Source organism: Saimiri boliviensis, chromosome 7, assembly GCF_048565385.1.
Source record: "Saimiri boliviensis isolate mSaiBol1 chromosome 7, mSaiBol1.pri, whole genome shotgun sequence".
NCBI lineage: Eukaryota > Metazoa > Chordata > Mammalia > Primates > Cebidae > Saimiri > Saimiri boliviensis.
Genome location: NC_133455.1, coordinates 109,621,068 through 109,739,681, shown reverse-complemented (window position 1 = coordinate 109,739,681; position 118,614 = coordinate 109,621,068). Strand labels below are relative to the sequence as shown.

At 36.0% G+C, this 118,614-nt stretch overlaps 1 protein-coding gene across 1 annotated transcript; it reads left to right on the top strand.

The window, feature by feature from the left end:
• The first annotated feature begins 34,367 nt into the window (after nt 1-34,367).
• Nucleotides 34,368-96,133, top strand: LOC101040380 (solute carrier organic anion transporter family member 1B3). The gene is made up of 14 exons (XM_039461677.2): nt 34,368-34,451; nt 45,997-46,138; nt 49,652-49,784; nt 51,859-51,980; nt 53,532-53,678; nt 53,882-53,980; nt 62,126-62,365; nt 65,833-65,997; nt 67,932-68,127; nt 69,334-69,499; nt 71,671-71,855; nt 85,330-85,394; nt 88,138-88,255; nt 94,202-96,133. Exons 1-14 carry the CDS (start codon nt 34,368-34,370, stop codon nt 94,443-94,445), a joined length of 2,106 nt encoding a protein of 701 aa, XP_039317611.1. The 3' UTR covers nt 94,446-96,133.
• The last annotated feature ends 22,481 nt before the right edge of the window (nt 96,134-118,614 follow it).

Sequence of the window (118,614 nt, the reverse complement as noted above, 5' to 3'; positions counted from 1 at the left end):
AGAAATACCAAGAATTTAATAATAAATACTGCTTACTGATTCCCTTTGTATAAGATTAAGTCTTAAATATTTTGACTTCCTGTCTTTTTTACCCACAATGCCAAGTTTTTTTGCTAATATAATCAATAATTTAAGAACTAAATTATTAATAAATTATTTCTACTTTATATGCCTTCTATTTGCTCTATAAACAAATCTACAAAGAATATTTTATGCATTTATATTTTTTCTATCTTCATTTATTTATTTTAAATAGATTCCTGGAGATAATGTTTCAAACATATTGACCAATAGCATTCAAGAAAGGAAAAGTAATAGAGTGTAACAAAAATAACATTTAAAAGATCAGCTTTTCCTAAAAGTTCAGAAGTTATCTATTTATAAGTTAAAAATAGCATTTCAGCTTTTTGGTTTTCATGTATTCGCATAAAAATACATGAAATTGTGTATTTTCCTAAATACACAATTTGTGAATAGTGAGTTTGAACTTCTATTAGTGCACTGGTCATATCTACTTCTTATATGAATAATTTCACAGCCCTTTAAAATATTTGTATTTTGGTAGTTACCAATGATATTAGCCTTTGGCAGGTCCCATATATCATAATTACGTTTTCTAAGTTGAAGGCTTATTATTTATTTATTTTTTTGAGTTTCGTTCTTGTTACCCAGGCTGGAGTGCAATGGTGCAATCTCGGCTCACTGCAACCTCCACCTCCTGGGTTCAAGCAATTCTCCTGCCTCAGCCTCCCGAGTAGTTGCGACTACAGGCATGCGCCACCATGCCTAGCTAATTTTTTTTGCTATTTTTAGTAGAGACAGGGTTTCACCTTGTTGCTTAGGATGGTCTCGATCTCTTGACCTTGTGATCCACCCGCCTTGGCCTCCCAAAGTGCTGGGATTACAGGCATGAGCCACCGTGCCCAGCCTTAACTTAAAATTTTATTTCACGCAACTTTGACCCACACTTTTTAAAAATGTTCATATAATTTTCTATCTCCTTTCTCAACAGATTTTTAGACTTGCATGTGTGCTTAAAATTGTTTTCTTAAGATGGATAATTATCTACATTTATCTACATTTTATAATATAATTTCTAAAATTAAGATGTTTAATACACAAGGACTTATTTCAAGGTACTATTTTGAAATTTTAAAAAACCATTATTTTGGCGATGGTTGGCCACTTGTCCCAGGTCTGATTATTGAAAAATCTGTGTTTTCTATGTTATGGGTGTTTGTTGACTTTCTAATCTCATTAATATGCCTATTTCTGACTGCGATTATACCTCATAAGAATTACATATGTAAATTATAAAAATACATTTTAACTTCTGGCAGGTAGTATCCTCCTTTGAATTATTCAAAAGTTTCTTAAATATTTTCATTCGTATTTACTTCTTCTGGATACCTTCAAGATTACTTTTTCAGGTTCTAATGGTACGCAGGTTAGGCATGGTTGTTCATGTCTGTAATTCTAACATTTCACAAGGCTGAGGTGGAAGGATCAATCACATAAGGCCTGGAATTTGAGGTAACTGAATTATAATCATTCTACTGTACTCTACACTGGGCAACAGAACAGAACACTGTCTCTTTTTAAAAAAGTTTCCAGTTGAGACTATTAATCTCATGGAACCAACCTGAAAAATGTATATATTTTCATAATATTGTAACATTTCATACAGGGACAAGATACACATTTCCATTTGTATTTTTGTGTGGTTCTCAATAAAATGTAATATTTCTTATTAAGTTTATTTCTGGTCTCTAATATTCATGTTATTATTATGATTTGGAATGTTTTATTCTATTTTATTTTCTAAAAGGTAATTTAGGACTTTTATTTTACATGCAAAAGAGATTTAACAAAGTTATTAGTTGTTTTATGTTTATAATATAAAGTACTTCTTAAATATACTCTGTTATTAGTTTTGTAATTTGTTCAGTTGTTTCTCTAGGTGTTTTTGGCTGGGGAGATAATCAGAATATTTGCAAAAGAGTATTACTTTAACTCTTCCTTTTCAAAGTTGGTACTTTGTATATATTTTTTTCCTCTGTGAGAAAACTCAGTGATATTTATAATTATCATATATCTAAAATGAAACCCTGCTTATAATATGCTCCTACTCAAAAGTATTTCATATTCTCCCATCAATTTCAGGAAACTGCAAAATTCCTTGGTAAAATCAGGATGTGGTTCCTGACAATCTTTTTAGCTCCATCTCCTACCATATCCCTAACTCAAAGTCGAAACTCAGATCCCCTGGCTACCTTGTATTACATACAGTGGCTTTACCTGCTACTACCTCTGCCTAGAAAACACTTTTCTCCTTTTTCCTCTTTTCTTCAAACTTTATTTTGTATACAAATCATGTAGGCCTTCTGATAAAATGCAGATTTTATTCAGTTATTCTGGGGTGGGGTCTGAAGGTCTACATTTCTAACTGGCTTCAGAGAGCAGCAGCTTCGTTATCTTCAGCAAGAACCTGGCTGACTACTCCTCCCTTTGAAAATTCGGTTCAGTCATCCCTCGTCATCTTTCCCTGAATCATAGCCCCCCAACGGCACCCCCATTGACTATATGGTAGGATAATCTATTCTACAATTTTCACCTCTATTTAAACAGTAAAATCAGTTTGCCCATGTTCCATTCCTTTCATTTTTATTTTTTGCCTAAATTTCCAGGCTGGCTAAAATAGTTGACTCATAAAAAAAGTTCCATAGTTTATACTCTGGAAAGAATCCCATAACAGCAGTAAAGCCAACTAATGAACATAGAGGACCTACTACCATAGTGATTAGCATATCAGCACTGGAGAGAGCTCAGAAATAGTTACTTAATAGACAGGATGATCAGGGCCACAGAAGTGATGTTCTCATGGTTCACAAAATCAAGTTACTTACTAATGAAGTCATGTTCTCATGGTTCACAAAATCAAGTTACTTACTAGCTCTGTTGAGATTTGGTGTCTTGAATTATTGCTCCATGATATCTCCACCAAAACCTGCCAACAAGATTGAAGATCAATGAATTTAAAGTTTAAGTTTCTCTAACCTGGGATAAAAACTGGCTCTGAGAATCCCAATAACTTTGTAAATAAAGCTCTTACACTGATACAGCATGTAATTCTTGACATTACATATATTTAATGTTACCATTGGCCCTACCAGGCCTTACATAATCTAAGCTTAGCATTTCTAAGTCTCATTCCCACCACACTCACTCTGCTTCACTTAGGCCTTCTTCCTCCTATATCAAGCAGCCCTATATCAAGCAGCCCTCGTGTGAGGGTCTTTGCACTTCCTGAGTCGTCTTCTTGAGACAATCCATTTTCCCCTGTTACTCGATCACTTACTCCCTCTGTTCAATGATCAGCCCCTTGAAGGCCTTCCCCGACTTTGACACCCAAAGTAATATATGCTGTCCCCCTTGTTCTCATTATTTTGACTCGGTTTTTAAGATAGCAGTTAGCACTCTTTAATACAGATACTCTTGCTAATTTATTTATTATAAGGAATCTCCATGAAGTGTCCTGCAATAGGTGTTATTTCCCACTCTAATGAGCCTGGAACAAAGTAGGCAACCAATGACAACATGAATAAAACATTCCAAATCTGAGAGAGTCAGGAGAAATGAGGAAATATTTGGAGTTGTAAAAATCTTTTTTTCCATTATAAAAGAATCAGGGAGGGTTCCAAGAAGGCTAATTAGAGGTGCCCAGCACTTGCCTCCCACACAAAGAAGGAGCAAAACATCAAGTAGATAACTATGTATAGCAGAGCTTCTAAGATAGGACACTGAAATTCAGAAGGGAAGTGACATGGAACCCTGAAGGGAGAGGGAAGCAAAGCAGCTGGCCCAGCTGTGATCAGTTCAGAACAAAGAGGAGCTATCCAGTGTGGGCAATAGATAAGTGAGAAACCTCTAGTGATCCCCATTCCCACTGCTGACTTCTGCAATCCTAGCCACAGGTGAGCCTTTCAACCCTTGCAGGCCCTGACACTAAAATAGGGTGCTGTCTGGAGTCCATGCAACAGCATTGTTTCAGAGAAGAAATTCACACTGGATCTCACTACCTCCTGGAATCCAAGTAGCTGTAGTACGGCACCATTTTCAGAGCCCAGTCCTCACCCGGCAGCACCTTGCCCCCGGAAATCTGCTCACAACCCCAGATCTACCCAGAGGGCTGTATCATATGATGGCAGCTAGACCCAATGGGGTGGCCATGTCACCAACACTCTAGCCTATGCAGTGTCCTACACCCTGGGGAATGAACAGTACAGTGTGCCAGGGAGGCTGCCCCCAGGACAAAGGTAGCTGTATTATGTGTTCTCCAGAGCCTGAGAGCTGTCTTCAAGTTTCTGCCACTGAAAACAACCCTGCCCTTTCTAGCAGAAGCACACACACCTTCAGAGGGACTGGGGTCTGGCATGCCTACATTGCCATCCTAGAGCCTGTGGACAGTTTCACCCTACTCACTGTTACCACCACTGGTGAGCAAAGCCTATCTTCCTGGGACCCGGGGACTGATCTACACTACCTATTGTAGCTAGTGCCTACACACACCATTGGGGTACCCAAAGCCAGGCTCACCTTTCCTATCTCTACCACCTATATGCACTGACTGGGAGCCTGGGAATAGGCCCACCCTGCCCACTCAGCAATGTTATCTTTCAAAAATAAAGAAATGAAGTCCCAGATGAGTGAAAACTGAAGAAACTGTCAAGCTGTACAAGAAATATTTAAGGAAGCTCTACATCTGGAAAAGAAAATAATGTATCTACCCTTATGAAACCACCCAAAAATATACAACTGACTTTTAGAACACATACACAAACGAGAAAGAGAAAGGGGTCAAATTTAACTGTTATCACTATCATAAACTCCATGCAACTATAAAGATAAGCAACAAAAACAAAAGAAAAAATATGCAAAATAATCAAGAATAAAATTAACAAAATGACAGGAGTAAGTCCTCATCTATCAATAACAATCTTGAATATAAATGGTTTAAATTCCTTAAAGGGTATACATTGATACAATAAATTAAAAACCAATAGCCAACTATATGTTGTCAATAAGAAACTTGCTTTATCTGTAAGGACAGATGTAGACTGAAAGTAAAGGGACACAACAAACAGGCTGGGCGCAGTGGCTTACACCTGTAATCCCAGAACTTTGGTAGGCCGAGGTGGGTGGATCATGAGGTCAAGAGCTTGAGACCATCCTGACCAACATGGTGAAACCCTGTCTCTACTAAAAATACAAAAATAAGTGGGGCGTGGTGGTGCATGCCTGTAGTCCCAGCTACTCAGAAGGCTGAGGCAGAAGAATTGCTTGAACCCAGGAGGTGGAGGTTGAAGTGAGTGGAGATCGTGCCACTGCACTCCAGTCTGGCAACAGAGCAAGACTCCTTGTCAAAAAAAAGAAAAAAAAAAAAAAAAAAAAGGCAGAGAAACATTCTGAGGAAAGGTGTTCTCTTTCCAGGTCCACAAGGGGGCGCAGTTTTAAGGGCGAGAACTTCCTAGCGCCATGCAACCCTCCCATCTCTCTCCAACCAGGAGATTTATTCGCAGGTGCAGGAAGAAACTAAGAGTCAATCACTCCAGCTGAAGTTCTAAGGAACTTCATTGGCTTGGGGACTTAGAGAAGGTGTGGGTTCCTCCCAGGTTAGAAGTCCCCTTCTTCTACACTCCTTCGGAGTCCATGTTTCAGTCCCTTCCTCGAACAGTGCCTTCGAGGAACCATCTTTCTCTCTCCTGGATTTCCCTCTGGAGTCCCCTTCCACACGCTCTCATGGAAGCCTGTCTTCCCCTCCTAAACGCCATCTCTCTCTATTCCCTTCCACTCTCGAGGAAGCTGCTTTCTCTCTCCTTCTCCTGTTTCCCTCTCTCTCTAAATAAATCACTTTCTACCAACACTTCTGAGTCTGGCATTGACTGCGCACTGCTCTGTGGTCCCCTTTCTCATTCTTGAGAGAGCAGGACACCAAGAACCTGGAGAAACGTCCTCTCGGGGGAGCTGAGGACACCCTGAACCCCAATATTACATTCAGGTGAGCCAGCCAGGAGAGGGGTACACCAGAAAAGGAGTAAAGAGGGGTTTAGGAAAGAGGTACAGCTGGAGAAGACCTCAAAATCGTGAGTAAAACTGGCCCCATCTGTCCTCTCTCTCTAAGAACACCTGAAGCAGGTGCAGCCAGGCAGGGCTTCAGGGAACCGGAGCAGCAGCGTCTGGGAGGCACGGCCCAGCCAGAATTAAAAGCACAAGTTTTTTACCTCCAAGCTCTCTCTCTGCTTTCCTGTCTCCTTCTCTATGCTTCAGATATTATCTCTGGGACCAAAAGCTGCAGGAGCCTGTGGGGCGGAGAAGGCGAGCACTGCCCCCAGGGCCTTTCACTCTGGGCCGGCTGGGAACAGCCCAGCCCCCAGGCAGCGGAACTGGAACCTCCCGCAGCTCAGCTGTGCGCAAGCGGCAGCCGGGCTGGAGAAGACAGCGGGGAGGGGCGACCCACAGCCGGAGCCTGCAGGGGCCCGCGGAGCGTGGCAGCCCGGCTCATGGTTCTTGCAGTCCTCCCAGGAGCTCCCCAGCCCCAGGTAGCAGTGTGAAAAGTCTTCCGCAGGGCGGGGGCTCCCTGTGTGGGCAGCAGCCTGGGGCAGGGCCTAGGCGCGCACGTGGTTCTGGCGGGGTCAACATAGCCACGGAATGCACGGGGCGGGGGCGCGGGGAGCTCACGGCCGCCCAGCAGCAGCTGTGAACGGGCTTTAAGCTGACACAGCAAGCGGCTTTTTTCCTCTACCGGTGGCCGAACCCCAATATTATTACAGTTCCAGGGAAGCAGAAACCAAAGACATGCAGTAGTACCCATATTTATATAAGACAAGGAGACTTTAAGCAAAAGAAAAATAGAAAATTTTTTTAAAAAGTCATTATTTTATGATAAAGGGCTCAATTCAGCAAGAGAATATACCAATCATAAATATATATGCCCGAACGCTAGAACACCCAGATAGATAAACTAAATATTACAGCTAGAAAGAGTGATAGACCTCAATGCAGTAATAGTTGGACACTTCAAGAACCCACTTTTCAGCAATTAGATCATCTAGACAGAAATTTGACTAAGAAACATCAGGCTTAATCTGTACTACCTACCGAATGGACTTACCAGGCATTTAAAGAATATTATATCCAACAGCTGCAGAATGCACATTATTCTCATTAGCATATTAAATATTCTCTGGATAGACTATATGTTAGGCCGTCCAACAAGTTTCACTTTTTAAAACACACTTTTAAAAATCAAAAGATTATCAAGTACGTTCTCAGGACATAATGAAATAAGTGTAAAAAAGAGGAAGTTGGCCGGGCGCGGTGGCTCAAGCCTGTAATCCTAGCACTTTGGGAGGCAGAGGCGGGTGGATCACGAGGTCGAGAGATCGAGACCATCCTGGTCAACATGGTGAAACCCCGTCTCTACTAAAAATACAAAAAATTAGCTGGGCATGGTGGCACGTGCCTGTAATCCCAGCTACTCAGGATGCTGAGGCAGGAGAATTGCCTGAACCCAGGAGGCGGAGGTTGTGGTGAGCCGAGATCGCGCCATTGCACTCCAGCCTGGGTAACAAGAGCGAAGCTCCGTCTCAAAAAAAAAAAAAAAAAAGTTTAGAAACTGTACAAACACAAGTAAATTAAGAAACATGCTCCTGCCTGATGATAGGTCAGTGAAGAAATTAAGAAAATTTAAAAAAGAAATTCTTGAAAAATGAAAACATAACGTACCAAAATCTGTTAAATACGGCAAAATCTCTGCCTGTGACCACCGTCTCCCCTAGTCTACAGGGGTTTCTTCTAGGCCACCTCCCATGTTTGCTTAAAGCCCAAGAGTTCTTCCATCGCCTTGTGAATACAGCCAAGCCTTAGGTCTCATTCTTCCAGGCAATGGGCTCCCCTCTGGCCCAGACAGGTCTGTCTGAGAGCCTAGACCTGGACTTGGGACCCCAAGAGCCTGCTTGGTAGTCTATCCTACTGTGGCTGAGCTGGTATCTAGGGTACAAGATGAAGACTTATTTACTTTTTCCCCTGCTTTCTCAACAGAAAGTCTTTCACCTTTGTCACCACATCTGGGAACGTGCTGAGTCTCCCCTGAAGCCAGCACATTTCAGAGCCCAAGGCCCATTGTATAGCTTCTGGTTATTCAGGGTCCAAGGGTACTTTAGTCAGCAGGTGATTTTTCCTGCCAGGACTGGGTCCTTCCCTTCAAGGTTATCAGGTTTCCTTTTGGCCCAGGTGTCTCTAGAAATGACAGGGTATGGAATGGGGCCCTCATGCCTCTGCCCGCTGCCTTCTCCTATTGTGGTTGAGCTGGTATGCAAAATGCAAGACAAAGGCCTTTTTACTCCTCGCTCTCTTCTCCTTAAGCAGAAGGAAGGAATCCCTTTTAGTGTTATGAACTACACCGCCTGCAATTTGGGAAGGGATGGAGCAAGCCCTTCTTTAGCTGTGTGAGCTGATGTCCGGTGAACTAGGGTGTCCCGTGAACTCGGGTCATGTGACACCCTAGTTCCCCGGCTCTGAGAACAGTCTAACCCTAGGGATTGCCTAGGGATTGCCATCCTTGTGTCCCACACTGCCTTTGAAGTTTACTTAGGACTTCAGAACACCTCACCCTATGGTGGCAAGGCTTGCTGAGTACCTCAGTTTCTGATGGCTGGGATGGGTGAATCCCCTTTGGCTCGGATGGATCCTAATTTTCCTTCTGTGCATTGATGCAGGCTGATTTCCACATGACTTTATTCTCCACTGTGACAGAGCAACATTGAGTTCAGTGTGAAGTCCCCCGCTTTCTGTCCAGATGCTCTCTCCTTCCCTCAAGCTGCTGCCGGAAATGTGGGAGGGGTGGCCCTGGCAATTTGAAACTGTTGCTCTTGTCTTCTTCATGATACGAAGTTAAAACCCGGTACTGTGATTGCTCACCTGAGTTTTGGTTCTTATGATAGTGCTTTTGTGTGTGCAGATAGCTTTTAAAATGTGATGTTCCGGCAAGGGGCATAAACTGTGTAGTCTTCTCTTCCACCAACTTGCTCCACTGTACCTTTTCACTCATAAGATTTACAAGAGGGACTCACAAAAAGGGCTTATAAGGTATTATTTACAATTAATTTGAATTTACTGCTGATGTTACTCAGTTGGATCTGTACATAAGATCTTTTAATAGATTGTATTTTCTAACATTCAGCCTCTAACATAAGTTCAACTCAAGCTTATTACACAGTGCTTTAGACCAGGTCTGGTTTTGATTAAATCCATATTTTAAAACTTCAAGCATTTATTTATTTCATGCCTAAGGTCAGTGTGATTGAAACATACAACGTACTTCATAAGCAAAATTCAAAGCATTGAAAGATTCCAATTCAAAGACAGAAATGTATTCAGGAGACTAACAAGTACATCTGTTTTTCTTATTTAGAAAGACATATTATGTGTGCACCACACACAGACACACACACACACACACACACACACACACACACACACACACGAATCCTTCCAGAACCATAGCCATCTTGAAAGTATGCAGTTTACTGCAATTCTGTTTGTGGTGTTTATTATTGTGCATTTTTAAATGTGTGTATTTCCAAATGGATTTGTTGGCATTCTAAATATGGGCCTGGATTGCCTGAGAGGTGGTAAAGTGCTGTACCTATACTTGGACACCACTGACCCTCCTGCTCACTCCTCTTGTACTCAGGGAATCCAGTTGCTGTTATGAGAAAAGCTCCTTGATTCTTTGTCTTCATCAAAACATTTTACAATCCTTTGGAAATTCTTGTATAGGAGTATCAAGGGCTGCTAATGTACAAAAAGAGTTTGCAGCACTCTAATTTACCATATTTTAAGATAGCCAAGACATATTCTCTGCCTGAGCTCAACACACATTCGCTGTACAAGACACTGTAATCTGATTTTCGGATAATGAAGTTTCCTATTCAATACATAAATCTTAGCCCTGATTTTTTTCAATCTTTCTCCAGAACTATCTTTCACTCTCTTTTTTTAAACCAAATATTTAATAGGCATGCCCCAGGTATCCAGAATTTGTTATCGTTTGAAACAAACATCATAGATATGTCTTGCCCTCATGGATCTCACAGGTTACATCATCCTTTTTACTCAGTCGATTATGCCATCCTGCTCACTACCTTTTCTGCTACTATGATTTTTATATAAAAGTTATTATCAAGTATGTGATCTTTTGTTACTAGCATTCTTTTAAGTGCTTTAAATAGTTCACTTAATATTTACAATAATTAATGTCATATTTTATTATTATTATTCAACTCAGATAGAAAAACTGAGATATGACTTAGTAACTTGACCAAGTTATACAGTTCCTAGCTGAAAGACCTGGGATTTAAGCCCAGACCATCTGTATTCAAAATCTATGATCTCAACCACAACACAATTCCTTCCTCATCTAAGGAGATTCATTGAACTTTATCTCCAGGGTGATCAAGGATGGGCAGAATAGCAACCAGAGTCTGTGGGAAAATAGAATATCTATGGTTGAGTGAACCATATTATTATAATACCCTAGTCTAGAGAAGAATCTCAATCTGAAGTGACAGTGAACAAAACATACTCAATTTCTTGGAAGAAAATGGGCTAAAAGAATTATGATCAATGGTCTAGATGACTAGGAAAAGTTCCAGAATAAAGCACCATTAAAAATGAAACTGGATTTTGTTTAAAATAGTAAATATATTGGGCCTCTAAGAAGGAAATAACAAACTGGGATTAAATGTGCATAAGACCATTGGTTAATTATGCTCATGTAGTTAGAGTTGTGTGAGGTACATTCTCAAGAACACCAAGACCAAAAGAAAGCATAGTAACAGAATAATAATAATCAGAACAAGAGGAAAGAGTTTAGAATACTTACTAATGGTAGAAATGCCAGCTCATTGGTTGTTAGGTCCCTGGAACCCACCTTATTAGACTTGAATGCTGTGTTAAGCAACAGTTGTCACACACTTTAACTTCGTAAGAGTGTGTATGAAATATTCAGGGGGCCTTGATTCAATATTTCACTATTGACAGTCTCTGAAATAGATAGGAATGTGGAAGCTAGTGGAGGAAGAGAGATGATGAGGGCCAAAAAGCCAGTGACCATCTGTATTATTGTCCTACTGCTGCTGCTGTAGGAGTATCACAAACTTGGTGGCTTAAAATAACGCAAATGTATTGTCTTACACTTAAGGAGGCTGTAAGTCTGAAATCCTTTGTACTGAGCTAAAGTCAAGGCTTCAGCAGGGTTGGTTCCTTCTGGATGATCTGGGAGGAAACTCTGTCTCTTGGCTTTTTTCAGCTTCTAGTGGCTTCCTCTATTCCTTGACCTGTTTCCTTTCACTGTTTTCAAAGTGCATAGCACAGATTGGAGCTATAGCCTGTGGATGTTAATAAAATGTTGAATGATAAAATAAAAGTTTGCCCAAACTGATAATCTGGGATACTCTCCCCATCTTAAGACTGTTAATTCAAATTACATCTGCAAAGTTCCTTTTGCCATATGAATTAATATCCACAGGTTCCAGGGATTGGGACATAGATATTTTTAAGAGTCACTATTCAGCCTACCATACCACCAATCTTCACTGCTCTTCACCTTTCTTTTATTTCTTGCACAATTTTTATTTTATTGGATTTTTAGACAGAGTCTCACTCTGTCACCCAGGCTGGAGTGTAGTGACGCCTTTCGGCTCACTGCAACCGCTTCCTCCAGGGTTCAAGAGATTATTCTGCCTCAGCCTCTCTCTCTATAGTTGGAACTACAGGTGTGCACCACCACACCTGGCTAATTTTTATATTTTTAGTAGAGACAGGGTTTCACCATGTTGGCCAGGCTGGTCTCAAACTCCTAACCTCAAGTGTTCTACCAGCCCTGGTCTCCTAAAGTGCTGTGATTATAGGTGTGAGCCACTGCACAAAGCACAATGTTTTAGGGACTTGTCTGATAAATCAAATCCTGGGAACAGAGGCCATGCATACTTCTATTTTGTCATTCAACATTTTATTTACCAAATATTTAATAGACATGCCCCCAGGTATCCAGAATTCTGTTATCCTTTGAAGCAAACGTCATAGATACATCTTGCCATCATGCAGCTCACAGGTTACGTCATCCTTTTTACTCAGTCAATTACGCCATCCTGCTCACTACCTTTTCTGCTACTATGAATTTATCCTTCCTATTTCAATCCACTTTTTCTAACCCCAAGACAAATAGGACTAGTATTTGGGGAAGATAAAACAAGAACAGAATTCATTTTAACAAGGAAGCTTTGTAACACAATTTGTTAGCATTAAACACCTACTAAGATGATAGTTTAAAGTTTATTTATTAGTTTATGTCCCCTAAACTGAGTTGCAGGGGGAAATATTGTAATAGCCCAAAGCAGGAGTTAAATTTATTTAGGCCCCTAATCTCCTTTGAGTAGGGATTAGTGCCTGCATAAATATTTCCCCAAGAAACAGCTGATTCCTGATTGCTGAAAAGTGAAAGTTTTCTTTGCTGCAAGTGCTAAATGACTTAGCATACTCAGATATGCGAACTGAGTATGCTATCCATCTCTATAGATAGCAGTCTGCTTCCACCTACTGGTTGGAGAATTTCACAATTATCGATACTATACAGGTAATTTCTACTTGAATCTTTATATTTGTTTGTGATTTGTAGGCATAATGTCAGCTCTTTTCCATGCAAGCCTTCTCCTTTACTCCGAAACCTACCAGATCTCTGTAGGCCTAGCCTCTGGGGTGAGTGATTAAACTAGCTAGAATGTTGTGTTATTAAAAATATCAAGAAGCTACAGATATCCGAGGTATCCAAGAGGACACTAGAAGGCTTAACAAAGTTTATAGGATGCAGAATACATGAATAGAGGCCTGAGGAAAACGGGCTGGATGATCTGAGAAAGTGCAGTCACAATTGGAATTTCATAAGACACTTGATTATCAGGAGTTGGAGACAGAAGACTGTGCCTGGTCTTGGTTATTTCATGTGGAAGCAAATGATTTCCTAATTCTCTAGGAAAGTTGAAATTTCCAGGAAAAAAACTACCTTGTTTGCTCGATTTTTGAGCAAATATCTGAAAACTGAGTGTTAATTAGGATTTCTGTTAGAGAAAACCAATGTCATGCTGGTTCTATTCAAAGGAGACACACATTCTTGCCATTTGAGTATAACAAAAAGTATTCTGAGTTTGTGCCCTAGAGAAGTAGAAAGAGATGAGGGATGAAAACTTTGTATCATATAAAATATACTAGCGAACTCTGTCCCTGGTTCTAGCCTGACTGTGGTCTGTAATCAAATAAAGGCAAAATAAAACAATAGTAGTTTCCATTTTGTAACTAACTTTTCAAGATAGAAAAGTATTTGGCTAGTAGATATGAATTAAGAGGTGCAATTTGTATAAAAATGCTATTATTGATCAAATCTTCTGGAAAGCAATTTGAAAAGCAAATTTTTAAAAATGTATACTCTTTGAATCGGTAATTTTGGTTTTAAGATAGTTCACTGTAGAAGTAATCACAGATGTATTGAAATAATTGCATAAAAGATACTCATGATGGTATTGTATATAATTTGAAAAAGACTATTCTAATAGCTACAATGGAATAGATGATTATAATATTTTTGACATTGTGTTTAGTGATTGACCCTGAAAAGAGGACATGAAGGAGAGAGAAAACAAAAAAAAAAAAAAGGAAAGAAATAATATCAGAGAAAGAAGTAATAGAGCACTGCCTAGTCCCTCTATTTCCTAACAGCCTCCTGACTTGGTATTTCAGAACTTGAAAAATTTTAGGTGAAAGGTAAAAGACTTAAGAATGGTTTAAGTTACATTTTGTGGGACCCTAGGGAAAGAAAATGCTCTACCTCAGCCATTGTGAAATTGATAACCACAAGTTATGCTGTGCTACATAGTAGCCATTAGCTACAAGTGGCTTCTTAAATCTAAATTAAATAAATGACATGAAATGAAAAATTGAATTTTTAATTTGAAGTGCTCAATAGCTACATGATGCTAGTTGCTACTGCATTTAAGAGTACACTGATATGACATTTTCATCATCTCAAAATGATGCCTAGCACTGCCCTCAAGACTCAATAGAGACAGCCTCGAGTAGAATCACTATGCCTTGTTGCTCAATGGAAAAAAACTTATTCCTCCATTTTACTTCAATCAACCTATCCTGTAGACACATTTTGGTATTTGTCATCACCCTAAACTACTCCAAAATAATAAATTTAGATTTTTACTTTCCTTTATCTTATTTTCTCAGTTAACCTGAATATATTCTGCCTCTAATTCGTGAGATGTCCAGTCTATTGAGCCCTTCATTCTCTTTCTATTCATTGAGACATCCATATTCAATAAAAACATAATGAAGTATGATGATTCTATAGTATTTTTTGGTGGATACCCTTTACCACATTAAGAACGTTTTTTTTTTTTTAATTTGAGGTACCTGTAGTATTTAATATATTCATTTAATTTGTAAAGGTAAAATTAGTATAATTAGAATATCCATCACCTTAAGTACTTGTCTTTTCTTTATGCTAGAAACATTTGAATTAGTCTCTTCTATTTTGAAATATAAAACAAATTATTGTAAATAATAGTCACTCTACAGACCTATCCAACACAAAGCCTTATTTCTTCTATCAAACAAAAAATTTCTACCCATTAATCAACCTCTCTTTATCTCCTACTTCCCCATACACTTCCTACAGGAAGCTATTTTCTATTTGTAGTTTGTAATTGTTTTCAGCATGAGTAATAAATTTTATCTAATACTCTTTGGACAACTTTTGAGATGATAATATAAAGTTTTTCCCACATTATTCGATACAGTGAATTCTATTGATTTATTTTTAAATGTTGATTCTTTCATTCACAATTTAAAAAGCAAGTGAACAGAATCTTACCAGAAAACTAGAAATGGAAGAGTACTTTTTTTAAGTTGCATGTACAAAAACCTTTTTTAACCTGCTAGTATCATACTTTATTACAGAAGACTGAAATTTTTTTCCCTTCATTTTGGGAACAAGGATGTCTGCTCTCCTCACTTGTATTTTGAGATATGGTAGTCTGCAGATGGCACTGGTGGTTCTGGACAGTACAGTAAGTCAGGGAGTAAAACATATCCAAATTACAAAGAAAGAAAGGCAACTCTTTTTATACAATGTGATAATCTACCTTAAAAGTAGAAATACAGGATCTGATTCCAAGACTTATTATGAAGCCACAGTAATGAAAATAGAATAATACTAACATAAAATTGAATATATTAGTCAATGGAATAGAATAGAGACTCTGGAATGAGATGCAAACATTTATGTTTAATTGATGTTTTACAAAAATTCCAAGTTTAACAAATGATGCTGAAAATATTGGATAGCAATAGACAAAATAAGAAACCTTGGCCCTTTCCTTATATCTTCTACCAAAATTAACTCAAAATGGAGCATAAATATAATAACTAAAATATAAAACCTCTAGAACAACATGGGAAAATTATATTCACTTTGATTTTGGTAGTACAAACCCTACCAGAAAACCCTCTTAGAGTACAGAAGAGCAAACTATAAAGAAAAAATTGATAAGTTGGGCTTCCTCAAAATTGTAAACATTTGCTTTTGAAAATATTTGCAAGGATATAGTCAAAAAACATCTTGTTTGAAGCAATGTAAAACATAGCTCAATAATAAGACAAACAGGCCAGGTGCAGTGGCTCATTCCTGTAATCCCAGCAATTTGGAGGCCAAGGTGGGCAGATCATGTGGTCAGAAGTTCAAGACCAGCCTGACCAACATGGTGAAACCCTGTCCCTAGTAAAAGTACAAAAATTAGATGGGCGTGGTGGCACATGCCTGTAATTCCAGCTACTCAGGAGGCTGAGGCAGGAGAATCATTGAACCTGGGAGGCAGAGTTTGCACTGAACCGAGATTGTGCCACTGCACTCCTTCTTGGGCAACAGAGCGAGACTCCATATCAAAAAAAAAAAAAAGAAAAGACAAACATACCAGTAAAAAACTGGGCACAACTTTGAGTAAACATTTCACCCAAAAAAAAAATGTATAGATTTTAAAAAAGCATATGGAAGAATGTTTAACATCACCAATTAGGGAAACTCAAATGAAAACAATAAGTTGTCATTATGTATTTAAAAGAACTGATTTGAAGACTATTCATATAAACTGTTGATGAGAATGTGGAGAAACTGAAACTTTCCTACACTGCTGTTGAGAATGTAAAATGATACAACCACATTAGTAGGAGTTTGACAATTTTTTAAAAACTTAAACATACACTTCCCACATAACCCAGGAATTCCACTGCTAGGTATTTGTGAATGAGAAATGAAAGAATATGTCTACACAAAGACTTATGAACAGATGTTTACAACACTTGTATTTATAATAGCTTAAAACAGGAAATAACCCAAATGTCTACTGAAATACTTTAGCTTGAGCTTGGCTATAATGAATACATTTTAAACAATTCTGTCAACTCCATTTTGTCCACCCTGAGCTACGTTTGTCCACCTTGAGTTATGTAGGGCACTTTGTTTCAAAAGTTTGCAGTCTGAAATACCTGGCATTTTTGTAACTAATTTTTTGAGAAACAGGGCCCACTGGCCCTGTATATTTTGTTTGTAACCATGTAACTGTTACCCCACGCTATTACCCCACATCCTGAGTAAAAAAAAACAATTTTGAGCAGAACTTTTTGTTAGGCCCCCACCACAGAGAGTAAAAAAATAACACTCCATAGTATCAGGGACTATTTAATTGAAAACCCTGAGTCATCACCCTGATCACCAGACTGTCAGGCCCCCTAGTCCTCCTTCTTTTAAGTCTAACTTTTGGACTATATATACTAAATTAACTCCTAAAATTCATCAAACGGCATCAGCGTCATATGTATCAGAACAAACTATTATCCCTTGAATACCACTAAGAAATCCATGATTTAATTCTGCCAAACATCAATGGAAAATGAAATATCCTAGCTTGAGTTTGGCTATAATGAGTACATTTTAAACAATTCTGCCAACTCCATTTTGCCCACCCTGTGCTATGTTTGCCCACCGTGAGTTATGTAGGGCATTCTGTTCTGAAAGCTTGCCATCTGAGACACCTGGCATCTTTGTAACCAATTTTCTGAGAAACAGGGCCCACTGGCCCTGTACATCCTATATCTGTAACCGTGTAACTGCTACCCCACATTCTGAGTGAAAAAACAATTTTAAGAACTTTTTGTTAGGCCCCCCTTCTCCCATAACCTACTCTTTCTGCTTCTGTAGTAATCTGCTTACTGCCCCCTGACCCTAAACTGATATAACAATGTGGACCACCCTTTGTTCTTGGCTGAGAGGTTTGCGCTCTAACTGACTCTTGGACGCTGGCATAAAAATGAACTCTCAACAAACTCAGTATGTGATGCTTCTGTTTCAACTCACTCAAGTATAGCTCTATAAACAGGTGAGTAGATAAATTGTATATTCATATAAGAAAAAACTAGCATTGAAGGGAATGCATTATTTTATCTATGACAATATGGCTGAACCTTCAAGTAATTATGGTGAGTCAAGCAGAAAGAAGTACCTATTGTTTGATGTACCTTAATATAAAATTCTTTAAAATGTAAACTAATCTATAGTGACAGAAGCAGTTCAATGTTCTGGTCTGAGTTGGGTAGTGGTAGGAAAGGACAGGAGAAAACTTCTGGGGATGACCATCTTCATTATCTTTGTTTTATGACTGAATGCATATGCCAAAATTCATTTAATGGTATACTTTATGTATGTGCATTTTACTGCATATAAATTATTCTTCCATGAAGTTGTTAATTTTTTTCTAAAACTTTATCTGTACTTGCATATGCTTTGGAAAGGCCTCTCATTTCTCGGAGAGGATGCATATCTCACATTGAAGACCACAGGGCTGAAGCACTAAAATATAAGAAGCAAGAAGAGTTGCTAATCTCTTTCTGTGTGTCAGACCTGTTCAGGATCCATGCAGCTGGCATAATTGACTCATTTATTCAAAATGTGTGTTGTTCCTATAATATAACAAGCAGTATACTAGAAAATGACCGAACAAAAAGGATGAAGTTCCTGCCCTTTTGTTGCTGGGAAAGAAAATATACAAACACAATTTATAAAAACATGGAATTTCAAGAGATATGGAGAGGTCAGTAGGGCAAGTCATTAGAGAGTTACAAATGTTTTATTATAGGTCAGGGAAAGCATCTGCAAGGCAGCAATGGTTAAGCAGAAAAATAACTGAAGTGAAAAATGAACATCTGGGGGCAAAAGAGTTCATGTAAAAGGAAGACGAGTGGCAAGGACTTGAAGCAGGTATATAAAATGAAAGGTTTATGGAATATCAAGTCGGTCCGTGTTGCTGGATAGTAATGGCTGAGTAGGAAATACTTGTAGAAAATATTGTCAGAGGGATAACTGGGGAAAAGATGGTGTAGATTCTTGTGGGATGTAGAAAGGACTTGGGTATTTATTCTAAGTAAGCTAGGAAGCATTGGAAGATTTTGAATACAATTTTCATGGAGAATTTCTTAACATAGTATGCATCACTGTCATGCCTGACTCTTTAAGGAAAATCAATTGTTGACTGTTTTCAGCTTTTTAATATCATGATCATTGATAGTTGGATAACTTTGTCATATATAATTATAGCCAACTTCCTTATCATTTTAAATATTACTCCAGATTAAGTCCTGGTTTTGACATCATTTAGCTGCTATAAGTTGTTTAAAATGGAAATTGCATTTATATATTCCTTTAAAAATATTTATTGAGTATCTTCTAGGTAATAGATATTATTCTAGATAATACAGCAGTGAACAAAAAAGATAAAGACACATCCTTGCACTTCTAGAGCTTATATATTCCTTTAAAAATATTTATTGAGTATCTTCTAGGTAATAGATATTATTCTAGATAATACAGCAGTGAACAAAAAAGATAAAGACACATCCTTGCACTTCTAGAGCTTACTCAGTAGTACAAATATACAGCTGTGAGGCAAAGGAAGGCTGACAATAAACAAAATAGGTGAGCAGAATTCACAGTCTGATAAATAGAACATTTAAGTAGCAAAAAAGCTATATTGAGCGTCAGAGGGAGTAATAATAAAAAGTGATTACCGAAGACCTCACTGAGAAAGTGTCATTTGTGTGAGTACTGGAACATGGTGAGGGAGTGAGCTATGCAGCTATTGGGAAAGAACATTTCAGACAGAAAGAACAACAGAATCAAAGATGCTCGGGATAGGAGCTATAGAGCCTTCAGATTGCTCTTTGGATTTTATGCTGAATGATGTGGGTATCCACTGGTGGGGCGGGAGTGGGGATCTGAGCACAGCTGTGCCATGATATGACTTGCTTTGACATGATGACCCTGACTGCTGTTTTCAGATTTACACAGGGAAGTGAGCTTGGGAAAGAGGGGCTGTGAGTAGACAGGAGACAAGCTGAGGTACAAATTTGAGGATACTGCAATAATTCAGAACCAGAATAAAACTTGTGGAGGTGTTGAAAAGTAGCCTCATTCTGGACATAATTTGAAGTTTGAGCCTGATATGAGCGTGACCAACAGCGGAATAAGAATTATTTCAATATTTTGCATATGTGTGTGCCACTGGAAGGATAGAATAGCCTTTGCTAAAATAAGGATATTCCAGGAGGAAAGAGGTTTGAGAAAGGAAGATGAGGATACCTGTTCAGAAAATGTTCATTATGACCCAGGTGCAGTGGCTGATGCCTGTAATCCCAGCACTTTGGAAGGTCAAGAAGGGCAGATTACCTGAGGTCAGGAGTACGAGACCAGGCTGACCAACATGGTGAAACCCGTTTCTACTAAAAACACAAAAATTAGCTGGGCATGATGGCAGCCACCTGTAATCCCAGCTACTCAGGAGGCTGAGACAGGAGAATTGCATCAACCCAGGAAGCAGAGAGTGCAGTGATCCAAGATCATGCCACTGCACACCAGCCTGGAAAACAAAGAGCAAAACGCCCTCTCAATTTAAAAAAAAAAAAAAAAAGGAAAGAAAAGAAAAAAAAAATTAAGTATGAGATACTTATTACAGATATAGAGGAAACTGGTGAGGAAACTAGATGAATCTAAAGTTAAGAAGCTAGGCTTTGGCCACAGATACAAATTTTGAAATTATCAACATAAAGATAGTATTTTGAGATGTAAGAATAGACAAGATCATACACATATATGCAAAAGTTGAATCCTGAAATGCTTTAAGAAGCCTAAAAAATGTAAAAAAAAAAAAAAAAAAAAAAAAAAATTGGTCAATGATTTGTAAATGGAGAAGTCAGTGAAAGTTACAAAGCAACCCACAAAGAATAGTGTCCTGGAAAGTATTGCCAGGGGAGAGAATCCTCAGCTCTCAAAAATGCCACGAATAGTTAAGTCAGATGAGGATCATTACATGTCGAATTTAGATAATTTATGACTTAGGAGGAATTTATTAGGAAGTTGGGGGCAAAAACCTGACAGGTGTGTGTTCAAGAGAGACTGTGAGGAGAGAAATTGAAAACAATAATTATAAATGAGACTTTTTTTTCTGTAATAATGGCACAGAAATAGGGCCATATCAATATACGAGTGGAATCCAAAGAGAGATCTTGAAAGATGGGGAAATGACCAGATGCTAACCTGCTGCTTGGGATATTTCTTTAGAACGGGGAAAGCGATATCCTCGACAGCACAAGGAAAGAAGGCAATCTGATACACAAGTGTAGGTTGGCCTTAGCTTTCACATGGACAGTTCATCAAGGTAGAACATGTGGTACTAATGCTTTTCCTATATAGATGTGATCTAGGGAGCTTTTGGAAGGTTTCTTTATTTTTGGTCAGTGAAATAGGTCATCAGCTGAAGGTGGACAGAGGAAAGCCCATGTGAGAATTTCAAGAAGAGAGGTGAAAGTGCAAAGCAGTTACTCAGAAAGCGAATGACATGGATTAGAAAAATATAGTGTGACTTCTAGGCAAAATAAAAGGTCCATTTTGGCTTCATGATAATAAATTTAAAGTCAGCATGGTTGCTGGATTTTCTTCAGTTCTATCAGCTCCATGGGTAAACTGTCAGAAAGAGATAAACAGCCAGATGCCTGAGGTATAGAAGGGAGTCAAATATATTTGAGTTACTGAATTAATTAATTTGACTTCATCCTTACTCAAGGAAACTTTCAGCTGAGTCAGGGTCTTCCTGTCTCTAAAAACCAAGTCAGTAGAAGGACCCCATTCTTTCGTTAAGCTTTGATGTAGGAATATATCATACAAACCAGTCTTGATTTTTGTCCTTTAGAAGACTAGTCTTATGATTAATTGGCAATTTAGTATTCCATGCGGGATATCCAGTGTCCATCTACATCATATTCGACCCATACTCATGTAACAAGCAAAGAGGGTATGCTTTATTTTTTGAATGCTAATGTAACCAGTAGGCACATTTTTAAATGTGTCTTGACATATTTTTTATTTGGAACAGTTTTAAATATTTTGGATAATGTGTTTGTATTTCTAAAGAAAAAAATGCAACCAACTTAATTGCATAAAAAATAAGTCATTCCCAGAAATAATTTCTTTTCTAATGTTAATATAAAATAATGTGTGCATTCTGAGAAATTATTAATAGAAACTTCACAAGAAGCCTATCTTTTAAAGCTTCTATTAATAATTTCTCAGAATGCACACATTACCAGAATGTACAAAATACCTAGCTAATTCTATGAGAATTAGCTAGGTATTTTTTTTTCTGTTTGTCTAGGACAATTACCTAATTAGATGGTTAATCATCATTGAACTCACAAAAACAAACAAACAAAAAGCCAACTAACTATTTAAAGTGTGACTTTAACACCAGAATAAGGTTGAACTTTTTGCAGTTGCTGTAGCATTCTAAGTCCAGGTAAGAACCGTCAAGGTTGTTTAATTAACTTTTTTTAATGTAAGAAATTTTAACAAATTTCAGTGAAAATGTTTTGGTAGTTATGATAAATTTTACAAATTTTATGCTCTGCATTTTTGCCACACTTATGTTCTGAGCCTTAAAGCCTAGTAAATATCCCTTCTAGAAATAGAGGAGCCTCAGGTTTAAATCCTCAAAGATAAATTAGAGTAAATCATACTTTATAAAGTAAAAAATAAAGTTTGAAGTCCTACTTCCATTGCTTTCTAAATGAATGAAACATGAAGCCTGAAAGAATGGACTTCTAAGTTACTTTCTTAAAGTATACTATAAGATAATTATTTGCATAAACTGTATAGAATTATACTAGCCTCTCTATTTCTTTAATTTCACTTTAATTGCATAAGTTGGAGTGGATGGGTGGGGGGGCAGGGTGGTAAATGTGTTTCAAAGTCACTTAACCACTTCACTTTCCTCTGTTCACCTCGTTTGATTTAGGGTGATGGAAAAAAGATTTTCAAAATAATTTTTTATCTCTGTTGAAATAAGAGAAAAAAAATCTTGTGGGCACAGCTCTTGGAAGGAATTGACAGCTCAGTAAAATATTGGTTCCCTTCACTCATTCAGGAAGGTGACTTCCCTGATAAGGCAATTGTTTTCATTGTGTAAGTCAGGTGGAGATGCAGAAAATCTCTCCTCTGAAAAATCTAAGAAGTTAGGAAATGCTGTTTTCCCTTTAATCCTCCTTGGTTCCATAGGTACACGCAAAAACTGGGTCACTTGGCCGGCACTGGTTTTCTATAACCCCTTAAGTATGAAAAGCATGACAGAAATAAGCAGAAGCTGGCAAGATTCTGCCCTGTACTTCAGCCCTATCAAGCTGGGAAGAACTGACCTGCTCTGCTCAGGAAAGAGTTGCAATGCTATATCCAAATACCTGTGACTCTGTCTTATATTGTGTTCTTAAAATTTATTTCTGTCAATAACTTGGAACTCAGAAAAAATATGTTCAGAGCAAAATACATTAAATGCTGCTAAATAAGTCTTAAAATGCCACAAAGAAGTAAAAAGTGTGGTATTTATTCAAGGCTAAATTGATACTCCAGCTTTCTAGGTACTTTGTACTTACTTAATACAATTTAACCTTTATGAGAGATGATGAACAAAGTGCCCAAATTTCTTATTTTTCTGGCTGGGTATTTTATCTGAACATAAAAGAGAGAGGTGTGGAATCGTTGTTTTGGAAAGTAGGGGGAATACGGAAAAAAGTAATGATTATTCAGATATGTTCTCTAATGGCAAAGCAGGGTGAGAGAGGTTCGTTATTTCAACTGGAAGAAAATGGGGAAACATTAAAATGGTATGATTTGGAGCAGCATTACAGCCAAGTGATGGGGAAAGACATTCCAGGAATAGAAGAAATATATATGCAGGTAGAGAACTTTCTTCCTGGGACAGTGCTTCCACATGTAGAAGACTTGCAAGTAGAAGACTTGTATGGTTGTATCAGGAATGGGACTAAAAATAAGAATTGATTTAGGCTGTGAAGATCCTCAAATAGGAGGTATAAGTTTTATTTTTGTTGCAAGAGAGATCTTTGAATGATTTCAAGAATGGACATGATATGCCCAGGAAAGAAAGCAAGCTGGAAGACAGGGCTATAAGTTGATCACTTGAAAGAAACAAGGCTTGAGTGGTGAGGTAATAGTCTTCAAGACTTCAGGAATATTTGTTTAGTATCAAGAAAAAGAAAAGTCTACAGCTAAAGGAAGACTATCCATCTTGCAAGTTATTCAAAGAGATTTCCAATTATATAATTAATTGGTAAAAAAATAAATATTTTCGGGGATCTGGGCAAGATGGCTAAATAGGAACGACTCTGGTATGCAGCTCCCAGTGAGATTGACGCAGAAGGCAGGTTATTTCCACATTTCCAATTGAGGTACCTGGTTCATTTCATTGGAACTGGTTGGACAGTGGGTATAGCCCAATGAGGGCAAGCCAAAGCAGGGTGGGGGTGTCGCTGCAGCTAGGAAGCACAAGGGGCCAGGGAACTCCCTCTCCTAGGCAAGAGAAGCCATTAGGGACTGTTTCCTGAAGTCTGGCCCAATTACTGTGCTTTTCCTGTAGTCTTCTCAACCCACCAACTAGGATATTCCCTCTGGGTCCAACACAACCACCAGGGCACTAGGGTTCCAGCACAAAACTGGGCAGAAGGTAGCCAAAGCAGTTTTTTTTTTCATACCCCATTGGCACTTGAAACAACAGCAAGCTGGAACCATTCACTCCTTTAGAAAGGGGCCTGAAGCCAGGGAGTCAAGTGGTCTGGCTCAGTGGGTCCCACCCCCATGGGGACCAGCAAGCCAAGATCCACTGTCTTAAAATTCTTGCAGCCAGCACAGCAGTCTGAGTTTGACTCGCAACATTCAATTAAAGCTTGGTGAGGGGAGGGGCATCCATCATTGCTGAGGCTTGAGTAGGCAGTTTCAACCTCAAGTGCAAAAAAAAGCTGCCAGGGAGTTCAAACTGGGTAAAGCCCACCACAGCGCAGCAGCTGCAGGCAGACTGTCTCACAAGATGTCCTCATTGGGCAGGGTAGCTCTGAAAAAAGGTAGCAGCCTGTCAGGGACTTATAAAGTACCCACCTTCCTGGAACAGATCATCTGGGAAAAGGGTAGTTGTGGGTACAGCTTCAGCAGACCTAAGTGTTCCTTACTGGCAGCTCTGAAGAGAGCAGCAGATCTCCCAGTACGGTGTTTGAGCTCTACTAAGGGACAGACTGCCTCCTTAAGTGGCTCCCTGACCCCCATGTATCCTGACTGGGAGACACCTCCCAGTAGGGTCTGACAGACACCTCATACAGGAGAGCTCTGGCTGGTATCCGGTGGGTACCCCTCTGGGATGAAGCTACCAGAGGAAGAAACAGGCAGCAATCTTTGCTGTTCTGCAGCCCCCACTGGTCATTTCAGGCAAACAGGATCTAGAGTGAACTTCCAACAAACTCCAGCAGACCTACAGCCGAGAAGCCTGACTGTTAGAAGGAAAACCATCAAACAGAAAGAAAGAGTTTCAACATCAACAAAAAGGACATTCACTCAGAGGTCCCATCCAAAGATCACTGACCTCAAAGACCAAACAAAGATAAATTCACCAAGATGGGAAGAAACGAGTGCAAAAAGACTGAAAATTCCAAAAATTCCAAGAATACCACTTCTACTTCAAGGGACCAAAACAGTTTGCCAGCAAGAGAAAAAAACTGGACAGAGAAGGAGTTTGATGAACTGACAGAAGCAGGCTTCAAAGAGTGGGTGATAACAAACTTCTTCAAGCTAAAGGAGCCTGTTCTAACATAATGCAAGGAAGCTAAGACCCTTGAACAAAGGTTAGACAAAATGCAAACTAGAATAACCAGTTTAGAGAAAAACATAAATAACCTGATGGAGTTGAAAGCACAGCACAAGAACTTCGTGAAGCATAAACAATTTCAATAGCCAAATCGATCAAGCAGAAGAAAGGATATCAGAGACTGAAGATCAACTCAATGAAATAAAGTGAGAAGACAAAATAGAGAAAAAAAAGTAAAAAGAAATGAATGAAGCCTCCAAGAAATATGGGATTATGAGAAAAGGCCAAATCTACATTTGATCAGTGTACCTGAAAGGGAAAATGAAACAAAGTTGGAAAACACTCCTCAGGATATTATTCAGGAGAACTTCCCCAACCTAGCAAGGCAGGACAACATTTAAATCCAGGAAAGACAGAGAACACGGCAAAGATACACCTCGAGAAGAGCAACCAAAGACACATAATCATCAGATTCACCAAGGTTGAAATGAAAAAAAAAAAAAATGCTAAGGGTAGCCAGAGAGAAAGGTTGGGTTACACAAAGGGAAGCCCATCAGACTCACAGCACATCCCTCAGCAGAAATCCTACAAGCCAGAAGAGAGTGGGGGCCAACATTCAACATCCATAAAGAAAAGAACTTTCAACTCAGCATTTCATATCATCCAAACTAAGCTTCAAAAGTGAGGAAGAAATAAAATCCTTTACAAACAAGCAATTGCTGAGAGATTTTGTCACACCAGGCCTGCCTTACAAGAGTTCCTGAAGGAAGCACTAATCATGGAAAGGAACAACTGATACCAGACACTGCAAAGACATACTAAATGGTAAAGACCATTGATGCAATGAAGAAACTGCATCAACTAACAGGCAAAACAACCAGCTAGCATCAAAATGGCAGGATCAAATTCACACAGAGCAATATTAACCTTAAATGTAAATAGGCTAAATGCCCCAATCAAAAGACACTGGCAAATTGGATAAAGAGTCAAGACACATCTGTGTGCTGTATTCAGGAGACCCATCCCATGTGCAAAGACACACATAGGCTCAAGATAAACATATGGAGGAAGATTTACCAAGCAAATGGAGAACAACAGCAACAACAAAAGCAGGGGTTGCAATCCTAGTTTCTGATAAAATAGACTTGCACCAACAAAGATTGAAAGAGACAAAGAAGGCGTTACATAATGGTAAATGATCAATGCAACAAGAAGAGCTAACTATTCTAAATATAAATGCACCCAATGCAGGAGCACCCAGATTCCTAAAGCAAGTTCTTAGGGACCTACAAAGAGATTTCGATTCCCACATAATAATAGTGGGAGATTTTCACACTCCATTGTCAATATTAGATGGATCAACAAGACATAATTTTTTTTTCTTTATTATGCTTTAAGTACTGGGTACATGTGCAGCTTGTGCAGGATTGTTACATGGGTATACACATGCCATGGTGATTTGCTGCATACATTTCCCCATTACCTACATTAGATATTTCTCCTAATGTTATCCCTCCCCATTCCCCCCACTCCCTGCTGTCACTCCCCTAAACCCCCATCCCCCTCAACAGGCCCCAGTTGTGTAATATTGCCCTCCCTGTGTCCATGTATTCTCATTGCTCAACACTCACTTTTGAATGAGAACATGTGGTGTTTGGTTTCCTGTTCTTGTGTCAGTTTGCTGAGAATGAGGGTTCCCAGCTTCATCCATATCCCTGCAAAGAACATGAACTCATCATTTTTTATGGCTGAATAGTATTCCATGGTGTATATGTGCCACATTTTCTTTATCCAGTCTATCATTGATGGATATTTGGGTTGGTTCCAAGTCTTTGTTATTGTACACAGTGCCACAATGAACATACATGTAGATGTGTCTTTATAATAGGACAATTTATAATCCTTTGGGTATGTATATCCAGTAATGGGATTGCTGGGTCAAATGGTATTTCTAGTTCTATATCCTTGAGGGAACATCACACTGTCTTCCACAATAATTGAACTAATGTACATTCCCATAACAGTGTAAAAGTCTTCCTATTTCTCCACATCCTCTCCAGCATCTGTTGTCTCCAGATTTTTTAATAATTGCCATTCCAACTGGCATGAGAAGGTATCTCAGTATGGTTTTGATTTGCATTTCTCTAATGACCAGTGATGATGAGCATTTTTTCCTATGTTTGTTGGCTGCATAAGTATCTTCTTTTGAAAAGTATCTGTTCATATCCTTCATCCACTTTTTGATGGGATTGTTTGTTGTTTTCTTGTAAATTTGTTTATTTTCTTTGTAGATTCTGGATATTAGCCCTTTGTCAGATGGGTAGATTACAAAAAGTTTTTCCCATTCTGTTAGTTGCAGATTCACACTAATGATTGTGTGTGGTTTGTTTGTTTGTTTGTTTTTCTGTGCAGAACTCTTAAGTTTAATTAGTTCCCATCTGTCTATTTTGGCTTTTGTTCCTATTGCTTTTGGTGTTTTAGTCATAAAGTCCTTGCCTGTGCCCATGTCCTGAACAGTATTGCCTAGGTTTCCTTCTCAGTTTTTAGGTCTTATGTTTAAATCTTTAATCCATCTGAAGTTAATTTGGTATAAGGTGTAAGGAAGGGGACCAGTTTCAACTTTCTCTACATGGCTAGCCAGTTTTTCCAACACCATTTATTAAATAGGGCATCTTTTGCCCATTGCCTATCTTCATCAGGTTTGTCAAAGATCAGATGGCTGTAGATGTATGGCATTACTTCTGAAGCCTCTTTTCTGTTCCATTGGTCTTTATCTCTGTTTTGGTACAAGTACCATGCTGTTTTGATTACTGTAGCCTTGTAGTATAGTTTGAAGTCAGGTAGCGTAATGCGTTCAGCTTTCTTCTTTTTGCTTATGATTGTCTTGGCTATGTGGGCTCTTTTTCAGTTCCATAGGAAATTTAAGATGTTTTTATCTAGTTCTGTAAAGAAGGTCAATGGTAGCTTGATGGAGATAGCATTGAGTCTATAAATTACTTTGGGCAGTATGGCCATTTTCACAATATTGAATCTTCTAAACCATAAGCATGGAATGTTTTCTCATCTGTTTGTGTTGTCTCTTATTTCCTTGAGCAGTGGTTTGTAGTTCTCCCTGAAGAGGTCCTTCATGTCCCTTGTTAGTTATATTCCTAAGTATTTTATTCTCTTTGTAGCTATTGTGAATGGGAGTTCATTAATGATTTGCCTGTCTGTTTGTCTATTATTGGGGTATAGGAATGCTTGTGATTTTTGCACATTGATTTTTGTATCCTGAGACTTTGCTGAAGTTGCTTATCACCTTAAGAATATTTTGGGCTGAGACAATGGGGTCTTCTAAATAGACAGTCATGTCATCTGCAAATAGAAATAATTTGACTTCCTCCTTTCCTAATTGAATACCCTTTATTTCCTTTCTTGCCTGACTGCTCTTGCTAGAACTTCCAATACTGTGTTAAATAGGACTAGTGAGAGAGGGCACCCTTGTCTTGTGCCAGTTTTAAAAGGGAATGCTTCCAGTTTTTGCCCATTCAGTATGATATTGGCTGTGAGTCTGTCATAAATATCTTTTATTATTTTGAGATACGTTTCATCGATACCTAGTTTATTGAGAATTTTTAGATGAAGCACTGTTGAATTTGGTCAAAGGCCTTCTCTCCATCTATTGAGATAATCATGTGGTTTTTATCTTTAGTTCTGTTTATGTGATGGATTACGTTTATAGATTTGTGTATGTTGAACCATCTTTGCATCTCAGGGATGAAGCCAACTTGATCATGATGAATAAGATTTTGATGTGCTGTGGGATTTAGTTTGCCAGTATTTTATTGAAGATTTTCACATCGATGTTCATCAGGGATATTGGCTTGAAATTTTCTTCTTTATTTGTGTCACTGACAGGTGTTGGTATCAGGATTATGTTGGTCTCACAAAATGAGTTATGGAGGATTCCCTCTTTTTATATTGTTTGGAATCATTTCCAAAGGAACAGTACCAGCTCCTGTTTGTATGTCTGGTAGAATTTGGCTGTGAACCCATCTGGTCCTAGACTTTTTTTGTTTGGTAGGCTATGAATTGCTGACTCAACTTCAAACCTTGTTATTGGTCTATTCAGGGATTCAAATTCTTCCTGGTTTAGTCCTGGGAGAGTGTAAGTGTCCAGGAATTTATCTATTTCTTCTAGATTTACTGGTGTATGTACATAGAGGTGTTTGTAGTAATCTCTGATGGTAGTTTGTATTTCTATAGAATTGATGGTGATATCCCCTTTATCATTCTTTACTGCATCTATTTGATTCTTCTCTTTTTTGTTTTTTTATTAGTCTGGCTAGCAGGTCTATTATTTTGTTGATCTTTCAAAAAACCACCTCCTGGATTCATTTTTTTTTTTCAAGGGTTTTTTTTTTGTTTGTTTGTTTGTTTTGTTTGTTTTTGTATCTCTATCTCCTTCAGTTCTGCTCTGATCTTAGTTATTTCTGCTAGCTTTTGAATTTGTTTGATATTGCTCCTCTAGTTCTTTTAATCATGACATTAGGGTGTCGATTTTTTTTTAATCTTTCCTCGCTTCTCATGTGGTCATTTAGTGCTGTAAATTTCCCTCTAGACACTGCTTTAAATGTGTCCCGGAGATTCTGGTATGTGTGTCTTTGTTCTCATTAGTTTCAAAAAACTTAATTCCTTCCTTAATTCTGTTATTTACCCAGTAGTCATTAAGAAGTAGGTTGTTCATTTTCCATGTTATTGTGTGGTTTTGATTGAGTTTCTTAATTCTGATTCTAATTTGATTGCACTGTGGTCTGAGAGACTGTTCTGATTTCCATTATTTTGCATTTGCTGAGGAGTGATTTACTTCCAATTATGTGGTCAATTTTAGAATAGGTGTGATGTGGTTCTAAGAAGAATGTATATTCTGTATATTTGGGGTGGAGAGTTCTGTAGCTGTCTATTAGGTTCACTTGGTTTAGATCTGAGTTCAAGTCCTGGATTTCCCTGTTAATTTTCTGTCTCCTTGATCTGTCTAATGTTGACAGTGGGGTGTTAAAGTCTCCCACTATTATTTTGTGGGAGTTTTAGTCTCTTTGTAGGTTGTTAAGAACTTGCATGGCCGGGCGCGGTGGCTCAAGCCTGTAATCCCTGCACTTTGGGAGGCCGAGGCGGGTGGATCACGAGGTCAAGAGATCGAGATCATCCCGGTCAACATGATGAAACCCCGTCTCTACTAAAAATACAAAAAAATTAGCTGGGCATGGTGGCGCGTGCCTGTAATCCCAGCTACTCAGGAGGCTGAGGCAGGAGAATTGCCTGAACCCAGGAGGCGGAGGTTGCGGTGAGCCGAGATCGCGCCATTGCACTCCAGCCTGGGCAACAAGAGGGAAACTCCGTCTCAAAAAAAAAAAAAAAAAAAAAAAAAAAAAAAAAAAAAAAAGAACTTGCTTTATGTATCTGGGTGCTTCTGTATTGGGTGCATATATATTTAGGATAGTTAGCTCTTCTTATTGCATTGATCCATTTACCATTATGCCTGAATGGGCAATACCATTTAGGACATCAGCATGGGCAAAGACTTTATGACTAAAACACCAAAAACAATGGCAACAAAAGCCAAAATAGACAAATGTAATCTAATTAAACTTAAGAGCTTCAGCAAAAGAAACAATTATCAAAGTTAACAGGCAATTTAAAGAGTGGAGGAAAAATTTTGTGATCTATCCATCTGGCAAAGGGCTAGTATCCAGAATCTACAAAGAACTTAGACAAATATACAGGAAAAAACAAACAACCCCATCAAAAAGTGGATGAAGGATATGAAAAGACACTTTTCAAAAGAAGACATTTATGCAGCCAACAAACATAGTAAAAAGTGCTCATCATCACTGGTCATTAGAGAAATGCAAATCAAAACCATATTGAGATACCATCTCATGGCAGTTGGAATGGTGATCATTAAAAAATCTGGAGACAACAAATGCTGGAGAGGAGATGGAGAAATAGGAAAGCTTTTACGCTGTTGGTGGGAGTGTAAATTATAGTTCAACCATTGTGGAAGACACTGTGGCAATTCCTCAAGGATCTAGAACTACCATTTGACCCAGAAATCCCATTACTGGGTATATACCCAAAGGATTATAAATTATTTTACTGTAAGGACATATGCACACATGTGTTTATTGTAGCACTCTTCACAATAACAAAGAGTAGAACCAATCCAAATGCCCATAAGTGATAGACTAAATAAAGAAAATGTGGCACATATACACCATGGAATACTATGCAGCCATAAAAAATGAGTTCGTGTGCTTTTCAGGGACATGGATGAAGCTGTTAACCATCACTCTCAGCAAACTAATACAAGAACAGAAAACCAAACACTGCATGTTCTCACTCATAAGTGGGTGTTGAACAATGAGGACACATGGACACGGGAGGGGATTATCACACACTGGTGCCTGTCAGAGGATGGGGGACTAGGGGAGGGACATTATTAGGAGAAATACCTCATGTAAATGATGGGTTATGGAAGCAGCCAACCACCATGGCACTTTTATACCTATATAACAAACCTGCATGTTCTACACATGTACCCCAAAACGTAAAGTATAACATAAATAAATATTTTCTAACTTGTAAATTATGAAGAAAGAAACAGCAAGAGATAGTCATGAAAAAAGTGGTATGAATTTATTAAGGGGCTGCTTATTACCTTGAGTCCACCAAACTGTTAATTTTTTTCCCCTCACCTACAAAACACAATTGAACTTCTCTTAGAGTTACATATGTATGAGTTTCAGCATTCATGAAATATATTTATATACACTCACATATACATAAGTGATAGTATCTTCAGATATTTATTATTACCATATTCATGCATTATCCCCTAAATATACAGGACATATATTCATGATTTTTGTACATTCTTGTTGAGCAAATTAATGCATAAAACATCAAATAGATATTTATTATTCAAAGATTCTATATTAGAAAATTTATCTAAACACTAAAATTTATTTATGAGACCAAAATTAATACTCCTAGGCTTTTATGGTCATTGGCACGCATGGACAGAGTGGTGAAAATTTTGAGTTGCTATGTTTCCAGCTGAGGTGGAACAAAGTGAAGTGTTGTCCCATGTTCCTGCCTCCAAGAGTGCCTGACAGAAGATATATATATATATATATATATATATATATATATATATATATATATGTATGTGTGTGTATATATATATATGCTGTGTAAGTTTACTTCTGGCATGAACTACAGGGCTATTGACCACTCTTCAGTGTTAATGAATCAACAGTAAATACCAAAGTACTTTAAACAGAAACATATATAAAACATTATGTATTAAGTTATGTATTGATCCATTGATGAAAATGTTGTGACCAAAGGCACACAGTCACCTAACTATTTATCTCCTTTAGGAACAATGATTCATATTTGCAAATTCAATGTTCCCAGCAACTTTATGGAACATAATTATTGCAAAAAGTGAGAATCAACTATACATATAACCTACATCAGACGTATTGTATAGTCAGTATCCTATTATAAATCAGATACTTATGTAGATACTTTAGATATTTACATATCTAAGGTATATTTAAGCAGCTTCATAGCATATATCTACATAGCTCTGTTATATCTACATAGCATATATCTATGTATGCATGCTACATACATAACATATACCTATATCTATGTTATGTGTCTGTTTATATAGATACTTTAGATATATAAATGTGTTATGCACATATGTATAAACAATAATACATCTCTAAACCTCCATGAGTAATCCACGATTCTATATAAAAGAGTCAACTGAAGTAAAAGTTGACTCATTTTACTAGTCTTTAAAATAGGAGTTTAGTAACTCTCAAACCTATGATTTCTCTTGTGCTTTGACTTCAAAACTCCACTTGTAGGAATTTATCCTAGAGATATGACCACACATAAGTAACATCACATATAACATATTAAGAACATTGTCTAATATCAAATAATTAGATATAAGTTAAATAGTTATCAATATGGAGCTAGTTACATATATTATGAACAACAGAATACCCTGCTACCATAAGGAAAATGAGAAGGATTTTATTAATATAAAACATATACAGAAGGTAAAAAGGTAGAGTACAGTGGTAATGGTATGCTCACATTTCTATTAAAAGGCAAAATATTGTGTATTTAATTAAAATGCATATCAGATTTCTGGAAAAGGGGACAAAGGTTATGAGAAGAATATTTGCTTTTTTTGCTTTTTTTGCATTTTCAATTACATGCATGTATTTTCTCTTAAAAAATAAATGAATAAACCCAATAAACAGTATGATCATGATGATGGTAAGGTCAAGCATGTCCAGAGTCTCTCTGAGAGATACTTTGAATTCATTTTGTTCTTTTAAACAAATTTAAACTGTATCTGCTTTTTGAGCCTGGTTCCATAGGTATCTCCTCTATAAAACTGTCTGAGGCTATCCTAATTATTATTACTTACATTATTTTTCCACCCATTTTGAGTATCCACTATGTGCAAGTCATTTGGCACTTTATAAACTTATAAGGATAATGTAAACATAAATTTGCTTTTATAAATCTTATAATCTGGATGTATAGAAAATATAACAATTTTAATTTCTATAATTTTAAATTTTTGTTCATACAATCTAGTGTGTGGTTTTATATTATCATATTTACTTGTTTCAAATTTGTCAGTAAAAAATTATTTTTCTAAGTAAGTTATAATCTCTTTTGGTGGAGTTTGTGTCTGTCTTTCCTCTGTGTCCAGCGTTGACCTAGCCCTGTGGTCAGAAAATAACACACCCTGAATGAATATTAGAGAATGATTGATTGATTGATATTGAGCTCATGGCTTTTCTTATTTTTTAATTTCATATGATTAAAGTAAAATAAATTATGCACTTTCTTTTTTAACAGGTGATCATTTCAAACCAAGCATCAACAACAATTAAAAAACATTCACGTGGTATCTGTAGTTTAATCATGGACCAACATCAATATTTGAATAAGACAGCAGAGTCAGAATCTTCAGAGAAAAAGAAAACAAGATGCTGCAATGGATTCAAGGTAGAATGGGTTTTATATTTTGAAACTAAAATAATGGGAAATTTAATGGAAAATTTTAATGTATAAAAAGACCACTAATTGTCAAAGAGAACATTATATCTCATATTACAATTTTTACATTGAAGCACACATTAAAATATTGACAATGCTTACATTGATTTAAATCAGTTTTTAATCTGATTAAGGTATTTCTTTGGTATAAATTTTTGATGTATAAAAATATGTATATTTTTTATTTTTTTGTGGACATGTAGTAGGTGTATATGTTTATGGGGGTGAGATGTTTTGGTACAGGCATGCAATGTGAAATAAGCAAATAATGAAGAATGGGGCATCCATTCCTTCGAGCATTTTTTCATTGAGTTGCAAACCATTCAATTACACTCTTTACATTATTTTAGACGGTAGAATTAAGTAATTGACTGTAGTCACCCTGTTGTGCTATCAAATAGTAAGTCTTACTCATTTTTTTAACGATTTTTTTTACCCATTAACCATCCCCGTCTCCCCACCCCTACACTCCCCACCACCCTTTTCAGCCTCTGGTAACCATCCTTCTACTCTCTATGTCCATGAATTCAGTTGCTTTGCTGTTTAGATCCCATAAATAAATGAGAACATGCAATGTTTGTCTTTCTGTGCTTGGCTTATTTCAGTTAACATAATAATCTCCAGTTCGATTATTTTGTTGCAATTGACTGGGTCTCGTTCTTTTTATAGCTGAATAGTACACATTTTTTTTTACACGTTTATCTGTTGACAGACACTTAGGCTGCTTCCAAATCTTAAATATTGTAAGCAGTGCTGCAACAAACAGGGGAGTATGGATAACTTTTAGATGTACTGAATCGCTTTCTTTTGGGTATATACCCAGCAGTGGGATTGCTGGATCACGTGGTAGCTCAATTTTTAGTTTCTTGAGGAACCTCCAAACTGTTCTTCACAGTAGCTGTACTAATTTTTATTCCCACCAATAGTGTACAAGGAATTCCCTTTACTCCAAACATTCTCAGCAGCATTTGTTATTACCTGTCTTTTGGATAAAAGCCATTTAGTTGGGGTGAGATAGTATCTCATTGTAGTATTGACTTGCATTTCTCTGATGATCGATGATGTTGAGCACCTCTTCCTATGTCTGTGTGCTATTTGTATGTCTTCTTTTGAGACATGTATATTCAAATATGTTGCCCACCTTTTGATGGGATTATTAGATTTTCTCCTCTAAAGTTGTTTGAGCTCCTTAGATATTCTGGTTATTAATTCTTTGACAGATGGGTAGTTTGCAAATATTTTCTCCTACTCAATGGGGTGTCTCTTCACTTTTTTGATTGTATCCTTTTCTGTGCAGAAACTTTTTAACAAGATGTGATCCCATTTGTCCATTTTTCTTTGGGTTCCTGTGTTTCTAGGGTAAGAAAATTGCTCAAGAAATTTTTGCCCAGACCAATGTTCTGGAGAATTTTCCCAATATTTTCTTGAGGTAATTTATGGTTTAAGGTCTTTAGATTTAAGTCTTTAATTCATTTTGATTGGTTTTTTTAATATGGCTAGAAATAGGTGTCCAGTTTCATCCTAGCACCATTCATTGAAGAGGCTGTCTTTTCCCCCATTGAATGTTCTTGGCACTTTGGTCAAAAATGAATTCATTGTAGGTGTGTGGATTTGTTTCTGGTTGTCTATTCTAATCCATTGGTCTATGTGTCTGTTTTTATGCCAGTACCATGTTGTTTTGTTTACTATAACTCTGTAGTATAATTCAAAGTCAGATAATGTGATTCCTCCATTTTTTTCTTTTTGCTTAGGACACCTTTGGCTATTCTGTGTCTTTTATGGTTCCATATACATTTTAGATTGATTTTTCTATTTCTGTGAAGAAAGTCATTGGTATTTTGATAGGGTTTACATTAGATTTATAGATGGCTTTGGATAATATGGACATTTGAAAAATATTGATTCTTCCAAACCATAAACATGAAATATTTGCCCATTTTGTGATGTCTTCATCAATTTCTTTCATGAGGGTTTTATAGTTTTTATTATAGAGATCTTTCCCTTCTTTGGTTAAATTAATTTCTAGGTATTTAATTTTATGTGTGGCTATTGTAAATGGGATTACTTTTTTGATTTCTTTGTCACATTGTTCACTATTGACATATAGAAATGCTACAGAGTTGTATGTTGAATTTGTATCCTGCAACTTTATTGAATTTATCAGTTCTAATAGTTTTGTGGAATCTTTAGAATTTTCCAAATATAAGATCATATCATCTGCAAACAAGATAATTTGAATTCTTCTTTTCCAGTTCGGATGCCCCTTTCTTATTTCTCTTGCCTAATCACTCTACCTAGGACTTCTACTACTATGTTAAATAACAGTGGTGACAGTGAGCATTATTGTTGTCTTCTAGATCTTAGAGGGAAGGCAAGAGTTTATTAATGTAACATTTAGAAATATTTTTATATCTTCCTTTTGGTTCTTGATAGATCAAGAGATACTTATAAGGGTTATTAAAATAAAAAAAGTGTAATAAATAACATCTAAAAGTTTTCTTAGAATCAACTTATAAATCTAGAAGATTAATGTCCTGTGAATCACGTTACAATCTTAATCTAATTAAATATTCTTTTGTTAAAGAGCAGCGTTGTTACGACTTCTGATAAATTATGTAATAGAGACTGATGGAAAAGAGATCTGTAATAGTCAAAGGATCTAATTCAAAGGTCTAATTGATGATTTACAAAGTATTTATTTTTTCCTTTGAAAATTGGTAAAAGTAATAATTCTGCCTTTTGTTTTTGTCACAAAATTATGAGGCATTAAATGATATTGGCATTTTCATAAACGGGGGAAAGTATTGCTAAGCACAGTGCTAAATGAAGAAACCAAGACTCAGTAGACTTGAGATATTTAACTGTAGTCACCTCTGTTGTGAATTGACAACCCTGGAACCCATGTCAAAGCCTTTTAATCCCCACAGGCAAGTCTTTGAGGAAATAAAGAAATTGATCCCAGTCATCTTTTAGCAATACATATATATTTAATTTGCTCACATTGGTAGTCCTATCCAGTTGAATAGGGCCACAGAGATTGGATTGTAAACCAAAATGTACCTGAGATAGGTCTCAATCAGTTTAGAAGTTTACCTTACCCAAGTTAAGGATATACCCAGGAGAAAGGCCTGGGCCTTTCTCCAAAGGTGATATTTTGAGGGCTTAAATAGTTAACGGAGAAAAGCAGGCTGGAGAAGAAAGTGGGAATATATGGTCACACTACTGAATCCACATGTTGCAAGAGAAAAACCACTAGGTAAGGAAATGGTCAATTATTTGTTTGTCTTGTGGTCAGTAAATCGGCACTTTACACAAGATAAGGTGAATGTAGACTAGCTACCTGTGGAAATATTTAACCTTTTATCTGTAGCTGTGTGCTTAGGAACAAAAGGAAAGGCAGCATTTTGCAAAACTCAGCTTTTAGCTTAATTTTGCTTCTTTTGGCATAGTGAATTGGGGTCTCAGGTTTTTATTTTCCTTTCACAACTCCCCTGTCTCTTCCTTTTAAAATCTTTTTTTAAAAGCATTTTAGAAGAAAATTACTCCCTGGTCTTAAATTTTGTCTGTTCTCTCATGATGATCTCTGATCTCTCTGATTTCTCTATGATGATTTATTCCTAGACCAATAGATTCCACATTATTAGGAAAGCTCATTTTTAGCAGGTTGTGAAATCACATGTCCTGTGAATAAAAAAATGGGAGGAGGAAGAGAGAAAGAAAACAGCAAATAGTAAAAAAAGATGATTTTTAAGGCTTCAATATTTAAAGGGGAAAAACAAGTTGAAGGGAACGAGAGAGGGTATGGTCACAATTCTGAATCCACAGGCTGCCAGAGAAAAAAGAGGAGATAGGTAAATAGTCAACTATGTATTCATCTTGAACTTAGTAAACTGACACTCTATGCAAGATAAAGTGAGCATAGAGTGGCTCCTCCTGGAGATATTTAATCTTTCATTTGTAGCTATCTGCTTAGGAAGAAAAGAAAAATCCGCTGTTGGTGACTCAGCTTAATTTTGTTTCTTTTGGCATAGTGAATTGGATCCCAAGTATTTATTTCATTACACAGGATTCACTTGCAATAATGTTAAACAAGGTTCTTTTTAACTTTGTCCAGGGAATATGAAATTTGTTTATTTTCTGAGATTTCTGATGAAGTCTATCATGATGAAATATTTGAACAATATTTCAACAGAATTGCATCATTAGGAAAAAGTATTGCCTAATGAAAATGAATTACCTTCTATTTGTCTAAGGGTAATATAATGATCTTAAATTATTTTTACTTTTAAATACTGAGTGTTACAGTGATTTTAACTTCATGTGCATAGCAGAGTGACAAAGTGGTGGAAGAAATAAGATTTCCAGAGTAATCTCTTAAAGCATATTTGGAATAGAAGCTAGGAGTTAGGAAGTTAGCAGTGTATGTAAGGTACATTACTTGCAGTCCAATAAAAAAGACAGGGCTAGGGGAAAATACTGGAATAAGATTGACATCACAATTTCAAAAACATTGCTAAACTGATAAATCATGTCTACAAGTGATGTTTAAAAGAATCTTTTCGCTAACTTAAATTGTTAATATTGAAAGAATATTAACCTCAACAATCCCATTACAACAATTCTGTAAAAGACGTATGTTGGCAGTTGAATTTAGTTGCATTTCTATGCCTACTTTGTATTCGTGAGGAACAAAAACATAATTGGACAAAATTTTTAAATAATTATTATTTTAACTTTTTATGAAGTTTGGGACATCAAACTATCAACAAAGTACCATTTCAGTAAAAATAATTACTAAAATTCTTAAGAATTTTGAAATCTTGTGAATTAGGAGTATCTGCACATACAGAGATAATTAAAATTTAATGGTAAAATAGATCTAATTCAACAACACAAAAAGAGAAGGTGAGAGAAACAATACTAGTGGCTAACATTTGTTGAGCACTTATTACCTATGAGATGTTGCTCTAGTGTTTTGTTTGCATTAATAGATTTTCTTCCTTACCACAGTACCATCAACCAGATGCTATTATCTCCCTTTTGCAGATTAAAAAAACCCTAGGTATAGAAAGGGCAAATGACTCCCTTAGTTCTCACAGCTGGTAAATGATGGAGCCAAGGCTTGAACTCAGGCAGTCTGATTCCAAATTCCATGCTCTCAACTCTGATTCATTTTGCTAAAGCAACTGTGGAATTTTGTACTATTAGTACCCTTAAGAGGTACAGCCTATTTAATGATGTACCTTATTTCATATTATTCAGTATCAAACAACAATGGTATTGGCGTATGTGCATGTGCACACACTAATACACATGTTGCTATTGACTTGCATATACACACTCAGTAGATGGAAATGTATAAAAGCATAACTAGATAATGAACCCATTTAAATAAAATCACATACTTTGATTATTTTCTACCTCTTTCCCTCAATTTTTTGTATTGAACCAGCTAGGTTACATGCAATCTGCCAGTATATACTTCATCATTACACTTGTCTTTTCTCTTCTTCAAACTACCTGTACCTCTATATTGTAATGAAAAGTCTTTAACAACACAAAAGTAATGCATTATTATTAAAAAACAAAACAAAACAAAAAAAAAAAACAGAGCAAAAGAAAAAGTTTCCCCTTTCTGCCTTCATTTTCACTCCCTTTCTGGAATAATCACTCCACATGTGTAACCACCACAAAGATCCAATCCCACAGGTTTTATTCTGGGTCTTTTCTCTTCAGCCATAGCAGCCTTTTTGCTATTCCTCAAATATGCCAAGCACACTTCTAATGGGGAATTTTTTTTCATTCCTGAACACCACATATAAAATAATTCCTGAATACCACATATAAAACACCACATATAAAATTCATTCCTGAACACCACATAAAATAACATTTCCTATCCATAACTCTTTAACCAGTTTGATGTTTATAGTATTTATCACCAGTTAACACTGACACTCCAAAACACACTTGTGTAGAAGTGTGTGTTTGTGCACATGTGTGCTTAATGGTTTAAAACAACAAATTTATTATCTTAGAGATCTGAAATCCAGAAATCAGAAATAAATGTCAGTGAACTAAACTCAGATGTTGGCAAGACCATTTCTTTTTTCTGGAAATTCTAGGGACAATACATTTCTTTGCCTTCTCCAGTTTCTGGAGACTATCTGAATTCCTTGGCTGATGGACATTTTCCGTGTTCAAAGCTAGTGATCACATGAACACTGACTCTTCTACTCCCTTCTTTCACGTTTACAGTAGCCTCGTGATTACACTGAATTCACTAGACCAAGTCAAGTCAATCTCTTTACTTTAAGGTCATCTGTTTAGCAACCTTAATTCCATGTACAATTTTAATACCCCTTGCCATGTTATCTAACGTATTCACAAGTTCTGGAGATTAGGACCTGGATGTCTTTAGGGGTCATTGCTCTACCTAAGGTTATATTATATATAACATTACATATATATATTCTCCATGTATATGAATAATACACATAAAAATTTTATACATATGTTTGCCATATATACACATATAAATTTTATACATGTTTGCCATATATATACACATATATAGTTTGATATTATAAATCTATGCATATACATATATACATATAAACACATATATACATATATCTTTACTATGTATGCATGTACTTACATAGTTTATATATGTATATCTGTACACATACATGTTTACTATGTATACATGAATATATAGTATATATAGTATATATAATATAGTATATAAACTATTATATAAACACAAATTGTGTGTGTGCATGTGTATATATATACTTTATGGTATAGAGCGATAGATGATAAATAAATTATGTGTATAGTATATATAATATATATTGTATATATTTATCATCTGTCTCTCTGTACCATAAATTAAGCTCCACAAAAACATAGGTGTTTGATTCATTCTTCTCTGTGTCAAACATCAGTGCCCAGTGTATATAAACTGAATGACTGATGCAAGAGGTGGGTCCCTCAGTCTTGGGCAGCTCCATCCCTACGGCTTTATAGGGTACAGCGCTCATCCTGGCTGCTTTCATGAGCTGGCATTAGGTGTCTGTGGTTTCTTCATGTGTATAGTGCTATTCACAGTGTCAGTGGATCTACCATTCTGGGGTCTGGAGGATGGTGGCCCTCTTACAGCTCCACTAGGCGGTGCTCCAGTGGAGACACTTTGTTGGGGTTTTCACCCCATACTTCCCTTCTGACTGGAAAAGCAAAAGTTCTCCATGAGGGCTCTGCCCTTGAAGCACAGCTCTTCCTGGACATCCAAGTGTTTCCGTATCCTATGAAATCTAGGTGGAGGTTCCCAAACGTCAGTTCTTGTCTTCTGTGCACCTGTACGCTCAACATCATGCGGAAGCTGCCAAGACGTGGAGCTTTTACCCTCTGAATCCACTGTCCAAGCTGTACCTTGGCCCCTTTTAGCCATGGCTGGAGTGGCTAGAATGCAGGGCACCAAGTCACAAGACTGCATACAGCAGAGGGGCCATGGACCAGGCCCAAGAAATCATTTTTCCCTTCTAGGCCTCCAGACCTGTGATGGGCATGACCAAAGCAAAGGTCTTTGACATGCCCTGGAGACATTTTCCCCATGGTCCTGGCAATTACCATTTGTCTCCTAATTACTTATGCAAATTTCTCCCCAGAAAATGGGGTTTTCTTTCCTATTGCATTGCCAGGCTGCAAATTTTTTACACTTTTATGCTCTGCTTCCTCTTGAACACTTTGCTGCTTAGAAATGTCTTCCAGCAGATACCCTAAATCATCTCTCTTAAGTTCAAAATTTCACAGATCTCTAGGGCAGGGGCAAAATTCTGCCAGTCTCTTTGCTATAGCATAACAAGAATCACCTTTGCTCTAGTTCCCAACAAGTTTCTCAACTTTATCTGAGACCACTTCAGCTTGGACTTTATTATCCATATCCGTATCAGTGTTTTGATGAAAGCCATTCAACAAGTCTCTAGGAAGTTCCAAACTGCCTCACATCTTCCTGTCTTCTGAGTCCTCCAAACTGTTCCAACTGTGCCCATTACCCAGTTCCAAAGCTGCTTCCACATTATCAGGTATCTTATAGCAACACCCCACTACCTCAGTACCAATTTACTGTATTATTTTGTTCTCATGCTGCTATGAAGAAATACTGAAGACTACGCAATGAATAAATAAAAAAAGGTTTAAGAGACTCACAAATTCAAATGGCTGGGGAGGCCCCACAATCATGGCGAAAGGCTAAGGAGGAGCAAAGGTACATCTTACATGGTGGCAGCAAAAGAATATGTGCAGGACAACTCACTGTATAAAACCATCAGATCTTGTGAGACTTATTCACTATCATAAGAACAGCATAGGAACAACCTATCCCCATGATACAATTAGCTCTCACTGGGTCCCTTCCATGACACATGGGGATTATGGGAGCTCCAATTTAAGATGAGGCTTGAGTGGAGACACAGCCAAAATGTATCACTATTACAAATGATATCTTATTTTCAAATTAGGTTTATGTGATGGATTATATAAATTGATTTTCATATGTTGAACCAGCCATGCATACCTGAAATAAATCCCATTTGATCATAGTATTTAATTCTTTTCATGTTTTGTGTATTATTGGATTTTTTTTTACTAATATTTGTTTTTTTGTGTGTGTGTGGCTGTGTAATTTTTTTTAATTGCATTTTAGGTTTTGGGGTACATGTGAAGAACATGCAAGATTGTTGCGTAGGTACACACATGGCAGTGTGGTTTTCTGCCTTCCGTCCCCTTGCCTGTATCTGTCATTTCTCCCCATGCTATCTCTTCCCACCTCCCCACCCCCTCGTCCCTCCCCCATTTCCCCCCAACGGACCCCAGTGTGTAGTGCTCCCCTCCCTGTGTCCATGTGTTCTCATTGTTCAACACCCGCCTATGAGTGAGAATATGCAGTGTTTGATTTTCTGCTCTTGTGTCAGTTTGCTGAGAATGATGATTTCCAGGTTCATCCATGTCCCTACAAAGGACGTGAACTTGTCATTTTTGATGGCTGCATAATATTCCATGGTGTATATGTACCACATTTTCCCTATCCAGTCTATCATCGTTGGGCATTTGGGTTGGTTCCAGGTCTTTGCTATTGTAAACAGTGCTGCAATGAACATTCGTGTGCACGTGTCCTTGTAGTAGAATGATTTATAATCCTTTGGATATATACCCAGTAATGGGATTGCTGGGTCAAATGGGATTTCTATTTTTAGGTCCTTGAGGAATCGCCACACTGTCTTCCACAATGGTTGAATTAATTTACATTCCCACCAACAGTGTAAAAGTGTTCCTATTTCTCCACATCCTCTCCAGCATCTGTTGTTTCCCGATTTTTTAATGATCGCCATTCTAACTGGTGTGAGATGGTATCTCAATGTAGTTTTGATTTGCATTTCTCTGATGACCAGTGATGATGAGCATTTTTTCATATGTTTGTTGGCCTCCTGTATGTCTTCTTTTGTAAAGTATCTGTTCATATCCTTCACCCATTTTTGAATGGGCTTGTTTGTTTTTTTCTTGTAGATCTGTTTTAGTTCTTTGTAAATTCTGGATATCAGCCCCTTGTCAGATGGGTAGACTGCAAAAATTTTTTCCCATTCTGTTGGTTGCCGATTCACTGTACTGACTGTTTCTTTTGCCGTGCAGAAGCTGTGGAGTTTGATTAGGTCCCATTTGTCTATTTTGGCTTTTGTTGCCATTGCTTTTGGCATTTTGGTCATGAAGTCCTTGCCTACACCTATGTCCTGAATGGTTTTGCCTAGATTTTCTTCTAGGGTTTTTATGGTGTTAGGTCTGATGTTTAAGTCTTTAATCCATCTGGAGTTAATTTTGGTGTAAGGTATCAGGAAGGGGTCCTGTTTCTGAGAATTTTTACATCTATGTTTATGAGTGATATTTGTCTACAATTTTTGCTATTGTAATGTCTTTAATTTTAGTATCAGGGTAATGCTGGCCTCATGAAATAAGATAGAAAGTATTTGCAATGCTTTCATCCTGTGAAGAAGGTTGTATAGAATTGGTATAACATCTTTCTTAAATGTTTGGTAGAATTCACCAGTAAAACTAGCTGGGCCTCATTTTTTCTGTTTTGGAAGGTTATTACTTGACAATTTAATTTCTTAAACAGATAGAGGTCCCTTCATTAATTTTTTCTTGTAAGACTTTGAGTAGATGGTTTATTTTGAAGAATTGGTCAATTTAGTATAGGTTATTATAATTGCAATTATAGTTTTGTTCATAGTATTTCATTATTATCCTTTTAATGTCTGTGGGATCTGTAGTGGTACACCCTCTGTTATTTCAGATATTAGTAATTACTATTCTCTCTCTTTTTTTTTCCTTGGTTAGCCTGGTTAGAGGCCTATCAATTTTATGATCTTTTTAAAGAATCAGTCTTTGGTTATATATATATTTTCTATTAAATTCTTGTTTTTAAAAGTCATTGGCTTGTGTTTCAATTTTTATTATTAACTTTCTTCTTGCTTTGAGTTTCATTTGCTGTTCTTTTTCAAGTTTCCTAAAGTAGAAACTTAAATATTGATTTTAGATCTTTCTTCTTTTCTCATATATGCATTGTGATGCACATTTAATTGTCTGTGTTCTGAGGGATAAGCCCAACCTGCTTCTCTATTCCTGTGGCTACTTGGATACAGGCAAGACAGATACCAGTTCTTGAGCAGAGAGAGAGAGGGTGAGAATCTCTCATTTCTCTTATTATTGGGGTATGAATTCATCATGAGAACTCTACTCTCATGACCGAGTACCCCTAAAAGGCTCCATCTCCAATTATCATCACACTAGAAATTGGGTTTTAATATATGAATTTGGGATGAACACAAACATGCAGTTTAAAAGTGGATAATAATAGTAGAGCCAAAGGAATTGCTTATGGATGTAGATGTGAGCTTTAAGAAGAAGGATGAATCAATAAATTTTTTTAATGAAATTGGGAATTAAAACATCGACAACCACTATATCACACTGATACGGTTACTTGTGTTGGTCATAAAATTCCTCTATACCTTCACAAAGTTCCATTTCTTAGCTGGCTTCCTGGAAATGCTATCTTTGAGAATGTACTGCCTGCCATTCCCCTCACAGTAAGCCTATGCTATTCATGTGGAAATAAAAGAATAACTCACCATCATGGTCATCTGAGAACAGTGTCTAGCTTCCTGTAAATCAGTTAATGACATTAGTTTTAAAATAACAACCTTAACTACACTCCTCTAACTAATGTAACCAAGTAGAAAATCATGCTTAAGTAGTGACCGATAATAATACTACAGGGCTGAGAAATTTCAACTTGTATAGGGAAAAATGGTATGCTTTTTATGATCAAAATGATGTTGTCAAGTAAAGAAGAAAAACTCTTTTAATTTCATGTACCTATAAACATTATAGAGTTTTAAAATTAACCAATTTCCCTTTTTTCTTCTACTGTTTTTAGATGTTCTTGGCAGCCCTGTCATTCAGTTATATTGCCAAAACACTAGGTGGAATCATTATGAAAATTTCCATTACTCAAATAGAAAGGAGATTTGAAATATCCTCTTCTCATGCTGGTTTAATTGATGGAAGCTTTGAAATTGGTAACTTTTTTTTCTATTTTGATAACCATACTTGCATAAGTAAAAAAAAAAAAAAAAAGTTCATGCATGCTTATATCACTGGCTCTGAACTAGGCATAAATTTGTCTCCTATGGGCAATTTGGCAATATGTGAGGACATTTTTGGTTGGCGTAAATGGATTGGGGTGAGAGGATGCTACTGGTACCTAGGGGTAGAGGTCAGGGAGGCAGCTAAACATTGTACAATGCACAGGACAGACTTAGCAACAAAGAACTGTCCTTCCCAAAATGTCTACAGTGAGGATGTTGAAAAACTCTGATCCTACACAAACTCATAATTTGCAAATAAACTTTTTAGGAAGCTTTATCTCCGTTGTCTCAAGGTGTCCCAGTATGAAGAAAGGTTGAGGGAGGACTGTAACTCTTATGGTTTTAGATGGGGGGACTACATAGGAGCAACCTACACTAGATTCTACTGTTTAACTGGGTACGTAATTGGGGGTTTAAAGTCTTTTTTTTTTAACATTAAAGATATTGCTTTGTTGTCATCATTTTAATTTGGATTTCTCCAACAGTAGTAAGGTTTTATATAATTATTAAAAATAGTTTTTTTCGGGCCAGGCGCGGTGGCTCAAGCCTGTAATCCCAGCACTTTGGGAGGCCGAGGCGGGTGGATCACGAGGTCAAGGGATCGAGACCATCCTGGTCAACATGGTGAAACCCCGTCTCTACTAAAAATACAAAAAATTAGCTGGGCATGGTGGCGCGTGCCTGTAATCCCAGCTACTCAGGAGGCTGAGGCAGGAGAATTGCCTGAACCCAGGAGGCGGAGGTTGCGGTGAGCCGAGATCGCGCCATTGCACTCCAGCCTGGGTAACAAGAGTGAAACTCCGTCTCAAAAAAAAAAAAAAAAAAAAAAAAAAAAAAATAGTTTTTTTCTTATTTTACGAATTGCTAACTCATAGCCTCTGCTAAATTTCTCTTTTTCTTTTCACTTTCTAATGATTTGGAGGGACCCGCAAATTGTCTCTTTTCTACAATATAGACTGCAAAATAAGACTGCAACATTTTCTACAATTTCTGTTTCTATTTTAACTGTATTTACACAATGCTTAACTAGTGACTAAAATGTAATTGTCAAAGGAAGATTTATCTCTTTATATGAATTCAAAATCTTTGTGATTCAAAAACATGACAATCCACGTGTCCTTCACTTTTTCACCTCCCAGGTTCAATGAAATAGTGTAGAATTTTAAAATTAGAATGCTATTAGTTTTAAAGTTTAATTCACTGCATGTCTCTTCTTATTAAGAAATTAACACTTCATATTTTTGTTAAACTTTGCAGCTATTTAACAGCAATTATTCGAACATCATTATAAGTTTGGTTTCTTTGCTTACGCCTCTTTCTTGAGTCTTGTGACTTCAAATCTCATCTTTATTCTTTCTGGAGTATACCTTCATGTATAGATGACCTTTTGCATCCACAGGTTCCACACCCACAGATGCAAGCCATATTAAAAAAATTTAAAACTAAAAAATGGCCATCTAATAATAAAAATAATACAAATAAAAACAACATAGAATAACAACTATTTACATAATATTTACCTTGTATTAAGTATTAGAAGTTATCTAGAGATAATACAAAGGATACAGGAGGATGTTGATCGGTTATATGCAATACTATACCTTTTGTTTGTTTGTTTTTGTTTTTGAGGCAGTCTCCCTCTGTTGCCCAGGCTGGAGTGCAGTGCTCTGATGTTGGCTCACAGCAACCTCCACCTCCTGGGTTTAAGCCTCAGCCTCCCGAGTAGCTGGGATTAAAGGCATGTGCCGCCACATCTGGCTAATTTTTGTATTTTTAAGTAGAAATGGATTTTCGCCATTTGGCTAGGCTGATCTTGAACTCCTAGCCTCAAGTGATCAGCCAGTCTCGGCCTCTCAGATTGCTGGGATTACAGACATGAGCCTCCACATCCACACTACACTACACCTTTTTACTTAGGGGCTTGAGCATCCACAAATTTTGGTTGTCTACAGAGCATTCTAGAACTAATAACCCATGGACACTGAGGGATGATGTAATTTTTTTTTTTTTTAGGAAGAATTGAAAACATGGCATATTTTCTAAGCCCTTACTTGTTGGAAAATGCTTTTATTTTAGTGTTATATTTAATTGATAATTTGTCTGAGTATGGAATTAAAATTTCAAAATACTTTTTTCTCAAAAATTTAAAATATTCATCTGTTTTATAACATTCAATTTGTATATAAGAAATTATTACCATTGTAATTTTCATGCACTGTTTATCTTTAAATATCCAAAAATTTACCAGCATGTATCTGAGACTGTCTCTTTCTACATTACTTCTGCTGGGCAAATACAGGAACTTTCGTTTGAAACTTATGTCTTCCTCTAGCACAAAGAATTTATTTTCTGTTTCCTATTTGTTTCTTCCTGTGTTTTATTCTTTCTTTTCTTCTGAAACATATATGTGATAAATAATATATTTTCTGAATATTTTTCCTTTTAAATTTTGTTCTTCTAAATTTCTACCCCTTTTCTTTATGTTTCATCAATCTTTGGTGTATGATGTCATATCAAATTCTAATTTATAAAGTTTTAATTGCATTTTAAATTTATAATAGTACTTTATTGTTGTCTTATTATTTTTAGTCTATCAGTTCCGATGTTATGGATGCAACATGCCACTGTACCTCCAAATGTACTAACAGGATTTTTTTTAAGTTTCTACTCTTTTTAGTTTAATCTTATTGACGTATTTATTCTTGTGTTGCTTTATCTGCTGGTTCATTCTGGTACTTTCTTTAATAAAACTACTTTCCATCAATGTTCAATAATTCTTTATGGTTGTCTGTTTATTATTGTATATCAGGCTGTAGATAAATCTGAATTGGTCTTCCCTGAATGCTCTTCTTCCACTTTTTAATCTAAATAATGTATACTCAATATTAAATCTCGAATAATGTCTCCTCCAGGAAACTTTCACAAAGTCCCTAATTAATTTAAGCTCCCTATTTCCATAATCTAATAGTACTTCTATCCATCTGTTTTATTTTATTACTAGCGTGTTTCTAGAGAACAAGTACCATGATTTGTTCTTATATTTCTGACTCTAAACACTGTGATAGGTACATAACACAAATTTAAAGAATGCCTGTAATAAATCTAAGAAATGCATGAATGATGATCTTTCCCTCAGATTAGGAGGACATTTTTCCATTCCAATGCAATCCAGTAAACTCCAAATTTTCATTAAAATTTTGCTTCTCTCATATGGCCAAATTACCCAAGTGGTTTATTTGCATGTGAAACCTGTTCTACTTATCATTAGTACTATACAACTTTTCAATGAGTCATTTAATGTAGGAGAGTTCACCTTCACAATTAAATTACATGGTCTTTGGGAGAAGGTACGATGTCTTGGGCTTTATTTGCATTCATTCATTCGATTCTACTAAATACAAAATTAAACTAAGTCATATCTACACAATTTTGTTCTCTTTCTAGGAAATTTGCTTGTGATTGTATTTGTAAGTTACTTTGGATCTAAACTACACAGACCGAAGTTAATTGGCATTGGTTGTTTCCTTATGGGAACTGGAAGTATTCTGACGGCTTTACCACATTTCTTTATGGGATAGTAAGTGTTAAACAGCCCTGAGTCATTCATCATCAGCAACTTGTAAATTACCAGTAGAATTTTATTTTTATACTTTTAAGTAGACATTAATCTTTTAAGAGGAATACCCAATCAATACGTACAGAAATGGAGTATATTTACTATATAATAGTGAATGTATTGCTTTATTCATCATGGCTTTTATAAATGTTGCAATAAGAATAATATTATATAAGGTATACAGTTTTATGTGAAATAAATAAGTTATTTACCAATTTTAATACACATATGTACTTTACATTTTTACCTGTAAGATTGTGATTGTATTCAGTCAGACTTCGCAACTTCACCTGCTACTGGGTAGGTTTTCCCACCAGCCTTTCACGGAAGCTGTTCTTCCTAAGGCAACTAAAGATAGAAGATTTTACATAAAAGTTAATGCATCCCATCCAGGGATGATATGATTCTACTTTTCATCATAGTGCTGTGCCTTGCATGGCCTTGTTTCACAGTACAAATAGTGGCAATGTATTTCCAGGCAACATGACAGAAGGAGAGAAGAACAGGAACAAAGAGTGCGCACAGGCTGAGGCCAAGGAGCATTTTCAGAAGCAGAACACTTCCACTGATTTTCACATTTACCAGGAGTCAGTTACATTTTACACATAGATACATGGGTGTTGAAAAAAATATACTTGATTCCAGGCTTCCATATTCCAGGTAAAAAGCCCAACTTCTGTTACTATGGAAGGAGAAAAGAAAGGATACTGAGAGGCAATGAGCAGTCCCTTTTAGAGGCACCAGTTACTTATTACCAAATCTAGAAATCATGCCTTTTGGTCACCATATTAATTCTGTTTTTCCTCCTACATTTGGCCCTTATAAGAACTTTCTTCTTAATGGTACTGCTCTAATACTCATCATATTCCACAATCTTGATTCATTTTTCTATCTTTGTGGCTTCTTCGTCATGCCTATCCTTTTTATTTGCCTCTAACACCGTAATTTCAATGTCCCATAATTCCCTCTAATCTTAATATCTTACTCTTCATGTTTTTATGGAGAATGTGCCTTAGATGCAACTACCCCAGCTTTATCTTCCATTGCTCCCCACATTTGAGGGCTACGTTCTAGGCTTACAGTTCTCTAATGTGCCATAATATGTCGTATCTTTGCATCTTTTCTTTCTACAGACTTGAATACTTTTCTTCCCTTGTCTACTAATTAAAATTCTATCCATCTTTGGTCATTTAATCTGTCCTTCACATTGTAGAGTCTTCTTTGATCTACCCCCTCACCTCCAAGAAAAATTGATTATCTCTTTTTTGTGTGTGTGGGTGTGTGACAACTCAGGACCTTGTATATTAAATTTAGAATATCTTTGATCATATACATTTATCTTACAGAGTGTGAAATTTCCAAAGTAAAAACACTGTATATCTTATTTCTTGATCTTTATGTTTTATTTCTTGTTTTTTGAAGTTAAGCAAAATGCCTGACACACTATATGTTGCCCTTAGAGCTCACAGGGCACTTAGTAATTTTGAACATCAGCATCTGTCCCTAATCCGGCTCCATCTCTGTTGTTCTTTTAAAGTTTTTCTTCATAATGTTGAAATGGATTAGAAATTTGTTTTTATTGAGTTTTGAAAAGTCAAGCACTAGTGTGCATTTATATGTGTGTCTATGTGAAAGAAAATCAGACAGATTGACTATCTTTGACGGTAACTCAAAGGGATAAATAGACATAGTTAACAGATTTAAAAAAAAAAAAAAAAAAAAAAAAAAAAAAAAAAAAGCAAGTGAAACCAGTACATTTCATATCTTGACCAGAATATATCCACTCCTGAGATAATAGCAAGGTGATAACCTACCCTGTTCACGGTGTATTGAATTACCTTTCTTAGTGGAGACTCCCATTTCACTCCTTCTCATCACCTGTTCTGAAATACACTCTGAGAAGCTGGCAAACAAGATTCTGGTAATTTGGAGAGGACAGTGGTTCAAATAAAGAAGAAAATTTCTCTGTATCTCTGGGAAAACTGAAAATATTCAGTAGATAAGCAAAATGTTGAATCTAATGTTGCTCTTATAGTTACAGATATTCTAAAGAAACCCATATTAATCCATCAGAAAATTCAACATCAAGTTTATCAACCTGTTTAATTAGTCAAACCTTATTACTCAATAGAACATCATCTGAGAGAGTAGAAAAAGGTAAGAATTAAGTGACATTAAAAATATGCTAGAATTCATAGATTTAATCACATCTATAAAGTTTATGCTATTATTTAGAAAAATTGATTTAAGAACAAATAGGAAGGACTTTATCCCTTACACACAGACAAAAATCATACTGTTAGTATATGCAGTTGATTCTTGAATAACACCGGTTTGAACTGTACCTGTTTACTTATATGCAGCTTTTCCCAACCAAACAGAAGGAGAAAACCACCCATGTGGCGGTCTGACTTCTAAAGGCGGTTTCCACAGGTCCAACCAGAGGACTTAAGTCTACATGATTTTGTGTACACATGAGTTGTCCTGGCACAAATCTCCTAGTATACCAATGGATTATTATGTATAAAGAGCATTTAGAAGTAGATAAGAAAAAAGAAAAAATTCAGAAGGAAATTTGCAAAGAGCATACACATTTAAAATAAAAAAGCAGAAAGTGGCAGAAATAGGTGAATAATATAACTTTTCTCTTTATAAAAAGGTAAAATGTTATAGCATTTGAAGATTTTGTAACTATTTTTTTGAGACAGAGTCCCACTGTGTCACCCAGGCTGGAGTGCAGTGGCATAATTTTGATTCAGTGTAACCCCTGGCTCCTGGGTTCACGTGATTCTCCTACCTTAGCCTACTGAGTAGCTGTGATTACAAGTGTGTGCCACCACACCCGGCTAATTTTTGTATTTTTAGTAGATACAAGGTTGCATCATGTTGGTCAGGCTAGTCTTGAACTCCTGACTTCATAATCTGCCCACCTCGGCCTCCCAAAGTGCTGAGATTACAGGTGTGAGCCACTGTACCTGGCCAATTTTATAACTATTATAACACAATAATATAACTATAATCTCAATATTTAATAAAAGTAAATGAAGTGAAGAAAAAAATAATTTCGAGTTTTATGTATTGTTAGGAGTGTATAAATTTGAATCTTCTGGAGATTAATTTTTAATCTATATTAAAGAACAAAAATATACTTGCTTACTTTCTTGATTAATATTAAGGAAATATTCAGGAATGTTTACTAGGATGTTTACTTTTTTACAATCACAGCCATAGCATCCATGTTCAACAGAATAAAAATAAAAAATATTTTGTAACTACAAAAGAGATTGTTTAAACAAATTATGAAACTGTTATTCAACACACTGCTATGCAGTAATTAAAATTTTAACATAGAAGAACTCTTAACAACATGGGGAAATTGTGAGTGAAAACTGTATATGTACCTTAAAAATAACCTCGATTTTTAAATACGTAATGTACATAATAAATATTATTCATATTTTGTGCCCTAAAAATGTAGAAGAGATCCAGAATAACATTTGCAATGATCTTTGTTTGTAGTATGATTACAGAAAATTTTTACTTGTTTTCTGTTCCCTTCCTTATTTTCAAGCTTTGCAAAGTGAATTTGAATCACTTGTAATTAGAAAATAAACCAAAAATGAAACAATGAAGGGTTTAAAGCAGATAAGTTTCTAATATGAATGTTAAAAATAATGTTGAAAGTAAAACACTTTCTTGTCTCTATAGATTGTGTAAAGGAATCTGGGTCACACATGTGGATGTATGTCTTCACGGGTAATATGCTTCGTGGTATAGGGGAAACCCCCATAGTACCATTGGGGATTTCTTACATTGATGATTTTGCAAAAGAAGGACATTCTTCCTTGTATGTAGGTAATGTACAGAAAATATTAAATTGCATGATTACAGTCCTTGGATCTGCCCTTGAAATAATAGTTTAACTAGTTTATTCTTTTACCTATTAGAAAAAAATATTTGCAGAGGTGTATTGTGTAATATACTTTTAAAAACATGTTGGAAGAAAACAAAATATGTGTGGCGTCTGATTAAATTGTTTTATTTGGTAATACTTACAGGTATTTTGAATGCAGTAGGAATGATCGGTCCAATCATTGGCTTTACAATGGGATCTCTGTTTGCTAAAATGTACGTGGATATTGGCTATGTAGACCTGAGTAAGTACAATCGATCAAGGTAGCATGGTAGTGTCTTTTAAGTGCAAGACACCATTCTTCCAAAGAATTGAATTCAGCCTTTCAATAGTTCTTCATTTACTATTTTTCAAAAGTTACAAGTAGGAAATAAATGCATTAATAATCAGAATAAAAAAGAAATTTATCTCCTATTTCTACTTTGCTTTTACAACTAAGTGTAAAAAGAGATTTTTAACAAACTTATTTCAGATTACTTGATCCAAAATAATCAAACTTAAAATGTCCCTCTCCCAAAACTGACTGCCCAGTCAGGTACATTTTATTTTTCAGTTGATGGTGACTTGGGGGTTGATGTGTGGAACTCAGATGTTGATGTTTGCTTTGCTAAAGCCTCCTTGTGGCTGCTGCCTTATGGCAGGGGTGGTTTAAAAGTCACCACTATACACTTTGGTTATGGTCATTTTTCCTGGTCCTCACTGAGGGCTTGGCATATGGCAACATTTAATGAGTGCTTGTAAAACCAATGAATGAAGAGAGGGCACGTAAATAAAATTTGTGACTTTCATCTTCACTCGTAGAGCATGCCTTATTTCTTCTCTCATAGAAGAATGAGAGCCCATGTTATAATATCTGCCTTGACTTCAGGCCCTCTTTCCTGCAGATACACCTTCACTATATCCATATTTATCTTTTTTTACCATACTTATAAAAAAGCGTTTATCTTTAGCTAATATTAGTAGATCCAACTGGGGTTTAGATTTCCTCTTCTCCATCTGCACCCTCTCTTTTCCTCAGCAGTCACACTCAAGACTCTCCCATCTTCTTATACATACACATTTTTATATTCTAAACAACTTTCCAATTGATTAACTGTTTCTCAGTTTATCTTCAAAACCAAGTACCTAGAAAAAAATCTCTAGCATTAGTGTCTCACATTCTTACCTCCCATGTACTTCTCATCCACTATAATCTGCTTTACCACTAATAAAACACTATTTCTTTGTAATTCGCTAATTGTAATGGATGTTTTTCTATAATTTGTTTTAATAGATATTTATACTACTTGTTCATTTTTTCTTAGATTTTTTAAAAAATAAGTACTTAAAACTCAACCTGTCGAATACTGCTCTCACCATGCAAACCCTCCTTGTTTCCTATGTTCCCTCTCTCGCGGAATATCTGTATCTTAATTCCATGATTGACTGAATTACAATACCCTGTAATCTCAGATTTCCCTTTATTTAAAATGGGAAAAAAACTTTTATCTCTTTACTTTTCTAATTCTCAAAGTCTCTTTCAACACATAGCTTTTCTCATATAGCCCTTACTTCATCATTTCCATTGGTCTCAAATTTGGTGCTCCTATTAATCACCAAGAGCGTGTCTTTATTGTAGCCCTTCTCACAACAATATATAAATATTGTGAACTTACCCACCATCCCTTTGAGAACATGGCAGAATTGTGTCTGTCTTAGCATATAATAACTCAATAGGGTTTGTGAATAAACAAATATGATTTTCTATCTCATGAAGACTTAAATAGATCACTCCAAAGAGATCGAAGCATTCATTCCAAGATGGAATAGGCATCATTGTAGGCCAAAAATCATACAGTGTTTTATATTACAAAACTAAAGCAAGTACCTGATGATATGTTTTATATCTTCCATTTTAGACATGTGATTTAATGTAGCTACACATTATGTACATTATTTTTACTCGTTTGCTGCAGTTTAATCACTGCTTTTATCACTGCATACAAAATAAGTGTTGAAGATCTTTAGGTTAATAGCCTTGTAGTTTCTCTAGTCAGAAATAGTCACAGCATTTTAGAATTCTTGGTGATTCAACTTCCACCCCTGACTGTTCAGACCATAACACATCTTCTCTTATTCTGTGAGAAGCATGAAGTGAACTTGTTATAAAGTATACTTTGGTAAACTTCAATTCCTACAGGAGCCAAAGACATAACATAAATGAGTAAAGTGTATCAGGGACAGGAAATTAGGGGGTGATGATTAGAATGGGGAGACTTGTTGGTGCACTCTTCTCCCCAGATATCCAAAAACTTATGTACTCTCCAGCTCTGGCCTATACTTTCACACAGAATTTTGGGACCAGCATTAATAAGGTTTTCTGAATGGTTTTCCAGAGATTCCATAAACCAAAATTTTTATGTAGAATTTTCCAATTTTTAAGATGGTGTGTGATCCATGGGAAACACTGGCAGGATCTCCCTAGCTAGATTATGACCTTTAGTTCCTATATATAGGCCAGTGAAAGAACCAAAAAAAAAAAAAATCATCAAAATTACATTTCTGACAGGTGATAAATCTTAGCATGTATAATGGAGTTACTAATTTAACTAGTCATTTCCTAAAGTCTGTCTGAGTTGTTGATTATGAAACCACATGATCACATAAATCAATTTTAAAACCAGATCAGTCCATATTAGAAAATAATGTATTTCTAAATAGTTTTAAATCAAGTCAGTATTTTTTCATGTCAGTGATTTTTTTTTATAGATCAGAGTAATGGCATCATTTTAGTGTGCTTCTATGCTGTGTGTGTTTCTGTGTGTGTGTATACTTTCTTAATTTTTATTATTTTTATTTTATTGTGGTAAGAACAATTAAAATGAGCTCTGCCTCCTAAAAGTACAGTTGATCCTTGAACAGCACAGGTCTGAACTGTGCAGATCTACCTATACATAGATTTTTTTCAAAAAATATATTAGAAACATTTTTTAGAGATTTGTGATGACATGAAAAACCTTGCAGATAAACTACACAGCTTAAAAATATAGAAAAATGTTAAGAGAAAGTTATAGCATGAGTACATAAAATATATGTAAATACTATTTTATAATTTAGTACAATAAAATATGTACAAATCTATTATTAAAATTTAAAATTTGTTAAACTTTAAACAGAGTAACTCTTATAGATCTTACGATATCCTTCCCAATCAAGAGAAATGCAAACAAAGGTAAAGATACAGTATTAAATCATAACTGCATAAAATTAACTGTAGTGCTTACTTCACCGCTGTAAAAATTCTGCAGCCACTGCTATCGCAGTGAGCTCAAGTGTTGAGAATATTTACTTAAAATGCCATATGTCATTCATCATCTCCATGTGAGCAGGTTTTCTCTTCAGTGAGTGATGAATTACAATAAAAAGTGAACTCATTTTTTCTGTATATTTTCATCCTGTTTAGTGCTGTAACATCAACCTTAAATAACACTGTGAGCCATATCAAGTACCACTACTGATGCTCGAAGTTCTCCCAGAAGCAAAGTCACATGATGATAAGAAAAAGCTGAATTGTTTAACATGTACAGTACATTGAGCTATGCAGCTAGCTACTATTTCAACATAAATGTATCCAGTACAAGGACCATCGTATAACAAAAACCCACACTCACAGAAAAATGGAACAAGAAGAAGCTTCACTGCAGCTTCTTTTTGTGCAACAGTGGGCACAAAAACCTGTCCTTTTAGTGAAATCGCTTTTTATGTATTATTGAAAATTCAACTTTTATGTAGGTGCAAGATTGCTATGAAAAAAAGATACCTGTAGATTCAAATGTGATTCAAGGAAAGGTGAAGTCATTACATGACAACTGAAAGCAAAGAAAAGTGAATGATCTTTTAAAGCTGGAGAATTTCACGCCACTAATGGATAAACTGAAAATTTTAGAAAGAGGTTTGCCTCAAAAAAGTGTCAGTATAACAGGAGAACCAACTTCTGACACTTAGGAGGTAACAGAAAGTTTTAAATGGCATTAAGAAAGTCATGGAGGAGAAAGGACATCTGCCTGAACAGGTTCTTAATCAGACGAAAGTGCCCTATTCTGGGAAAAAATACCACAACACACAATTATTAATAAGGAAGCTAAGTGAGTAACAGGACTTAAGGCAGGAAGGGATAGGCTAACTCTGTCTGATGTTCTGTGTAAACGCAGTGGCGTTTATGATTAGAACTGTTCGTACGTACACAACTACTAATCCCTAAGCCTTGAAGGGGAAAGATTTTTTTAAAAAGTTGTTTGGGAGGCCGAGGCGGGTGGATCACAAAGTCAAGAGATCGAGGCCATCCTGGTCAACATGGTGAAACCCCGTCTCTACTAAAAATACAAAAAACTAGCTGGGCATGGTGGCACGTGCCTGTAATCCCAGCTACTTAGGAGGCTGAGGCAGGAGAATTGCCTGAGCCCAGGAGGCGGAGGTTGCGGTGAGCCGAGATCGCGCCATTGCACTCCAGCCTGGGTAACAAGAGCGAAATTCCGTCTCAAAAAAAAAAAAAAAAAGTTGTAAGCACTTACTTTATTTATCAGTGTCTGGACATAGATGACTTAGGTATTTATTGTAGTCTGTAGTCTGCGTTTGTTTTTACCCATCCTTCTTTAGTAAGGTTTCTAGGTATATGAAAGGATTTTGGCCACAATGTCAATAATCCTGTGGTTTTTATAGTCTCGTAGAGGTACTGCTTTAGTGGCCTTGGAAAGTATATGAAAAAATCCTCTGTATTGTCAGCCAGAGACTCTTGTTCTCTTCCCCTACTTTCTCCAAAGCAAATGTAGTCTCCCTCTTTCTGTGCTGAGCTGCCTGAAACTGGGGATTCAGTGATGCAAGCATCCCTGTGGCCCCCACCACTGTGACTGTACTGGGTTAGACCTGAAGCCCGCACAACACTGGGTCTTGCCCAAGGCCCACTGTAACCACTATCTGGCTACCATCTATGCTAAATGAAGCCCTAGGGCTCTGCAATCAGTACTTGGCCAGGCTAGCCGGGTTTGCATCCTTCCCTTCAATGCAGTGAGTTCCCCTAGGCCTTACGCTGGCCTGCAGATGCTGTCTGGGAGCCAAGAAGTAGAGCAAAAAAAACCTTAGCAATTGACCTATAATAGATGTTGTATTCTACTGTGGCTACGCTGGCACCCGATCCACACTACAAAGTTCTTTTTGCTGTTCTCTCCCATTTCCACAGGAAGAGAAGCCTCTCCCTGAGTCCATCACCAACGCAGGCCCATGGAGGATTCTGCCCGGCCAGCACCCACGTTCAGTTAAAGTGCTAGGGCTTTTCAGTCAGTTCATGATGAATGCTGCCAGGTCTCAGAGACTCATCCTTCAGGGCAGTGGCGCCCTGAGTCCAGGACAGGGCTTTTGGACAGCATTCCTAGACTTGCCTCTGGCCCAGGGCAGGTATGGAAGTGCTTTCCAATAGTTTAGTCCTGGACTCAGGGACACCAACAGGCTTCTTGCTGCTCTACTCCACCGTAGCTGAGCTGGTTCCTAAGGTGCAAGGTAAAGTCCCCTTTATTATTCCTCCACTTTTCGTAAACAAAAGGCGTCTTTCACCATAGCCGCCACAGCTGGGACGGTGCTCGGTCGCACCTGACATCAGCACATCTTGGAGCTCAAGGCTCACCGTGTATTACTTTGGTACTGCTGCTGGTTATTCAGGGCCTGAGGGCTCTTTAGTCAGCTGATGACAAATGCTGCCAGGACTGGGTCCTTCCCTTCAAGACAGTGGATTCCTTTTTGGCCCAGGGTGTGCCTACAAATGTTGTCCATGAGCTAGGGCCTCAAAACTCTGCCTGGTGCCCTATCTTACTGTGGCTGAGCTTGTATTAGAAACAATATTTTGCAATCTCTACATTAGAAAAAAATAAAACCACCTTTCCAACTCTTCACGGATCAGCCTTGTTATAGAAGAAAACCATCAATCAGCCCAGCCATATCTTCTTGGACTTCTCAGACTTGGATGCTTATCCAAAGTGTCATCTTTGTCTTGGGATCCCCCAGGCATCTAGAATATGCAGGGTCTCATCAGCACCTTTACACATTTGAGACAGAAAAAAGTCCTTAGTCAACTTTTAGGAACTTTGGACACTTGGCATGCTGTCCAACTCTTTCCCTTCCCATGGAGAATTTGGAAGCTGAGGTTTCTTATCTCATCACTCTGCTTAGATCTAGGGGCAGGAGGATCTGTGGCAAGTGACCATGTGCTAGTTTCAATCATCATTTTTGTGTTCTTTGTAGCACCCAGGGGCCAAGTGTATGCCTAGCCTAAAGACAAGGAAGACAAAAGACCTTTCCTTAAGTAGAACTCAGAAATGACGAAATGTTATGTGTAGTTCAAATCTTTGCTTCCTTATGGAGAAGCTAAGAGCTGGGATTTTGTTTTTGTTTTTACCTGTTCACTCTGCACTAAGCTAGGGGACAGGATCCATGATAAATATCCACATACGGACTCATTCTTATTCTCTCCGTTCCCAGGTGTCTGGCATATGCTGGGTCCTGTCAGCACTTTGGGACAGATGTGATAGAAGCTAATCCACTGGGTAGCACCTGGAAAAGTTGAAACGTTGAATATGCAGTCCAACCCTTTCTCTCCCCAAGGATAAACTGAGAGCATTAAAAATTTTTTTTTTTACTTTAAGTTCTAGGATACATGCGTAGAACATGCAGGTTTGTTACATAGCTAAACATGTATAACGGTGGTTTGCTGCACCTATCAACCTAGCACCTAGGTATTAAACCCCGTATGCATTAGTTGTTTGTCCTGATGCTCTCCCTCCCACAGCCCCCACAACAGGCCCCTGTGTGTGTGTTGTTCCCCTCCCTGTGTTTGTGTTCTCAGTGTTCAGCTCTCGCTTATGACTGAGAACATGCAGTGTTTGGTTTTCTGTTCCTGCATTAGTTTGCTGAAGATGATGGCTTCCAAGCTTCATCCATGTCCCTGCAAAGGACATGATCTTATTCCTTTATATGGCTGCATAGTATTCCATGGTGTATATGTTCCACATTTTCTTTATACAGTCTATCATTGATGGATATTTATGTTGATTCTATGTCTTTGCTATTATGAATAGTGCTGCAGTGATCATATGCATCCATGTATTTTATACTAGAATGGTTTATATTTCTTTATCCAGTCTATTATTGATGGACATTTGGGTTGGTTCCATGTCTTTGCTATAGGAATAATGCTGCAATAAATATACATGTGCATGCATTTTAATAATAGAATGATGTATATTCCTTTGGGTATATACTCAGTAAATGGATTGGTAGGTCAAAAAATACGTCTGGTGCTAGATCCTTGAGGAATTGCCACATGTTTTTTGCATTTTTCTTTTTGTCTCACATATTCACTCTGTTAAGCCAGAGGGAAGAGCTGTGTCAAGTGCTCACATGCTAGTTCAAACTGCTAGTTTTTCCCAGTTGTACGGTACAATACTGAGGAGGGGAATGGCAAGAGAGAGTCTCCAATTATCTTACTGGTTTTATGTATCTGGTTTTGTACTTTCCTTATGTATAGATGTCTCTCAATTAGTTTCTGTATTTCTCAAAAATGAAATTGATCTGAATGTTACTGTTAAATCAATGTGTTTATGGAGAAAAAGGTGTCTAGTACTTCCTATTCTGGTATCTTGCTGATATCTCATGGATGCATTGCTGTTACTTAAATTGTATATTTTCTACCTACTAAAATAGCTCATTTACACTTGAGATATAGCATTTACACATTACTCTTATACGTTATTTAAGGAAAAGCATAGTTGAAATAAAGTGGTTAAATGGTCCCTGACATTTAGACTCCGATAATTCTGGGTTACTCTTAAACTCAGATTTTCATTTTGCATATTTTTACATCCTCTGTGCTATCTGGAGAGTTGCAAATGCAGGTTCCTGGACAGTTAGGATGGTGGGGATGGAAGTTCCTTTATTATCTCTAAGTATTTTTTGCCAGCTGCTTAAATTTCATTGCTGATGCTTTCTTGACCTCATCAGATGATTCCAACAGGCATTTTCAGACAACAGTCAGAATTCATATTTCTTCCATTAATAGTTATTAAATGGTGTCGGGAGTTAAATGTCTAATGATGACAGCTGTCCAGTCATGAATTCTGAAAAGCCAGCAAGTGCACACAAGCTCAGGCAGTGAGAAAAATGTCGTGCCTAATTCCTGGACAATAGCAATGGCAAGATGTCATCAACCTAGTTTCAGAGATAACAAAATAAGAAAATAGTGTTTTGGAACTGATGACATATAGTTTACTTTCTTCATCTGTGAAGGACTGCAGTTATTATCATTATTTCCCAGAACCTACTGTATTTCAAAATGATTTTGACTGGCATCTTCTATTTCTTCTAGGCACTATCAGAATAACCCCTAAGGATTCCCGTTGGGTTGGAGCTTGGTGGCTTGGTTTCCTTGTGTCTGGACTATTTTCCATTACTTCTTCCATACCATTTTTTTTCTTGCCCCAAAATCCAACTAAATCACAAAAAAGAAAAGTTTCACTATCTTTGCATGTGATGAAAACAAATGATGAAACAAATCAAACAGCTAGTTTGGCCAATCAGGGAAAAAATGTTACAAAAAATGTGAACGGTAAGTATTTAACATTCATTGTCAACTTGGAATTGTTAATCTCAATGAAAGGGAGAAATAAGTATTCAAAATGAATAAAGCATACTAGAATCATCTAGAGTTAGCTTTCTTCTGTGCTAAATTTAGCTGAATTATTTTTTCTAAAACTCCTATTAAAATTAACAAATATGTCTTGAACACATAAAAAGCGAAGAGGATTAGGTTTCTGTTCTTTAGAAGAGAGAAACCAATCGAAGGCTACAAACATCTGATCCTTATAGGCCAAAGAGTACATATTCATTTTAATATAATGTAGTATAAACTGTGAGGGTTAAAAGGATTATAACATTTCATTCATTCATTTATTCAACAAATTATACCAGTCACCATACTATTGCCTGGTGATAGAACATTGCCTTTATTTTTTGAGAACCTAGTGGATGATATTGAGAAGTATATAGATCATTATAATAAAGTATCTTAGTTCTATGGTAGGTTATATTTATTCTCAGGAATAGAGTTGGAATAAGGAGAAGGAAGTCAAGAAAGGATTCTGTCTAGGTAATTAGAGTAAGATTATTTTTCTTGGCAATTAAAATTATATATATCCCTTATTAAATTAATTCTATATGTGAACTAAAATTACATATGTATAATCTTACCTAAGCATTCAAAAAATGAAGTGAAAAGCAACATCAGTAAGATAACTAAAGTCAGTAATGTTAATTAGGATCCTTTACCACTTGATAGTGGCTCCTCTTTTGAATATAAGCCCTAGGGGCTAATGCAGAACCATTGAGAAGCAGTTATCAAGATAATGATATGGTGGCAGTCAGAGCAAGATATTGGAAATAGTAAGATATTGACAGCAGTTTTCAGATTAGGAAGAAATGGTGAAGTAGTAAAACCTGAAGTAATGCAACCGACACCTAAACCATTGGCAACTTTTTCATGTTTTCATTGAAATAAACTTACAAACTTTCCAAAGTAACCCATATTCTTTCTTTCATCAGTTCTTTCGCGTACCTTTTTCTGTTGTTGTTGTTTTCTTCTCTCTACCACACTAACCCAAGAGCAATGAGATGCTGGATCCTTATGTATTCAATCATGAGAGTGGATCATTCAATTTGAGCTGCATTGGTGGCTTGAAATTGTCCACGGTAGGAGAATTTATCACTGTGTATTACCATGGAAATTGAAAACTATTACAAATCAGGTTTGTTTTCCAACTTAGTTACCGCTTCTATCTTTTAACTCAAAACTTGAGCCCAGGGGTTAGAGTTAAAAGTATTTGTAGTTAAAATCTTTTATAGTTTAACATGCATACTATAAATAGCATATCAAGGATTTTTTTATTTTGTCTATGCTGTGTTTCGACTTTAACTAATGAAATCCATAACGATGAATAGATTTTCTAAACTTATAAGGACCAGGCTTAACTGTGAGCCAAAAAAGAATAAAGAAGATAATAAGGTGCAAAAAAGGGGGAACTCTCAACATTGTCTATATTATGAATTTTGGGGTTTTTTTTTAAGTGTAGTGACATGAATAGTAAAAAGAATTTTAATTAGGTGCCCATTAGGGATAGTTAAAATACTACATACTTATAGTAAGAACAAAAATATTAGATTTATTCTATATACTCTTGAGTAGGAATAAAACTAATTGGTTAGAAAGTAAGGAAAATTCCAGTTCATTACAAAGACAATATGTAAACAATGAGAACTGTTCAAAAGTTGAGGAAGTTGGTTTCAGGAAGTCAGAGTAATGTCACTTGAGTTGTTTATTGATCCATTAAAAATATATAGTGAGTCATGATTGTATAGAAGTTCAGTTTAGATGGCATCGGAGTTCTTATTTACCTCAAAAACTTAACAATTTGGTTAATTCACATGCTCCATTTATTTTGAACAAAGGTTATGACTCCCTTTGAATGCCTCACAAATCAGCTGTGCATATTCCTCACAGGGGAGACCTGTGAAGAGAAGTTAAGCGCTTTGTCCTAAAAACTTTAAATATTGTTTCTTAACCCTTTCCTGTCCTGTGCCATTTCCCTGTTTTTTCTTATTATTATAATCAGAGAAACTATTTCCTAGTTACCATTGGATAGTACTGTCCATATCTAATGAAAATCTTTAAAGGTCTGTGGAGAGCAAGATCTTTTGAAGCCCATATTGTCCATCTCTCAGTAATCATATTTGGTACTTTCTTGCTGCATTCTGAAACTTCCTGTTGTTCTAAATAGTTCCTTCCACTTTTATCTCCTATTATGGCTGATTGACTTGGCAACCGTAGACCCAGATCACATGATTTCTGCCATGGACATAAGTTAGAAGTTTGTTACCACATCTGTTTGTGGGCATAGGTTGTTGTACTATTACTGTCAAAATGTCACTTGGCACCAACATTGTTATTCCCTGCCTCACCTTCTTGCATCTTAACACAGGGGATTTATAATACTTCTAGATATACTGAGGCAGTATTTTATGATACCCAAGCTATATACCAGGGAAAAAAGTCGTCTGAGCCCTCATCCTAATTTATCTTTAATTTTTTTAACATCAGTATTCTTATTTCTGTGTCTCAGATTATGCTATCTTTCATTTAAATTTATATTTAACAGTTACAGTTTTAATATACTGTTATTAAGTGCTAATAAATAAGGGAGAGCATGGAGAATATGCTTCTTCTTTTTCCTTCCTTCCTTTTCTCTTCTTCCTTTTCCTTCCTTCCTTTCTGTTTTTTGTTTTTTGTTGTTTGTTGTTTTTTTTTTGTCACAGGGTCTGTCTCCCAGGATGGAGTGTAGTGGTATGAACATGGTTTATTGCAGCTTCAACCTTCCTGTCTCACACAGTCCTCCAACCTCAGTCCCCCAATTAGCTGGGACTACATGCATGGCCCACCATGCTCAGCTCATTTTTCTATTTTCTGTTCAGAGGGGATTTCATCATAGTGCCCAGTCTGGTCTCTAACCCCTGGGCTCAAGCAATCCACACACCTCGGCCTCCCAAAGTGTGAATCAATTTAAATACATCACAAAATAGGCATGATTACAGGCATGAGCCACTGCACCTGGCGAACATGACATTTCTGATTTCCTTTTTTGTTTTTTTTCTTGGACACTAAGCATATTGCCTGGTGCCCAATTGAAAACCAGACATTTGTTGAATAAATGAATAGGTGAGTTATTCTATATTGAATAGTATGGTAAAGTGCCAAGGATAACCAAATATTAAGTGAACAAAGCAAGTTAAAAAACACCATTTTGGTATCATCCTATTTGGGGTTAAAATGAACTAAACAAATAAATAATAATATACGTATGGAAAATTTTGAAGGAATATATTAAAAACTTGATAGTAGGACTGCAGGGTATTCTCTCTATGTTATATTTTATAACTTTAAGCCTTATATAACTTATATTTACAAAATTCAGATAAAAAATAGTTTACTATAGAAATATATTGTTTATTTTTATAACTCTATAGGTTTTTTTCAGTCTTTGAAAAGCATCTTTACCAATCCCCTGTATGTTGTATTTGTGCTTTTGACATTGTTACACGTAAGCGGCGTTATTGGTGCTTTTGCTTACCTCATTAAATATATGGAGCAGCAGTATGGCCAGTCTGCATCTCAGGCTAACTTTCTGTTGGGTAAGACATATTTTTTACCTCTTTGCTTGACAAATGAAACGCTACTGAGTACTTGTATTCCAAGTCACATCTTGGTATGAAGGTGATTTTATATTTCAGTGAATATAATCTTATCTCTCAAACTTTACAAAATTTCTCAATCTTGTGATATCATCACTGTTCTGCATTTGAAGTTGCCTCTCATGTTAGGTGAGTTCTAAAGAAAAATACTACTTGTGAATAAAACATCTGGATGTAGTATCTGCATAATTGGATCTTAAAATATAGTACTGAGATCCTGAGACAAACCCTTCTATAATAATAACCATTATAATCCTATAATTCATGGACTGAAATAAGACCTCAGCTACTTACAAAACACATGATATTAATGTTTTCAGAAGGCAAATCAATTTAAATACATCACAAAATAGGCATGATTAAAAACAAATATATTTTAGAGAGTATTTTTTGCTACAGTACCTATTTTCAAAGTCATATTGAGACCTGCTCATTATATCACATTTCCCCCAACTTCAGTATTGTAGGAATATTATAGAAATTTGATACATATTTGATGAGTTAAACAATTTATCAAATGGTATTTGTTTAGGTCGTAAGTACATAAGAAAGTAATAATTAGAAAATGAATGTACTGAAGCACTGGAATAGGCTCTGGATGATCTCCCTATTGAACTCAAAAGCTTAAACTTAAAAGTTAAGTTTTGACTCCCAATAACCTGGCCTGAATTTTTTGTTAGAGGAAACTTCACCTTTAATAATTCTGACAAGATTATTAAAAGAAAAGAAAAAGACGATTAAAAGAAAAGTCGCCGGGCGCGGTGGCTCAAGCCTGTAATCCCAGCACTTTGGGAGGCCGAGGCGGGTGGATCACGAGGTCGATAGATCGAGACCATCCTGGTCAACATGGTGAAACCCCGTCTCTACTAAAGATACAAAAAATTAGCTGGGCATGGTGGCGCGTGCCTGTAATCCCAGCTACTCGGGAGGCTGAGACAGGAGAATTGCCTGAGCCCAGGAGGCGGAGGTTGCGGTGAGCCGAGATCGCGCCATTGCACTCCAGCCTGGGTAACAAGAGCGAAACTCCGTCTCAAAAAAAAAAAAAAAAAAAAAAAAAAAAAGTCATAAGAGAGATCAATCATTTTTAATCCTGTATGTAGACATTTTTATCATATCAGTGTATACATATATTTTTATGAATAAAAAAGAAATATTCAAAAACTTAATTCTAAAACCTTGGACAAAATTAGAGTGAGTTTTTGAGGGTTGAGACTGTTTTGAGAGATGTAAAGGGTATTATATGGTGGGATAGAAATCTCAGAGGAAGAAAGACTTTGTTGTGGATTTCCAGAAAAAAAGAAAGTTCCTCATAGAAATAATCTTTCTAGACACATAAATATTCTTTTTTAAAAAAATTATTTATTATACTTTAAGTTCTGGGGTACATGTGCAGATCATGCAGGTTTGTTACATTCGTATACACGTGCCATGGTGGCGGCTTGCTCCATCCATCACCCTGTCATCTACATTAGGTATTTCTCCTAATGCTGTCCCTCCCCAATCTCCCCACTGCTATTCCTCCCCAGCACCCGACCCCTCAGGCTCTGGTGAGTGATGCTCCCCTCCCTGTGTCCATGTGTTCTTGTTGTTCAGCACGTACTTATGAGTGAGAACATGCGGACGTATAAATATTCCTAGCCACTGTCTTTTGCATGTGAAGAAGCCAAGCCCTCAAAACTGGTAAAAAAAAATTATTTTTGTCTCTCATATGGTACGCTTGTCCCCTACCTCCACTCTAGTGTGCCACCCTTCTCTTAAAGAAGTGATAAGAATGGGTGAATTTGGTTGATTGATATACACTGTTTTATATATAAAGACATCTAGAAAAACCATATTCATATAATTACAACATTTTTCTCTTCTTTTATTTCTAGGAATCATAACTATTCCTACGATTGCAGTTGGAATGTTCTTAGCAGGATATATCATTAAAAAATTCAAATTGCCTTTAGTTGGAATTGCCAAATTTTCATTTCTTACTTCGATAATATCCTTCTTATTTCATGTTTTATATTTCCCTCTGATCTGTGACAGCAAATCAGTTGCCGGCCTAACCTTGACCTATGATGGGTTTGTATATATCACTATATAAATTGTGTAATATGTTAACCATCCAATTAAAAACTTACTTGCAAGTAAAATAGGGTAGAAAACAATTATAATTAACCTTTAATTTAATTGAAAGAAATTTCAATTTTCGAATTCTTAAAATGTTCATTTCCTAAGATGATAAAAAGTCATTTTATTCCTTTCTTAAGGAAAAGCCACATAGGTTGAAATAATAATACATATAATTTATGGGTAATTAAAATGAGTGGTGGACACTTTTACTCCCATTTTATAGAAGGGAAGGGGTAAGACTCAGAGAAATATACACATTATATAGCTAGCAATGTTAATTTCTGACTCAAATTTGAGGTATTAGAGGTATCAGAAATCATTAAATAAAAGTATTTATAATGTATTTGCTGTTATCAACCTACTTCTTATTTTTCTTAATTTATATACTCATTTGAAGATATTTCATAAGTCCATCAAATTTTTACAAAACAAATAAAACCTTTAAGCTTAAAATTTATACAAATAATATATTTTATAATTTTAGTCGTGATATAAAATATTTTATAATTTATAACTATATTTAAAAGTAAATCAATATAAAGAATATTATAACTTTGTTCAAAAAATATACAGATTTTTCTATTCATTTTTAACTGATTCTATTTTTGATTTTTTTATTACTCAGAAGTTCAGCTTTAACCACATCAAATTCTTTTTTTATGTAGTTAAAATATAGATTGTAAAAATCAACAATGTTAATTAACATGCATAGATTCAGAGGATTTTAAAATGAGCAGAGAGGAACCTCAATCTAATGCTGTTACCTCACCAAAGAGAAACTGAATCTCAAAAAAAACGAAGTTACTTATCTAATGTAAAGTTTCTTTGATAGAATGATAAAGACCCCTTGTCTAAGTCTTATCTAACCTCTTTGAGTTCTTTTTTAAGTTTTAATTTTTCTAGGTCATAAGTCATGTCTTGGTAAAGAAGGAGAGTTAAAAGTCAATAAGCATTATAAAAATTGCCATTTTGGCATTAGCAAATCAAATTTCTCTATCTAATTAAACCCTTTCTCTTATTTCTCATCTCTTTTCCGCTTCACTCCCTTCTCCTCTATTTCCCCTCTCCTTCCCCTTTGACTCCTTCTTCTACTCCTCTTCTTCCTCTTTTTCTTCTTTCTCTTTTTTTTGATATATTTCTATCATATATTTTCAGAAATAATTCAGTGGCATCTCATATAGATGTACCACTTTCTTATTGCAACTCAGAGTGTGATTGTGATGAAAGTCAGTGGGAACCAGTCTGTGGGAGCAATGGAATAACTTACCTGTCGCCTTGTCTAGCAGGATGCAAATCCTCAAGTGGTAATAAAAAGCCTATAGTGAGTATTCATTTTTGCTTTTTCTCTTCTCCTTAATCATAATCATAGATTTGATATAATAATTACTTATCAAATCTTCCTATAACTAAGGTCTCCAATAAAAAGATAAAAGAAAAAGATTCCAATATTATCTGTTCTCATTAAGGCTGTGAAGTATAAACAAAGCTTCATATAAAACTCTGCTTAGGACACAATTAGGTTTCTCTGTTACTTGAATTCTAATTAACATTACCCACTTTTTTCCTTGAGATTTTAATAATATGACCTGTTAGAATCTGAATGCATTTAGGGTCTCTAAGAAGCATCTCATTTGACTAAAGCACGTGATTAATTTGGAATTATTTTACCCTCCAGAAGTTAGGGGAAAGTCCAGAGTTAGTCAGTGGTCAGGACTACGTACTTTACGAGGACAATCTGTTTACGTTTTAATATGTACATCCTGGTAAGTTTAGCCAGGGGACTCACTGTGGCCTTGGACTTTCCAAAAAATTAATCAAGGCTTCATGCTCACTTGAATTCCTTAGTGAATAGGAAATCTTCTTGATTTCCTATTTTGATGTTCCCGAAGCTGGCTCTTCTTTTACTCAGTATAACTTAGTATCCTGTTCATGATTGCCAACGTATCCTTTGGAAATTGCATTTCTTTCTCGAAGCCTATTTTTTCCATGTGACACATGGGTTTTTCCCAATATCCTGGGTAACTCCCAATAGTTGGAAATTAGGTATCCTGTTCCCCATACCTACAATCAATTCAACATCTCACAAAGTTGCATAACTATTTTTCAGTCCCTTTCCCTATTACCAACATTGGGAATATAGTCAGGTGTGATTATGACTCTCCCCGACGCTCTCCCATGCTTCAATTCTAAATATTTTCTATCTTTCCCTTGCCCAATGTTCTACCAATGCGTTATTAAACGGCATGGAGAAATTTGAAGAATAAAGTATCCTAGTTTTTTTGAAGATGGGCTACAACTTTAATAAACTTGCACATATGTGGCCAAATACTATATTTAAAAGCCCACATCCCATATTCATCAGCTGTGGTGTCTTTCAGTAAGGGTGCTTCGTTTAATCTCTGGTCCCATGTTGTTTAGTAGTGAAAATCTAAAGGAGACATGATATTAGTATCCTAAAGAGAGGTCTGTCTACATGGAGACATCACCTTAATACTGGCAATGTCTATACCATCTGGGGGCTACTGCAAACTTCCTTTACTAAATCCTCAGTAAAATTGTTAGAATAATGTTCTCTGTATCAAAGTTTGGTTTCATTGGCCAATGTGTTTGCTCCATAAAAGATTCCTTCATACTCATATTGAAAAAAAAGGCAAAAATGATGCTTGCCGGAACCATACAAGTATGGATTTAAATTCTTTTACACATTCTCCTTCAGTAAATAGTCTTTAGCAGTAGTAGGTTCAAGATAAATTTCTCTTAAATTTTAGCCTAGAATCAGAACAGAATTTATTAAAACCACCTAACTACATACACTGCCTGCCTGATTAAATCACTTGTTCCTAATGTTTCTCTTCTATACCATTAGCCAGAATATTCTGTTGTGTTAAACCTCTCTGGTAATAGTATGATCTATTTTATTATCTGTCATTAAGGTCTTGAATGTTGCTTTTGCCTGCTTAAATAGAATTCTGGCACCCCTTTGTGGTTCCATTTCCCCTGTACTTTGTCCCACTTTCATGAGTGGCTCTAGTTTCAGATTTTGGCCCTTTTCAAACTACTGTATTTTCTGGACTCTGGGTAATTCTTTCCCAGAGTATGTCCCTAATACTTAGAACCCACCAAAGAGAGGAAGAATGTATATTTTTTAAAAGTAAATGTGGGTGGAAGAGAAATATTTAAAAGGATGTATATTAATGAGAAAATTATATACAGAATTTCATACACTGATTTCTTAGATTATTTTCTAATTTTAAAATTAAGAATTAATTAAATGTTAATAGTCAATTACATTTTCTTATACAGAAAGTAATTCAAGAAGCTATTTGGCTTTTTACTATTAAACTCCACTAGGCAGTGCCCTACTATATTTTTATAACATTTTTTAAGCTGTAAATATTTTAGTTTGAGACTTCTTTAAATACAAGGGAATGTATTCATAGCCCAGTTGTATTTGGCGAATGTATTTGGTAATATTTCAAAAACTATTTTTAGGTATTTTATAACTGTAGTTGCGTGGAAGTAACTGGTCTCCAGAACAGAAATTACTCAGCACACTTGGGTGAATGCCCAAGAGATGATGCTTGTACAAGGAAATTTTACATCTATATTGCAATCCAAGTCTTATATGCTTTGTTCTCTTCAACTCAAGTTACCTCATCTGTCTTGCTGATTGTGAAGTAAGTATGATGCTTTAAAATATTGTTATGTATATTAGACTAAAAACATACATAATGATATTGCATATTTTTCAATATTTCGAGCTCAAATTAATATTTTAATTTTTAATTTTTTGATAATGCTTTTTTTAGAATTATTGTGATATTTCTTTGCCATCATTAATAATTTTTGTCTCTAATACTTCCATTGTGAAATCTAGGCTCTATATGTTTCTCTCTTAATAAGGATCTTAAGATACGCACTGATTGACAGTTGCCTCGATTGTAGAAGAATTTCTGTGCGATTGTAAAAGAACTTTTAATTTCGAGTTGCCTTGCATCCTAATGAGCCAGTCAGAGTAAATCATCTGTTGATTTCATGGAAAGAAAACATTTAGCAACCAGATATAAATCTAAACTTCAATTTGTAATGGAATTCTAATGCTTTCAATTCACTCACAGCATGGTTTTTGACCTAGCAGCCCAGGATACTCTTGTAGATGTAAAAAATATATATAAATAATTCATTTCTATTTTCACTCATTAGACAGTTATTTAAACAGAATATGATATTTGATGAAGAATATTTCCTGGTAAGTAAAACCAATAAGGTACCTGTTGTCTCACAGCTTAGAAAATGACAAGACTGACATAAGACAAATAAGTATAAAAATAAACACATAATTACAAATTGCTCTTTGTCTTTATAAGGAAAAGGACTGCCAATTAAAAGAACAGAAAGAAAAAGTAAGTTTGGGATTAAAGTGAGGGATATAAAGGGAAAGACGTATAGAGTACATCTCCAAAATCTAAGCATGTGAAGAAATAGCCAAATGACAGGCTTTCAGGGAGAGGGTCTAGGTGCTGATTCCTTAAGAAAGGAAAGAGCTATAATTTTTGAGGAATGAAAAGAAAGAAACCAGTTTATTGGAACACACTGAGTGGGGAGGTGTGGCAGATGATGTTTATCGAGTTAGGGGGAAGCAGATAATGTGTGCCTTACTGGCCGAGCAAAGCACTCAATCACCTAAAACTGGAAACATGTAAAGACATGCATGTAGATCTCAAAAATATACATGAAAAGTAGAGTGACCTGGGGTAACATCTAATTGTACTTTCAAAACTTACTAGTTGATTACAAGTTCACGGTCTGCCAACAGCATGACATGATAGGGGAAAAAAAAAAGCAACCAACATATGTTTTTAACATCTGTTTACATGAATATAAACCTGTAAACTAAGTTTACGTTTGTTAAATTTTAACCCTGCCTGCAAATTTTACCAAATTTTGTATCATACATATTCCACAAGTACAGCTTCATCTTAACATAAAATGTCTACTCAGAAGGAGGAGCCTTTTATATTTACCAAATTACGGATTCATTAACTTAAAAAATTTCACCTCAAAATTTTATTCTAGTTTACATCTCAACATCTTTTAGCTTCTTAATTGAAACCTTTTCATGAGAAAAGGATAGTTTTAAAACTACTGTTCCACCTTTGATGATAGTTATAATTTATCTGATTAAAAAGTGATTAAATGAATGTTACCACTTATCAAAGCATTAATTTCTCACCAGCCTTTGATTTTATTCGAAGAAAATTTTGTGAAGCTGACTAGAGAATAAAAACGTAAACTTCTTTTTATTGATGATTTTCTAATGCTTATATCACAAGGCTCTTGCTAAACTACACTAAGCAGGAGTGTGGACATTTACTCATCCAATACATGTTCATTATGTGTGTCAGCTACAGATCCACGCACTGAGGATGCAAATGTGAACAAAAATGATAAAACTTTATTGGCATCCAGAGAAGATAGGGACTGGGGAGTGGATTAGAAGAACTAATAAACAAATTAGCAAGTAAATATGTAAAATAGGGTAAGTGTGAAGCGCTGGAAAGAAAAATCAGAGTCAGAAAATAGAAAAAGTGGAGATAGGTAAGAAATACTAGTAAAGATATTGTGCATTGAAAGTTATATGACAAGAGACCTAAAGGAAGAGATGAAGAGAGAAGCCACAAGCCATGCTAAATGAGAACAAGGAAGGAACAAGCTAAGCCAGGTGAAGCAAAGACAAAGGCTCTGGTGTGGAGCATACTTGATACATACAACATTAGAAAAAGTATGTGAGGGAAAGAAAGTGCAATGACAGAGCTAGCATGGTCCAGATTATATTGGTCACAGGAAAGGCATTAGAGCTTATTCTAAGTGTGTTCAGAAGCCCCAGAGCATTTAAGCATTAGTATGAACTAATGCTTATGGTTTACCTAATGAGAAGATCACTCTGATTGCGCATGGAGTGTGTTTTTGGAAGACAAGAATAGAATCAGGGAAAACAGAAGGCTATAATCATTCTTCACAATGAGGTATTGATTGAGCATGGTTACGATAAAGGAAGTGGGAAGATATTTGTGCCTCAGTCTTTGTTTTGTTTTGTTTTTTGTGGCAAAGCCAATGATTTGTGGGTTGATAGAACGTGACGTGTAAGAAAGATAATTTAAGGATGATCCCAAGGTCCTGGCCTGAGCTGTAGAAAGATGGTGATACTGTTGAACAAAATGGGAAATGCTAAGTAAGAGTAGTTTGGAAGAAGTGGAAAAGCAAGATTTCTTATATCCCTGTAAAACAGAGCTGCATGTTAGCTATCTACCAACAATGCCATATGTAGAATCCACCATTCAGGAAAAGCATTAAAGCCATAGACACAAATTTTAGAGTTAGCAACATGCAGATGCTATTTAAATCCAATGCCATGTTGAGATCTTCTAGGGAGTGAGTAGATAGAAACTAGATCCTAGGACCAACAACAGACACTCTAACTTTAGAGATTAACAGTAGAAGTATAAAACACTGAAGATAACTGAGAAAGTCCCGTAAGTTATGAGAAAACTGGGAAAGGATCATGTCCTTGCAGCTTAGTGAAGAATATATGAAGTAGTGAATAAAGAGGCTGTGTCAAGAGCTGCTTCGAGTTTACAGGAAGTAGGTACTAGAAAGTGACCATTGGATTTCATTATATGCTGATCACTATTAACCTAAACAAATTTAGTACATGAAGATGGGAGATTAAAAAAAAAAGGTTGTTTTGAATGTTTTCATTTTTATGTATTTAGAGATACAACTGCAGTTTTGAAACATGGATATATTGTGCAGTGGTGAAGTCTGGGGTTTAGTGTTCTCATCACCTGAATAGTGTATTTTATATTCAATAGGAAGGATTTCTTCCCTCCCACTCCCTTCCACCCTCCCACACTTGAGAGCCTCCAGTGTCAATTTTTCCACTCTGTATGTCCTTGTGTGTCCATTGTCTAGCTCCTACATCAAAGTGACTACATGCATTTTTTACTTTCTGTTTCTGACTAATTTCACTCAGGATAATTACCTCCATTTCTATTGACATTGCCATAAAAGACATGATTTTATTTTTTTATTGCTCATTAGTATTCCATAGTTTATACATATATACCAAATTTTTAATCTGATTATCACTGAATGGAAATTTAGAGTGATTCTATGACTTTGGTTTTGTCACTAGTGCTGTGATAAGCATACAAGTCAGGTGTCTTTTTAACACAATTATTTCTTTTTCTTTAGGTAGACACCCCATGATGTGATTTCTGGATTAAATGGTAGTTCCATTTTTAGGTCATCAGGAAATCTCTATACTGTTTTCCATAGAGGTTGTACTAATTTAGATTCCCACTAACAGTTTATAAGCATTCACTTTTCTTCTCATCTTCACCAACATCTCTTGACTTTTAAATTAGAAATAATAGCTATTCTGATGAATATAAGATGGTATCTCATTATGGTTTTAATTTTTATTTCTTTGATGATTAGTAATGTTGGGCATTTTTTTATGTTAATTGGCCATTTGTATGTCTTCCTTTAAAAAAATGTGTTCACATTCTTTACCCACTTTTTAATGAGGTTTTTTTTTTTTTTTTTTTCTCTTTTTTCATTGAGTTGAGTTCTTTGTAGGTTCTGGATATTAGCCCTTTGTCAGATGCATTGTTTGCAAATATTTTCTTTCATTCTATGGGTTGTCTGTGTACTTTGTTGATTATTACTATTATCTTTTTTTTTTTCTTAACTGAAGAAAAGTTTTTTAGTTTAATTAAGTTCCAATGGTGTATTGGTGTATTTTTTTGGTTGCATTTCCTTTTGAGGATGTAGTCATAAATTCTCTGACTAGACCATTGTCCAGAAGAATTGTTCCTAGGTTTTCTCCTAGGATTTTTATAGTTTTAGGCATTACATTTAAGCCTTTAATCCATTTTGAGTTAATTTTTATATATGGTGAGAGATACGGGTTCAATTTTCTGTCTGTGTATATGGCTCTCCAATTTTCCCAGCACCGTTTATTGAATAGGAGGTCCTTTCCTCACTGTATATATATATTTGTTACTTTGTCAAAAATTAGTATGTTGTAGATATGTGGCTTTGTTTCTGGCATCTCCATTCTGTTCCATTGATCTATGTGTCTATTTCTATAGTAGTACCATTTCATATTGGCTTAAAGCATTGTAGAATAATTGAAGTCAGTTAATGTGATACCTTCAGCTTTATTTTTTGGCTTAGGATGGATTTGCTATTCAGATTCTTTTTTGGTTACATATGAATTTTACGATTTACACTGGTAATTTAATAAAAATTGTGTTGACTGTATAGATTGCTTTGGGCAGGATGATCATTTTACACAATATTTATTATTCCAGTTCATAAGCATGGGAGTGTGTGTGTGTGTGTGTGTGTGTGCGCGCGCGCGCGCGCCATATAGGACTTTTTTTATCAGTGTTTTGCAGTTCTTCTTGTAGAGACATTTTTACCTCTTAGTTTAATGTATTCCTATTTTTTTTATATCTATTGTAAATGGGATTCAGTTGTTGATTTGGTTCTGAGCTTGATCATTATTGGTATATAGAAATGCTACTGATTTTTGTACATTGGTTTTGTATCCTGAAACTTTACTGAAGTAGTTTATCAAGTCTGAGAGGCTTTCAGAGGAGTTTTTAGGGTTTTCTAGATATAAGATTATATCATACATGAACAGGAATAATTTGATTTCTTCTTTCCTGTTTGAAGACCTTTTATTCCTTTGTCTTGTCTGATTGCTTCAGATAGGACTTCGAATACTATGTTGAATAAGAGTGGTGAAAGTAGTAGGCATTGTCATCTGGTTTCCATTCTTAGAAGTCAAACTTAAAATTTTCCCCCATTCAGTATGTTATTGGCTATGGTTTGTCATATAAAGTTTTCATTATTTTGAAGTATGTTTCTTCTATGCCTGCGTTGGTAAGTGTTTTTATCATAAAGGAATGCTGAATTTTATCAAAAATTTTTTAAATTTCTGTTAATTTTGTGAATCATATTTATTAATTTGCATGTGTGAAACCATCCTTGCATTTCAGAAAAAAAGTCCACTTTTCATTATGATGAATCTTTTGATGTGCTGCTAAATTTTATTTTCTAGAGTTATTTTTTTAAGGTTATTTTGATCTCTGTTCATCCAGAATATTGATCTGTAGTTTTGCCTTTTGTTATGTACTTGCCTGGCTTTGGTATCCTCATAATGATGACTTCATAGAATGAGTTGGAAAGGATTCCTTCCCCCTTGATTTTTTGGAAGAGTTTTAGTAGAATTCCTTTCTTCCTTTTTTGTTTGGTAGAATCTGGCAGTAATTTCATCTGGTTCTACGTTTTTTTTGTTATCAGGAATTTTTTTTTTATTATTACTAATTCAATTTCATTACTCATTAATAGTCTGTTAAGGATTTCTATTTCTTCTTTGCTCAAACATACGAAGTTGTATGTTTTCAGGAATTCATCGATTTCCTCTAGGTTTTCTAGTTTATGTATGTAGAGATGCTCATAACAGTCTTTTTTATTTCTGCGGTAGTAGTTTTAATGACACCTTTAATATTTCAGATTGTGCTTATTTGAATCCTCTTTCTTTTTTTTGGTTAATCTGCTAGTAGTCTATCAATCTTATATTTTCAAATAAAAACATTTTATTTCACTGATCCTTTGTAAATTTTTTGCCCAAATTTCATTTAGATTTGTTCTTCGATATTTACTATATTCTGCTAACTTTGGGTATGGTTTATTCTTGTTTTACTAGTTCTGTGAGGTATGCCATTAGATTGTTAATTTGATGTCTTTGTATCTTTTTGTTATAGGCATTTAATCCTACAAATTTCCCTCTTACCACTGATTTGTTGTATTTCAGAGGTTTTGGTATGTTGAGTATTTATTTTCATTCATTTCAATGTCTTAATTTTATTTATTTATTTATTTATTTATTTATTTTGGAACAGAATCTTACTGTGTCACCCAAGCTGAAGTGAAATGACATAATCTTGGCTCACTGCAACCTCTACCTCCTGGTTTCAAGCAATTCTCCTGCCTCAGCCTCCCTAATAGCTGGGGTTACAGACATGCACCACCATACCCAGATAATTTTTTTATTTATAGCATAGATGATGTTTCACCATGTTGGCCAGGCTGGTCTCAAACTCTTGATCTCAAGTGATCCACCCACATCAGCCTCCCAAAATGCTAGGATTATAGGTATGAGCCACCACACCCAGCCTCATTTCAATTAAAAAAAAAAATCTGCCTTGATTTCATCATTGACCAAGTAATTGTTCAGGAACAGATTATTTAATTTTTATGTATTTGTGTAGTGTTGAGAAATCTTCTAGGTACTAATTTCTATGTTTTATTCCATTGTATTCTGAAAAGGTACTTGATATTATTTTGATTTTTAAAAAAATTCATTTATTATTATGTTGAGGCATGTCATATGGTCAAGTTTTGAAAATGTTTCATGTGTGCACGAGAAGAATGTATATTCTGAAGCTGTAGGATAAAATGTTCTGTAAATGTTCATCTGGTCCATTGGGTCTAATGTTTCTTTGTTGATTTTTGGCTGCTGTAATCTGTCTAGTGCTGTCAGTGGGGTTCAGTAACCATTGAAGGACCCCACTAATATTGCATTGCTATCTATTTTTTCCCTTAGCTCCTGTAGTGTTTGTTTTGTGAATTGGGGTGCTCCAATATTGGGTGCATATGTTTAGAATTGTTATATCTTCCTGTTGAATTGATCCTTTATATGATAACCATCTTTGGCATTTTTATAGTTTTTGATTTTATATTTGTTTTATTGAATGTAAATATAACTACTTCTGCATATATTTGGTTTGTATTTTCAAAGAGTATCTTTTTGCACCCCTTTGCTTTGAGTCTGAAAAGTTCTCTACCAGTTGCTTGAGTTAGGTGGATTTCTTGTATGTTAGCATAAAGTTGGATTTTCAAAAATTAATTCTGCCAGACTATATTTTTTTTAAAACTACTGTCTATTTAAGGTCACTATTGATTTTTGAGGATTCGTTTCTATAATACTGTTAGTTATTTTTTAATTGTTTTACAGTCTCAAGTAATTTTTAAATAAGACTTGTAGTATAACACTTTGTGTGTTTTGATAATAAGTATTGCTCTTTCATTTCTATGTTTAGAGTACCTCCAATCCTTTCTTGTAGAGCCAGTCTGTTTGTGGCATATTCCCTTAGTGTTTGCTTATCTGGAAACTACTATATTTCTTCTTAAATTATGAGTCTTACTTAAGCAGGATACAAAAGTCTTGGCTGGTATTTTTTTTTTAAGACACTGAAAATAAGATCCTAATTTCTATTTGCTTGTAAGATTCCTGTCAACAAGTCTGCTGTTAGTCTGAGAGAATTCTCTGTACAAGTGATTAGGCACTTCTCTCTTGTCACATATAAGATTTTTTAATTTATTTTAACTTTGAGTAGTCTGATGACTATATGTCTTATGCAGGTTATTCTGGCAATGCATCTTCCAGAAATTACCTTAGCTTTTTATATTTGGATGTCTAGATCTGTAGTAACTGAGGGAAGTTTTTCTGAGTTATTCTTTAAAACAAGTTTCCCACACTTTTAACTTTTTCTTCTTCCTCCTCTGGAAAAACTATGATTCATAAGTTTGGATGCATTACATAATCTTATAATTCTTGAAGGACTTGTTAGGTTTTACAATTCATTTTTTATATACTTTTCCTACTGAGTTTACTTAAAAGACCTGTCTTTTATCTCTGAAATTATTTATTCTGCTTAGTCTGACTTATTGCTAAAGCTTTCAAAAGTATTTTGCACTCCCTTCAATAAATTTTTCATTTTCAGAAGTTGTGTCTGCTTTTCTTAATAAAATCTATTTCTTATACCCTACATTATTTTTTCTCATTTATCCTTGATAATTTTTAACTTTCTTTTGGATCTCAAGCTTCACATAATCCCACATTACTTAAAGGTCTTATTTCATGAAGACTTCTTTAGAATCAATATTTTTGGATTCTTTATCAGCATATCAAAGATTTTATTTAGGTTAGAATTAATTGCTTGAGAGTCATTGTGGTCCTTTGGAGGTGTTTTAACGATCTATTTTCTTTATACTTCCAGGATTCTTTCTCTGGTTCTTTCTGACTTAAATAGGCTATCTCTCCTTATTTTGAATTTATTTTGTTTGAATAAGCTTTTTTTCCATTTGAAAATGTGGCTATAATGTGTGTTGTGTAGAATCTAACAGGCTGTCTTGAGGAGGATCAAGAGAAAATGCCCAAAAGCGAAGTGCAGCAGTCAGCATGAAAAGTTATTTTCAGGAGTAGTGTTATGAAAGAAGCAGAAAAAAAGGTGTGGTTGTTAGCAAAGTTGTGGAATAAGAACTTTTGTTTATGTTCAGTGCTAGACATAATATCATGCTTCCATACTGAGGAGAGTCATCAGTAGAGATGAAGGCAGCTGGCAATGCAGAAAGCAGGGAAAGCAATTACAGAGGAAGGCAAGCAGAGATTCACCAGGACACAGAGTTCTTCGTTGTACGACAAGGGAAGATTGTCTGTATGGGTAAAAGGCAGGTAAATGTGTACCTGTAGTGACGAGGAATATTGAACTTTTTTTCTGCTGCTTCTACTTTCTTTGTTTAAAAAAAAAAAAAAAAAAAAAAAAAAAAAAAAAAAAAAAAAAAACTGTAATCAGAAGAGAAAAAGGAAGAAGAAAAGAAAGAATCTTCAGATTTAAAAAAAAATGTGAACTAGTAGTCTTGAAAATTAAAGAAACAGGCCAGGCGCAGTGGCTCAAGCCTGTAATCCCAGCACTTTGGGAGGCCGAGGCGGGTGGATCACGAGGTCAAGAGATCGAGACCATCCTGGTCAACATGGTGAAATCCCGTCTCTACTAAAAATACAAAAAATTAGCTGGGCATGGTGGCACGTGCCTGTAATCCCAGCTACTCGGGAGGCCGAGGCAGGAGAATTGCCTGAACCCAGGAGGCGGAGGTTGCGGTGAGCCGAGATCGCGCCATTGCACTCCAGCCTGGGTAACAAGAGCGAAACTCCTTCTCAAAAAAAAAAGAAAAGAAAAGAAAAGAAAATTAAAGAAACATACTGACTGGGAAAATGGTCCAATAAAATATTGGACAATTGTCATGGAGGCCCCTGAAAGTCTGTGCTTATGAATTTAAAGTGAACATGGTCGGATGTTTGAATTATTTCCTCTAGGCATGCAGCTCTTTGTATACAGGTTTAGAGAAGGCAGAGGATTGGATGAAATCATTTTTGCTTGTCTAGTACAGTAAAGAATGAAATGGACAAAACTATATGGAATATATGCTCAGGCGTGATTATAATAAGAGATTATGATGAGAAAGGAAGTGAAGAGGTAAAATTAGAGATTTCCTGTGAAAATATCAGGGGAATCATAGCCTAAAAAGCTAGGGATGGAGCTTCTTGAAACAAATATATGAAAGGGAGTAAATTTAAAACATAGAAGGTGGTTATGAAGACTGGGGTGGTCAAAATGGAGAACTTAAAAAGTAGGTACTGATGAACTGACTGCAGTGAAAGACTTTCCAGAGAAAAGGTCAAGAAACTGAAAGGCCAGAGCATTGAGAACATGATCTATATTCCCTAAAATACTAGGGAAAAGGTCAGAAATAATTCTGACAAAAATGACAGGGAGTCTAGAATGAAAATCATCAAGAAGTGATGAGAATTGTGATGTGCCAGTCTATAGCTAACGTCAACAAGGAGGTTAGAGAATCGTATGGTAGGGTGGTGCACTTCTTCTTGGGATTTAGAAGTCTTGTAGAGGAAAAGCTCAAATCTGGAAGTGGTAAAAACAAAGGATCAATAAGAATTTTTACATTTTAGGGCCATTGATATGGAAGCTGTGGAAGGAAAACAGCCCTACATGAGAGAGTTACATGGAGGGTCATTGGGAGTAAGCCAGGCTTTCTTTAGAACAAGAAAGTGAAAGGACTACAAAGAATGTAGGCAACTAAATACTTTGCTGGTAATACACATGAATTTCCCTGGGCAAAATGAAAGAGTTTGAGTAACAGAAAAAGAGTAAGAGAGTCAGTGGGATTAAGGGATATACTAAACCATGTGGAATGGGAGCCTTGGTTCCCAGAGACGATCTCAAAATCTTGGCATTCTGCTGGGGACAAGATATGAGGCATGATGTAAACTTATGACAAACAAAACATCAATCTAAAATGGCCCAAAGGAGGGTAGTGTTTTAGAACTTTTTAAAAAACTACATTTTAGTGGTTTAGCCAGAAAAGATTTAGCTCACATACAAAGTAAATTAGAGCTTTTCTTCAATCTTTTGCAAACAGGAAAACAAGCATTCCCTACCTGTGCTATCTATTGTTAGGGTTTCATTAGGTCTAACTGGAAATTATCTCAAGAAACAGCACACCATGATGGTTAATTGTCATTAGAACAACAGAGAATCAATTTAAATAAAATCTGTTAAATTAAATAATTAAATGAAATAACATACTTAACCTCCTAAGGGGATTTTTATGATGAATTCATCCTGAGAGAGGTCCAAAAAATACAGAGCTGCTCAATATCATATGGAAAGCAGGACAACAGTGTGCAGGTATGTGTGTGCAAGTGAGCATGTGAGTATAAGTATTTGGGGAAGTAGTGTGATTGTGCATTCATGTGAATGTAAGGGTGAGTGCGTTATTGTATATGTATGTTACTATATCACACACATTCATCATCTCCACTGAAATGGTGAAGATTTCAGGCCCACTTTAGGAAAATATTCTCCCTATCTGCAAGCCCCCCGACCCCTGAGTCTCCTGCATGCTAACTCTTTCCCTGGGTGAAAATACAACTTGATAACAAATGTCTGTTTACCTTGTGTGTGGTATACAGAAAAAATGCAACTTTTGAAAATCAATTACAGTGAAAAATGCGTATCAGGCCATTGTGAGAGAACTCAATTGGGGTGAAGTGCAATCTCTCCCTTCCCAAAATCTCCTTTGAGAAATCTTATATTTGAGGGTAATAACTTAATAGATAAGTTAAACTTCCCTATCTACTGATTTCCTCCTATCTATTTATAAAATAAACTTCCTCCTAAATAGCAGGCATGGATTCTGTATTGGTTTGTTTTTATGCTGCTGATAAAGACATACTCAAGACTGGGTAATTTACAAAAGAAAGAGGGTTAATTGGACTTGCAGTTCCACCTGGCTGGGCAGGCCTCACAATTATGGTGGAAGGCAAGGAAGAGCAAGTCACATCTTACATGGGTTGTGGCAGGCAAAGAGAGCTTGTGCAGGAAAACTCTACAAGCAATTAGATCTCATGAGACTTATTCACTATCACTAGAACAGCATAGGAAAGACCTGTCCCCATGTTTGGATTATCTTCTCACAGGGTCCCTTCCACAACACGTGGGAATTATGCGAGTAAAATTCAAGATGAGATTTGGGTGGGGACACAGAGCCAAGCTATATCAGATACATTGTTCTCAGTGTAGTTTTGTGCCCTGAGCTGTACTAACAAAGTGATACTTCCCTTTGTCAAAGCAGAGCCAAAACACACTTTTCATTTATTGTCTCTCCTAATATATAACTATTTTATGTTTAACTTTCTTTTTTCTGACATCAAGCTGGAGACTGTTGCCCAGACTGGAGTGCAGTGGCACCATCTTGGCTCACTGTAACCTCTGCCTCCCTGTTAGCTGAGTTCTCCTGCCTCAGCCTCCCTGTTAGCTTAGACTACAGGCATGTGCCACCACGCCTGGCTAATTCTTTGTATTTTTTTTTTCAGTAGAGACAAGGTTTCATTGAGTTAGCGAAGATGGTCTCGATCTCCTGACCTTGTGATCCGCTTGCCTCAGTCTCCCAAAGTGCTGGGATTACAGGCATGAGCCACCAAACCTGGCCTGTGCTTAAATTTTAATTTATTATGTTTAATTTAATTTTTGCCTTTTAAAATTTCATAAGCTCTATTACCTTTAAAATTTTTGTCTTTTAAAATTTTATAAGCTCTATTGAATTCTTTTCAGAATCTCAATAAATGGCAGCTCTCCAGCAAGGTATAGAGGCAAATATTTGTAAATAAAACTGAGGTTTAGAGTGCTAGCTAATTGTATTAGGCTTTTGTAACATATTAGATAAGCATTATTATGCCCACTTAGCAAACAAGGGAACTGAGGCTAAGAGAGATTAAGTGATATACTTCTACAAGTCACTTAGATGAGAGGAAGCATAATTTGTCTATTTACTTTCAAGAACATTAACTATCATGGCATCTCTGAGTAGGTGCTTAGTGAATGTTTCTTGATTGATGGCAGCTACTTGTCTTGCTGAAAAAAATCACCATCCGGCAGTTCAGGGGAAAAAAAACTTTTTTATCAGTTAATTCAATATTTCAGTAAAAGTGGGTTACTTGAGCCACAGTCATCCCCCTCATCCCAACCTACCTCCTTTACTAATGAAAGATAATTTCATTTTATTTGGTATGTACTAAGTTATCAAAGGACGGTAGTGTAATTAGTCTATTGAACACAGAAAAATGGAATTTTAGAAATGTAAGAGTGAGTGAATTTCCAAATGAGGATACAAATATGCTCTGTATCTTTAATGTGACAGTTAAATATACTAGACACTACAACACAGAAAAGGTTTTTGATCCCTCTGGTTGTATAATATAATTTACAAATCATATTAATAGTATTAATCATGTTAATACTGATGACAGAAATAAGGTGGTAAAAAGAGATCTGCTAAGAATTACTCCTGGATAAAAGTATATAATCTTCTCATATGAGCTACCTTGACTAAATAGTTCGTACAAAATCATTTTCTTCATAAGCATAATAAAGTCCGTTCCAACAACTTTCTTGTAGGATTTTCATAAGGATCAAATGTGAATATATTTGTTAAACTATCTTGGAATCATAAAGCATTGAAGAAATAAGGAGATTATTATCACTCAGGTGTTTACCTTTGAAAAAAGTTGAAAATGTAACTTTGTATCATGTAAGACTTTCACTTAAGAGTATTCATTCTACCATGAAGAAAAATGATACTGATAAATGTTTTGATGTTAACTCAGTTTGATTCTTTAATGATATGCATGGTTTCTTTGCCTTTATCGTATTTCAGGATTGTTCAACCTGAACTGAAAGCACTTGCAGTGGGTTTCCATTCAATGGTTATACGAACACTAGGTATGACAAATCTAGAGATTACAAATTTTAACATATGAATATTAATGTTAAGGCTTAAAGACTGAATGCAATTGATTTTCAACTATAAGACTGTATAAGAAGGAATTAGTAGAAATCATTTCTATTTTGTGATAAATGAAAATAAAAAGAAACAGGAAACTTGAGTGACCTAAAAGATAATTTGATTGTTAATTCTAGTTAAAGTCAATCTGCTAAGAGCAGGGAATCATCATATTTATGTTACACTCTTTCTAACAGAAACCCAAAGATAGGTAGTCTCTGAAGTTTTCCTTCTTTCAGAAAAATAAGAATTTTTTTTTCAGATACAAGCAGAGTGGAGGGCCTTTCTTCTAAATGAAGGTATTATTTAGGACAAGCCTAAAGTAGCTTGGGAGCTCTGGGAATCTGGTCAGGCTGAGGTTGTCTAAAACAGAAGCTCACAGTAATTGTGCCACTTCCCACTGCCTGGTCCTGTAAGGCTGGGCAGCTAACCATAAGCAGGAGTTAATGCAAAAGGGAATGAGAATTCAACCTCTAGAAGTGGACATGTTGGATTAAGAGCATGTTCTCAATAAAATAAAGCTCAGAAAATTGTGGTTTATGGTGGCGAAGGGTAGGATTGTAGACTCCAGAGGCTAAAGACCTATTTCTAAATACGCAAAGGTGATGAGAAAAGATTTAGGAAATTACCCTTTCTCCCTTATTGCCATTTGCTTTTTTTACTGCACAGATGCTTGTTGTTAAATAATGTCTAGTCTAATCTCTGTGAGTTCTCTTTTGTAAGAATTGTAAACATTATGTACTTATTCCTGGGAAGTAGGAAAAGGGCATCATTCATCTAGCAGGCATCCCCAAACTATGGCCAATGGGCCGCATGCAACCCCCTGAGGCCATTTATCCATGCCCCCCACCCCCCGCCCCACTTCAGGAAGGGGCACCTCTTTCATTGGCGGTCAGTGAGAGGAGCACAGTATGTGGCGGCCCTCCAACAGTCTGAGGGACAGTGAACTGGCCCCCTGTGTAAAAAGTTTGGGGACACCTGATCTAGGGATTGGTGCAGAGGACGGATTATGGGCTGTAGGTAACCACTGATGGCGGAAGGAAAAGAAAGTGGGGGGTCAGTTTCTGGGACCCTTGCAAGCAAAGGAAAAAGTATAACTCTATGACCAAATTACAGTGAAGAAGTTGTATATGAAATGTATTTGGTGAGAAGGTCACAGATCCTGAAAGGTAAAAGGAAATAGAAAGGAATAGGAGAGAGAAGATGGAGATGCTGCAGGGTTCCATTGGCTCTTTCCCAGCATTCCCTTTCTGTGTCCCTAATCTTCAAGCCTCTGTAATCTTGGCAATTCTTTACCTACAGATTCAATGAAGATAGCTTGCTCCTAGAGCCTGGGACACAGAGGCTGAAAATAGCATCTGGTAGTTAGGAATCCTTCCGACATGTTGCAATGAGACTATGACAATAGAAGACATTGTCTCAGCAACATAAAACAGAAAAAAATAAAGTTTGCCATTCTAATTGTGAGCCTCTGATTTTGATATGTCCAATACATGGCACAATGGAGACAAAATACTTCTGTGGGAAATATCCACACTTAGTACCAAACTTCCAATGCATAAACAATTGTCTTATATATGATATATGTGTAAATGGTAGAAGGCCTATATAGTGTATTAAACTAAAAGAGGTATTTAGAAAATAGGTTATAAAACGTATGAATTATAAAACAGAGCAAGAACAAAGTAAAATCTTGTATGCTTCAGTTGTGCCATCTGAAGGATAGCTCTCTACTATGATGTCCCTCAAAATTTTGACCAAATTACCTATTCTTAAAACTAGGAGTTAATCTCAGAATTTATACTTCTATAAACAATATTTGTATCCTGGGAATGCCACACATTCAGCAAAATCATGCACTACAAATAAAAATTGACTTAGGGACAGACCACTGAAAATATATGCACCATTGTGCACTAACAGACCACTAACAGAAACAAAATTTAGCAACAGAGACCCTAACCTGCAGCCTAGGTTGCTTCAGGAGATAGTTAAAAGTTCATGAAATCAATGGAGACAAAATGCTGGATTGCAGACTCTAATGGCCCAAAGAAGGAGAAAATTGGGCTCTGAGCCCAGAAAGAAATCAAACCGGCCAATAGCTTAGCACTCTTTGAAGTTGGGCCTGAACTTCTCTGAGAAAGGAATCCTGTTGTAAGCATTTAATTTTAATTATTTTAAAATAGTATTAAATTCTCCTGCCTTTATAGTAGTTGAACTGAGAGTTTGGTTATAATTTTGACTCCCAGTCAAGTTATAAAGTAATAATTTGACTCCCAGTAATCCAGCCATTCTTGCCTAAGAAAAATTCCATATGAACCAATGTAACTTTCATGTCTTACTAATAGCATTCCTTTTTTTCTTTTTTTTTTTTTTACCGATCAGGCTTATGTTAATTGGTATTGCAGAAAGAGTAGAGTACATAGATATGTAATACTCCTTCTTCCTTCTTTATATAGGGAGAGAAGAGTAGATCAAATATATCTATTACATTACTATATGATTTACATCTTTGCCATTTCTAATAATTTTGTTTCCTAGTGGGTGTAGGCCAAAGCAATTTAATAATTTTCCCAAACTTTAAACCACTTGTATTAATCCAAAATGTATCAATGTAGACTATCACCCAGTTACGTTTAAAACAGTTCACTTGGATTGATATCTTCTTATCTCATGTTGCAGGAGGAATTCTAGCTCCAATATATTTTGGAGCTCTGATAGACAGAACATGCATGAAGTGGTCCACCAACAGCTGTGGAGCACGAGGGGCTTGTAGAATATATAATTCCACATTTTTTGGGTAAGTTGTCATAAACATATTTCATTAATGGATTTTTCCTTTGTGTATGTTAATGTCTAACATATAGAATTTTTAATGTGATCATAATATCAATAATGATAGCTACCATTTAGTGAACACTTACTTTGTATTCACTATTGTATCAGGCAATCTGGTATCTCATTTTAATACTCTTAGAAGCTGAGGCCGGGCGCGGTGGCTCAAGCCTGTAATCCCAACACTTTGGGAGGCCGAAGCGGGTGGATCACGAGGTCGAGAGATCGAGAGCATCCTGGTCAACATAGTGAAACCCCGTCTCTACTAAAAATACCAAAAAAACTAGCGGGGCGTGGTGGCGCGTACCTGTAATCCCAGCTACTCAGGAGGCTGAGGCAGGAGAATTGCCTGAACCCAGGAGGCGGAGGTTGCGGTGAGCCGAGATCGCGCCATTGCACTCCAGCCTGGGTTACAAGAGCGAAACTCCATCTCAAAAAAAAAAAAAAAAAAAAAAAAAAACTCTTAGAAGCTGTAGGAAATGTATATATTCCTCCTTTTTCCTTAAATATGAAGAAAACAAGATTCAAGAATAATGAGTAACTTGTCCAAAATTGCACAACTAAAAGTAATACAGCTAGGATTTATACTTGGAGAATCTCTTGATTACAAAGCTCTCCTCCTTTGACTTCTCCAGGAAGCCACAGAATGACCAGCTGTAGCTCTGTTTATATGGTAATTGAGAAAAAAATCAACAAAAATGTTTTGATTGTCTTCTATTCATAGGCAGAAGTATTCTGTAAGTGACATTGAAATAACTTTGTTATCTGTAAGAAAAAAAAAGCTGCTACCAAAATTGTAATTTTTATAGAGACATTAATTTGTAATTCATAGATTGATCAAATATGTAAATTTGATTTCTGAAACTGTAAGTATTAGAACTACTTATAGTAGAATTTCTTTTAATTATCAAGGAAGAAGAAATGTGTTTGTATGACCCAAATGCTTCAAAGTATAATAGAAAAAATAACGGTGAAAGGATTTATATTGCTTTGTGTATATACCCAATAATAGAATTGGTGGGTTAAATGGTAATTCTGTTTTATGTTCTTTAAGAAATCGTCAGACTGCTTTCTACAATGACGGAACTAATTTACATTCCCATCAGCAGCATATAAGCGCTCCCTTTTCTCCACTACCTCTTCAGAATCTGTTATTTTTTGACCAATTAACAATAGCCATTCTGATGGTTGTGAGATGGTATCTGACTATAGTTTTGGATTGTATTTATCTAATAATAATAATAATGTAAACATCTCTAATAGTGACATAGAATCCTAAGTGAACTAAAACATCTCTACTAAAAATATCTATTAAAAATATCGTATTTTTAGTAGAGATGGGGGTCTTGCCATGTTGGCCGTGCTGGTTGTCCAGGCATTTTTATATATCCTCTGAAATAGAGGAATAGGTTCCCAAACCTCAACTCTTGCCTTCTGTACATACATAATTCCAAACCATGTGAAAGGCACCAAGGCTTATTGCTTACACCCTCTGGAGTCATTTTCCAAGCTGTACCTTGACCCCTTTTAGGCACGGCCGGAGCAGGAGTCAGTAGGAACTAAGGCGCCATGTCCCAAGGTTGCCCAGAGTAGTGGGGCCCTGGGCCTTGCCTACAAAACTATTTTCCCCAAAATCTAAAATGCAGAAAATATGTATTTGAAAAAAAAAAAATGTTGCTTGAAGACTGTGTTGGCAAAGTACATAACTGATCCAGCAGCAATACTTCTAGGAATTTATCCTACAGATAGCTATACTCCCGAAATACTGAAAATAAAGTAAGAACCAATCAAGAATAGATCAGTTACATTGATAATGTGCATGCCGGCAAACGAATATTCTGAGTTCTTAAAGAAAGAAAAAAAATCTGTTTATTTATTATTATGGAAGCCTATTCACAATATATTGATATATATATATATATAATGTGAAAAAAAGGAAGCATTACATGAAGAATGTGAGCAGAACATACTGTTATGTATGTGAAGTGTGGAATGTTTCTTAGTTTAGTTTAGATCTCTGGAGAAATCTCCGTGGATCAAATTTACTAAAAGAACTTTCTTCTACTTAATGTGTGAATTTGCTATCTAGCATCCCCAATAGGTAATGATCCAGTTGTTTCTGGAATTCTAGTAAAGCAGTGTTCACTACCCTCACAGACATTCTCTTAAACTTAAAATAATTATAGAAAATCTTTCCCTATATGGGAGATTTTATGTCTTTTCTTTTCTTTCTTTTCTTTTTGTGAAATGGAGTTTCTCTTTGTCACACAGGCTGGAGTGCAGTGGCACAATCTTGGCTCGCTGTAGCCTCTGACTCCCAGGTTCAAGTGATTCTCTTGCCTCAGCCTCCCGAGCAGCTGGGATTGCAGGTGACTGCCACCATGCCCAGCTAATTTTTATTTTTTTTTATTTATTTTTTTAGTAGAGACAGGGTTTCGCCATGTTTGCCAGGCTGGTCTCAAACCCCTGACCTCAGGTCTTCCACACTGTCTCTGACAATGTTTCCACTAATTTACACTCCCACCAACAATGTGAAAGCATTCCTTTTTTTTTCACATCCTCTCCAGCATCTGTTGTTTCCAGATTTTTTAATGACTGCCATTCTAACTGGCATGAGATGGTATCTCAATGTGGTTTTGATTGCATTTCTCTAATGACCAGTGATGATGAGCTGTTTTTCATGTTTGTTGGCTACATAAATGTCTTCTTTTGAGAAGTGTCTGTTCGTATCCTTTGCCCACATTTTCATGGGGTTGTTTCTTTTTTTCTTGTAGATTTATTTAAGGTTTTTATAGATTCTGGCTATTAGCCCTTTGTCAGATGGGTAGATTGCAAACATTTTTTTCCATTTCGTTGGTTGCCAGTTTGCTCTAATGACAGTTTCCTTTGCTGTGCAGAAGCTCCTAAGTTTAGACAAATCCTATTTGTCTATTTTGGCTTTTGTTGCCATTGCAAATTCCACTTGTTCATTGCCGATTAATAGGAAAACTTTTCACTTTTGCATATTAATCTTGTATCTTGCAACCTCGCTGTAACTGCTTATTAGTTCCAGCACTGTTTTTGTCTATTATTTGAGATTTTCTACATACACATATGCAAAGGCAATTTTATTTCTTCCTTTTAATCTGTATACATTTCATTCCATTTTCACTTTTTTTTTTAACATGGATTTTCTGTCGTGTTGAAAATCAATGGCAAAAATGGACATTCTTGGCTTCTTCCTGACCTTAGCAGTAAAACTTTGAGTTCTTCACCATTCAGTACAAAATATGTAGAGTTTTTGCTATATATGTTTTTAATCACATTGATAAAATTCTTCTCTATTCCTAGTTTAATGAGTTTGTGTTTATGAATGAGTGTTTGATTTTGTCAAATGCATTTTTTGAATCTATTGATGTGATCATGTGATATTTTTATTCTTTAGTCTCTATTATTTACATAATAAATTATATAATTGATTTTTGAATGTTGAACCAGTCTTGTAAACCTGAAATACGTTCCACTTGGTTGTGGTGCATAATTTTTTAATGCAATGTCAAAGTCAATTAGCTATTTTTGAGAACTTCTGCACCTATATTTGTGAGATGTATTCCTCTGTAGTCTTCTTTCCTTATAATGCTTGTCTGCTTTGGGTATTAGGATAATGCTGACCTCATAGGATGAAACAGGAAATATTCCTGCTGCTTCTATTTCTCTGTAGGAGATTGTAATGAGTTGGTATAAATTCCTACTTAAGTGTTTTATAGAACTCACCCATGAACCCATCTTGGTTTGGTGTTTTCTGTTTTAGAAAGTTATTACCAGTCATTTCTCTAACAGATATAGGCCTATTGAGATCTGTTTCTTCTTGTGTGAATTTAGGTAGATTGTATCTTTCAAGGAAGTGGTCCATTTCATTCAGGTTACTAAAATTGGGAACCTGTTGTTGGTTATGGTACTCCCTTTTGATCCTTTTAAGGTCAATGAGGTCTACAGTGATGTTCCTTCTTTGATTTCTGATATTAGCAAATTATGTCCTCCTTTTATCTAGATTATCCTAGCAAGGGACTCATCAATTTTCTTGTTTTTTTTTTTTCAGAGAAACAGCTTTTGGTTTGGTTGTTAATTTTCTCTCTGCATGCCCTGTTTTAAATTTCACTGTGCTATACTTCTACTATTTATTTTCGGCAGATTGCTTTGGATTTAATTTGCTCTTCTTTTTCTAGTTTGCTAAGGTAAAAGATGATTGATTTAAAATATTCTTCATATATTTTTAAGCCTGCTTTTGCTACATCCATAACATTTGATGTTATAATTTTATTTTCACTTATTTCAAAATATTTTTAAATTTCTCATGAGATTTTATTTTGACCCATGTTTCTTAGAAATATATTGCTTAATCTTCACAGGTTTTGAGATTTTCCAATTATCTTTCTGTCATTAACTTCTAGTCTGATTCTACTGTGGTTTGAGGACAGATATTGCATGAGTTCCATTCTTTCAAATTTCTTTTTTTTTTTTTTTTTCTTTTTTCTGAGACAGTCTTGTTTTGTTACCCAGGCTGGAGTACAGTGGTATGATCTTGCTCACTGCAATCTCTGCCTCCTGGGTTCAAGCAATTCTCATGCCTTGGCCTCCTGAGTAAACTGGGATCACAGGCATGTACTATCATGCCTAATTTTTTTTTTTTTTTGTATTTTTGTAGAGATGGGGTATCACCATGTTGTTCACTATGTTGATCAGGCTGGTGTCAAATTCTTGACCTCAAGTGATCTGCCCGCCTTGGCCTCCCAAAGTGCTGGGATTACAGGCCTGAGCCACCATGCATGGCTTTAAATTTCTTAAGATATCTTTTATAGCACAGAATGTGGTCTATCTTGGTGAATATTCTGTATGAGCTTGGGAAGACTTTGTAGTCTGTTGCTGTTTGATGGAATAGGTTACATCTGTTATACTGTTAATTAATAGTATTATTGAGTTTAACTACGTCTTACTGAATTTTGCCTGGTGAATCTGTACATTTCTGATAGAGGCATGTTGAAGTCTCCAATATAATTGTGGATTCATTTACATTGCTTATCCACTTAATATTGTCCATAGGTTCTTAGAAACTGCCTTTAAGCAAAACAATATACTACATGCCATCAGAGCGTAACTATTTTTATACCAATTATCTATGGTGAAATTGGTTTCATTATACAATACATAATTTCTCTTAAAATGCTAATTTCCAAGAACCTGTTGACAATGTTAAGTGAAGACTTACTGCATTTCTCTTTGCAGCTCTATCATTTTTCCTCACATATTTAGACACTCCATTTTTACATGCTTATATGTTAAGTATTGTTCTGTTTCTTAAAAGGATAATAGGATAACTAATTCCTTTGTTATTATGTAAAGACTGTTTTAATCCTTCATAAATTTCCTTGCTTTTAAATCTGCTATGTTTCAAATTAATATAGCTACTCCACTTTCTTTCTTTTGATTAATGTTATCAGGGTATTTCTCCCTGATATTAATGTGGTATAAGGTTCTGAAGAGAAAGTAGCATTCTGTAGTTCTTTGATAAGGCCTCAATCTTTTAGTAAGCCTGTACCTCTGGATTGTGAAATTCAAATATACTTCTCCGTTTCTGTCTCCTACTCCTTAGGTAGAATGTGATGGCTTGATGGGGCTTGAGTTATATATTTTCCTTCCTCCAAAAAGAATGCTAGAGACGCCTGGAGTTTAGCTCCTGTAGCTTCATAACTTTGTTAATAATAGAAAAACATTTTATTTCCCCAGTGAAAAGAATAAATAGAATTGTTCTCTTAATATTTGTATGTGTAACTTGGTTTATTTTCTTTTAAGGTATGCATACTGAAGATAAAAAATGTGAGATATTTTATACAATTTAAACTGATAATTTGCTCTGTTTTTTCTCTTTTCACAGAAGGGTCTACTTGGGCATGTCTTTAGCTTTAAGAGCCCCAGCACTTGTTTTATACATTGTATTCATTTTTTTAATCAACAAAACAGTTCAAGAAAAAGATACCAAGATATTGGATAATGAAAGAAAACTAATGGATGAAGCAAACTTAGAATTCTTAAGTAACAGTGAACGTTTTGTACCTTCTGCTGGAGCAGACAGTAAAACATGTAATTTGCACATGAAAGACAATGCCGTTGCCAACTAACATTGTACTGATTTGTTAAGATGTTATTTCGAAGAGTTCTTGGTATTTTCACTGAGAATTTCAACATTCTTTACTTACAGTGGAACAATAAATAAGCTTATGAATTTATAATAAAACAAACTATAAAAAATGGGAGTACCCATGGTTAGGATATCGCTATATATTTATGGTTAATATTAAGATATATGATCCATAAAAATTTAAAGTGAGAGGCATGGTTAGTATGTAATACAATAAAAAATAATTGCTTGGTAGTTGTAACTGCTAATAAAACCAGTGACTAGAATATAAGTGGAGGTAAAAAGAAGAAGGTAGATTAATAGCCTAAATAAAGAGAAAAGCCTGATACCTTAAAACACACACACATACACACACACACACACACACACACAGAGAGAGAGAGAGAGAGAGAGAGAGAGAGAGAGGGAAAGAAACACTGTAGATGTATTACTTAGGCCTAAATCTGGATTTATGCTATAATGATATATATTTCATATTAAGTTGTATATTTTCAGAAATTACAAATATTAATTTATAATTTGAAATTGTCTTTGACTAACAAACTCATTGCATCTTCTTCCAATCTTCCAATAAGATCCTGCAGAAGAAATAGAAATATTCAAATAATTGTAACGTATAATCATGAGACAACATATTATAGTATGTGTTAACTTTCAACTTGGCCTATGGAAATGGGATTGAGAAAAACTGACTTTAACTTGAGAAAGCAAAACCCACTGATAAGATGTATCTTCATTGCATCTGTCTTTTCTCTGGGAGAAGCAAAATCTATGTTATTCTCTTGCATACTTGTTTGTTTATTCATTGTGCCCAAAAGGTGTCTCCCACATCTCTGCAAACTGTGCAAGAAATGGAGAAAACAAGATCAAATATTTAAATGTTGCATTTTCTAGTAGTGATGCAGGATATTTCTTGGCCTCTTCACTGTACTTGCAACAAGGGTGCCCTGTTTATTCGGTCTGCCATGCTCAACCTCTTTGGGAGCATCTAAATATATAAAGAAAACATTAATAGATTTACAGGGAGAGATACACAGCAATAAAATAATTTAGAGGGATCCTAGGTCCGAAATCAGAATTCTTCAAAATCTACCTCTCATCCTATTGTACTGTGGCTAAACTGGCACCCAAGCCACAAGACAAAGTCCTTCCCACTCTTCTCTCCACTTTCTCTTCTTGTGGCCACCACCTTCCCAGGCCCACAGCACCTATTGACTGGCTACCACCAATGTTCATTCCAGGAATAAGGGTTTTTCAGTCAGCTTGTGGTCAGTACTGCCAGTTCTGGGCCTGTCCCTTCAGATCAATGGGCTCTCCTCTGGCACGGGGCAGGTCTAGAAATGCCATCTAAAAACCAAGGCCTGCATCACTGATACATTATGATTTTTTTTCTCTCTCTCTCTTGCTGCTTTTAGGATCCTTTCTTTACCCTTGAGTTTTGGGAGTTTGATTATTAAATACCTTGGGGAATCTTTATTGGGTTAAGTCGATACATTTGTCTAGAAAAATTCTCTACTTAATATGTTTTCACATTGTTGTATCTGAAATTGCTATGTAAATATAGTAAGTATCTATACTTATACTCCCTTTTTCATTCTTAATAGTGTTTATTTGTGCTTCCTCTCTTTCTTTACTTGCCTTTCTAGATTATTCTATTGTTATTATACTTTACCTGCTTTTTATTATTTTTTTGTTACCTCTATGATATATAGTCTATAAATTTCTGTCTTTTATTTCTAAAATTGTATGTTCTTATGAAACATTTCTATAATATATAAAAGATACTGGTGATTAGATTTAAGTCCTGCTGTAATCCAGCATAATCTTATTTTAACAACTAATTCCATTCGTAAAGACTCTGTTTTCAAATAAGCTCATATTGTGAAGTTCTGAGTCAATATAAAACACTACTCAACCTAGTACAAGATGTTCTACCTCATTAATCAGATTAAAACACTGAATCTGGATATAACTTTTTCACTCCTGATAAGTGTCTCATTTTTCTTTTGGAAATTAATATCCCAGTAACCACTGGGATAGTAGACTTAGAACCTGTGCATTCAGCCTGTGCATTTAGCTCTGTTTACTCCTTTATGTTTCTGTTTAATTTCTGGAAAACCAGATGTCAGGGGCAATGCTTACATTGCCTTTGAAAATAAATATATCCTTTGGAATTTTAAAAACATACTGTACCAATTATTCTTATTTGACATAGGAAATATAGCAATATGTATTGATATACTGAATTATTTATCAGTTTGTTCTACTTTATTGTAGTCACTTTCTTTTTCTAAATATAAATTCATTAATTTTCATGTGTTTGTGTGTGTGTGTGTGTGTGTGTGTGTGTGTGTGTTTTTCAAACACATTTCAAACATACACATTTAAAGCACTAAAAATCCCTTTGGTTATTGATTGGTTTAGCATCATCTCATGAGTTTACCTATTCAGTGTTTTCATTGATATGTCATTCTAGTTATTTAAGTATTTTATTACAATTTATTCTTTTTCCCATGAATAATTTAAGAATGCATTTGTTTCATTTCAAACATTTGAGGTTTTCAGCACTGTTTTATTATAGATTTCTAACTTTATTGCATTGTGGACAGCCAAGAATGTTTATATGTCATCAACTTTTTTTATTGTTTTAAACTTTTTAGTGGCATACATAGGTCCTTAGGGATAACAAATATCATGAGATATCTATCTGTTTATCCGATATCTATATATCTATTAGATTACTCTTGTACAATTTAATTGTTCAAATCTTCAGCATCCTCACTAATTTTTGTTTGTATTTAACATTTATCTGTAGTTCAAGTGTGTTGGAATTTCCCACTCTCATTGTAGATTTCTTCTGGTAATTTTGTAAATTTTTGTTTTACATATGTAAAGTTACAATGACAGATTTACATGGATACATAACTATTATATATTCTCAGCAGAATTTTGTATCATTAATTAATATTCCTCTTTAACCCTATTCTTTCCCTTTTTAATTATATTTTATCTCACCATCATTGATATAACTACAAAAGTGATATAATATATGTCTGATATATCTTTCCTAACCTTTATCCTCAGTCTTTCTTTGCATTATGTTTTTGATCTGTCTCTTATAAACAGCATACTGTTGAAATTTGGAAGCATCTAAGGTGAAAACCATTGTCTTTTGAGAAGCAACTTTCCTCTGTTTGAATTTATTGTAAAACCACTTAGGCTTATTTTTTCCATTTATTTTTGTTTTTATTTTCTTCTTTCTTCCATTGCATTTTCCTTAAAAATTTTCTCCACTTTTATTAGTTGGTGTAAACGTCAGTGACCATCCTTCTATTTTTGGCAAAATTTAAAGGTCAAACACAGTTTGTTCTCAAGAACTGTAAAATAATCTTAGATTTTATCTGGTCTGTAAGCTAACAGATTAGCCTGCCATAGTTTCATGGGTTCTGACAGAAATGACAAGGCTCCTGGATCAGAAACAGGATGTTTTCACTCATAGCACAGCAGTCAACACAAGCTTCATGTTCAGGGTAATTTGTCTTACTCTCCAAGTCTCAAAGGTACTTTACACAGAGGGAGACCCAAGTAAACATTATGCACGCAATGGGTTTAAATTACAGCCAAGAAATCCTGAGTTTAGAAAATCCCACAATGCAAATACCAACCAGTATATGATCACAGCCAAGGAAATTCCAATATTTTAAATAGGCTGCAAGATAATCTGCCCAATCTTTTCCCCAGAGGGAGACATTTTATCATCCTGAGCAACAAACTACCTGCCCTGTGCTTTAGAGAGAGAGATGTATCTCTTTCAAGGTCATTTTTATACTCCAGCATGTTAGTCCAACAATCAGAACAAAAGCTGCCACTTTTGCTAGTGCTTAAAGGCACTACCTCCTGGCTGGACACCGTGCAACACAAAACCAGCACACTTAATAAAAATACAACCAAGGACCCTCAGAGTTCGCTTTACTACCCTACTGCCTTTGCTAGAGAAGGTGCTGGTATCCATGGCTGAGAGACCTGAAGATGGATCACACCACAGGACTCTTTGCAGATACTCCCTACCTAATACCAGCCCAGAGCCTAGTAGCTTTTCTAAGTGTCTAGATCCAAATGAGAAATAACAATCATGGTTGTTTGTCTCTCAAGAAGACCCCTTTCTAGGAGAAGTGGGAGAGCACTACATCAAGGAAGCACTCCATGGGGAAAAAGGATCTAACCAGCAGCCCTTAAGTCACAGATCTTCCCTCTAACATAGTCTATCCCAATGAGAAAAAAAAAACAAACCCATAAAAACAATTCTGGTAATATGAAAAAACGAAGTTATTTAACACCCTCAAAAGATTACACTACATCAGCAGCAATGGATCCAAACCAAGAGGAAATCTCTGGATTGCCAGAAAAAGAATTCAGAAGGTTCGCTATTAACCAAAGCAAGGATACTCCAGAGAATGGTGAAGTCTGAGATAAAGAAATTTTAAAAAATGATACAGGATATGAATGGGAAAAAATCCAGTAAAATAGATGGCATCAATTTTAAAAAATCACAACTTCTGAAAATGAAGGACATATTTAGAGAATTGCAAAATGCACTGCAAAGTTTAAGAAATAGAATTAAACATGTAGAAAAAGGACTTCAGAGCTCAAAGAAAGGCTTTTGAATTAATCTGACAAGAGCAAGAAAAAATAATTTTAAAAAATGAACAGTCTCCAAGATTGGGATTATGTTATGTGACAGAACCTAAAAATAATTTGAGTTCCTGAGGAGCTAGAAAAATCTAAAAGTTTAAAAAACTTACTCAAGGGAATAATCAAGAAATGTTTTGTCAGTCTTGCTAGAGACCTAGACATCCAAATATAAGAAACTCAAACACCTGGGAAATTTTTTGCAAAAATGTCATCACCTAGGCACTTGGTCATCAGTTTATTTAAAGTCAAGAAGAAGAAAAGAGTCTTAAGAGCTGTGAGGCAAAAGCATCAGATAACCTGTAAAGGAAGAGCTTTCAGATCAACTGCAGATTTATCAGCAGAAACTCTGCAAGCTAGAAGGGATTGGGATCCTATCTTTAGTTCCCTTAAAAGGATTCTCAGCCAAGAATTTTGTATCCAGTATCCAGCAAAACCAAGCTTTATAAACTAAGGAAAGATACAGCCTTTTTCAGATAAATACTGAGAGAATTTGCCACTACCAAGCCAGCTCTACAAGAACTGCTAAATGGAGCTCTAAATCTTGAAACAAATCCTCAAGAAACAACCAAATAGAATCTCCTTAAAGCCTAAATCTCACAGGAACTTTAAAACAGTAACACAGTGGGAAAAAAAAGCAAAGGTATTTTGGCAATAGTACCTCACATCTTAATACTGAGTGTAAATACGTAAGTGCTCCACTTAAAAGTTACAGAACAGGAGAATGGATATGAATTGATGAACCAAATATCTGCTGTCTTCAAGGGACTCACCTAACACATAAGAACTCACATAAACTTAAGGAAAAGGGATGGAAAAAGATATTCCATGCAAATGGACACCAAAAGCAAGCAGAAGTAACTATTCATATGCCAGAAGAAACAAACTCTAACAGCAACTTAAAAAGACAAAGAGGGACATTATATAATGATAAAAGGACTAGTCCAAAAGGAACATGTCACAATCATAAATATGTATGTGTTGTGGGAATCAGGAGGCTGGAGAGACCAGTGGGTGGAAGAGGATGATTTTATTTAGGTACAATGGCTCAGCAGATTAACATGGCATTCAAGCACTGAACCATGGCAGGGCTTGAATTTTATACATGAAAGGCAGTGGCACTAAAACAGACTTTACAGGTGCAGAACAAAGGCAGTTTATCAAGCAATGATAGGCACATAACTCAAGCTTACATGTATCTTTTGCTGTGCAGCCCAGATGGCCATTACCTAGGTTGCTCAAGGAACCTTGCACAAGCTTATCTTGTGTCCTCCATTGTGGCATCTAGATGGTGGGAGTCCAGGCCTGCGTAGGCATGTCTCATGACCTTTGCTGTGCTGCTTAGATGAGAAACAGAAACTCATAATTATCAGTTACAGAGAACAAGAATCCATAAACTCATAAAATTAGCAGAACAGAGTAAGAGGTAAGGGCTCAGGGAAGTTTGCTTATACCAAAGGAAAGAAAGAAACTTTGTCTTTCTGCTCTAATCTCCTGCTCCATATGCACCTTTCATGCTTTTTATAAGTCAGGTTTAATAGAAAGCATCACTATTATTTAATTCTTCATGGAGGATTAGTTCTTCATATGGGTTGATATTTGGTTAAAGCCATTAGTTGAGTGGTAGTTTGTTTGGTTACTAGAGCTTCCGTGGCTAATTGGATGTTTTTAATAAGGAGAGAGAAAAAACAAGGGAGTCTAAGGCAGGCTCCCAGTATGATTAGAGCTATTCCTACTAAGGCTTTGAATCCTCCAAGAGATAAAAACCAGCCTCCAAAAAGGGAGTCTGGAGACCATCCTTTCCAAGTCTGGACTGGGACATGGGCTAATTTCTGGATTTTGGCAGTTGTATCCTCGATGACCTTTCCATTGTCATTGATTTCTAGGCAGCAATTGGTTAGATTGAATTTTCCACATACCCCTCCCTCTTGGGCTAGGAGGTAATCTAGGCCAGTCTATTTTGATAAACAGCATTCCTCATTTTTGTGGCTTGGTGGGCAAGCAGATTTAAGGCTCTCGCTGTGTCATTAGTAATGTTCTCAAGTACTACCTGTAACCTTATGATACAGTAGAGCATATTATAGAGGTGTGGTATCCCCCCATTCTATCTTCTGCCCAGGTAGCTGGGCCATAATATTATTCTTTCAGGGGACCATTCATTGGCTTTCCAGTTCCCTATGGTTACACCCCATTTATTTCTCCTCTTAATTTCATTATAGATGGTGTACCCTAAGGCCTCTCCTTGACTTAGAGGGATTAGAAAGGACAGCTTAATTGTTCCTAGTACATGAGCCCCTGTCCATTTGTCTGGTAACTGCCTAAATGCCCGTGGTCCACAGATACAATAAAGTTCAGCAGGGACCTGCCAGGTATTTGGAGCTTCAAGTTGGTGCCAAGAGATGCTTAAAGAAGAGAAATGAGAGAATGAACTTCAGTGGGGTGATGCAAAATTGTATTTTCTGCCCCGTCATAAAGTTTTCCCTACTTTCTCATTGTAATATTGTTCCAGGCACATTAATTCTCCTGCCAGGTTTGTGAAGGCTTTTCCCCAGCAAGCAATATAAAACCTCCCAATTATAGAGGTTTTTAAGAGCCAGATGCTCCGACTTGCAAGCACAGGATTCGAGGGATGAGACAGTTACAGTGAGGTTATCTTTGGGCATCAATTCCCTTGCCTCCCAGGGCCAATGGTCTTCCATGTTGGTTCCTTCACAAATGTAGCATGAAGAAATGCCAAGGCTGCCAGCAATGTTTTCAGCAAGTTAAGCAAATAGGTTTCTAGCCAAGGGGGGTGGCCCAGGCAGCTCCTATTCTCCTGCATGCTCATAGAATGATTCAAAAGCTCAAAATTGTTGTTCTGGACAGGTCTGAGCCTTTTTGATAACGCATAATGAAACTCTGGGGCCTGTTTCTGTCCTGCCAATTTGCAGTATTACGGAGTGTCCTGTGGTCCAAAAGGGTAGATCTGTCCTAAAGATAGTGAAATTTAAAGGGTTACAGGTTTTCATTTTACAATAGGATTTTGTTGGCTTGCTGGTAAGTGTGGCAGCCCTTCCTGATAGATGGAGTTGCATATGTGTAGACCATAGGGTGCGGTATGGACCACCAGTCTCTGGAGGCCCTGTTAGGTGCTTGGGACTGTTACTGCTAAGCCTCTCTGTGTTAGGCTATTACAGGAGGCTTTTGGACTACTTAGGCTTTTGAAGTATATGGCATGGCAAGCATCAAAATACAAGAAAATAGGTCCCCCGTAGGAGGGAGGGACCTTCTTGGATTGAGTCAGAAGGTCTCCTTCCTCTGACTTGATATGTATTTCAAACCAGCTTCATAAAATAAGAGCTTAGGGTCAGAACATATATAGGGCTGTCAATTTCCTGGGTTACAGACTAAATAGGTTGTGAGGTTATGGGTGCAAGTTCCTAGGCAGGTGTATTCATGCATGGTTTTATCTGTAATACCATTTGGAATTTAATAGCCTCTAGATCAGAAGAGCTAAATTTTATAAGAAGATTTAGAATATAGAGTTTGGATGTGAGTATTAAGGTTGCCATTATTAGCTGGGGTATTACAGACCACAACCATGATGTAGCTGTTAACCATTTCAATAGGTTGTAATACTGGTTTGCCTCCACCAGATGTCACTGTACTTTACCAAAAGCGTTAACGTAGAAGGACCATTTTTCTTAGAATAAATGGCATTGGATTGAGTGGCTAGAGCAACTTTAATGTTAATTTTGGCTAAATCTTTCCTGTAATTATTAATCTTGTTATAAAGGTGAAAATTAGGCAGAATATATTACAGCAATTAGAATTTTTCATCCAGAATTCCACATTGCAGAGGTCACAGTGTATAGTCCTACCACAAACAGTAGAGTCAGTACAGAAATTTCTGCAAAAGCGATATAACAATTTCCATCTAAAATTTTACTTGCCAAGATAAAGAATTATCCTTTGAGGATCTATGACATTACAAATATAATCCCATGGATAATTAAAATCTCCCTGCAAATATGCATCAAAAAGAAGTTCTAATAAATCTTGAGAGGAAAGGTAGAAATGACTAGAAAGTATCTGGTAAGGTAGAGGTAGGACTGAGTAGAATGAGTGGCCCTCACTCATTTACTTAATTTTTATGATTTCAGCTTAAGATTGTCTATCTCTTCACATTGATATCCAGAACATTCCTCTGAGTCATCAGGAGTTGCTCTGTCAGTTTTCCAGGTTTTGACTCAAGTGTAATGTATTCAGGAGTTGATGCCTATAACTTTTATCACTGAGAGTGTTGAAAGAAGAACAGTGTGGGGCCCTTTCAAGCTTGTGCTTTAGGGAAGGAGAAAGAGAGAGGAAAGAGCCTTTAACAGTACCAAATCTCCTTGGTTAAAAAAGGTAGTCCTATTTCCTGTGTTGGGCTTTTGCTAATTGTGTTAATTTGGGTTGGAAGTGAGTTAGGGAGGTTACATGTTTAATTCAAAAGTTAGTCTCTTGGTCTGATAGAAAATCATTTGTAAGGAAAGGCCACCCAAATAGCATTTTGAAAGGGCTCAAACCCAAGATTCAGGGGGTATTTCTTACATGCAGTAAAGCCATGGGAATAGGAGTGACTCAAGGAAGGTATGTTTCTTGGGATAATTTTCCAAGGTACCTTTTAATAATATCATTTGTCTTCCCTACCTTTCCTGAGGACTGGTGTGTCCAAGCACAATAGAGATGATACTGTATATGTGGTGCCTTTGAGATCCCCTGCATGATGGTTGCCTCAAAAAAGGAGCCATTGTCACTTTGGAGGTACTTAGGTAGACCAAAGCAGGGAGTTGTTTCATTAACTAACTCTTTTATTACCTCAGAGCTCTTTTCAGTATGTTGAGGAAATGCTTCTACCCAGCTTTGAAAGTTTCCACCCATACCAGGAGGTATTAGATGACCTTTGTTTGTGGCATGTGGGTGAAGTCTGTCTGCTAGTCCTCCCCTGGGTAGCTTCCCATCCTTTGGGTTTGAGGCGGAAAAAGTTACCTGTTAAGGATATTATTTTTAAGACAGAGTTCATAAGTGTTAACAACCTGCTTGACTGTTTTTAATAAGTTCTCTCCTGAAAACAATCTCTGGGAACACTGATAAGTTTTATCAATTCTCAGGTGAAAAGTTTGGAACTTGGTGAACAATCTTCAGAACTTCCAACTGTCTGAAGGATGGCAAGTGGAGTTGGCCATCCTCTGAGTGTAGCCATGTTGAGTACCGAAAAGTGTACCCTCAAGAGATGGCCCGTTCTATCTCTGCAAAGGGGTGCTGAGGTTTACTTTCTCTTATGGAGTCTTCCCATTTTAGAGGGGCTTTAAGTGTGTTGAGGCCCTGAGGCTTCCTTGCCCCTTACTTATCTTCCAGGCTAACAAGCTAACTTGTTTCCTTTGACTATTTCATCTCTTCCTTTCTGATGTCTCTTACAATACATCACTGCTACCTCTCATGGGAGGAAAACTGAGGATTCATGATGGTATTTTATAGGAGATCCATTAGCAGTAAGATAGTGTCTTTCCTTCTAAATGGCAGCATGAACATAGAGGACTAAGAAAGCATACTCAGAGTCAGTGTGAATCTTAATTACCTTTCCCTTGCTTAAATCGAGTGCTTTCATAATAGCTATCAGTTCACTAGTTGAGTGCTTGTGCCTGGTGAGAGGGGCACACTTTCAATAACATCATTTAGAGTGACTGCTGCATATCCTGCTTTATGGACTCCTTGCTCTACAAAGGAACTTCCATTCTTGAAGAGTGTACAGTCTGAATTTTCTAGGAGAGTTTCCCTGAGATTTTCCCTGGCTCCCTAGGTCTGAACCACTACTTGTTCACAGTCATTTTTAGGTTCTCCAGTTTCCTCAGGGAGGAAAGGGATTGGGTTTAGATGAGCAGAAGTTTTTAACTGGATTGTAGACCCTTCTAAGAGCAAAGCCTGATATTTAAAAATCCAGATGTCTCTTAGCCAAAGACTTTTCCTGGAAGACAGCAATTCTGCTATATTATGTGGAATATAAATAATGAAGCCAAGTCCCCAGGTAAATTTGTGACTTTTTAATCTTGTGTGATCTGTGTGGCTGTCCAATAGATAGATGTTGGGAAAGACTATGTAACAGTTGTACTTTGGCAAAGCCACTTAATAAAGGGATTGTTCTGGGTTGAGCTCTACATTTTGCTATTATGGCCCAGACTAAAGTATTTATTCTAAGGCAGTGGTTCTGGTTAACTTTGGGACATAAAATCCCCTTGTTTAAATAACATGATAATTGAAGGCAGAATGGGTACCTTTAAAGAATATGGGGCCTGAATGGTGGTTTTCCTTCTGATAGGACAATATCAAGACTCAATTTGGTTTTGGAGGATATTTTTCTTTTAATTGTTGAGTTTTCTAATTTACCTAAGAAGAATAAAGCCTGGTTTCTAGAATAGGGGTACAAAAAGGAAGGAGAATTGAGAAACTAGAGGTTTTTTGGCAAAGGGCCAACAAGGTACCTCATGGAGATGATTCCTATTCCACTAAGTAGTGTTGTAAACCTTCAAATCCCATTTGCTTTTCACCAAACATAGTGAGAGAGAACGATACTCACTGCAGAGGTAGGAGAAGACCCTCTGTTCCTAGAGAAACCCAAACATGGAATTCCCTTGAGCTATATTCCTGGTTACTATGGCTTTTGCTGATCTGGCCTAATAGGATTATTTCCCTGAACTGTAAAAATTCCTGCAGCATTGCATACAGAGAAGGAATAGAAGATATAGTTGTCATGGAAAGGAAAGAAGAAACATTGTGATAGGAAAAGCTTGGAAAGCTTGTTGGTGAGGCCCAGTGGACAGTTGGAGGATGGGGTTTTTCCAGAAGCCTTTGGGTAACACTGGGGTACAGCCCCAGGTGGGAACTGTTAGTTGGCCCTGGACCTCTTCCAGCCTCCTGTGATAGCTAGGCTCTCCATGAAAGAAAACTGGTTCAAAAGAGAGCCAACATACTCAGCACACTGAGGGCACTGGAAGATTCACCAAGTTCTCCCTGGCAAGTTTTTCCCCTGAGTCTTGTAGTCTGGCAGCCATGCTAACCATTTTTTAATGGTTGACAGAACCCAGTGTTTTTGTTTGTTTGCTTGTTTTTTAACTAAGGTTGAGAAGCTTCTTAAATGAAAGTAGAGAGTTAGGGTCCACTCCTACACTCACCCTTACAATGAGTCTGCATTGGTTCCTGTGCAAACCTGCACAGTGAAACAGCCTCATTGTCTGGAGTAACACTCAAAGTTAGTTTTCCCATGGACAAGAAAAATAAGGGCATGGACATACTAAGATTTAGGTTCAGAGTGGAAATTTAAAAGGCAAATGAAAGAGAATAACTCTGCTGCAGAGAGCAGTCCCAGAAAAATGGGTTGCCAAATCTGTGGCAAGAAGTTTGATAGATAAGTTGGTAACAAGATAATGTCTTATTTACATAAGGCATGAAAAACTGGTTTGACTAGGTGTGCCATTTGCAGAGGTTGCAAATTTCTCATAGTGTCCAACCTAGTTTTTTAATTATACATGTGTGTTCTCTGCCTGAGCTGCACCATGTCACCCATTTTTCTGTTTCTGTTAAAAAAAAAGAAGAAGATGGAGAGCCTCTATGTTGGATATGCCTTCCCCTAGGTAGCTCTTTTCTATTGGCACAGCGGCTGGAATTCCCCTGTACAAGCTTCCAGCTTCTGTATCTACTTTTGCTGCTTGATTTCTCAGGCTGCTCTTTGTTAGAAAAGAAAGCCCAGATGAGTGGAATCCCAGCACAGCACATGCCTTCCACCAAGGGACAGCCAGAGTGCTTCATTATGTGTATCCCAGAATTTGTACCCCATGACTGGTGAGACCCCACAACAGGAGTTGCCAGACAACTTCTACAGGAGTGTTCCTGCTGGGATCAGGTTGGTGTCTCTCAGGGCCAATGATTTCAGAGAAAGGAGCAGGCAGCCATCCTTGCTTTTCTGCAGCCTCCTCAGTTGACATCTTCAAGTGCAGGAGGGACCCAGGTAAATGGCATCTGCAATCAATCCCCAGCAAATCACAGCAGCCTTACAGAAGAGAAGCCTGACTATTAGAAGAAAAACTAACAGAAAGCAGCAACAACAGCATCGACAAAAAAGTTCCCACAAAAGCCTCATCTAAAGTCAATAGCCTCAAAGTTCAAAGCTATGTAAACTTACGAAAAAGAAAGAGAATCAATAGCAACAACAACAGTTAAAAAAAAAAAAAAAAAAAAAAAAAAAAAAAAAAAAAAGCCGAAAACTCAAAAAGCCAGAGTGTCTCTTCTTCAAATGATTGCAAAACCTCTCCAATAAGGGCACAGAGCTGAGTGGAGGCAGAGATGGATAAATTGACAAAAGTAGGTGTCAGAAAGTGGGTAATAACAAACTTTGCTGAGCTAAAGAAGCATGTTATAACCCAATGCAAAGAAGGTAAAAACCAAAACAAAGCATTACAGGAGCTATTATCCAAAATAACCAGTTCAGAGTGAAACATAAATGACCTGATGTAGCTGAAAAACACAACATGATAACTTTGTCAAGCATACACAAGTATCAAAAACTGAATAGACCAAGAAGAGTAAAGAGTTTCAGAGCTTGAAGACTATCTTGCTGAAATAAGACAGGCAAACAGTATTAGAAATTTAAAAAAAAAAAAGGAATAAACAAAACCTCCAAAAAATGTAGGATTAAGTAAAAATACCAAATCTATGACTAATTGGGGTACCTAAAAGAGATGGAGAGAACAGAACCAAGTTTGAAAACATACTTCAGGGTATCAACCAGGAGAACTTCCCCAATCTAACAGGACAGGAAATACAGAGAAATACAGGAAAAATTCAAATTCAGGAAATACAGAGAACCCTAGTATGAGAAGATCAAACCAAAGACACAGAACTCAAGTATGAGAAGATCAATCCAAAAACACATAATTGTCAGGTTGTCCAATATCAAAATGAAGAAAAAAAAATAATGATAAGGGCAGTCACAGAGAAAGGTCAGGTGACCTACAAAGGGAAGCTCATCAGACTAACAGCAGACCTTCCAGCAGAAACACCACAAGCCAGAAAAAATTGGGGGCCAATATTCAACATTCTTAAGTAAAAGAATTTTCAAACCCAAATTCCATATCCAGCCAAACTAAACTTCATAAAGGAAGGATAAATAAAATCCTTTTCACACATTAGCAAATGCTAAGGGAATTTTTTATCACTAGGCCTGCCTTGCAAGAGCTCCTAAAAAAAGCACTAAACATGGAAAGAAAAAACCATTACCAGCCACTGCAAAAAAACACTGAAGTACAAAGACCAAAGACACTATGAGGAAACTACATCAATAAGTCTGCAAAATAATCAGCTACCATCATGATGACAGGATTAAATTTACACATAATGATATTAACCTTAAATGTAAATGGGCTAAATACCCCAACTAAAAGACAGAATGGCAAACTGAATGAAGAGTAAAGCCCCATTGGTGTGCTGTATTCAAGAGATACATCTCACATGCAAATACACAAATAAGCCCAAAATAAAGAAATAGAGGAAAATTTATGAAGCAAATGAAGAGCAGAAAACAGCAGGAGTTGCAATCCTAGTTTCTGACAAAACAGACTTTAAATCAACAAAAGTCAAAAAGACAAAAAAAAAAAAAAAAAAGGCATTACATAATGGGAAAGTGATCATTTCAACAAGAAGAGATAACTATTGTAATTATATCTACACCCAATACAGGAGCACTTATATTCATAAAAAAAAAAGTTATTAGAGACCTACAAAGAGACTTAAACTTTCATGCAATAATTAAGACTTTAACAACCCACTATCAATATTAGACAGGTCTTTGAGACAGAAAATTAACAAGGATATTCAGGACTTGAACTCAGCTTTGGATCAAGTGGACATGATGGATATCTACAGAACTCTTCACCCCAAAAATAACAGAATATACATTCTTTTCAGCATCACATGACACTTATTCTAAAATCAATATTATAATTGGAATACTCCTCAATAAATGCAAAAACACTAAAATCATAGCAGCCTCTCAGACCACTGTGCAATCGAATTTAGAACTCAAGATTAAGAAACTCACTCAAAACCATACAACTACATGGAAATAAAACAATCTGCTCCTGAATGACTCCTAGATACATAATTAAATTAAAGCAAAAATCGAGAAGTTCTTAGAAAGCAATGCAAACAGAGACAACGTACCAGAATCTCTTGGATGCAGCTGAATCAGTAAATTTATAAACTTAAAGGTAAATTTATAACACTAAATGCCCACATCAAAAAGCTAGAGAAATCTCAAATTGACACCCTAACATCACAACTAAAAGAACCAGAGAATTGAGTAATAGTTTTAATGTTCCCTTTATCATTTCTGATTGTGCTTATTTGAATCTTCTTCTTTTTTATGATTAATCTACTAGCATCTAACAATCTTCTTTATGTTTTCAAATAACCAACTTTTTATTTCACTGATCCTTTGTAAATTTCTTGCCCACATTTCATTTACTTTTGTTCTTTGTTATTACTTTAATCTGCTAGTTTTGGGTCTGTGTTGTTCTTGACTCAAATGAAATAACACATTTAACTTTAACTTCTTGGGGTGCTTTTTGTAATGAATTCATCCCGGAAGATGTCCATGAAAATCCAGAGCTGCTCAATATCATATATGAAGCAGGAGTCACACTACAGTCATATGTATCTTACATGATAATAGTGCATGGGTGTGTGCATGCAAGTGAACATGTGAGTATCATCATCAGAGACTACTATGTACAACTCTACATATACAAAATAGAAAACCTAGAGAAAATTGATAAATTCCTGGAAACATACAACCTCCAGAATTTGAACCAAAAGAAATAGAAACACTGAGCAAACAAATAATGAGTAATGAAATTGAATCAGTAATAAAACAATCTCTAGCAAGTGAGCATGAAGGGAATAATGTGAATGTGCACTCATGTGAATGAGTGAGTGTGTGTGATTTTTCTTGTATATGTATATTATTATATTACACACATTCATCATTTCCACCGAATTGAAGATTTCAGGCCCACTCTTAGAAAAATACTCACTCTATCTGCAAGTCCCTCAAATCTCCTGCATGCTTACCCTTTCCCTGGGCGAAAATACAAGTTAATAACACATGTCAGTTTGCCTTGTGTTTAGTATACAAAGTGCAATCTGATATTTGAGAGTAATATCTCAATAGAAAAGTTAATCTCTCCTTCCTGCTGATTTTCTCATGACCATCTCTTTATAAAAAAAAACTTCCTCCTTAAATAGCAGACATGGATTCATTGTCTTCAGTACGGTGTTGTGCTCTCAACTAGGCTAACAAAGTGCTTCTGTATTTGGTGAAAGCAGAGCCAAAACACACTTTCCATTTATTGTCTCTCCTAATATATAACTCTCTTATATTTAACTGTTACTATATTATGTTTCATTTAATTTTTGACTTTTAAAATTTTATATATTCTGTTGAATTATTTTCAGAATCTCAATAAATGATAACTGTTTTGTAAGAAAAAGTGGCAATTATGTGTAAATAAAATTGAAGTTTAGAATGCTAGCTCATTTTATTGAATTCTTATAACATGAGATAAGCATTATCCTTATTTAGCAAACAAGGAAACTGAGGCTGAGAAAGATTAAGAGATATACTCCTCCAAGTCACTTCGATGAGAAGAAGCATAATTTGTTTATTTACTCCCAAGACCATTAACTAGCATAGTATCTCTTATTAGGTGCTTAGTGAACATTTGTTGATTGATGACAGCTACTTAGCTCTCTGAAAAAATAACTATCCAAGAGGTCAAGAAAAAACACCTTTTACATCAGTTAATTTATTATTTCAGTATAACTGGGCTTTTTGAGTCACACTCACCCCCACTTATATCAATTCACCACCTCCACTAATGCAAGATAATTTCATTTCACCTGGTATGTACTAAGTTACCACAGGGATGGTAGTACCATCAGTTTATTAAACACAGAGAAATGGATTGGGGAAATGCAAGAGTGAGTTAATTTCTATGTGAGGATACAAGTATACTCTTTATCTTTAATATGATAGTTAAATATACAAGACACTAAAATACAGAGAAGTTTTTTGATCCTTCTGGTTGTATTATATAATTTATGAATCATATTAGTAAACTACTCTGTTAACATTGATGACAGAAATAACATGGCAAAAAGAGGACCACTAAGAATTACTTTTGGATAAAGGTCTATAATATTTTCATATGAGTTACCTTATCTAAATAGTCCACACAAAATCATTTCTTCATAAGCATAACAAATGTGTTCACCACTTTTTAATAGAATTTTCATAAGGATCAAAAATAAAAATATTTGTTAAACTGTCCTGAAATCATAAAGCATAAAATAAATAAGGAAATAATAGTAATGTTGCCAACCACATTTTTGCCTTTTAAAACAATTGAAAATATAATTTTATTTAATGTGAGCCATTCACCTGTGTTCTCATTCTACCATAAAGAAAAATGATACTGATAAATGTTTTGATATTAACTCAGTTTGATATTTTAATGATGTGTATTTTTTTTGCCTTAATTATATTGCAGGATTGTTCAACCTGAATTGAAAGCACTTGCAATTGGCTTCCATTCATTGATTATGCGATCACGAGGTATGATAAATATACAGATTACAAACTTAACATTTAATATTTATGTTAAGGCTTAAAGAAAATGTAATTAATTTTTAACTATAAGAATATATAAAATGATAAGAATCATTGCCTTTTTTGATAAATGCAAATAATAGGACAATTGAGTGACTTAGAAGAGAATTTGATTGTTAATTTTTGTGAAAATCAATCTATTAAGAGCAAAGAATCATCATATTTATATCATACTCTTTCTAACAGAAAGATAGGTAGTATCTAAAATTTTCCTTCTTTCAGAAAAATAACAATGTTTCTTCCAGGTATAGGCAGAGTGGAGTACCTTCCTTCTAAATGGAGGCATTATTTAGCACTGACCTAAAGTATCTTAGGAGCCTTAGGAATCTTGTCAGGCTTAGGTTGTATAAAACAACAGAAGCTGACATTAACTGTGCCACTTCCCACTGCCTGGTCCTGTAAGGCTGAGCAGCTAACTATTGTCAGGAGTTAATGCAAAAGGGAATGAGAATTCAGACTCTACAACTGGGAATCTTAGATTTAGAGTGCATTCTGAATAAAAGGAATATCAGAAAATTGTGGTTTATGTTGGCAAAAAGTAGGATTGTAAACTCCAGAGGCCAAAGGCCATTAACAAATATTTTAAATTTATTTTTTGTTATTTCCGTAGGATTTTGGGAAATAAGTGATGTTTGTTTCATGAATAAATGCTCAATAGTGATTTCTGAGATTTTGATGCACCCATCAACCAAGCAGTGTGCACCATACTCAATGTGTAGTCTTTTATCCATCACCAACCTCCCATCCTTTCCCCTTAGTCTCCTAAGTCTATTGTATCATTCTTATTCCTTTGAATCCTCATAACTCTTTTTCCCAATTATGAGTGTGAACATTTGATGTTTGGTTTTTTCATTCCTGAGTTACTTCACTTAGCATAGTAGTCTCCAATTCCATCCAGGTTACTGTGAATGCCATTATTTCATTCATTTTATGGCTGATATATGATATACATATACCATATTTCCTTTAGCCACTCATTGATTGATGGGCATTTGGGCTGGTTCCATATTTTTGTAATTGCAAATTGTGCTACTATAAACAGGCATGTGCAAGTACATTTTTTGTATACACTTTTTCTCTGGCTAGATACCTAGAATGGGACTGCTGGATCAAACGGTAGATCCACTTTTAATTATTTAAGATAACTCCACACTGTTTTCCATAGTGGTTGTACTAGTGTACATTCCGTCAAACAGCATAAAAGTGTTCCCTTTTCACCACATTCAAATCAATACCTATTATTTTTAAATTTTTTTTTATTATGACCATTCTTGGAGGAGTGAGGTGATATCACATTGTGGTTTTGATTTGCATTTTCCTGATAATTAGTGATTTTGAGCATTTTTCCATATGCTTGTTGGCCATTTCTATTTCTTCTTTTGAGAATTGCCTATGCATGTCATTAGCCCACTTTTTAATGGGATTATTTGTTTTTTGTCTTGCTGATTTGTTTGAGTTCTTTGTAGATTCAGTATATTAGTATTTTGTCAGGTGTACAGATTGTGAGGATTTTCTGCTGCTCTGTGGATTGTCTATTAACTCTGCTGATATTTCTTTTACTATGCCAAAATGTTTAAGTTTAATTCAGTCACATCTATTATCTTTGTTTTTGTTGTATTTACTTTCGGGTTCTTGTTCATGAAGTCTATGCCAAAGCCAATATCTAGAATAGCTTTTCCAATGTTATCTTCTAGAATTTTTATGGTTTCATGTCTTGTATTTAAGTCTTTGATCCATCTTGAGTTGATTTTCATATTAGGTGAGAGATTAGAATCCAGTTTCATTCTTCTACATGTGACCTGGCAATTATCCCAGCACCATTTGTTGATTAGGGTATTCTTTTCCCATTTTATATTTTTGTTTGGTTTGTCAAATATCAGTTGGCTTAAGTATTTGGCTTTGGGTTCTCTATTTTGTTCTATTGGTCTATGTACTTATTTTTATACCAGTACCATGCTGTTTTGGTGACTATGGCCTTATAGTATAGTTTGAAATCAGGTAAGGTGATGTCTCCAGATTTGTTTGTTTTGCTTAGTCTTGCTTTGGCTATGAAGGCTCTTATGTGGTTTCATGTGAATTTTAAGATTGTTTTTTCTAGTTCTGTGAAGAATGATAGTGGTATTTTGATAGGAGTTGCATTGAATTTGTAGGTTGCTTTTGGCAGTATGGTCATTTTCACAATATTGATTCTACTCATCCGTGAGCATGGAATGTGTTTCCACTTCTTTTCGTCATCTATGATTCTTCCAGCAGTGTTTTGTAGTTTACCTTGTAGATGTCTTTCAACTCCTTTGTTAGGTATATTCCTAAGAATTATTTTGTTGTTTGACAGCTATTTTAAAAGGGGTTGAGTTCTTGCTTTGATTCTCAGCTTAGTCATTTTTGATTATAGCAGAGCTTCTGATTTGTATACATTGATTTTGTATCTTGAAACTTTGCCGAATCCATTCAATTGTATACAGAGCTTTTTGGATGAGTCCCTTAGGGCTTTCTATGTTTACAATCACATCATCTCTAAACAGTGATAGTTTGACTTCCTTTTTATCAGTTTGATGCCCTTGATTTTTTTTTCTCTTGTCTGATTTCTCTGGCTAGGACTACCAGTACTATGTTTTGTTCCAAAGTCGGCATCCTTATCTTGTTCCAATTTCAGGGGGAATGCTTTCGACTTTTCCTCATTCAGTAAAATGTTAGTTATGGGTTTGCCATAGATGGCTTTTGTTACTTTAAGGTGTGTCTCTTCTATGCCAATTTTACTGACAGTTTTAATCATAAAGTGATGCCTGATTTTGTCAAATGCCTTTTCTGCATCTGTTGAGATGATCATGGGATTTTTGTTTTTCATTCTGTTTTTGTGGTGTATTTATCGACTGGTAGAGATGTTAAATTATCCCTACATCTCTGGTATGAAACCCACTTTATCATGGTGCATTATCTTTCTGATCTTCTGTTAGATTCTGTTAGCTGGTATTTTGTTAAAGATTTTTGCTTCTATGTTCATCAGGGATATTGGTCTGTGGCTAGGCCTTTCCAAAAAGTTTTCTTTTTTTTTTTTTAATGTCCTTTCCTGGTTTTGGTATTAGACTGATACTGGCATTTTAGAAAATTTAGGGAGGATTCCTTCTTTCTCTATCCTGTGGGATACTGTCAATAGGATTGGTAACAATTCTTCTTTGAATTCCTGATAGAATTCAGCTGTGAATCTGTCTGGTTCTGAACTCTTTTTGTTGGTAGTTTTTAGATTACCATTTCAATCTTACTGCTTTTTGTTGGTCTGTTCAGAGTTTCTATTTCTTCCTGGTTTAATCTAGGAGGGTTTTTTTTCCCCACAGATTGCTGCCTTCTAGGTTTTATTTATTTATTTTTGTTTTTTAAAAATTTATTTATTATACTTTAAGTTCTGGGGTACATATGCAGATCGTGCAGGTTTGTTACATAGGTATACATGTGCCATGGTGGTGGTTTGCTGCATCCATCACCCCATCATCTACATGAGGTATTTCTCCTAATGCTATCCCTTTCCAATCCTCCCACCCCCTGCGATTGCTCCCTTAGCCCCACACCCCCCAGGCCCAATTGGGTAATGTTCCCTTCCCTGTGTCCGTGTGTTCTCATTGTTCAACATGCACTTATGAGTGAGAACATGCGGCATTTGGTTTTCTGTTCTTGTGTCAATTTGCTGAGAATGATGGTTTCCAGTTTCATCTATGTCCCTGAAAAAGGACATAAACTCGTCCTTTTTTATGGCTGCATAGTATTCCATGGTGTATATGTGCCACATGTTCTTTATCCAGTCTATCATTGATGGGCATTTGGGTTGGTTCCAAGTCTTTGCTATTGTGGAAAGTGCTGTAAACATGTGCATGTGTCTTGATAATAGAATGATTTATAATCCTTTGGGTATGTACCCAGCAATGGGATTGCTGGGTCAAATTGTATTTCTATGTCTAGATCCTTGAGAAATCACCACACTGTCTTCCACAATTGTTGAATTAGTTTACACTCCCACCAACAGTGTAAAAGCGTTTCTATTTCTTCACATCCTCTCCAGCATCTGATGTCTCCAGATTTTTTAATGATCACCATTCTAACTGGTGTGAGGTGGTATCTCAGGGGTTTTCATTTGTATTTATCTAATAACCAGTGATGATGAGCTTTTGTTCATATGTTTGTTGGCTGCATAAATGTCTTCTTTTGAAAACTGTCTGTTCATATGCTTTGCCCACCTTTTGATGGGGTTGTTTGTTTTTTTCTTATAAATTTTTTTAAGTTCTCTGTAGATTCTGGACGTTAGCCCTTTGTCAGATGGATAGATTGCAAACATTTTTCCCCATTCTGTTGGTTGCCAATTTACTCTATTGATAAATTCTTCTGCTGTGTAGAAGCTCTTAAGTTTAATTAGATCCCATTTGTCTATTTTCGCATTTGTTGCCATTGTTTTTGGTGTTTTAGTTATGAAGTCCTTGCCCATGCCTGTGTCCTGAATGGTATTGCCTAGGTTTTCTTCTAGTTTTTATGGTGTTAGGCCTCATGTTTAAATCTTTAATCCATCTAGCATGAATTTTTGTATAAAGTGTAAGGAAGGGATCCAGTTTCAGCTTTCTGCATATAGCTTGCCAGTTTTTTACAACACCGTTTATTAAGTAGGAAATCCTTTCCCCATTGCTTTTTTTTTTGTCAGGTTTGTCAAAGATCAGATGGTTGTAGTTGTGTGACATTCTTTCCAAGGCCTCTGTTCTATTCCATTGGTCTATATTTCTGTTTTGCTATCAGTACCATGGTGTTTTGATTACAGTAGCCTTGTAATATAGTTTGAAGTCGGGTAGTGTGATGCCTCCAGCTTTTGTGTGTGTGTGTGTGTGTGTGTGTGTGTGTGTGTGTGTGTGTGTGTGTGTGGCTTAGGATTGTCTTGGCTATGCAGGCTCTCTTTTGGTTCTATATGAAGTTTAAGGTGTTTTTTTTTTCCAATTCTGTGAAAAAAGTCATTGGTAGCTTGATGGGGATAGCATTGAATCTATAAATTTCACGATGTTGATTCTTCCTAACCATGAGCATGGAATGTTTTTCCATCTGTTTGTGTCCTCTTTTATTTCCTTGAGCAGTGGTTTGTAGTTCTCCTCGAAGAGGTTCTTCACATCCCTTGTTAGTTGTATTCCTAGGTATTTTATTCTCTAAGTAGCAATTGTGAATGGGCATTCGCTCATGATTTGGCTGTCTGTTTGTCTGTTATTCGTGTATAGAAATGCTTGTGATTTTTGCACATTGATTTTGTATCCTGAGACTTTGCTGAAGTTGCTTATCAGCTTAAGAAGATATATAATCATGCCATCTGAAAGCAGGAACAATTTGCTGTCCTCTCTTCATATTCTAATACACCTTATTTCTTTCTCTTGCCTGATGGCTGTAGCTAATACTGCTAATACTATGTTGAATAGGAGTGGTGAGAAAGGGTATCCTTGTCTTGTGCCAGTTTTCAAAGGAAATGCTTCCAGTTTTTGCTCATTCAGTATGATACTGACTGTGAGTTTGTCATAAATAGCTCTTATTATTTTGAGATAATCCATCACAACCTAGTTTACTGAGAGTTTTTACCATAAAGGACTGTTGGATTTTGTCAAAGGCTTTCTCTGCATCTATCGAGATAATCATGTGCTTTTTGTCTTTGGTTCTGTTTATGTGATGGATTATATTTAAAGTTTTGCAGATGTTGAACCAGCCTTGCATCCCTGGGATGAAGCTGACTTATTCATGATGGATTAGCTTTTTGATGTGCTGTTGGATTCAGTTTGCCAGTATTTTATTGAAGATATTTGCATCAATATTTAATCATGGATATTGGCCTGAAATTTTATTTATTCGTTATATCTCTGCCAGGTTTTGGTATCAGAACGATGTTGGTCTCGTAAAATGAGTTAGGAAGGATTCCCTCTTTTAGTATTGTTTGGAATTGTTTCAGTAGGAATGATACCAGGTCCTCTTTGTACCTCTGGTAGAATTCAGCTGCAAACCTGTCTGGCCCAAGACTTTTTTGGGTTGGTAGGCTATTAATTGCTGCCTTAACTTCAGACCTTGTTATTGGTCTCTTTAGGAATTCATCTTCTTCCTGGTTTAGTCTTGGGAGTGTGTAAGTGTCCAGGAATTTATCCATTTCTTCTTGATTTACTGGTTTATGTGCATAGAGCTGTTTGTAGTAATCTCTGATGGTAGTCCGTATTTCTGTGGAATCAGTGGTGATATCCCCTTAATCATTTTTTATTACATCCATTTGAATCTTCTCTTTTTTCTTTTTTATTAGTCTGGCTAACAGTCTCTATTTTGTTCATCTTTTCAAAAAACCAGCTCCTATATTTATTGATTTTTTGAAGGGGTTTTTGTGTCTCTCCTTCAGTTCTGCTTTGATCTTAGTTACTATTTTTTGCCTTCTGCTAACTTTTGAATTTGTTTGATCTTGCTCCTCTAGTTCTTTTTATCTTGATGTTAGAGTGTAGGGTTCTTTTTAATCTTTACTTGCTTCTCATGTGGGCATTTAGTGCTATAAATTTTACTCTAGACACTACTTTAAATGTGTCCCAGAGATTCCGGTATGTTGTGTCTTCATTCTCATTGGTTTCAAAGAACATTTTTATTTCTGCCTTCATTTCACTATTTATCCAATAGTCATTCAGGAACAGATTGTTTAGTTTCCACGTAGTTGTGCAGTTTTGAGTGGGTTTCTTAATCC

What these genes read in the sequence shown, in the direction of transcription:
- LOC101040380 (XM_039461677.2), top strand. Translation starts at nt 34,368, where the DNA reads ATGGACCAACATCAATATTTGAATAAGACAGCAGAGTCAGAATCTTCA. An exon ending in ATCTGAGAGAGTAGAAAAAG is followed by an intron (nt 51,981 to 53,531) that starts GTAAGAATTAAG and finishes TTGTCTCTATAG; the next exon opens with ATTGTGTAAAGGAATCTGGG. An exon ending in TATAATTCCACATTTTTTGG is followed by an intron (nt 88,256 to 94,201) that starts GTAAGTTGTCAT and finishes CTCTTTTCACAG; the next exon opens with AAGGGTCTACTTGGGCATGT.